At 37.0% G+C, this 144,179-nt stretch overlaps 2 protein-coding genes and 1 long non-coding RNA gene across 3 annotated transcripts; 1 reads left to right on the top strand and 2 right to left on the bottom strand.

Moving 5' to 3' along the window:
* Positions 1-52,796: 52,796 nt before the first annotated feature.
* Positions 52,797-134,396, bottom strand: LOC105389795 (Down syndrome cell adhesion molecule-like protein Dscam2). The gene is made up of 32 exons (XM_048631219.1): positions 134,189-134,396; positions 97,677-97,737; positions 96,434-96,462; positions 96,073-96,152; positions 92,377-92,468; positions 90,935-91,086; positions 90,462-90,552; positions 89,671-90,094; positions 89,456-89,591; positions 89,115-89,234; positions 88,732-88,908; positions 88,514-88,658; positions 88,120-88,268; positions 86,617-86,782; positions 84,954-85,090; positions 84,315-84,467; positions 83,686-83,776; positions 83,282-83,364; positions 81,214-81,348; positions 80,095-80,247; positions 79,414-79,543; positions 75,815-75,999; positions 74,761-74,940; positions 72,490-72,684; positions 71,302-71,502; positions 70,712-70,872; positions 69,086-69,281; positions 67,598-67,715; positions 65,168-65,328; positions 63,956-64,075; positions 55,232-55,309; positions 52,797-53,034 (listed from the first exon to the last, which is right to left on the bottom strand). The coding sequence occupies exons 1-32, from the start codon at positions 134,226-134,228 to the stop codon at positions 53,006-53,008; spliced, it is 4,368 nt and encodes a 1,455-aa protein (XP_048487176.1). The 5' UTR covers positions 134,229-134,396; the 3' UTR covers positions 52,797-53,005.
* Positions 59,498-59,778, top strand: LOC125490852. The gene is made up of 2 exons (XR_007267927.1): positions 59,498-59,563; positions 59,711-59,778. It is a non-coding gene; the product is annotated as an uncharacterized LOC125490852 (long non-coding RNA).
* Positions 105,764-106,260, bottom strand: LOC119694569. Its single transcript, XM_038121225.2, has 2 exons — positions 106,244-106,260; positions 105,764-106,153 (listed from the first exon to the last, which is right to left on the bottom strand). Exons 1-2 carry the CDS (start codon positions 106,253-106,255, stop codon positions 105,764-105,766), a joined length of 402 nt encoding a protein of 133 aa, XP_037977153.2. The 5' UTR covers positions 106,256-106,260.
* Positions 134,397-144,179: the final 9,783 nt, after the last annotated feature.

The raw sequence follows: 144,179 nt of genomic DNA, 5'->3' as shown, positions 1-144,179 counted from the left end.
ATAATTATCCATTGAATATTTTTCAAACAGCATATTAGATAAATATTCTTTATTTGTACACAAAAACATGGACAAAATTACAAAAAAACTTAATCTAGCACATATGTACAAATGGCTTAATGCGATTTCTTCTGTTTGACAGGGGTATATATCTCTTTTGTTGACTGTACACACAAATGAGGTCGGAGAACAAACAGACTATACTCAACAGTCAGCTGTAGTTGAAAGCTAACATTGTTCTAGACTCCTCATTCCTTTAGCACAAATGCTGTTGATCCTATCTTTGTATTAAGTACCTATACCCCCAACGTTACTAATGTTTCTGTATTTGAGAAATAATACACTGGCAAGCAGTAAAAGGGTTTCAGTGACATACTTGTAGCACCAGTTAACTCCAAAATTGAAAAAAACTAGCTTATAATGACATCAGAAACAGTGTAGAAGCTTATGTTGACGACCGAATGGCGTAGTGGTTAGTGACCCTGACTACTGAGCCGAAGGTCCCGGGTTCGATTTCCGGCTGGGGCAGATATTTGTTTAAAGACAGATATTAATTGTACTCGGGTCTTGGGTGTTGATATTTATATTTAGTATCTATCTATCTATGTATTTGTGTAGATATATCAGCTGTCCGACACCCATAACACAGGTTCTGCCTAGCTTGGGGTCGGATGGCCGTGTGTGAGATGTTCCCACATATTATATATTATTATATTATTATTATTATATTATGTTGTTTCTGCTAGGAACGGCCGTTTTTAGCGTTTCTTACATTAGTTCTACATTAAATAAATTGTATTATTTAGCAGGAAGAGTTTTGGAAAAACGCTTCCCAACGGAAGTTATGTTTTTTTTTTTCAATTGGCTGCGCTAGTTGGTCTTACGCCGATAGATGTAGACATTTAAACACTTTTACTGTGGGACGAACGTGTGAGCTAGATATAATTATGTTTTGTTTTGGGACGTTTAAAAAATAATGAATTAAAAAAAAAACATTGGACGTCATGCAAATCCCCCAAACCTCCATCGCAAACTTGTTTTGACAAAGATTTTCGGATTCAAATTGTATTGAATTTGATACTTATTACTTAGTGAATGTTTCCTCGTTTTGACTTCGCTTTACCCCCTCTGAACTATAAATGTGATTCGAAAAATCACCCAATGGTAGTAACCCCTCGGCTGTCTTATCTGTGGAACACAAGGGAGGCAAGTTCAGAGAAATAATCGACTTGAATGAATAACACGGCTCTCTCGAATTCATTTATTTAATTAATAAATCTGAGATAGAACACAAAGTAGTGAAGAAGAGTTTAGCGTATTTATAAATTTTAAAAATTGTAAATCGTATATGTAAGGTAAAATAGTATAACGGAGAGAATGGATTGATATAAGCTGAATAAGAATTTAAGTAGGAATAAGTTAGGTCAATATAGTATAAAATTATATCAAATCATATTACCTACCTAATACACTGATATTTTCCGTTTAGGAGTAATTTGCCGCTATATTGTCGCTCAAACTGTTTCATTGCTCGTGAGTGTACAATTATAATTTTCATAAATACATACTTCACTTCTACTGAAAACAGTTCCAAAACATCCTGAAACTTCGAAGCAACTCGCAAACTAATCAGTCTCGGCTGGTTAAGGACTGATTATTTTATGAGCGAAAGAGCTTTTAAATTAGACTTAAAGAACTCTTTTTCGGGTATATTTTTTCACTCATAATGGACCTTTTAAAGGGTTGAGATGAATTTTCAGATTTGACGGAATAAACTAGGTAATTCAATTAAAACTTTATCTTTAGGGTTTTTATGTAGTATGTATACAGAAATATTAAGGTAGTAGGTACCTATATGATGCAAGAAAATATCTACTTTGTATAAACATAAAACAAATATCCGGTTGGATTTACAAAACAAATACAATAATAAGTCAAATGTGTCACATTTGTGTTTGACATACATCTTTCAGATTCGCACTATATGTTCACTTGATGTTTCTTGGATTCTTTTCTTATTACTAAAACCGAAGGTTGTAGGGTAGCTGTAATACTTTTACATAATAATATTCAACGTTACCTATAATACTTCGGAGGTCATCTATAGATGCGCCCTGTTGGTTCTAATCTAAATCGGCACAAGACAGTTGCGCTAAACAGCAGGACTCTGTTTGAATATTCATGAGTTCCATTCAAAGGTTTATCGTGAAACAAGATGTTGCCATTTAAGCTTTGTCTACTAATACCCTGCGGCTTTATCTAGGCTTCTATGTTTAGCCTAGATTTAGATTTGAAGCGGCGTGTTCTGATGCTAAGATGGTGACCTTTTTGTTTAAGTCATAGTGTTTCGAAACTGTATCTAGGTCATTGCCATGATTAACCAGGTTGTTTTTACAGTGATGGGTCTTAACTTTATTTTTATAAAATTGTAAAAGGGATCCGATGTCCAGCAGTGGATTTTGACTGGATTTTTGTTTATTCTCCCGACGGAAAAGATGTAGTTTAACGAGTCTGTGAATATATGTGTGTGTATGTGTGTATTTATTTATTTATTTATCTTTTATAGCATAGCCCCAAACGGCTGAATCAATTTTCGTTTTGACTTTTTTAGGCATGGATAATGTTACCCCGTTCGGGTTAGTCCCGCTATATGTATGTAGGTATGTAGGTATGGTCCCGGTATGGCACCCTCTTAAAATACCTATCAAAAAGTCCCGCTATGGTACCCTTCAGTTTTTGGTACTGTTGTAAAGTAGATCTAAAAGATGGGTACCATAGCGGGACTTTTTGATAGGTATTTTAAGAGGGTGCCATACCGGGACCATACCATAGCGGGACTAACCCGTGTATTCTTAGCCATGTTTAATGAAAATCGGTTCAGCCGTTCGAAGGTAATGATACTTTTGTGTTGTTTTAACTTTGGTTAGAAAGGTTATTATTTGTTGCCACAGAATAAAAAGTTGCAACTTTTTAAATACAATTAAACACATTTTATACCTAAATATTATATAAATAACTTTAATTGCCGTAGGTATTAATATGTTTTCTAAGGTATAGAAACAGAAACAGTATTTCACAGTGTGAAATTGTTATTCCTGTACCGCATGTTATATTTTAACGCCACTGCTCTTGGTGAAAGATTTAAGGAGAGGTTACTTTATTTTATTTTTATTAATAAATTAATGAAATACTATATAGGACTAAAATAATTAACTAAATGTTAGTTCTTGAAACTGCTGATGTTTCAGTTTAAATAAATAAAATTATTTATTTTGTCAACAGTGATTACAAAAATTACACTATTAGTTACGTATATCTATAACAAACTGTTATAAATATACAAAAAAACCGAATGTTAATTATAAATGTCATATTATTTATTTAATGCATTTTAGGCCTTCTTGTGACCTTCATACTCACAGTATGGTTTCGTACCCTAAAAATAGTCTAAAAACCCGTCCAAGTGCGAGTAGGAATCGCTTATAAAGGGCTCCGTTCATTATATTTATAAATAGTAGATACTTACAGAAATATTTTTGCCCATAATATTTTTTCATGTCTCTATTTTGAAAAATCAAAGAACAAACTATACCTACATATTTGTTCGCCCTGTATTTCGACTCCCAAATTTCTTAAAGATATTTTTTAGGTTACTAAACTTTTATGTGCAGTGCTCGCCTTAACTATAAAAATGTGCAGACACGTCCAAACGTCTGGTTTCGCCTTAAGTCTGACCTCACATGAGATTTTGTCAAGTTTACACGGACGATGTCTTATATACTCGTATATAGTGTCTTGCATACATTATCTGTCAAAAGTTTCATAATAGTTTTCGCTAGAGGCGTCACTTTGTATGCGAGAAAACGTAAACTTAAGTAGGTACTTATATAGTTTTCTTCAACTAAACCTTTTTCCCCTTTGCTTGCAAAACCCGTTGGTACTACAGGCTCAACAGTACTAGACGCAATGTAATGTAACGATAACGCTGTCGTGTGTCGTTACATGAATCCAGGGACTCAAGTCTGCTAAGGAATGGCGGCCCAATGCTGTGTCGTCTGAATAGTTCCCCGACTTTAGGTATCCGTTTTCTCTTGGTTAGTGAGTCTCAGTAGTGCAATATGAAACACTTAACACTTATTACTGTTCTTAACGTTAGTTCTTTAAAAAATATGCAATAAATATTTACTTAAACGCAGATAATGAATACATACAGAGCGAAACCCATGCTGCCGACACACAACTGTGCCGCCATTCCTTAGCAGACTTGGGGCCCAGGCCTCGTGTGCATACTATAAATTGTACATCGCACTAATGGTCGTGGAGTGTACCCGACACTGCTCTGCCTTAATGGATGCACCTCAAAGCAAACTATTTTCGACTAAAAGCGCGCATACCGTGTGATGCATTAACAAAAACCGCCAGGTCTTTTGAGGGTTGGCGGCGAGGCTGCGAGAGCGTGGCGGAAAACTGACAAATTTATATATTTTTACCCTATGGTATTATGGAAATACTGCTGCACTTATTTTGATACTTTTTTATGACGTGTTCAGAGTGAATCCCAGAATTATCCCGTTTCGGCTTTCTGTACCACTTTAGCAACTGTGCACGAATTTGTAAAAGTCATAGGTAGATCAAAAGTTGTTCAGAATGAAGTCACTTGTTTCGGCATCACTTTAGCATGAACATGAAAATGCTATGTTTCACATTAATATTTTATACCTGCTTCAGTGACTTGCTTCATTAATTATGTTTTTTACGCGACACAATTCTAGCCAGCAGTGTGCCGGGGCAGGCAGTGACTCGGCACTAATAATTGTAGGGGCTGCCTGCACATGCATATTCATACAGCCCGAGATAGGTAAGCTTCAGGAGGGTTTCTCTATACTGACGAAAAACAAACGAACGAGAGCTGTCGTGCAACCGCAACTTTTAATACAACGAGATAGAGTCGTGGATCGCACTGCAGCCCTCCGGAAATTAGTTTTTCGTCATATATAGTGACCCCTCTGATATCAAAACTGTATTCTAAGTGGCATCTGGCGACTCTAGTTCAGTAAAATAAGGGTAAAATTTTGGAATGGAATTAGTTGGTGAAGTGCTATGAATATTGGTATAGGATGGAAAACAATAAGACAGTCAAAAACCTGAAGGGGGTCACATAGTGTCATTCTAAACAACTTTTGGTCGCAAATTCTCAAATAATACTGTGTACTGAGGAGCAGATCTTGCTCAGGATGACGAGCTGAGTCATCCAATTTTTGTTTACTATTATCGCTTTTACAATACCCTGTGTGAGTGTATCCAACTGGACCGACAGCTTTAGGGGCCCTCTCCACGCCGCGATTCTGTCGCCCGTGGAGGCGGACCCTTAGAGATGTAGTTGGTAGTTGTTGAAAGAAGAAGGCCTCGGTTGAGTGTTGTGGTGCTCCTTGGAAGAGGCCTATGTATGTCCAGAAGGCCTAGCACGGGGCGCAAGACGTGCAAGTCAAGAAGTTTTCCGTCACATTTGCTCTTAAAGCCGAGCCATGTGAGCGAGAACGACGCAAAACTTTTGTCACATCTTGGCGTATGCGTCTTGCACCCCGTGCTAGGCTAGCAGCATTGAAATACGAAGTTTAAGCTGGCACGCAATCGATACGTTTAATGCAACGAGATAGAGTTGTGGGTCGCATAGCAACGCCCAGAAACTTCGTACTTAGTAACACAAGAATACTCTTGTGTAAGCTAAGGTTAATTACTTCCACCATCGTCGTCATGACACCACACAAAAGAGTCCTTAAACTTGATCGAATTAAGGAAAATTAAGTCCTTGTTTCAAGAGGAGGCAATTTTCCACTCGACAAATTCAGTTAAGTTTCAAAGTAGGCCAGTTAACTACTGATGGACGAGAAGATGTTTACGGCGGCAAATGAAACGTAAAATCAATATCTTACAAAGGAAAATAGGCAAATGTTACGACTTTCACAAAAAAAATATAAGCAAAGTTATGTGACTTACAAACTGTAACGCAATCGGCACGTAAATACAACGAGATAGAGGCGTGGTTCGTGCAGCGCTCCGAAGCTTCGGAAAAACTCAATTATCTCTATAATTATTGTAATACTTAACAATTGAAAACTGAACTGCGTGACAATTCTCGTTCTTTTTTTCGTGTACATGAGATGTGGGTTCCTAAGCTTATACCTCACCAAACATGAATAACCTATAACATCGTCAAGAAAAAAAAGCAAGGAAATTGAAACTAAGAAAAACCTATATCTGCAACATTTAAGGCGAGGCACTGTTCGATAAATTGGATTCTTTGAGAACGTTACTTGCGTCCTTTGAACTCCCGTCGTATGTCAAATCAAAGCAAATCAAATTGCACCCAGTTTGTTTATCCTGTTAGCAAGTTTCCTTCTCTTGAATCGTGATTGGCTCGTGTAGGTAGAGGTTCCGGATGGCCGAAGCCGCTTCGGCTATAGTCAAGGTTCTGGATGGCCAAAGCCGCTTTGTCTAAAGTTAAGGTAAATATTACGTAGAATAAATTATTTATGTTAATAGATTACTATCCATAGGCCTCTTGTTTCCATTGTGTTCGCATATTTAACGTTGCAAAAAAAACTGTCTTGTAAAGTACTCTGTTGGTTACATACAAGACTCTGTTGTTCACGTTAACTTTTATAGGGATCAGCTTTCATAGAATAAAATCTGTATATCAACCCCTTTAGCAACCACCTTTTAGCTTACAAAATCCTGTCTATTTCTATTTTTAATCATTGTTGATTCTGTTATTGATCAACAATTATAAGGTTTCTCATAAGATACATGTAGGTACTTATTTATAATTCTCTTAAAATAAAATAAAAACTTTGTAGCTTCATTTAAGCATGAAATCTTTCTAACGTAAATCAATATTTAAGCAATATAACAAGCCAGAAGACCCCATCAAAGTACCTGTTTATTTCATGGTTAGTAGTAGAATTATAATAACATTCTTAGTGCCCTTTTCTCCATAGTTTGTTATCTAACCGACCAAAGATTGGTCATCAATTATACGTCATTTCCATATAAAATTCTTGACAGATGTGTCAAAAGTCGACCACTAATACTTGGTTATGTTCTAACCGACTATGGAGAAATTGGCACAACTTAGCCGAATCTTCGGCCATTTATGTTTTCATAAGATCTAGTTAGAGTCACATCGTGCTCAGTTTTGTATGCTGACGTGAGCGGTGAAGGTAACTAGCCATTTTGTCTTTCAAAAAGAAAATTGTGGTCTAGTTGAATTTACATAGTAAATGCGACTACTAAAGATACAAACAATGGGAAAGAGAATCTTAAGACAGCAACCATAAATAGTATGGGTAAAAAATATTGTAGAACAGCTATTCGAAATCTTCGCCTACAGACGTATGTATACCTTCATACATGACTTACTTGACTTAGTATCCTATGTCCCCTGGATGGGGCAGAGGGCGTCCACAGTGACTCTCCATCGCAACCTGTCTTGAGCTTCGCCTTTGATTTCACTCCAAGACTTCCCGATCTTTTTCGCTTCGTCCACTACCGTGCGTCGCCAGGTCTGCTTGGGACGGCCACGCTTTCTCTTTCCTTGCGGATTCCAATCTATCGCCTGTTTGGGTATGTGGTCAGAATTTCTTCGGAGGGTGTGGCCAATCCAGTTCCACTTGCGTCGCTTGATCTGCTGGTCGATCAGGGTATCGTGGCACCGTTCTCTCAGTTGGTCGTTGGAGATTTTATTGGGCCAGTATATTCGGAGTATGTGTCGAAAGCATCGGTTCACTAAGATACCTTCATACATACAACTCTGATAACGCGTATTTCGTAAAGATAAATACCTAGTATTCCTACGTTAACATCACTTACAAAATTTCACCCTATAGTTTGCAGGGATATAAGAACATCATCTAGGTACCTACATATACTTAATCAAACTCTTCCGCAACTCAATTTTCTTCGATGATAAGTCATTTAAAAAGTGTTGAGGCACGCACAAATTCTGGTAAACTTAGTGAATGGGGTTCGTTTCTCAGCAGCCACTTGATAGTAACTACAGTCAACAAAAAATACCTTGTAGACCATTTCGAAACGTAAAAAGACTAAGATTGATTCTGAGTTAAGATAGATACAAACAAACTCTACTAATTAAGTAAATACCTATTTCTATTCATACCTATTTTCACTGACCTTAAAAATAATGTTTTTGCGCTGAGGGGGACATGCATAATCTCTTTTGCTCCCTGTACCTTTAGTGACGTCTTGACGTGCGCGTCTTGCGCCCCGTGCTAGCCTTCCAGGTCAGTCAACTCTCTTCAAAGCTGCATGGGGATGAAATAAAATATGAGCTACAATGAATATCATAAGAATACCTATAATATAATTTTGCGTAGGTATTCCAATAGTTTTTCTAAGGAAACCCCGTAGCTAAGTAATGAATCCCATCTCAGATTGACGTTGGGGCGTTTATCTTGACAGTGAAAAAGCAGACGGCCTTTGTCTTCCAAGGAAATAGAGGCTATTTTGCCATTGTTATAAAAGGAATTGGATTCTAGCATTAGTAAATTGCTGTCTTTACTGATTTTTTCGTAATTTTAAATCTGGATACATACATTTTTACCCGACTGCCGAAGGAAGAGGGTAATGTTTTTCATCATGATATACAATCAGAACATGCAAATGTCTAAATCCCCCGTATTGAAAGTAAACACGATATAATTCACTTTATTTGCACCAAATACAAATATACAGTCCAAAAAGACAACAACCGACCTTTGGATGGAAGATAATGAGTCTTAAATCGATTTTGAGGTAGGCAGCTTACATCAATGATAATATGTTTAAAGTGTGATCCCATAAATACCCTTAATAACTTAAAACTCCTCTCTATTTTCATCTAAGAATGTCAATAACTAGGTCGCCGTATAAAAAAAACGTCTAGAAGGCTTCGTTTTTCCCCTCATACCTTATTCATGCAGCCAGCCTGACAAACATCCGGTTCCGTTGAAGTTTTCGCGAAAACACGCCGTAATTGGAAACTTATTGGTGCCAGTCTTTTGATTGGAAAAACAAAATTTATTCTACCCCTTTGTTGGACTATGGCTTATGTTTTTACTGAAGTAAATTAGATAAAGTCTGTTTTTTATTACACATACTAAATTGACACATTAAAAACGGATCATCAACAGTCGATTGTCCCGCCAATAGAACGAATCGTCACTTAATAGCAGGACAATCGACTGTTGGTGAACCGTTCAGAATCTGTCAATTTAGTATCTGAGATAAAAAACCAAACTTTAGAGTCCGACAAGGAAGTGCCAACACCAAGTGATGGTCTGGATTCGAATCGAATCCCATATCCAGTGAAACGGGTGCGTTCGACTGTGCACCACAAAGTTATTAATTACCTACATTTGTTACATACACTGAAACACCGCATTTATTTCCAACTCCCATATTAACTGCATGAATTCTCTCCATGAATTTTCCGGTTGCCAACGCAAGTTAAAAGTCAATAGAATCCGAATCCATTCGCATATTAAAATCAAATAGGGCCGGTTTACTTTTGATATGGTAGTCGAGACCGCGGTTACATATAGGAGCTTTCGATCCACTCCCGTGCAGCTTTCAGCAAACGCAGTGGGTTGAAATTGAAAGCTATTTGAAGGAAATGTGATATTTATTTTGCGAAATATTTAAAATTGGTACGTTTTTGAATATTATATACGAGCGATGGTAACTCAGACGGGTAAAAGAGTGGTGGTTGCGGGTTTGAATCCCGGCGCTGATGTCAGCCAACCAATGTACCAATGAGTTCTTTGAATTTAAGTACAATGTATCATACATCGCTCTTACAGTGAAGGAAAAAATCGTGAGAAAACCTGCAAATCTAGATGTGTTCCTTAAGTGTATTGTACTCATTTAAAGACGGCGATACGGCTGTAAACTATACTAAATGTATATGAGGTTATTTCAACTCTCGAGTGTAGAGTGTAAACCATGAAAAGTGATAAACTTTGCTAAATAAGAACTTTTACAGACCAAGTAGAGTATTTATATCGTGTAGAACTACTGCACCTTGTATAAGTAAGATACAGTTCATATAACTGACCACCAAATGATGTAGTGTTTTGTCATTATATGTTTTAGTGACCCCGATATGAAGAAGATATTGAGATATAGAGTTATCCCGGGTTTGATTCTCAACCCAGATATTTGATTAAAAGTCATATATTTTTACTCGGGTTTAATGATGTATGTATCTACAGTCCAACTATAAAGTCCTGAAATTGCGATAGAGTGCGATTTTTCAAATACTTTTTATCATTATCAGTTACTTACATTTACATACATTAAAAAAATAAAATACCGTTTTTCAATGGCTTTTTATCGGATTTGTCCTTTAATAAATATATCGATTAAATACAGTCTGTAAAATAAGTTAGAATCCACTTCTGTTTTCAGGACTTTACAGTTTTACTGTATCTTTGCAGACATATCAGCTGTCCAAAACTGATAGAAGTTTCAATCAGACAAGTCTGTCAAACTCAAATATTCATAGATTCGATTCAAGTTTAATATTTGATGTGATTTTCAGTACGAGTTGTGGAACTCAACTGTGCATATGAATAATGTAAGGGGATAGCTACTATTAATCCATGTTGGATTAGGATATTTGAGTTCATAACTGTGAGATATCTGATCCTGACGGCGAAGTGGGACTCACCGTTCGAGCAGTGAAAACTAAGGGCCATAATACAACAAAAACTAAGACAGTATTTAACAAACATTATTATTCTTTAAGTCATTCCTCCACCCAAAGGTTGCCTGGAAGAGATCGCTTTTAGCGATAAGGCCGCCTATTGCTTTAACTCCACTGTATAAATTGTTAGGTATTTGTGTTATTTTTAGTCAATAAAGTAGTATTCTATTCTATTCTATTCTTCTAAACACCTACAAAATCTGCCAATTTCGTTTTAAACACTTGTTAAACAGTGGTTTTGTGGTACAGAAAAAGGTCTAAAACGTCCAGCTTTCGGCATCGTATGCAACGGACGCATTCAGTATTCTTTGTATAGAAATTCACACAAGTGCATCCACTTCATCGGCATTGCCGACGCCGTTTCTCCATATATTTATGTCAATCGTTATATTTTATACGTTGTAAAATTTATAGGTAAGTTAATAGAAGAATGTTAACATTAACAAACGTCAAGCAAACTCTACTCTACGTTCGAAAAAAAATAATTAAATTTTATCTTAAGTAATTAATTATATTATACTAGACAGTTTTCTTTTTATTGACCTTTAAAGAAAATGCTAACTCAAAGCAAGCATTTGAATAAAAACAAACTGTTATATTTATATTTTCTCCGCCCATTTACTTCAGATCTCTGTGTTTTCCTTCTCAATTATTCCCTAAGTCATGTATAGCGCTAATGGTGTTCACGACGTTAAAAGGGTCGATTTTGATTGATGTTCTACCAATAACTTGGTACAGCTACCAAGATAAAGTACGGGATCTTTCATACAATATTCGCTCTTGCAGACTTCAACTGAAGGCTGGTTATGTAGGTATGATGAAAAATTCTAAAGAAACTGTTAATGGATTGGCTATCTCTTTGAAAGAATTGCTGTTATTATGAACGGAACACTTTAATGAAAATTATATACCTTTACTCTATTTAGGGCTCATTCTTCAATGGCCAGATAAATGTTATCTAATGAATAAAAGTTTTGATGTCACTGTCTAATACAAACATTCAGATGCTACAGCATAAGAACTCTTCCTCAGATAACATTAATGTGACTATTGAAAAATCAGCCCTTGGCCTATCTAATTCGTTTATAACTTAATACCTATTTAAATAATATACCTACACATAGATATTTTTTTCTCGAATTATTCTCAAAAGTCGTTGAACAAAAACGTTGCTTACCTCTAGTTGCTATACCTATTATTAATGAAAATATATTTCAGAAATATAAAAAAATCTCACATTAAATTTTAGTGTCAATAAACATAGAGATAGAAAAATCAACAAAGAACTTGAAGGTTTATTCTTTGTAGTTTACTTACAAAGTATGAAATGAGAATTTTATTCATCATATTATTAAACAAACTAAGTACTTAGTTAAAGATCATTAATGTTTGAATTCATTAGGCAAACTTTATGATTTTTAGTAGGTAGGTCCTAGAAAGAGAACAAAAAGGTAGCTTTATTGATTACAGCAATCTCTACCAGACAACGTTTGGATGGACCTTTCTCACTCACTTGGCTTTCAAGTCAGGTGATAAATTCACTGCGAATTGCTGGGATATGACACGCCCATCTATATTTTATTTATTTTATTTTATTTTAAATGGAAAACTTACAGCTATTTTGCCAAAGACACGCATAAATAATACCTAGACAACAGAGAGCCAATTACAAGTTATATAGGTGACTTTAAAATCGAGTTTCTCTTCTTATTTCAATTACAGTCCATAAGCTTACAATAACAAGAGCCAGCTCCATCAGATTAAATTCCATGCATCTAACAAGGCTAACAAACTTACCAGAACAGCCCTGTGACAGACAGAGACAGACGTATGTATTGATTAGGGATAGAACGAGAGACAAGCTAGTATGTAGATACAGATGCAATTAGTATTGCTAGCTTGTGAGATTAGAAAGCACTTGAGCATATTGGTAATAGCGAGAGGTCGTGCGATATTGATTCCTTCAGAGGTATATAGCAGCGACGGGATAGTAACTTTGAGCATAGAATACTATAGCATACTCCTGAATTCATAGATGGAGTGTCAGTGCAATAGAGCTCAGTGGTAGAAGTACTAAGGTTACCTGTAAGAGATCGCTCTCAGCGATAAGGCCGCCTATTGTACATTAGTTCTATTCTATAATAATGTTTTTTGTATGTCTGATTTATGTGGTGTTCAATAAAGCAATATTCTATTATATTCTAGAAGTGGGATGTTATTTGTGGAGATATTTCTTTGCAGTATAATTTATTTGCAGGAGTAGACTATGATATTCTATGCTTGCTCAAAGTTACTATCTATACAATTATCTGTAACTCTTTATTTTGTATTAGCTATACGTCCAGCAGTGGGCTGCTATAGGCTGAAAAAGAAAGTAGCAGTTAGCAAGCCTCATGTAAAATGAAAGAATTAAATGAAATGTTTATTCTATGAATTAAGTATTTACCTTAGAGCTTGAAGATTAATTATTTACAACAACAACAAACACTCACGCCTAGTACTAATGAACTCCCTTGCGAAGTAGGCAGAGGTGCATTGTTGCACCCACTTTTCGCCAGTGTTTATGTTAGTCCCAATGTAATAAGGGGCGGGCCTATTGCCATATCACGGGCACATCCAAGACCTGAGAACAAATCTCTGTGTTTAAACAAATATCTGCCCCAGCCGGGAATCGAACCCGGGACCATCAGCTCAGTAGTCAGGGTCACTAACCACTACGCCATTCGGTCGTCCTCTCTTCATAAGATTAATTATGTCAGTCAATTATTAATTAAATAAGTTTAAAAAAATACACCACGCTACCTATATAGTCACACAGACATTTCACATCAAAGTTTCATACTTTTTGCGGGAAAACGTAGGTAACTATACCATCTAGAATCTAGATAGTACAGGTAGATCACTGATAACATTTCACCCTGCATATCGTCTATATTTCACACATCTAGGAGCATTTAATTCGCGCGTCACAGTTTCAAGCGATCCCCTGATTTCACAGTTCACGGTAGCTTAAATGCTGACCTAGGAGTATTGGAGGCGCGTTTACACTGTGCGAATCCTACTCCTACTTTAATAATAGATAGATAGATAGATAGAATACGCTTTATTTGCACACCAACAAAGAATCATAGGAATAACAAATTGCAACTTAATTAGGATACAAAAGGTCTTATCACTAAAAGTGATCTCTGCCAGACAACCTTTGGATGGAGGGAATAATAATATTAGAAAGTTTATGTGTATATTTGTTACTTCTTCACGTCTGAAAGACTGAACCGATTTTAATGAAAATTGGCATGGAGTTAGCTGACACCCTGGATTACCACATAGCAGGCAATATTTTTTTATCACGGAATTCCCACGGGTTTTTTTTTAAGGCAAAGAAAAGCTCTTTCCCGCTAGCTAGTGTTTCAATATCACCTCACTAGGCCAGCGTGGTGGACTAGGCCTGAAACCCTTCCTTTATTGGAAGGAGACCCGTGTCCCAGCAATCGTGATGAACGTTTCAATATTATAGGTAAGTACTTCTTTCCCTTGGTCGCCTGGTAGGAATTATAGAATTATTCCATGATGGAGAATATCTGAAGCCGCGATCACAGTAATAAAATTCACCAAAATCACATCTATATTTACTGTGTGTACAAATAAAAACGCTGATGCTTTACACTTCGTCTTGTAGCCTATTCATAAAGGCTACTTTTGAAAATAAAATAAGTTTTGTAGCACTGCTGCACTAAATATTATGACAGTCAACCGTGTATCTATGTTTCATTAAACGTATGTAGGTACCAATTTCACAAAAAAAACTCCGAAAATGTTCCGGACGTTCGTTCCGCCGGGTCCAGCCACATTCGCCCCATTCCGCATTCGACTCGGCCACATTAGCCCCGAATTTCTAAAAACCGTTCAAACATTCGTTACTCAGCCAATCGTCACGTGTAAACGCGCGTACAAATAGTAGCAAACAGCAAATATTCCGGACATCATATTAAACCTGAGTCCGGCCCGGCCCTGACAGCGTCACTGCCGTAATGGATTGCGGGACTGACGCATTAATCCCGACCACAGAAACTACACGATTTATTGCCTAAATGTGGGTGGGTAGGCGCCTCGGTTGCTAAATGTACACCACGTTTAGCTTAAGGCGATGACTAGAGAAATAAGACATATATTATCGATTTCAAAAATAACCTAACATAAACCCTTAAAAACCCCTGATATCCAACACTAAAAGTTTGAACTGTTGAACCGATTTTCATGAAATATGGCTCAGAACACTCTAGATTAAACCCTACTGCCTATAGTCAAGTGCCCGCCCATGTCTACTGGCGTATCCACCATATAGTTTGAGCTTGATGTAGAAAAAATAATATGTATGAATAATCATAAGTCCATCCATAAGGACTAGCCCTAAAAGATAAAAGATGAATAGCTAAATCGTTCATTAACTTTTTTACGATTAACAGGGTAAGATTATATTTTTGTATATTAAATGGCATTTCAATAATCACCCCCTTAACTCTAACAACCTACTTACCGACCGTAGCACCGAATCATTTGGGTTCGTTTTCGAAGATGTATGCGGGTTGGACGCAGGGTTGTTTATGAGGTACAGGTGCCGAGTTAAATAACTTAAGTAAGAGCTTAGATAAACAATGTAACGAGCAAGATGGTGTGTCACATTCACATACGAAAACATACCAAAAACTATACAATACAATACAATATAACTTTATTGAACAAAACACACAACATACATTTTTATAACAAAAAGAGTAAGCACAATAGGCGGCCTTAACGCTAAAAGCGATCTCTTCCAGGCAACCTTTGGGTGAATGAGAGACTTATTGAGTAGAAGAGGAAGGAAGAAGAACTATCCGCATTTTGTTTATTGTCAAACGTTAAATTTCAACCTAATGGCAACTATTCTACCAATAAATACTCTAATCCCCAACTTAATCTAATTGAACCTAATTTATTCAAAATAAGAGCTCAGTGCTAGAATTGGGGTGTTATTTGTCGAGACGTCGAGAGATTTTTTTGCACTGACACTGCATCTGTTTCTCACATTGTTAATCAAAGGGTAATTCATAAGAGAATCCAAGTAACCGACATAACTATTTAAATCTGCAAGCTGAAGTGGCAGTAGACCGGTCAGATATGCCAAAGAACCGGTGTCTAAGTGGGACTCCCAGCTGTACCAACGAACCTAGACTTGGATGAGGAAGGCCGAAGACAGGGTTGCTCCGTGCCAGAGGCCTATCTCCAGCAGTGGACGACTACGGGTTGATGATGATGATAATATTATACAAGGGGTTGCAAAAAGCGTATACTAAGCCGAACGAGGGTGACTCAGGGGGTCATTCGGAACAACTTTTGTTCTACGAGTTTTGAATATTAATGAAAATAAAAATATATTTTCCATAGAAACTTTGTTGGTTACGATACTTTTTACTATGGAGAACGAATACTTTTTTTCGCGAATTTTCAAAACTCGTAGAACAAAAGTTGCTCAGAATAACTCTCTGAGTCACCCTATTTCGGCTTAGTATAAGTACCCTTTTTGCAACATCCTGTATAGTTTCTATCACCGTTTTATAGTTCCAACTTTAAAAGTAGAATGTTTTTGTTCAGCTCAGTACACACACTAAAACAAATAGTAATCCAAATTAACTATAATATAGTTAATTTGGATTACTATTTGTTTTTATAATTTGTCAAACAAGGTGGGATATCGTGAGGCTTCAATATCACAAACAATAACAGCTGGTCCAATTCCGATTGTAAACGGACCTGCATAATCTAAAACGTCGTATTTACACACATACACGTAAACATCGATGTATACGATCGTCCGTACTGGGTACAGTCAGGTCCATTACTGCCTAGGACTAGAATGTTTCATATTGCATAAGCATCAATCAACTGTACCAAATATACCTAAGTCACCTGGATTTTCTTCTTCTGCAGACCCTGGGCAGGGAGCGACAGGCAATTATTAGACTATTATTATTATTATTACTACTATTCAGACTGTTATTCAACAAGATGACAACTCTAGTTCTGGGTCTCTAGAACGAGTTTTGCAATTTATGTAAACGAAAAAAGTTTTGGTTTTCTTCTGTCACCTGCATACATTATCCGTCAGAAGCTCCATGATAGTTTCCATTAGAAGCGCCACTTTGTATGCCAGAAAACTGAAAATTTTATAGTTTTCGACGAACTATCAAACCTGTACTAGACGGGCTGGGGCCCTATCGTGAAGTCAAAACGACTTGACTGCTTCAAGTTTCATCGTCACGTCATGTTGTCGTTATTTCAATGTTAGGTATATCTACAGGTTGTTTCAAGTGGTATACTAAGCCAGAAGATGGTCACTCGGAGGTTCATTCTAAACATCTTTTATAGACTAAAATACCCTCCTTACCTTTAATAATAAACCTTTGCGCCATCAACTTCATCGTTACACTCCATTTATATCTGTTCTAATCTTATATGTGGGGACATCTCACGCATGGCCATCCAACCCCAAGCTAGGCTGGTTGATTGATTAAACAAGAATTAGGTACATGTCTATCTTTCTTTCTTTCTTTCATCCCATAATCCCCCCAATAATGGCGCCGCCAGTACGCGTTGTGTAACTCCGGGTCTGCAGCGGGCAAACATTTGGGGCGCCGCCGCTGCAATCAGTCCCCGTAGTAGTCAGAACTAGAAAATTGGACGCCAGATATTCACTTTACTTTCTGATTAATCAACGCGACGGATTTAGCGGTTGATTAGAGATTTTTGATGTAATTGCTAGAGCCGACCGTAAAAGTTAAATGTTAATATCTCCATCGCTCCCGCTGTAGAGGCTGCGCAATGTGAGTGAGTTTTTGTCACTTTTACGTTTTGTCATGCGTGTCTTGGGCTCCGTGCTAGCCCTTCAGGCTGAATGATGCAGAATGTTGTTTTAAACTCGTTTATTATATAACTCATACTTTGCGTTCGTTAATGATCATTACGAGAATAATGAGGTTCCAACCACGTTAAATGTATTATTATTTATTACTTCCTAGACCATACTTACTTCCACTTAATACTTACTTTTTATTAATCTGAAACTATTTCTCTGGGTACAGCATGAAATTTCATCACAAAACGCTATGTGTAAATAACAATTGAACATGTTCCAGTAACATATCCTAACTATAATATTATAAATGTAAAAGTAACTATAATATTATAAATGTAAAGAACACATTATTGGCCACAAAACCCCATCTAAAACACCTCTCAGCCCACGTTGCCTTGACAATATTGAGAGGTAGTCTGTCTATGCCAAGGCTTACGTATTCCCTGATGAAATACAGGCAGTTGATTGAAAATACGGGCGTATTACTTTAGATTCCTATTTATTAGATAGATCGCACAACGCACAAAGACACACACGGAGCAAGAGAGACAGTTATACATTTTTTCAGTGCTGACAGTTCCATAGCCAAATACTAAAGAGTGTTAGGTTTATATAACATTATTCTAATTCCAACACTGGCCCTTAAACCAAACACGATAGGTAACAACAAATTTACAGTTTATCATTAACACAATCATTATAATAACATCAACTGTTTTACAAACTTATAATGAGTTTCTTTACACAAGGGTTTAGTGAAAACATCAGCTATCATATCTGAAGTGCATAAATATTGAACATCAATAATACCATTTAATACATGTTCCCTTATGAAATGATGTCGAATATCTATGTGCTTAGTTCTGGCATGTAACATTGCGTTTTTGCACAATTTCTGCGCGGATTGGTTGTCATTATACATTTTAACTTTTAATGTCTTACCTAATATCCCATGCAAAAATTGTCGGAGAAACAAGGCCTCTTTACATGCGTCAGAGATCGCCATATACTCAGCCTCCGTGCTGGACAATGCAACTGTACGCTGTTTCCTGCTTTCCCATGAAACTATTGACTCGCCCAGTTTAAACACGTAGCCTGTGTAAGATCGCCTGTCAGACTCATTTCGACCCCAATCAGCATCAGCATAAGCAGTTATCGATATGCCACCCTTAACAAAATTTAAACATAAATCTTTGTTACCTTTAAGATAGCGAATAACTCTTTTAGCCGCCTTCCAATGTGATTCATCATAGCAGTCATTGAACTGACTCAGATAGCTTACCGCATGTGCAATGTCCGGTCTAGTTCCAACTGCAATATACATCAGCGATCCAATCAAGCCTCTATAATCAAACTTTGAAATATCACCAGAATTCAAAGCTTTTGTAAGCTTCACACCTGTCTCCATAGGTGTGGCAGAAGGTTTACAATCCTCCATTTTAAACTTGTGTAACACACTCTCAATATACTTACTTTGATCAAGAGTGATCCTGTCATCATGTTTACAAAGTCTCATACCTAATATGTGGCTCGCTGGCCCTAAATCGGTTATTTCAAACTCCATATTAAAGGAGAACGGCAGTGGGCGTACCGCCTTTTTTTTGGAGCGTTTCAGAACCATGTTTTCACCATTTATTAATACAGTGTAGATAAGGTATTTTCAGTAATTACAATATTTTTAGAAGTCGGGGGAAAAGAGAAAAATATAAACGAATAATATTTAAATCTAAGGATAATGGAACGTAAAAACAAACATATAGAGAACGGAACGTAACAACTGTGATGCCAGCCCTCGGAATATTACCAGCAAATCCGAGCAACAAAATAATCGAATAGAAATATCGATACAATCTTAAATACAAAAGATATTTTATTTATCAATAAATTACATGTTCTGGTACTATTTGTGCCAAAACTAGTACATTTGGTTTATAAAATATCATTTTATTTAAGTCTTGAAGACTTTTATCCATAGTAAACCATTTTCTTTTTCTCTTTATCCGATTCACTATAATCGATATTTTTTGAATATTTAAATCTAATAACACTGAATCTTGCTTGTCAATCTTGTCATAGTAGTTGTTATTTCATTTTCCATTACCTAACCTAATTATTTAATATTTTGAATACCGCTGAAACTGCTGAAGATATAGAATAAATGTGACAAAGGGGAGAACCAGACCCGGTTCCTGTTCCACCTCCCCGGCAGGCTCCCGTCCCACTTCTTCATCAGGAACCTGCAGAAGCAACAGAACAAGAACACGCAAAATCCTGACAATATTTGCTATGAACCATAGGATCATAAATACCTAAGTCAAATATGAGAAGAGCAACTGCGTTCTGCAGTTCGAATCCCGGCGCTGACATGTACCAATGTGTTCTTTGAATTTAATTAAAATGTATACCATCACACTTACAGTGAAGGAAACCTGCATACTTACCTATCTAGATTTAGCACATCTAGAGAGCTAGGTGCAGGTACTTACACCCCAACAGAGAATAAAATAGAGTAGGTAATAGGAACATAAGATTCCTAAAGTTGATTCCAGGCAAATTATGTTATGTAAATAAAACAATGATCTTTTAAACAGTATATTTTATTTCATTACATTACTCGCCAAATGCATACCCATATAGTAGAACCTTTACATATAGCATTTCGAAATGGCATAGCAGATCCCTGTTGCGGAATGGCAATTTAAAACTTCAGAAGTTGGATAAGTATAACATTATTCCATGATGAAAGTAGTAGCCTGATCTAGTCGATAATATTAATAAATTATATTTATTATGTACGTTGCACGTCCCGTATTTATTTAAACGTAAACATATAACTTGATATACCTAACATATTATTATCAAATTATTATTCACGTTGTTCGTCTTGTGTTGTTCAAGTGTTGACATGGTGTTGACGTTTACAGAGTTGTTGACATGACACTTTTTTTATCATTTCAATTTTTCTGCTCTGGTTTGTCAATTTTTATCATTATACTGAGATCCAACCTAGACATTTTTGACGTAAATCACAGAGTACATGGCATAAACATTACTTCACTTGACGTTCCATTCTCCCTGTATTAATGTTTACGTTCCATTACGACTACTTTTTAAACATTATTTTTCTTCATTTTTCTCATTTCGCCCAGCTTCTAAAAATCTAGTAATTTATTTATTTGTGTACCTATACAGTGACTCTCTAAACATGGTACTTTCATTACGGAACCCGTCATTTTCATAGGGGTACCAAACGTCCTTAGAACTCTGCCATTGTCCTTTTTGTTTAATGAGATCCTTTTCCTGGGAATTTCTCTTTGTAAACAATAAAATATCATCCACATAAAGAGCTAGTATTGTTAATCCATGTTTACCTGACTTATGATAAACACATGGTTCTGATGATGACTTCGAGAATCCTAATTTCTTACACAATACATTATTAATTTTGTCGTACCAAGCTTTTGCCGCTTGCTTTAAGCCATATATAGCCTTATTGAGTTTATAGACTTTACCTTCCTGACCCTTCATCACAAAACCTTCTGGCTGCTCCATGTACACCGTCTCCTAGAGATCGCCGTTGAGGAATGCGGTCTTCACATCCAAATGATCTATATCAAGGTCATATTCGGCGGCTAGAGCTAGGAGCGCACGAATACTTGAATAGCGCACGACAGGAGCAAAAGTTTCCTTATAGTCTATGCCACTTTTCTGTGTAAATCCTTTTGCTACAAGTCTCGCTTTATATTTTAATAGCTCACCATTTAGACCACGCTTCCTCTTAAACACCCATTTGCATTTAATCGGTTTCTGTGTATCAACCTTATCTGTGAGGGTCCAGCATTCATTGACAAGGAACGAATTATACTCATCTTACATAGCAGCTCTCCATTGCTCAGCCTCGCTTCCACTCATTGCCTCTCGAACGGTGGTCGGCTCGTCAGTGGCAGAACTCTGCATGTCGCAGTTGAAGGCGGCAAACTCAGCACTCTCTTCATAGTCCGTGTCTTCTTCCAGTGAAGAACTGCCTGGAACGTACGTCGAATCCAACGGATCATCCATTTCACCAGATGTTTCAGCATCCTCAGAGTCATCTTTTGAATTATTATCAATCGCTGACTCGGAATTTATGTGATCAGATTGATTTAATCTCTCAACAGATGGCTCTGTAGGTTGTTCATTACACTCAGACAAACTACTATTAGAGTCATTCATGTTAGGTGGCGGGCTTTGCATGAATACCATATTCATGTCTACTTTATCATCATGTGACAATTCCTTAGTTTTGAATTTATCCTCTAGGAATACCACATCCCTCGCTATTGTGAATTTACGAGGATCAGTTGGGTCTATCAGTCTGTACCCCTTTGTTTCTGTACAGTACCCAACAAATCTCCATAGCTTGCTCTTTGAATCTAGTTTCTTTCGATTCTTTACTAAAGCATACGCTATACAACCAAAAACTCTAAGATTGTTGAGGTCTACCTTCTTATTTGTCCACGCTTCCTCAGGAGTAGCACCCATAACAGCTCTGGTTGGGCTTCGATTCTTCAGGTAAACAGCGGTGTTCACTGCTTCAGCCCAATACTCCATGCCCAAGCCAGCTTGCTGCATCATGCAGCGGGCTGCCTCCATCACAGTTCGGTTTGCTCGTTCAACCACTCCATTCTGAGCAGGCGAATGCGGCACGGTCGTCTGGTGCCGTATTCCAGCCTCTTTGAGAAACTTCTGAAACTGAGAATTGACAAATTCACCACCTCCGTCACTTCTTAGGATTTTTATTTTTCGCTCGGTTTGGTTCTCTACCAACGCCTTGAAATGTCGAAAACTTTCATATGTTTCATTTTTAGTTTTTAAAAAATAAACATAAGTTTTCCTTGTAAAATCATCTATAAACAGCAGGAAGTATCTTGCTCCACTGAACGACGGCTTCTGCATAGGCCCACACAGATCCGTGTGCACTAAGCCAAGTACCTCATCAGCCCTACTAGATGACTTTGATGGGAAAGGAAGTCTAGATTGCTTTCCCTCAATGCAAGCCACACATGACTTATAATCAGCACTATCATACTTAATTCCAGTAGCCATACCTCTATTCAGGAGACCCATGCTCCTAGAGTTTAGGTGACCCAGCCGCTGATGCCACACCTCTTGAGATACCTTGGAACTCGATGAAGCCAAGGACGCAGACTGCTGCACTTCCTCCTTCACATTGCCATTCCCTTGAGATGCCTTGCGGCTAGTCGAAGTCGAGGAAACACACTTCTTAGATTCCTCCTTCATCGCACCATCCTGTGAACATACTAAAGTATTACCTAACCCCAAGCTAGATAACGGTGGCTCTCTAGCTACTTTCGATGCTACCTTACACTGCTCTCTGACACTTATAATGTCGAGCCGGTAAACAGCATTGATCTGAGTAGCGCTACCTAGAAACTCACCGTCAGCATTAGTTATTTTACAGTGCTCTTTAGTAAATACAACTTTATGGCCTTTTCTTGTCATTGCACTCACCGACAATAAATTTGTGGTTAGTTGTGGTACAAAATAGACATCACTTATTGTCCTTAAGCAACCACCCTTAAGTTGCACCTTGACCTGACCCATTCCCGCCGTATTGATACAGTCTCCGTTTGCGATCTTCACAGTACCTTGTTTATCCGATACAAAGTTGTACATAACTGACCGATCATTGCACATGTGATTCGTCGCGCCTGAATCAATATACCACTGTTTTTCACTCACAACACTAACACTTAGCGCCGTTAACAGAGCTGAATGGTCTGTGCTTCCTTCCTTGTCCTCACCTTGCCCCGACTTGCCTCCAGACGTCACCAGTGGACAGTTCCGCATCAGGTGACCAGCCTCCTGGCACGTGAAGCACCTCTTCACCAGTGCCGAAGCTGATGTAATATCCTGATTGTCCTCCCGTCTGTGGTCTTCCTGCAGCAACTTTGCCTCCACAGTCTCGCTGGCCAGTTTTATATTGCCATGCAACTGCTCTCTAAAGGCTATATTTGAACTCGACATTGTTCAGTTTTTAACAATTTCGTTTTCACAATAACAACTGCGCCGGCCGGCCTCGGCTCCCGGACAAATTTTCAATCTGTGATACTTCGTGTGATATTTCAAAAATCTTACTACCAAATGGTCCTGGGCCCATAACCTGATGAAATACAGGCAGTTGATTGAAAATACGGGCGTATTACTTTAGATTCCTATTTATTAGATAGATCGCACAACGCACAAAGACACACACGGAGCAAGAGAGACAGTTATACATTTTTTCAGTGCTGACAGTTCCATAGCCAAATACTAAAGAGTGTTAGGTTTATATAACATTATTCTAATTCCAACATTCCCTACGTACCGCACCGGTGTGGAGGCATGGGGAGGCTGCCTCTCAATATGACAAGGCTTTAAAGGAGCTCCTGGAGTGCATCATCAACATTGAGATGACGCCTCCTCAGTGGGATCAAGCGGCGCTCCCAATCAGGCACGGCGGGTTAGGCGTACGGCGGTTGCAGGACACCGAGCTCCCCGCTTTCTTGGCCTCTTCGTACGGGGTGATTGATCTCGTCATTCGCATTTTGAATGTTAATGGTGACGAGTTTAAGATCCCTTATGCGGAGGAGGCTTTGGATTTGTGGAGGGCTCGATGTCCTGCCAGCGATGTGCCTCAGCAGCCGGAGTGTCAGCGCTCATGGGATGAGCCGATTTGTAAGATTACTCTTAACGAGCTCATCGGCCAGAGTGTGGGATCAGAGCTCGCGCGACTGCGGGCAGCTGCTGAGCACGAATCTGGTTTGTGGCTTCATGCGTTGCCTTCACCCCAACTAGGCACACTGTTGGACAACGATTCCCTGCGCGTGGCAGTTGCGCTTCGTTTGGGCTGCAATATATGCGAACCGCATCGCTGCGTGTGTGGCGCGTGGGTGGATGCACAGGGGCATCACGGGTTGTACTGCGTCAGAAGTGCAGGCAGATTTTCGCGTCACCACTCCATAAATGACATAATTCGGAGGGCTCTTGCTTCTGCGAATATTCCAAGCGTGCTTGAGCCACCCGGCCTGTCTCGTACCGATGGCAAGCGTCCTGATGGGCTAACGCTGGTGCCGTGGGAAAGAGGGCGATGTCTGTTGTGGGACGCAACATGTGTCTGCACTTTTGCGCAGTCGCACGTAGCTTTCACTGCAGCAACAGCCGGTGCCGCAGCGGAGGCAGCAGCAAGGCAGAAATGCGCTAAATACCGCACACTCATGACCTCATACATATTCGTTCCTCTAGCGTTGGAGACGACTGGGGTCTGGGGAACACAGGGCAGGGCATTCATAAAAGAGTTAGGGCGTCGTCTTAGGGATCGAGGCCATGACAAGCGCTCTGGGGCGTACTTGATGCAGAGGATCTCCCTCGCAGTGCAGCGTGGCAATGCTGCCAGCGTCATGGGAACCTTTGGGTCGGGTGCGTCCTGGGGCGGGCTATTTTAATTATTTAACTTGACGAAGGATGTTTGCTGACTTCTTTATTTTGTAAATGGACGAAGCATGTCGCGGATGAAATTATGTAATTTTATATTTTAATGACGAAACCTGTGGTGGATTTTTTTTTATATGGAATTGTTAATTTTAATTTGGAAAGTAACTGTGTCTGTCTGTTACTCTTTCACGCCAAAACTACTGAACGGATTTAAATGAAATTTGGTATACATATGGTCTAGAGCCTGAGAAAGAACATAGGCTACTTTTTATCCCAGTATTCCCACGGGAAAACTTTTTAAGGCGAAGCGAAGCTCGCGGGAACAGCTAGTATATAATAAAACTTCAATAACACATTGCACGTGTTGTACTTATTGAATTCTGTACTGATCAGTTACAAAACAGTAGATATATAATTTAAAAAAAAAACATTTCCGACAAAAACACTTTTAAATTTGAGCGATACGATGTCAGTTGTATCGGCGTGAGCACTGATAAAACTGCACCGCATCAGGAATAGAACCGCAGAGAGCCGACGTGCGGCCGCCGGTCTGATTGCGAGCGGCTGGATATTTGCGAATGCACTGACGAGGCTCAGGGGGTTACTCCCTAAAGGCTTCGTCAAACAGACAGCGTTACTAGCGTGCGGCAGAGCGCTAACTTGACGACGAGCTATGACGCTAAGGTGTGTTGTACTACTATGGTAAACAAAATACCGTCAAACAGAGCGCCAGAGCGTTAGTGTAAGGCCCGGGTCTCCTATTTACGCCGTAGGTCGCGTCCAGCGTCACGCCGTAGGCCGCGTCACGATGCTCACTATAGAAATGTACTGATGCGGTCTCCCTCACACGCCGACGTTGGCGCGTAGACATAGTAAGCATCGTGACGCGGCCTACGGCGTGACGCTGGACGCGACCTACGGCGTAAATAGGAGACCCGGGCCTAACTTGACGCCGCGCTATGACGCTAAGATTTGTGTTGTACTACTATGGTAAAATACCGTCAAACAGAGCGCCAGAGCGCTAGTGTTACGTTGCGTACTCCTAGTGCTGACGCTCTTTTTGACGCGCGCTAGTAACGCGCTCGGTTTGACAAAGTCTTAAGGCCTAAGGGTGCTTACATAGAGAATCGAGTTCCCTGTATCTACCTGTACCGGTAACCTGATTATGCGAAAGCGGTCATGACATTTAAAAATCCAGGAAATGCTCCGTGAGTGAGCGCTTAGTACAGGTAGATACAGGGAACCGATTCTCTATGTAAGCACCCTTAGGCCTTAAGGCTTTGTCAAACAGAGCGCGTTACCAGCGCGCGTCAAATAGAGCGATGAAATGCATGATAAAAAGTACGTTAAAGGATGATAGACTAGAACATATCAGAGAGCGGCTCGTTGTTCTGTTCCGCTCAGAAGTTTCGGAATAACAAAACTGCAGCGCTAACCAAGACTATAATAATCGGGGCGATCGCGTGATAATTTTCGTTTGTTCGTTCGTTGATTAAGAGAGTGACCCCCTCCCCAGCTTTGGCTTTGGAAGGCGACATTTAACAGAACATACATGAAAACGGTTTCCTGATATAAATAGGTAGGCGCCGCTTTTCTTTTAAACGTTTTTTTCTGTTGGAATGCCAGGAACAAAAGTAGCCTACGTCCAGGGTCTCAGATTTTTTCATACTAACTTTTATCAAAATACGTTTTTTGCCGCGATAGAGTAACACATTTATCCATAAATGCTATGATGCATTGAACGATAACGTTTATAAATATTTTTTTATTTCAAAGATCCCTCCTATTTACTGCAGATTCGGAAAAAAAAACTTTAGGTTTAGTCTGTATGAGAATAATGGATAAAAATCTGAATATTCTATTGTCTGCCCTCCTCATCATAGCAACTAACGCTCAATAAACGTTAAAACTTCCGTTGTCAAGAATAAGAAATTAAAACCGAACAATACTCTATGCTCGAGCGATTCTTTACTAGGTATCTTTTGTTCTTAAGGTTCATCGTCCAGAAACGAGAGGCCCGTTCAAAAATAGGCCCCAGATTACAGTAAGCAGTCTGGCAGTGAAGAAACTAACAGCGTTACGTTGCGAAGAAACTCTCAAGGAGCACCACAACACTTTGTTCTTGGTCTTTCTCACCCGACCACCCAACCACTATCGGTTAATACTATTAGTCTAAAATCCCAGTCCCACGATACACTTGCCTGTTAGTCGCCGCCCCAAGAAACATACCCTCGGAAATGAACTTTTTTTTCGATCTCCCATAAAAAATCTAACAGTTGGCTAACTATCTAACTTTCTTTGGAAATCGAAAAAAAAAGTTTATTTCCCAGGGTATGTTTCTTGGGGAAAGTTGTTCAGTTTGACCAGTAGATCACGTGGTTTCAGTTTTCGGGACCATGTCATTTACATCCTGTATATTATGTGATCGGCCTACCACCAGTTCAGATTGGAGATTTCAAGACCTATGTCGGTTACCTGGGCTCTCTAATACCCTGATTGCACCAACCGAGTAGAATGGCGAGACAGTATCCTCGGCCGAGAATTCGTTCAATTGCTAGTAGGTAATAGCGCTCGGACGACTGTCTTTCCACTTTGGGTATTATAAATTACCTCATTTCTGATGTGACCTTTAGAGATAGATTAACCTCTGTACCTTCACCACTGATTGTGGCTGTGTCCAGATGAAAAGAAAGCAAGCAAACAATTAATATTGCGCGTAACAATGCAGGCATTGTCCGACCCAGCGCTATCTACAAGAAAAAGCTACGTTTTATGACTAATTAAAGGTTATTACCATTTTAATAAGTATTCCTTTTCTTTGTCTGGCTTAGTCTTGTTGTTTTTAAAATATAGTTGAATAACTTGTAAGTAAGTACGTAGGTTCCTAAATATATTTTTCTTACTTTTTTAAGTTTATTCTGGAGAAAATAAACACGACCAATCCTAGAGTGACAAAAATATTTTTTTTAACACTAGATGGCTCTTTTTCAGTCATTGTGATCAATCATAAGATATAAATAGGTAAATATACCTACTACTGAATATTAATCCAAAATATCAATATAAGACTTTACTGCATAAACACTTGCCATTCCAAAAGCTATATATTTCAGTTTCAGTTGTATCTGTTAATTAACAGAAAGGATACCCGATACCATTTCAACCTAATAATGAGGCCAGAAACACACACAAAAAGCATGCTACTTAGTGGCACAACAATTTTTTTATATCCCTCGAACTAAACTTCGTTTTAGTTGTGTAAGTTTGATCAACTAACATGGAAATTCTGTTTCGGAGACTAAAGTTAGACTAGGGTTTGTCAGCATGATGAAAGAACTAGCCATTCCAGAGTGCGCTGAAGACGCATAAAGGGCGATTCACACACTATTTAGTGCGAGTGTATAGTTCATTGCTTTGCAAAAGCTTTGAAGCTCTGTATTGAATTTAATACAAATTACGTCGTAAAAATGTTACTTAGTTTTGATTGCACGATTCAATGACGCTATTTTGACCAGGTAGGTAATCCGATGACAAACTAGACGATGTCAATTGGATTTAAACACGAATAAATTACTTACATACACTATATTTCGTATCAAATAAATAATACCGTGTATTATGCGGAAAGCTAAAGATCGCATCCAGTGACGTGCTATGGGAGAGGCCTACGTCCAGCAGTGGACTGCTATAGGCTGATGATGATTATACGATAAGCATGCTTACTAGCACCGTGTAAGCGCGTGCTCTAAATCTTATAACTCGGTTCGAAATCCAACGTCGGCCCTCGCTAATGAATATTCGAAAACAGATACTAACAGTTTTCCATAAAACAGCTACGGACGAGCTTCCAATTTCCCGTTTCAGGTTCGAACCCGTCGGGACGTGGGTTTGGTATGAAAGCTTGACATTCATTCCTTGCAGGGAAATAAATTCAATAAAGGCAGGAAAGATAGGCTATGAAATATCAGAAGAATATGACATGTAATACAAGTATGCTACACTCCACTATGTTTCTTTGTTGATCGGAAACTTTCGCTTTATAATAGGTAGGTATTATATTTTATACATTTTTTACTGTCCTTGCCTCACATGAATACCTATCAAATATTTGTAAATAATCCCCTTAAAATCTCAATTTATAATTAAACATAATTATATTTTGATCCCTCGTCAATAATCCAACTTTCATCCCCATTGGTTTACGGTTACCTTAAATCCTAACTTTTTAATATTATAAATGCGAAAGTAACTGTGTCTGTCTGTCTGTTACTCTTTCACGCCAAAACTACTGAACGGATTTAAATGAAATTTGGTATACATATGGTCCAGACCCTAAGAAAGAACATAGGATACTTTTTATCCCGGAATTCCCGCGGGAAAACTTTTTAAGGCGCAGCGAAGCTCGCGGGAACTGCTAGTAATATATAAAGGCAGGTAAAGCCACAAGTCTAACGGGTACAAACCTCGCCACGGAAGTCAGTGCCTCTGCACTGGCGTTTCGGGATGTTTTATTAATTCCGAACGGGAACACTCCCGTTTATGTTGTTGCGAATATTACTAACTCTAATACATACCCTATGGGAATGATACCCTTGAGTATTTTTACCCTCAAATTCATAGACCGTATTTTAAATTTACAACAAGGTTAAAATTGGCATCGAAACACTTGAGTTTTGACTATTTAAGTCAGCCAAAATTTTTTAATTCGTATGTCACAACGTCAATTTTAAACCAAAGTGTCAAAGAGCTCTATGAATTTAAGGGTTAGTGTTTAAAAACTGTAACTTATGCGTCCGGAACCTGGGCAGTATACATTCACTACGGTAAGAAACCAAATCCCAGCTGCCGCTTCACGATCTCTTATCGACGTCGATAAACTCTTTTAATGCGCGTTGCATTAAACACCGTATTTATGGCGAATCGCGATATAGTGAGGTTTATCTATGTCGATAATGAACCCGTGTAGGGGCAGCAGGTCTTATATTTATCAGCAACACGCTAAGAATAATATAAGCACTAATGCTTCACTGAAATTGGTTCACTCATTTCGAATTTACAATGTATGTCTGATTTATACTGATAGCACTTTTAAACTTATAACACTCCTTTGTTTTTCTCGAAACGATAAATAGATAATTATGAAATGTTTTCGCTAGCTTCGATCTCGTTAAAAGTTTTCACTCAGTCAGAGGGATGCCTTTATTAAATCCATTGGAGTGAATATTTTACGTTCTAGCGAGACCATACTCTGACTTTGCGACTTCATCCATATAAATCAGCCAACAATCGTCTACCAAGACATCACGTCCCCAATGCTGGGGCACGGGTCTTCTTCCAGGGAAGGGTTTTAGGCCTAGTGCGGTTCGGTGGACCTCAACACAATCAAGCTTGTGCTGAGAGAGTTGTCGGGTAAGTGGGCAACCCGACAGTCAGATGTTTTCAAGCTGCCCGAAGGCCTCTGACTAGGCTTAACGACTGCTGCCGAAGTAGCAACCGGGACCCACGGCTTAACTTGCCGTCACAGAAGCGTCCAGAAAACAACCACTTGAAATCGGTCACCTATTGGATGGTGTCTTATGTTGGTTAAACAATCACTGAAGACAACTCGACTACGGACGCTTTATCGTCCACTTGCAGGTCATTTATCACACATAACTGTTTTTTTTATATGTTGCTGTCCTAAGACACCCCGGTGGTACGTACGTTAAAAGCGTACGCCACGCCGTCCTGTCCTCAGTAATCGCTCTGGCCTCTGTCCAGCTCTGGCCTTGCGCTCGAAGCTCGCCGTTCAATGTAAGCCGCCATGTTTGCATAAGACGGTTTTTTTTAAATAATAAATAAATATTTTTTATTAAAGTAAAAAGCAGTACGCTTTGAAATGATATCCTGCAATGTAAACAAGATACTATATTTACGAAATTCACGGAAACTCATTATTTATTAACATCATAAAAATAAACCAAAACGAATGTTCCAGGAAATACACCTATTAAAATTTATGTTACGGTAAAAATCATCTGGGGTCACTTCCGTCAACTCGAGCGAATCAGCCGTAACATCCTTTTCTCGAAACAGTTCAAACCATTTCCCACCCCCATACTTCCTTGTGGATAGACCTGAAGCCTTAATTTTCAGTGCACAATCAGGGATTGTATGTATTGCAAAAACCCGTTGTATTGTAATATATTATACCCTTTCATACTTTACATCACTTTGTAGGTATATTTTTTAATCACACACACACACAACACGCACTCACGCCTTGTACTAATGTACTCCCTTGCGGGGTAGGCAGAGGTGCATTGCTGCACCCACTTTTCGCCAGAGTGTTATGTTAGTCCCAATGTAATAGGGTGGCGGGCCTATTGCCATTTAACGGGCACATCCAAGACCCGAGAACAAATATCTGTATTTAAACAAATATCTGCCCCATCCGGGAATCGAACCCGGGACCATCGGCTCAGTAGTCAGGGTCACTAACCACTACGCCATTCGGTCGTCTCATATTTTTTAATCCTAGGTAAGAAACTGTGCTTATAGTTTAACTATTACCAATTAAGGGTATATCTAACGTAATGGAACAGACCTGGCATGAAAGTCTATAAGAGACTATTCTATCTATTGCTATTTATTGAACAAAACGTGTAGTCGAATTGCTTTTAGAGATGACTAGATACGGAAATTAGAGTATCGATAAAGTTTCGATCTGTTAAAATAAGTACTTAAAGTTAGTAATTACTTAAAAATAGAAATAAGGTATGTTTTAAATGTAAATCCCAGACAATTTCTGTTTAACCTAGGTAACTACATAAATCACTTATTGACCTGGTAAAATTATTCAATCTTAACAATGAATCCGTGAACCGCAGTGGTGGACAAGGCCTAAACCCTTCCTTCATTAGACCCGGGTCTCAGCAGTGGGGACTTGATGGGTTGTGATGTGATGAATATTGTCTTCCATTTAATAAAATCATCCCTTTATGAAGGATTCTTCCAATATAAATAACATTAATATACACTCACGGGCAATGAAAGGGTTCCACTGAGCAAAATACCAATTTACTCCTAAACGGAAAAGGCTAGCTTAATGACGACTTCTGCAACATTGAAGTACATTTAATAGAGCATCAGGATATTATTATCTAAAAAAGGTAATATTTTGTCAGTATTTCAATATAAATGTTTGAATAAAATGGGGTCATTTGGTGTTGGCTTTTTGTGAGTGGAACTTTTTCATTTCGTGAGTGTATAATGAATTTATCGATAAATAAAATACAAGAACAGCCCTTAACTGCCTTACTTCCTTCCGAATTTTCAATCCAATACTGACTAACAAGCGGAATGTATCGACCCCTCTCTCTCCAACTTATCAATAGACCCGTCGACCAACTAGTCTAGCCTTTCTATGCAAAGTTCAAATCATAGGTGGACTACGAGTAAACACAAGAACAAAGGTTGAATCTTAAATAACCTACCTAGTTATAGATGTAAAAAATCTTCGTATTCCAAATAAGTTTAGTTGTTTGAATGTCTGAATAATAGTGGGATTAAAAAGTCTAGACTTTACCTTATTTTGTTTTTTACTGTTGTGCTATAATAATGTGTTGTGTGTAATAAAGTAATACCTGGCCAGATAGATAATTAGCTTTTAATTCACAACTAGCTTAACTATTCTTATTTATAATATTTGGTAGATTTAAGCCTTGTTTATCTGTTTTACAGAATCAAAATTGAAAAAGTATATTGTAATTTATTCAATTATGCAGTTGTAACACAATACATATACCTACATATTTTTCTTTATTGTCGTTTCAGCTACTGCAGCAGTCATTTGCATATTTTGACTCCTAAGGGCGGATTCGACCAACGTCGAGTAACTTTTTACTCACGAGTAAAGTACCAGTTACTCGCGAGTAAGCAGATTTTGCATTCTACCAAACCTGAAACCAAGATAACTAGCTTATCCCAAGAATAAAATGTTATACCGCCAAAATTGACCGTGTAACGAGCTTATCCGAGAGTAATTTTGTAATGGCGGCAGCACATCAGCTGATTAGAAAACCGTCATAATGACATATAAACACATCTGTCAAAACATAAACAAAAGTACGTTAAAAGGCAAAGTCTCAGAATAACAACAGCGAATAAAATATTAAAACATAAACAATTTCATACTTTTATAATCCATTCAAACTAAGTTGGCATGTCATTTCTATTGCATGCTTTGAAACGCAGCAATTTTTATTTTAGTTGCATTACAGTTTCGTTCCTCGTTCATTCAATTTAATCATGGTATAACTTGGTAGAATGCAAATGTACTTATCCTAGATATTTACTCGCGTATAAATTTTATTCCGGTATAGTTATTCTCGTGTAACGTGATGTTTGGACGAATTCACCCTAAGTAGGTTGTTTACATGCATTGAACCTTGCAATTTCTTTGTACAAATAAAGACTTGCAAACATACTGTTAATGCTAGCTCCCATTTGTCTAAATACTGCTAAAATCAGAAATTGCAAAAAGTATAACTTTACTTAAAAATATAATATTCAAGAATAGGGTTAGATCACTGGCCAGGCTATGGCCAGTCTGGATGCACCCAAAGGCATATTGTTAGTTTGTATTGGGGACTTAATTATGTTTTTAGAAAGAAAGAAAGAAAGAAAATGTTTATTCAGTGCACTGCAAATGCATTTTAATCTCAGATACTTACTAAATTTACAGATTCTGAACGGTTCATCAACAGTTGATTGTCCCGCCAATACATAGAACGAGACGTCATTTGGTCGCGGGAAAATCGACTGTTGATTACCGTTCAGAATTGTCAATATAGTTTAAAAAAAACAGACTTTAGAGTACTTCGTCTGCACAGCCTTTCATATAAATACTGTGTTCGTTAGCACTATTAGTGCTCTTGTGGTAGAGCTGCTGAAATCAGAAGTAATTACGTATTTCCATATTCATGTAGGAGCTACAGCCAGACTGGAGTGCTCCCCAAAAGCACATAGCAAGTATGTTTAAAGTTGAGAGAACATGTAAGTTTTTACTTGTGATATTTACATAAATATATATTATAGTATAAATATTATTATTAAAGGGGAGGTCTTTGCCCAGCAGTGGGAAAACACATAGACTAATAAAAAATAAAAATAAAATATTATTATACATTCGCTGGTATTGAAAAAGTTCCAGTGACAATTGCACCAAGTTACTCCTAAACGGAAAGGATAGCTTAATAACGCCGTCTGGAATATTGAAGTATATTTAAGAGCCCATCAGAAAATTACTATTTCTGTTATCGCGGAAGGGTTCGTCAATTCACAGCTTTTTGCTGTACATATTTTGTACTTACGTGATATTTCGCGAGCCGTATCGCCGTTTAGTTTTCAGGCAAATAATTACACGCATAATTGTGATAACATTGAATCTGCAATCCTTCAGTAGTTAGGTAAGTATGCCTGCAAATGCACTTCCATGTTATATAATTTGCTCTCGGATTAAAATTCTATCTCGTTTAAATATTACACCATCCGCTCTCCACTTAAAACCTCATCTAGACCAGACAGGATGTAATCCGACTTTACAGCCAAAATCCAGCTGAAACCGGTTTAGTAATAATCGCGTTTCTACGTTTAACATTTACTTGTATAGGTATGAAATTTTATCTATTTTTATTTAGAGCATGTCGTTGTCGATAACTTATAATAACATTAAAAATATTTATTTTCTGCTATATTGAAGTAGGTAAATTTTACATATATCTAGATCTAGCACATCTATATGCGTAAACCCACCAACCTGAAGTGGACCGGAGTGGTGGGAAATGGTCCAAGCTTAGGAAGGCAGTTTAGACCTTGGGGATATACACAAAGGTTCCGCAGAGAATATATAGAATATTAAGTACCTTTATTTCCTTATAATAATAATTATACCTTAATTAAATTATGTTAAGCTAGTAAAAAAGTGAGTCTGCAAATAGCTTGTAAAATCCTGGATAAATTAAATAATTTATCTATTCATTGAGCTCAACGAGTAAGAGCACAGTGCTATTAGCATTTACAGTGGTATTTAATATATTCCTAATCGAGTTTATCTCGAAGAAAGATAGTGAATGTAAAATATCCGTATTTTTATCCCTTGACAAAAAAGAGGAGTGTTATAAGTTTAACGTGTCTGTGTATCTGTGTTTAAATTACTCCTAAACGGAAAACAGTAGCTTAAATACGCTTTCTGCAATATTTAAGTTCTTTTTTTAAGTGGAACCTTTGGTGGCCCCCGAGTGTTTGAATTAAGCATATAAATTATTATATTATTGGATACAATAATCTACCTAACTGTACTTGTACTACGTAAATTAATGTATAAACTTAAGATATACTTAAATTAATTTCAATTACAGATTCAAGTGTCAAGACAAACCTATCTGGTTTAATGGCACTTTTATATAGCTAATCAATAAATGTATTTTATTATAAATAAATAAATAAATAAATAAATAATAAAATAACACCAAGGCTATATTTACTCCCACGGGAAAATTCGTAAAGCGAATCGAAGCCCCGGGCAAAAGCTTCCTAATCCTAATCCTAACTAATATTATAAATGCGAAAATAACTGTGTCTGTCTGTCTGTCTGTTACTCTCTCACGCCAAAACTACTGAACGGATTTGAATGAAATTGGTATTACATTGGTATTGAATGGATTGGTATAGATACGGTCTAGACCCTGAGAAAAATCATAGGCTACTTTTTATCCCGGAATTTCCACGGGATCACTTTTTGAGGCGAAGCGAAGCCCACAGGCAAAAGCTACCTAATATTTTATAAATCAAACCGGAATCAAAGTAAACAAAGAGTAATTCATTGGGGAATAATACAGCTAGTTTAACTGAAATTTATGGTCTGGCCGCTAATTTATTTATCGTGTTTCCAACTTATTTAGGTGGGCCTATGTTTTATTCGCAAAATGACGGGGGTCCGTTTAAATTTGACTTTTATTGCGTTTGTGTCAGTGATTAGGGTCTATCGGACGTTAATTACGTATTCGGAGACGTAATTTGTTTAGCATTAAGGTTAGCGTCCACCTATCGGTATCGTACGTATCGGACCAAACGGATTTTCGTAAATGTATGGAGAAACGGCGTCGGCAATGCCGATGTAGTGGAGGCACTCGTGAAATGTTTAATTTTATATAGCGACTAACAGGTATTTACACCCCAATAATAGAGCATAGAATATTTGTTGAGATTTCGACAGTATTTCTCGGTTCTCGGTAATAGATCCGTCGTATGTTTACAATGACTTGATACTACGGTGTGGGCAAAAATCTACTAATCATCATCATCATCCAATAATCATCCACTGCTGGACATAGGCCTCTCCCAAGGATCGCCACAACACTCGGTCCTCGGCCGTCCTTATACAGCCACTACCGGCTACCCGCCTAAGGTCGTCGGTCCAGTGGGCATGAGGCCGTTTGCCTCTTCGTGGTCTCTACTCGAGAAATCATCTACCCACTACAAAAATCTACTATTGTTAGCTATACAGAATTATGCTAAAATGGTATTCTAAGCCAAAACCTACATGTGCAGCATGGTATATCTAAGCCCGAAACTGAAATCAGAATTTCAAAATATGCGAAAAAAAATATTTATTTCCCATAGAAACTTTATTGGTCACGTGACTTTTTACTATGGAGAATGTTTTTTTTCACGAATTTTTAAATTCTGATTTCAGTTTCGGGCTTAGCATACCCTTTTTGCAACACCCTGTATAAGATTTTGTAGGGAACCGACCGAATGAATACAGCCGCTATAAATTCCGATACCAAGTAGAAAAATAAGGTTACTCGCTAAAGATTTATATCACGTCTGATCGAAATCGCCTTTAAGTACCATTAGGCTAATCCGCTTACGCTTTTCACATAACGGAGCCTGCTTTTAAGACGATATTGCATTATAGATTGGCAAGTTGCTTGGCGACCCTCCTTGCGGGGTGAAAGACGCGGAGGGGACGAGGTACCCAAGACGACAGCGGGTAGCGGGAGGGTAGCGGGGAAGGGCAACGCGTGCACTGCATGTCATTGTTACGGCAGTCTCGGCCGCACAGCCGAGGCGGCCACATGTCTTATATAGTCTGTCATAATTTGAGTGCGACCCACATGAGATCATTGATCCTGAGACCATTAGTCTTAGGATGAGTGTTGAGGCCTTTTTAATATTATCATTAAAGCGAGCTACGCGCGTGCGTCCCGCGAGGGAGGCGGCGCCTGCATCTACGTGAGGCCCGACCTGCTCACCATCGAGCGCGGGGAGTTCGCCGCGCTGTCCGTGGAGATGCACGTCGAGGTATGCGCTGTCGAGTGCGTCGGTCTAGACTTGATTGTTGTCTGTATTTATAGACCCCCTCAAGGAGAAAATAGAGGTGACATTGACATTTTTCTTTCTACTATGAACGCTTTATTTGATTTAAACGCATCGAATACCTACAAATTAATTATAGTTGGTGATATGAACATTGACCTTCTAGTGAAAACATTAATGTCTAAAAGATTAAATTCTACATTGAAACAACACGGTTTTAAAACGTTAGTGGATTTCCCAACTAGAGTGACCTCATCCAGTAGAACTTGTCTTGACCATGCCTACACTAATATACCTAATGTTGATATCTTACAAATAGCGCCTGTGGAAATGTGTTTGTCGGATCACACTGGTGTTATTATTGTAGCACAAATAAAAAGTCAACATGCTAATTCTAATGATGTAACCCATAAACGACTGTTTTCACAACTCCAAATTGATAATTTTTATGAGGCCCTATGTTTGTATAATTGGGATATGGTTCTCCAAAAGTGGCTAAGTCCTTGTGATCAACTTACCGCAATTTTCAACGTAATTAAGAACTTCTATGAGGTATTCTTTCCAATTAGGAAATATCCTGTAAAAAAAAACCTTTTCTCCTGGGCTAATCCAAAAGTTCAAGAGTTGCGTTGTGAAGTGCGTAAGCTGAAATACTCCGTAGCCAATCATAATAATAAACTTGACAATTGCCTATCAACCAGTAGCTTATTGCAGCTCGAGATAGAATATTCTCTGGAATTACGTAACTCACGTCGCGAATACATTAACAAACAGATCAGTAACCCTAAATCTGACATGCGTCGTACTGTGTGGAGAGTGATCGAGGCTGAAACCGGTCGAAGCGAGGCGCGGCGCGGAGGGGCCCTCGACCTGCTGGTGAGCAAGTCTGCCGGCAGCAGCCAGGAGCAGCGCGCGGGCGCCACCGCCGCCGCCCTCAATCGCTTCTATGTGGAGGCCAACAACGACCCTCGCTCGCGACCCGACCTTGTTGTCGCTATGCAGTTCCTCGATAAATCGTCGCAGTCGTAGAACAGTGACGGATCTGATTTTTTTCGATTTTCGGATTATTGCAGATTCTTCTTTAAAATTGCATTATCTACCAATACAACAAAAGTTTTTTTTTAAATCTTTTATAATAAGTGAAATACAGAGTCGAACACAGACGGTTTTGATTTTGTCGCGTAGTACATGGGCGCTTGTGATATTCCGTCGATGTTCCGCGGTGAACCTCACCCCCCGCGACCCGCTCCCGCGCTACGGTTTGTTTGTTCTGTCAGTGTTCTATGTAGAAGCACATGGAACACGTAATGAGTACATAAAATGTTTTTTTCGCTATATTTATTATTTAAAAAGTTCTGTTTTCTAAGTATTTTTTTTTTCATACCTCTCCCATGGAAAAAAGACGGTCTCTCAAAACCGTCGTTATTCTTGGGACTTAGTTTTAATAAAATGAAAGCCCTGATTTTCGCTAAAATAATTGAGAAGTTAGTTATAATTACGTACGGTGTTTAAAAAAAGTAATATTGTTTGTTTGTTATATTTAGTGACGGTATTTAAAATGCGACGATGTTCTATGTCCTAACTGGTCCTAACTAATGGTGTTTTGTATAAACCGACATTGTTCTATGGATAAGTGGTAGACGTGTGTAGATAACCGTCGTTATTCTTTGGGATTATTTTAAGATACGTCGCTGTTCTTTAATAATGTTGCGTATTTTCAATGGAAAATAAATAAATTTATGATTTTTGAGTACATTTTTGCTAATTTATTATGTTTCTAAAACTATGTCCTGAAAAACAATGTTAAATTATGTAACTAATTTTTTTGTGGAGCCATGTTCATCACCTCTACCGTCAAAGGCAGGTGATGAATTATGGGAGCACGGTATCATGTGAGATGTTTGGATTTATGTTTTTTCAGCGAGTTTCATGAGTTACCAAACCAGTCAATCTCAGAATTCACATCAAACATTAAATTTATGTAATAACAGCCAGCTATCGTTAAATCAACTGCAAAGGGAAAGTCATCTGTTTGACAATTACCAGCATCAACCGGATGCTGGTAATTGTCAAACAGCTGAGGATAATGATCATCGCGAAGCAGTTTGAGAGGATCCTTATATGGCTACGGATAAGATGACAGCAATTTCGTTCATTGTTCATTGACTGCTTACAATCAGTAAATTCTCTGTTTCTAGGGGTGAATGTCATTGCCGGGGAGTCAACATGATCGGGCAGCAGTGAATTTACTTATTGCGGGCAGTAAATAATTAAGGAAATTGGTATCATCTTATGCGTAGCTATGCAAAGATCATCTAAAACTGCTTGGCGATGATAATTTTACTTAGCTGTTTCACCATTATCGGCATTCGATTGATACTGGGGCTTTCCCTCTTAAAATAGGTGAGCCCACTTAATTCATGTATTAGTTTCAGGAAAATTTCCTCGTAAATTCTGTAATTCTAATACTTCATTCTCCATAAAAAGGGTGAGAAATCAGACCTCGGAAACTATAGACCCGTTAGCTTGACATCACACATGTATAAATAATCCATAAAATTTATTCACAATCGCATCCGTTTTCTGCTGGACTAACATCAACTACCAGAACAAGCCGGTTTCCGACCTAGTTATTCAACTACGAACCATCTACACACACTCAACCAGATTATTGAAAAGTTCAATGAGTTTAACACACCACTTTACCTTGCATTTATTGACTATACCAAAGGTTTCGACAGTATCCACCACCAAGCAATATTTTCCGCCCTTAAACCACGAAATTCATCCAACCTAAATCGAACTCGTTGCTACTATCTACATAAACAGCTCAGCCAACGTGAGAGTGGGTCAACCTGGTCCGACGTTTCCGTTGAAAAGTGCGACATGCAAGGCGACCCCCTGTACCGATTACAAGTTGCCTCGAAGAGGTCTTCAAGAAGTTGACACAGTCCTGGGAAGACAAGGACATCAATGTAGGAAGCAAAAAATTGTCAAACCTCCATTTTGCTGACAATATTGTCCTATTCCCCCACTCAGCGCCTGAGCTTCAACAAATGTTGCGAGAGCTTTCCACGCAAGCCTTGAAGTTGGACTAAAGATGAACCGGTCGAAGACAAAAGTCATGACCAATAGCACGAAACGTAGGGTTGAGGTAGATGGGCAGGAAATACAATATGTCATTGTCAATGAGTAATTTACTTGGGCGAGATAGCGTCCTTCGACGTGGATGACGCCAAAATTAAGTGGGACTGGGCGGCGCACATCTGTTGTATGCAGCTGGATAGGTGGGGAAAAAATGCCACCGAATGCATAGCCGATAACGGCCGTCGGCACAAGGGCAGACCTAAAAGAAGATGGCGGGATGACCTAGACATGTTTAATGTTTAGTATGAACTAGAATGAGGAGGCCATGGACAGGGATAGCTGGAAAACCCAGGGAGAGACTCTTGCCCAGCAGTGGGTCACAATTGAGTTAGGAAACTCCGTCACATATTCTCCTCGGCCATACCTCAGAGCCTGAAGACAAAAGTCTTCTTCAACCAGTGCATCTTGCCAGTGATGACGTATGGGGCAGAAACGTGGACACGGTAGTACTGGACCACCGACTTACAGTCGCTCAGCGTGCTATGGAGAGAGCAATGCTGGGTTTCTCTGATGGATCATATCAGAAATGAGGGTATCCGTCTGAGGACTTAGGTTACAGACATGGCTGTCAAAATGTGCAAGTTGAAGTGGTAGTGGGCTGGCCATATCTGCCGAAGAACCGATAACCGTTGGAGTGGACGAATTCTCGGGCCACAAACAAGGACAACCTTAGGCAGGTACCCGGTAGTGGCTGGATGAGGAAGGACGAGGACAGAGTGTTGTGGCGCTCCTTGGGAGAGGCCTATATTCAGTGTTGGATGATTATTGGCTGATGATGGGACACAATAGGGTCTTAAAAAACATTTTATAAAATAATTTTAATCTTTAGGACCTAAACCAAAAATAATATAGCGCAATCAGCACCCTCCTAAATAGGTTATTTAAAGATCCGCCTTTTAATTTTCCCATATATTCCCCAAAACAACGACGAAAAGTATAATACGCCATTAGATACGCAATGATAGTCCGTAAAAAAACGACGTATCATATAATGCGACATAGTAGGATCCATAGAAAAATGACATATCTGATTTTTCAGGAAACCTAGACTTATTACAGACTCATTATATAGCCTATATTGCAAATGTCCATTCGTATAATAATGTGACCAAATTTCAAATGAATTGCTTCAGCCGTTTTCATTTTATCGAACAAAACGTTGTTTAAAAACTTTAACTGGCTCTCCTGTAAAGTTGCTGTTTTGCAGATCCGTCATTGTTCTACGACTGCGACGAAATATTTAGATGGCAGGCCAAAACCAACGTTTCAGTTTGTGCCAATAACATTATCAGAGTTAATAACTGTGATCAAAAATATTAAACGTAAGAACTCGACGGATATAAATGACATGCCAACGCACGTATATGATTATGTACCACCAATACTAATCTCGTTGTTATGTATGTTGTTTAACAAGTGCGTTGAGTCTGGTGTTTATCCACAGTCTCTCAAACAGATTAAAGTCCAGCCGGTGTACAAGGGCAAAGGGGAGATGGATGTAGAAAAGAGCTATAGACCTATAGCTCAAATTCCAATATTTTCTAAGGCATTCGAACGCATAATTAGCAATAGACTCGATGAACACTTTACCAAAAATAAACTGTTAAACACTCGGCAATACGCATACCAAGCTAACAAGTCTACAGTAGACGCCGCTCGCGACGTCGTGGCGCGGGTGATGGGCCGGCTCGAGGACGGGCGACAGGTTGCGGCCATGTTCTGCGACCTGTCGCGCGCTTTCGATCTTGTTAATCACTCTCTCATACTGAAAAAGTTGAGTAAGTACGGTGTCGAGGGTGATTTCCATAAAACTATATGTAGTTTCCTGTCACAGCGTCATCAATGCACATGCGTTCGTGGTGCTAAATCGGAACTCGAGCATGTTGGTAATTGTTCTGTCCCTCAAGGGTCAATAATGGGCAATAGTCTCTTTCTCATTCTAATGAATGATATATCCACTGCGTCTGATGAAGCTGAATACGTTCTGTTCGCAGATGACACATGTGTAATAGTAGCTGCCGATGACTTCGACCAGCTAAAATCTAAACTCAGGCGTGTCACTGGCTGTCTAGCTCATTGGTTTTCCGCCAACGGAATGCTACTGAATGTTGAAAAAACAAAGGTTATGCACTTCCAACTACGAAAAACTAGGGGACACGAGCTGAACGTAGTTTGTGACGGGGTGGTGGTGCCGCAGGTGGACCAGGTCCGCTACCTGGGCTTCACCATCGACGCCGGCCTCACGTGGGCGCCGCACATCGACATCACCTGCACTAGGCTCTCATCTGCGTGCTTTGCTCTGTCTAGGTTGGCCCCATCTCTAACAACTGATAATTTAAAAAAAGCCTACTACGGTTACTTTCACTCCATACTTATTTACGGACTAGACTTGTGGGGAGACGCAGCAGACTGCGAAAGCGCACTAAGGATGCAGAAACGTGCCATAAGAATAATTGCCGGTGTACCCTGGGACTTTTCAGCGAAGGAGCTTTTCAAGAAATACAACATCTTAACGCTTCCCTCGCTGTACATATTAGAAATCGCTAAGTACGCGTGGCGTAATCTGCCACAATTTAGCAAAAAAAAAGACACGCACAATATTAACACCCGGCGTCGCGATCAACTTTGTATACCTGCTAGGAGGTTCACCAAAGCTGACAAGTGTCTCCTTACTCTTGTTCCCAAGGTGTACAACTCTCTCCCTGACGAAATAAAAAGTGTGCCTAGTGAGTCCATATTCATTTCTAAGTTAAAAAAGCTACTGGTTGGTATGGCATGCTATACAACTAACGAATACTTTCAGACTGTGAAAGCCATTCCTTGATTTGATATATTTTCGTACAAATATTGTACCTATATTGATTTATTATATTTATTATTATTATGGCGATAAATTGTATTAATTGTAATTAACTTGACATCTATCAATAATACTGTATTAATTTAATTTATTTGACATTGATAGTATGAATTTATTAATTTGACATTGAAATATAATGTGAATGATGCTTTTTTTACTGTGACATTTTTTGTAATACGTACTCATATAAGTACCATATATTTTTCCTTTGACTTATAAATTATTGATTTATGAATAAATGAGTATTTCAGTATTTCAGTATTTCAGTATTTCAGTATTATATTATTATTAGGTATCTATAATTCGTCAACAAAATAACGTTAAAAACAACAAATCGTATAATGTCTCAATATAGGGGCTTCTTGTAGAACAGCGTACCGGATCAGTCATGCTACGCGGCTAAAGGTTGGTACTGCGCAGTCAGATACGAAAAAGTAAATAACAAAGACGAAGAGTCCATATGACAGTGCGTCAGTTGTCAGTTCTTGTAACTAGGAAAGCAACCAAAATTTATGTGATTTAATGAAAGTAATTAATGAGCAAAACACAGAGAAAAATTACAAAATTGATGAAATTTTGAAAGAAAATGGTCATATCGTGCTTCGCCTACCCCCATACCACCCGGAATTAAATCCTATTGAACTTATGTGGCGGTACGTGAAAGGCGAGCTCGCAAGAACGTCGATTGACTCTAACTTAGATAAAGAGATAAAAAACTTAGAGTTGCTTTTCTCTAATTATTCGCCTGAAAAGTGGAGAAATTGTGACGACCATGTCATAAAAAATTAAGACGAATATTATAAATCTGATAGAGTATTTGACGATGTATTGGACAGGTATGTTATTGTTTATTTATAATTTAATGTAAATTAAACATAAAATATTATAGGTGTACACTGAACTAATATGACTGCGTACTCTAGTACATTATACTTCAAAGTAGGTATAATGTTTTTTGGTTTTTGTCTTAGATTTATAATTGAAAACGATGATGAAGATCAGGATGACGACGACGATGAACAAGTTCAAACAGAGAGTGAACATGAAAGTGACATGGAAATTGATTTATAAAATAAAACACTTTTACATAAATAAATTCAAATTGGTAGATATTCTGAAGGTAAACATCCAAATTTTAATGCTGTCAAACTATAAATTTTAAGCTAAATATGACATTTACGGGAACACTCATAGAATAAAATTTTACTTACGTCAGAAATAGTTACAAGCTATCGCGAGATTAATCCGGGCACACTTTTCTACGTGTGTAGCATGTCGTGCTACCTCGCCCCCGCCACTTCTTTCACCCCGCAAGGAGGGTCGCCAAGTAACTTGCCACATTATAGCTGTGTACATTGCTGGGTAGTATCACAAATAAAGTCTGTTTGTTAATCTCAGATACTGAATTAACAGATTCTGAACGGTTCATAAACGGTCGATTGTCCTGCCAATAGAACGATACGTCACTTAATCGCGGGACAAATCGACTGTTGATGAACCGATCGGAATCTATCGATTTATTTTCTGAGATTTAAAGCAGACTTTAGTGTCTGCATCATCACGACCCATCACGTCCCCACTGCTGGAGCACGGGTCTCCTTCCACCACGCTGGCCTAGTACCTACGGGTTGGTGGACTAGTGTTAGTGTCTGCATGCATTCGTGTAAAGTACAGTATAACATTGTGTTTATTAATAAAACCGCTATAATTTAAGCAAACACAATATCAATAGTAACAAGTCAATACCTCTACCAACGCAGCAACCCGTACCTAAACTCGAAAACTGTCGCTAAGCTATCGCAGAGCCATATCATGGTACCGGCCAAGTATCTCAATAATGCAACTAAAGCCGCTCAGAGCAGAAAGTAATCAAAGCAAAGTCATTCCAGTATACTCGATAAAGGGGCCTATTTGATATCACTTAATGGCGGTTTATTTTGTGCTTAGTTAGCTCTTAGATAGCTTTAAGCCAGCTGTTATGAAGTATTTTTTTAGAGATAGAAATGGTAGAATCTCTATAAGTACTAGAATTGTGAAGTTTAAAGACATGCTAGAAACTTAGAGTTATTCTTTATTATTAAAGGGAACAGAATATTATTTAGGCCCTGTTCCACAATGTCTGGTTAGTGGCTACTTGTCAGATAAAACACATGCTGTCACCCTCTGTTATTATTTTTTTGACAGTGACAGCATGTATTTTATCTGACAAGTAGCCACTAACCAGACATTGTGGAACAGGGCCTTAGAGTTATGTTATGCATGTTTTTAATTTTTATATTTTTTTTGCTTGCAAAAATGACTTCATAGTTTTAGGAGAAGTCATTATTACTATAGCACTAGATAATTGATTGGCTACCGATATACTTATATCTGATACAAATTGCTAATTACGAATTATATTGAAACACAATACTGAAATCAGATAACACAGTCATGTGTACATACACACATACACCTTATATTACTGTTGGTGCTTCAATAAGACCATTATTGATACATTAATTAAGCCTTTAATTGCATCTGGATTCTGGATATTCAATAAAATTAAAACAGTTCCCCTTATTATAAAACGTAGAATTAAGGTTTATCTTCACCCACCGTCCCTAAAAGAAGCATAGCATATAGATGAAAGGGGATGCCTCAGGGAGTCATTCTAAGCAACTTTTGTTCAACGACTTTTGAAAATTCGTGCGTACCTACTTGTTTGTGTAACACCAGGTACCATAACCCTCAACATTCAACACTAAAAACCTTCGATAAAATTGGCTATGAACACTCTGGGTAACATTACCTATGACCCAAAAAATCAAATCGAAAATCAGTTCAGCCGTTCGGGAGCTACGCTACCACAGACAGATACATTTACATTCACGTAAAACTTATAACACCAGCACTTTTTCATCGAGGGTTATTTAAATTGTAATTGTACCTATATGCTAAGCTAATTTAAATTACATAGAGTTAGCCAGTATCTCTGTAAACCAGCATCCCAGACCACAACTAGCCCTGGCTATGGCATTACGACAAAACCACAATACATATTATTTTCCATTAAATTTGCTATTTGCTTAATGAAATTGCAATGAAGAGTAATTAAGTATGTAGGTAACTAAATACAAAAGTAATATACATACATAACTCACGTCTGTTATCCCCGAAGTAGTCAGAGGTGGCTCACAAGCGAGCAAGCCCTCTTTTCGCAGCACATTTGTACTCACGTGATAGGTTGCGAACCATATCGCCGTTTTTGGAATAAGTACAATGCACTTACCGTTACCATACACATCTAGATCTAGAATCTAGATGTGCAGGTTTCCTCATGATGTTTTCCATCACCGTATGAGCACGTGGTATTATTGTACTTAAACTCCTTAATTGAAAACACAAAACTTATATCTACTGCGTAAATACTCATCATACTTTGTATTTATCGGCATGGAAAATTATGCATCACGTAAACCATCTACTGATATTCGTTTTGTTTTCAGGGTCATAGGTCTGTAATGTTACCTCGAGTGTTCCGCTATCTTTGATGAAAATTAGTTCAGCATTTCAAAAGTTATGCAACTTGCTGTTATGCAACTGTACTTTAAACACTGTTTAACAAGTGTTTAAAACGAAATGTTACAGATTTTGTAGGCGTTTTGACAGCGCTAAACACTTGTTAAATACTGCCTAAGTTTTTGTGGTATTGCCCATAGTGTAGAATGTCGGGGGTTTTGGCGCTGGATTATTGAGGTTATGTATTAAAACCTTACCTTCTGCCCAAAACAGAAAGGCAGTAAAATTTATTTATTTATATTTTTATATTTATTTTATATTTATACTTTATTGCATATAAAAAAACAAATTTTACACAGAAGCATTTTAAAAAAATAGCTAATAATTTGCGCACAAAGGCGGACTTATTGCTAAAAAGCGATTTCTACCAGCCAACCTTTGATTGGTGGTTATCGGTTGTATAATGTATAAAATTCCAAACGAAGTTGCTCGAAGACATCAAAACGAGCAATATCGAGCAGCGATCGAATATTCATTGAATCGCACATTAATTCTTTACCTTAGCGCGTTCATGAAAACCTAATTTGATGTTCGCGTTCACCGTGTGTGTATCGAGATCTCGTACAGTGGAGGACGCATCGTATTACGCCAGTGAATAAAGAAGCATAAATGGCGATGACGGCCGAATAGTAAAAATACCTACATTTATTTGTCACACTGACAACAACAACTAAAAATACAGAAAATAATACAATACAAAACAAAACAATAACACAAAAGGTGCTGTACAGACCGTCAAAAAGGCACCTGCTCAGCATGTGGTGTGGGCCACAGCGCTGGTTTTCGGCCGCTTATAAGGCGACCTTAGTCCCTGACACGAAGAGAGACAGAACGATGTAACATGAGTCTGTCGCATAGGAAACGGAGTAGATTTTCTACTCTATATATCTTTAAACAATATCTGTCCAAGCCGGGGACCAAACCCGGGACCCTCGGTACAGCAGTCAGAGTCACTAACCACTACGCCATCCCGTCAACGTATTCAGGTATGCTCACAATCGTAAAAGTAAAGGTAAATTCAAAAAAAACGAGCTGAATCATTTTGCAGTACATTTGTAGCGCAACGGAATTTTGTAATTAAATTATTCAACTGAATAGAATACATTGCTATCAGACAAAATAAACATAAATGTGGCCAGTGATGATAGTGATTTTGGCCCAGTAAACATAATAATATTTCAGAAACAAATTGTAGTTATAGTGCTGGTGAAACATTTTTTTTAAGTAGCCTGGTTGGTGTCTTACTGCTGGGCAAAGGCCTCCTTATAAATTGACCACCGGTCCCGATCTTGTGCCTCCTTCGGCCATTGAGGTAAAAACCTGTCGAGGTCGTCCCGCCATCTCCGTCTGGGTCTTCCGCGGCGCCGACGTCCATCATTGGGCACCTGGTGACAATTCTGGCCCACCGGTCCGGGTGCATGCGACAGACGTGGCCTGCCCATGCCCAGGCCCACTTCAGCTTCGCAGTCTGTGCGCCCACATAAGTTATACGAGTCGAGGAGCGTAGCGTGGTGTTCCGGATTCGGTCAATCCTTCGTACACCAAGTATAGTACGCTCCATCGCTCTTTGGCAAACCTTGAGTTTGGGTTTCTGATGTTCGGTCAGAGACCAAGTCTGTGCGCCGTAGGATAGGACAGGCAGTATACGAGTACACATGTCGATGAGTTGGCGTTTGAGTGTTAGAGGGAGAGTGCCCTTCATAAGATCTTTCATGGACCAGAAGCTCTTCCAGGCGTTGTTAATGCTGGTGAAATATAAAATTGGTATATACAATATACATCACTCTCGCAGGTAGGTGGAACTTTTTGATTGCTTCCGAGTTTATTGTATCATCGTCATCATCATCACGACACATACGTCCCCACTGCAGCGGCACGGGTCTCTTTCCAATGAAGGAAGGGTTTAAGGCCTAGTCCACCACGCTGGCCTAGTGCGGGTTGGTGGACGCCAACACAAGCAAGCTTGTGCTGAGAGAGTTGTCGGGTAAGTGGGCAACCCGACTGTCAGATGTTTTCAAGCCGCCCGGAGGCCTCTGACTAGGCTTAACGAGGCTTAACGAGTTTATTGTATACAAGATTCTAATCCTAGCATCTATCTTTGAGGAGAAGATAACTCATCAGATACGAGTTGCATTGCTAAGTAATTGGGCCTATAATTAACTAACATATACTTACCTACATAGCTACATACCTATAATCATTATGTGGGAGATCTTACAAAGAGCCTGTAATATGGGTATAGGACCATTATTACATCTAACTGATGAAACAAATATTTCCCCAGCCGGGAATTGAACCCGGGACCTTCGGCAGTCAGGGTGATTAACCACTACACCATCCATTCATGTCTTCGTACATACATACAACATTGATACTGTATTCATTCTTATTTGACGAAAAAGGTAAACAATCTTTGTGTGTCTTTTTATATAAAAACAAAAAACACGCACTCACGCCTTGTACTAATGTACTCCCTTGCGGGGTAGGCAGAGGTGCATTGCTGCACCCACTTTTCGCCAGAGTGTTATGTTAGTCCCAATGTAATAGGGGGCGGGCCTATTGCCATTTTACGGGCACATCCAAGACCCGAGAACAAATATCTGTGTTTAAACAAATATCTGCCCCAGCCGGGAATCGAACCCGGGACCATCGGCTCAGTAGTCAGGGTCACTAACCACTACGCCATTCGGTCGTCTTTTTATATAAATTACTATTAAACAAATAAAGTACAGTCACAATGAATGGTTTAATTACGAAATCAATTATTTTTTCCTTGTAAGTATTTCATTTGTCATTATGTTTTATTTTATAACTTAGTTTTTAAATTAATTCAAATAAAAAGACACTCCAAGATTGCTCAAAATCTACGACAAGTAAGAAAAAATACATTATAGATACGTTGGCTCCGACTGTACACACCCATACATTATTCAGTTTCATTACTTTGAGCCACCTATAAATCGAATGGAGCTTATTTTGCCGCCTTTTTCATTCCACCATGGAAGAAACTGGACCGAACCATGGTGAAATCGACAGAAACATTGTCATGCTTTTCCAAAGGTCCCGAGTTCAGATCTCAACCCAAATGTTAGCTTTGTGTGGGATGAGTACTTCTCTTTCTTGCCTGAATGTTGTCTAAATGGTGGTAGATTTATGACTTTTGACAAGTAATTCTACGTCGAAAAATAAACGATTTGATTTCTATACAGAATAATATCACCTATATTTGTATTATATTCTGAGGGGAGGTGCAGCTTCTGTAAGTGGCTCTCATAAGTGGAACCGATGTACATATCCCCCTTATTTCAGCTCAGCCAGCCTAGCTCCCGTGTAAATTGGATAAGCAAGACTGGATGTTGCAAAAGCTGAGATAGGCCCAACAACATAATGATGACGTAATAAAATTTGTATGCTTGATGTATCTGTGTAGATATTGCAAGGACTGGATCATTTGGGATCAAATATCCATGTGTGTTGTGACAACGTTTTTCTTTTAACTTTCATGAATATCCTTCTGGATTTATTTTAATTTAATATTGTAGGTACCTACTTACCTCTAAATTATCATTAGATATATACAATTTATATTTTCCTCTAGCAAACCGTAAAGAAAAATACTTTAATAGATTACTTTTGTTTTCAAGTCGTTTCAAGATGTTTAAACAAAGAGCTCGTCGGAAGACACTGGAGTGAAGACGGAAGTGTAACAACAGACGGAAACTTTTCATAATTAAGATTTATGTGACGTTGAGTTATGACTGGTTTAACAACAATAAAAATACTTTGCAAGAAAACTAGTGCTTCACCTTACAGTCCATAAAGTAATGAAAATAAACAGTGCGTTTTTGCAAATACTTTTTTATGATTTACAGTTAGGTAGGTATCTACATTCATATTAAATAGGTAAGTACTTGCATATAATCTCTTTTTAACAGATTCGTGCTTAAATTATGGATCTCTTAAATACCGGCTGAACTACCTATTCAGTTAATATCCATTTCCGTTTTCGTGACTGTTTAGATTTATAGATGGACTGTGGGTAGGTACTTAGATCATAATTATGTTTTGATAGTGTTGTTATGTTCTAGATGTTTGATAAATGTAGGTACTTACTCTGTGTATTATCCAGTTTTGACACCTAGAAATAACCGTGGGTCTAACGAAATCCCAAAACTTAACTATTTTAATAAGTATATTATAATATTATGCACCGTCTAGGAAAAGTTTTTCGTACAGATAACCTTATACAGAATCTCTATCGATCGATAAAGACGTGACATATCCACGGTAAAGCAGCTTATGCATGAGTATTTCTTGTCAAAGTGATGGATTGCCTGAGAGTCTTTTCAATCATATTGAGAACATTTATCTTGCTGCTAGTAAGCTAGTAGGCATAAGAACCTCTAGAGAATAAAGAAAAATTCAGATGAATAAAAAAATAATAAAGTAGTGACTTTAAGATGAAGAGCTCACTAACCTCGAATATTTTCTACTCTAGTCTCAGTAGAGTAATTCGATAGGCGGTTCACTGGAGTTTGTTGCGTTTTATTAGTTTCTAACGTTACCGACAGGGGTGATCAAGATTAGGCTACAGTCGACCACATACACTCGTGACTCGAAGAGTCTTCTTCCTTGCACTTCAAATTGTTGGATCTAGGTTATTATGGCACCAAAAAATGAACCAATGATAAAACATAAAATACCTTTTTTAAAACAGGAAGCTATGAGTTCCTTCGTTAATCTCATTTTAAACAGGCAACGTTTATAAGTACTATTGTATATTATGTAGCTAGTTTGAAATTATTAAAATCAATTTTTTTGCCCGAATGGACATCTTGTGTCTTAAATACACTATTAATAAAGGAGCGAAACATGAATAAAGTAGACAAATAAATTCTTAAACATTTATTGATATTCCGACAATATTTTTACAAGAACCACTATTACATAGAGCATTACATACAAACAGAACACAGTAATATTTGGCATGCCAAGAAGTGTTTTCTTTTATATCAGTCTTTTAATAACAATAATAATTATAAATATCTTTAGAGATGTATGTATATAACCCAAAATTATTACATTTCAGTGTAACATTTTTTGCTTATTATTTTTTCCATTTAGTTGGTGTATAGTATACACCTCAAGTTTTATTGTTTATTATAGCTGGATTCACATTTGTATTATTTCTCTGTATCAAGAATTCGTATCGCATCCTGTATGATAGATAGGCGCACCCTAGACCTATAATCATATTGTGCAATATAGGTATTGTTCAATCAGATTGAATTGGGTTTTGTACCCAAATGACGTTTGCGCAATCTTCAATATTAAGCCTAGACGATCAATTATATTGCACAATCTTTAATATTGCGCAATATGATTGATCGTCTAGGGTGCGCCTAAACGCAAAAATGTGTCAAATTTTATTTACGTCAACCTATTGTTCATTAATTATCATAATATAATATGAATGGGCATATTATGCCCCCTCCCCCCTATCGCAAACTTGTTTTGACAACGATTTTCAGATTCATAATGTATTGAATTTGATACAAATTACTTGGTAATTGTTAGATAGGTATAGAGCTTCCACTATATTATTGTATTTTAGAGGTTTTCTTATGTCTGGTAAGTAAAGTTGGTTTTCCTTTGCAGTCATCAAATATGTATGTTTGGGATTTGGATATAATGGAAAGAGTATAGATTAGATACGTTTTTTTGTATTATTCGTGATACCCCTTCTGATACTGGAAATGATACAAATGTGGTACCAGTTTATGGATACACTTGATCGAAACATTTTTGATATGCATTTGCGTAATCAAAAGAAGGAATGTAGGTAAGTTTATCAAAATTATTATTGTAGGTAGGTAGGTATTGTACGTTTTAAAAAGGTACACAGTTTATAAATTTAATAAAAGTTTGATGTCTATTTCCGTTGTTATCTGTGATGTGGTGTCCGGCAGTGTCCTGTGGAAAATAAACCAAATTTTATAAAAAAACAAATATATTTTTTTTAAGTTATATGGTAGACCGACCGACAAATGCGTAGCTCTTAATATAAGAAGAAAAATACAATACCTATGGTAAAAAAAAACCCTTAAAATAAATATTATCGCAACCTTATTCCAAAACCGTAACTACCTATATACTATTTTGTGGGGACAACATAAATTATAGTCAAGTGACAATGTGGATTGGACGCTGAATCTGAATATAGTATTTTTTTTAATTGAGGGAATTGGAATAACGGTGCATTATGGTCATGCTAAGATTGATAAATTTTATTAATCAATTTCGGAAAACTCTACCCAGTTAAATTTACAGATTTATTATTATGTATTCCAGAGCCTATCGAATTAACTTCTAAGTAAAATACCAATAAATTGCGTCGCACATTTCCTGCAGACAATATTGACGAAAATACGATAGCACATGCCGCCAGCATCGGTAATACATTGTCAATTAGCGGCGAGCCGGCGCACAGTGGGTTGAATGTATGGGAGACGCGTTGGACATAGAGGTTTTAATAAAAACTAGGTAATATACTCACGGGCAATGAAAACATTCCACTCTCAAAATTCCGACACCAAAAGCTGAACCCATGAAATGAAGAACCCATTTCTTTCAAATATTTAATTTAAAATTTTAACAAAATAGTTTTTAGTTGGTAATATCCTGATGCTCTGATAAATGTACTTCAATGTTGCAGAAGGCGTCATTAAGGTAAGGGTCTCATCCGTTTAGGAGTAATTTGGTGTTTTTCTCAGTGGAACCTTTTCATTGCCCGTGAGTGTATTATGAAAAACTAAAAATTCATTCGTATTCTACTATTCGTATACTACGACGACCGAATGGCGTAGTGGTTAGTGACCCTGACTACTGAACCGAAGGTCCCGGGTTCGATTCCCGGCTGGGGCAGATATTTGTTTAAACACAGATATTTGTTCTCGGGTCTTGGGTGTTGATATTTATATTTAATATCTATCTATCTATGTATTTGTGTAGATATATCAGCTGTCCGACACCCATAACACAGGTTCTACCTAGCTTGGGGTCGGATGGCCGTGTGTGAAATGTCCCCACATATTATTATTATTATTATTATTTTATTTCAGCCTTGTTTCGTGATGATGAATCAGACAGGCCGGATTCGGTAAGGAGAGTACACTTGAGAACTTGGTACAGTCATTTTCATACAAAAGAAACACATTTTCTCAAATAATTCCCGATATTATTAAGAAGTCATGAAGGCATTAAATAGTACAGAATACGAATGCAATTTTAGTTTTACATAATATTGCTTTTTCTTTAAACCTGTATGTCCTACATCTCCCATACATTCGACCCACTGTGCGGCGCTCTGCTGCTGCCAAGTGCCCCAATAACAGTTCTAGTACAGCCATTAGTCGGCTATTGATCGAATAATTATTGGTGATTGCCTCTTTTATTACATCAATTTGTTTGTAAGTAGGTTTTGGTGAATATTATTATGAATTTTACGAGTTATGTAAATTCTTGCTACTGCTGTTTTATAAAGTTTATAATTAATATAGCAAGTCTTGTAAGTATCTTTAAAATGGATATGCCGTAGCCACAACAATTTTACAAGGTTTGTGTATTCTAAGCTTTGTATTCGAAGCTTTATAAAACTAAATAAGTATTAGTGGCTATGCAGATTTATTTTTCTTAAAAGTAATAAGAGCGCCACTTACCTTGCAAATATACATGGTGTTGCCAAAAGCGTATGTGTACTAAGCCGAAACATACGGTGCAGCCTGTTATATCTGAGCCCGAAAATGAAATCAGAATGACGAAATTCGCAAAAAATATATTATTCTTAATAGTAAAAAGTCACGTGGCCAACAAAGTTTTTTCATAATAAAAACTTTGTGTTTCATAAAAATGAGTATTTTTTTTTGCGAATTTAGACATTCTCTGTACTACCACAAAAACATTAAACACTGTTTAACAACTGTTCAAACCCAAATTTGACAGGTTTTGTAGACGTTCGACAGTGCTAAACAACTGTTAAATACTGTCTAAGTTTTTGTTACCGGGCTTTGATATAACACGCTGCCCATGTAGGATTCGGCATAGTATATCCTTTTTGCAATACCCTGTATGTGCTGTGACCTTAAAGGTAATATCATTGCTATATACTCACGTCTTTGTGGTGCTGACATGGCTCCTTTACACGTGCTGTCACTATCATCAGACTCTGAACGCGTTTGGAAACTAGTTTCTGTGAACAATATAAACACAAATTAATTTAATTTATCAGTATTCATAACTCTCTGACAGGGCTCCAACAAGATAAGATAAATAATTATCCATTATTAACACAACTTTCTTCAACCCAAAGAAATTAAAAATGCGTTAGGTATATAGGTATACACAATATCGAAAGCCAATGTGTTAACTATTGCCATATCAATCTGATTTTTACATTGATAATAAGAATGTTCTTTTTCAACAACTGGCCACCTTACTAAGATGTCATCACCGTCGGCAGATGTGCCAAACAGTAGGTTTCTATATTTATTATATCCATATCTATCCTTCCTATATGTCCTTGTGGTGAAGACACAGGTACAAGATACATTTGATTCTTTCATGTACTATCATAACTCAAGCTGATAGAGACACATAAATAAAAAAATCCCAACCAAAACCAGATATCGATAAAAACATCGACACAGAACGCGAAAGAGAAAATGAAAAATGTGAAGCCAAAGCGTTCACAATTGGTTTTTCACAAAGCAAGTCCCTTGACAATAACAGATTGGTATCTAAAATCTTCAATCTTAATCCGAGATGGTACAGTCAAACAGTTCAACTGGGAATTTGGGTGAAAAAATTAAAGCTATCGTATTTAGATAAATGGAAAGTTTAAAGGCGTATTTCAGCGTAAAGACATATTGCTGTTGCTCCATGTTCTCCTTATCATGTCGGTGGCAAATACAAAAGATAGACTTTCTAAGGTAGAGTTTATCACCGTGATGAAATTATTGACCAAAAGCCATGGAAGTAATAAGCACAATACGTACAACGTAAGTACTTATTACTTCTATGCCAAAAGCAGATATCTGGAATAGGCGATACTTCACTAGAGGAGGTTGTCACTTGTCAGTGATATCACTGAGGGGTACACTACAGAAATCCGAATTACTTTTTTACGAATATGAAAATAACGATTTTTAAAATTACGAATTTCATAGTTCCGAATAATTCACAATCCCGAATTTCAAGTTTCCGAATAACGAAAATCACGAATAGTAAATAAACGAAATTTCAAACAACATATTTATTAAAATGACGAAAGTCAATTTTCCGAATATTATTATTTCGATGTTTTAAAAGTACGACGTTTTATTATAACGAATTGTTAAAATTACGAATCCCGAAGTTTTAATATTCCGAAAATACAAATTCCCGAATGTATCTTAGTTAACAAGAAATAGTTATTAAGAACAGTGTGTTTATTAATAGCATAATCCATGTAGGTACAATTGAACAATATTTTTTAAGCTATATTATGTGAAACGCTCCGCTCCGCTTCGCTGCGCTCCGCTTTGTTTTTCGATATCTATGTGCACCTAACACGCTCCTCCTCGCTTTGCTCGTCGTCGCACCTATTTTTAGGTTTAGGTCCTAAGGTTTTTAAGGTTAAACACCATAAAATTCCGAGCAATTGTTTTGCTCTATATTTGAAACGCTCCGCTCCGCTTCGCTGCGCTCCGCTTTGTTTTTCGATATCTATGTGCACCTAACACGCTCCTCCTCGCTTTGCTCGTTGTCGCACCTATCTTTAGGTTTTGGGTCTAAGGTTTTTAAGACGTTTACGGTTTTTTTGTCAAAATCACGAATTATCACATTTTCGATCGGGATTTGAATTTTTCGTGATTTTAATAAATCGGTATTTTGTTTTTCGTATGCTTAAGTAATCGTATTTTTTAACGTTCGTGTATTTGACAATCGTAATAACAAATCTTCGTGATTATAATATTCGAAATTATAATATACGTGATTTTTAGAATTCGGCATTTAAAAAAATCGGTATTGCAATATTTCGTAAATTACATATTCGGTGTTTTCAAATTCGGAAAAAAGTTTTTCGGAATATTTGGGTGTTCCCATCACTGAGGTCTAGTCTGTAGGTATAAGAATAGAATATAATAGAGATTAATAATTCGGATAGTGATGATTCTTTAGTTTCAGGGAAAGTTTGTGCATTTTTAGAACTAAAACAACTCATTCATAACTTTTCTAACTAATGGTTAAGGTCGATAAATATTATTTTTAAACTAGGTACCATCCGCTTATCTTTGTGCTACAGAACTGGAAAAAAGCAACTGAATAGTAAACGAAACGAAAAGAAAGTCATTTATTTCAACATTAAACGGATCAAGATTAATGTTGATCCGAAATTGAGACGAAGTAGCTGTCACCAGTCCCGGAAGGTTACTCTACACTGACAAAAAACAAACGAACGAGAGCTGTCATGCAATCGGCACGTTTCACACAACGAGATAGAGTCGTGGATCGCGCAGCAGCGATCTGAAACTTAGTTTTTCGCCATATAGAGTGACCCTGCAGTCCTGATGCTGATGGTCTCAGAGCATTCGAAGAATAGGGAATTTAATCCCTAAAAGCTGTTGAAGGATAAAGTGCCTAACTTTTCAAATGATACGGTATATTTCAGGTTGATAGGGTTTAAAGTGATTGACAAAGGGGGAATGGATTTTGCTAATTGTAATTTGTATTTGTTAAGGAGAATAAGGCAGATATATTTTAATCTTTTAACCGATTGAATCTCTTGAAATCAGACACATTTGGTCGATAACGCGGCTATTGAATACGCAAAAGGTTAATCAAGATCGGAATGTAAGCATTTGTGCGATTGTAAAAGATTTAGAATGCCAATAAAAATAGGTAGCTCGGAAAACTATAAAAAGACGACACTAAAAATCACTACAATTCCTTTGTAGACGTAGAGAGTAACTTTGAAAACTGTGCTCAAAAATGCCCTACTTAGAGTTAAAATCGCAATAATACCTACTACACAGCAGGCTATGAGAAAACTTTTCTGAAACAACAGCAACTAAATGTGAAACATTCAAAACTGAGCCTTGCAGTACTAAAAACAAAGTTTCATTACCTATGTAACATGTGTCGGAACATACACTTGCATTTCCGAATCGACATAAATAGTCGAAAAGCGACAGCAGTGCATGAAGCTAGAGTCCGAATTTGCTCGCCCAACGCTAGTTTAGGATACATTCGGAGTTTCGGCGAAACACTCCGACAGTTGGTAATAAATTCGGGGAAATGTCCGCGCGACAGCGGCCAGTGTGGTCACACTACTGACTCAGGACTGTCCGGCGTTGCTTTGTGAATAATGGCCACCGTATTGCGAGAATTGAGGGCACAAAGTTGGTGCCAGATTGGAAAAACGGAAGCGTTCCGAAACAAAAAAGAGGGTGAACACAATTTAGCGTAGTGTTTAATTAAAAATATTTAAAGTCTTGAAAGAAACGCTGCCTTTTGATACCTACTTTGCAATGTTTGAAAGTTCGACTTAAGTTTCAGATAAAATAAACTTAATATTTTATTTATTGACATTAGTTTCTATAGCAAAGTTTAAGTCTGAGTAAAGTCGGACTTTACGAAGGATTTTAGATTTTATATTTTTATACATTTCCAAAAAATAACTGTCTTCCTGATATTATAATCCAAGCCTATCTTTTTGAAAATGATAGTCAGAATACATAAGCATCACTAGATGCTGCCTATCTAATATCTAGGTATAACATATTCAAAATTAATCATTTAACAAGCATGACCGTTGACTAAACGTCAACACGATAAATTCAATTACCAAGATCAGCAATTCAAACTGCTTAGATAAGTTCATAATTCAATCAGATAATCAATCAGAATTAATTGTTAGTGTAAAATATGCAAACGGTGTCTCGGCCTAATCTGGCAAATTGGATATCTAACAGACGTATGGATGGTTAGAATATTTAATGAAGGCTGATATTACATACTAGCAAACGTAGCGTGAGGCCTGTCCAGACCACTATAATAATAATATAATGATGGGGATATCTCACACACAACCATCCAACCTCAAGCTAGATAGAGCCTGTAATATTAAAATTATAGATTAATCAATCAGATAGACGTCAATCGCTGACTATAGTGCCACAATCTTATCTGTTCCGGTGGTCAAAATGTGTACTAACGAGACGTCATTGTCAAACGTCATTTCATACTCTGTGCGTTATTTGAGTTGTCAATTTCTGCGAAGAGGCTGACGCTACGTTATTTAATTTGTTTTGTGATTTTCTGGGTGTAATAATGCCAAAAGCGCTGAAAAGTGATGCAAGAAAAGTAATACTAGATATATTGGCTTTTATGCAAGAAGGATAACGTATTCAGGCGCCTTTAATTCCGTTTGAAAAATTGGAAGAACGAGTTGCAGCGGTTACAGGTTAGTGTTGCCAAATATGACGAATAATTTTACCCATATACTCACATGTAATTTTATTAATATTTTCCCGAGAGACCCGTACCCCAGCAGTGGGGACGGGATGGGTCGTGATGAAAGTATTTAATCTTTATTTTTCTTTGATTACAGGTGTGAGTGAAGCTGCGAACCTATACCTTAGGCAGTATACCAAGAATAATTTCTCGCACCTGCAGTGATTTTAGACGAAATAATGTCATCATCTTCTTTTTCCACCACGAGTATCAAGGGTTGGCTGGAAGAAATTGGTTTTTGGCAATTAGCCTTTGTACATTGTCTGAATTTCTTTTAATTTTATGCTCTTGTTTCTTGTTACTTTAGAAAATGAAAATAATAATGTGTTCATAAATAAATAAATAATAATTAATTACTTAATAGTTTTTTTTTAAGTCTATCTATCTCGTTATTCCCACGACCCACAGATATTACCTATATCATTGTAAAATCTTGATTTAATGTCTTAAGTATATCAGAACTAATTTTGTTTCTGTTCGCCGTGGACAAATTTTTTATACAACAAATGTCGTTTGATATGTTATATCCTCTTTCATTTACTATCGACCCTATATTTTGATTTATCTATACTTATGAATGTACCTAATTATAAAAATAGGTAATAGCAGAAATGCATTGTCGTTTAAACCAGAAATAGGCAAAATTTAATCGATGGCATCACTGGCTTCGATCACGGTGACGTCGCCACCGGAACAGATAAGATTGTGGCACTATACTTATGTAGTAAATATGATGCCATAAACTTATAAATAACCTATTCGGTGCGGGGGTTAAAAGAGGTATTTTATGCAACAAAAACCATAATTAACTACAAGCGGCACAGCCGGTAATGAATACATCGATCAATTCACTCATCCCAATCAACCAACAACAGCTACTCTCATTAAACCTAAACATATTCTAAATGTTGTGAGCATACGTCACGCTGAAATATGGGACTGTCCCGGACTGTTAATTTATGGCCGACACAGGTTTCCGCAGTTGGGACTGTTTCCGGGGCAGAGGGGTCACTCTATGAAGTTTCGGAGCGCTGCCGCTGCTGCGTTTTTGTTGTATTAAGAGGAGAGTATAGCACTTGCTCCTCCATAAAAAAAGAGAAAACGTTTTACTACATCATCGGTCAGCGACAGGCGGACCGCGGTCCGTTTGCGGACCGCGAAAGGTTGAACCTCGGACCGCCAAATATTGTAATGTAGGCATGTCAAGTATACATAAATACTTTGAATATTATTGTAATATTTTGAACCAATCTAACATAGTACCTACCTAATCTAATTAATCTGTTTTACAACATCGATATCGATCAAAAACATCGCGCGGCCGCGCCGCCCGCACCGTCGAGTCGTCGCGCGCGCTCTGTTCATAGGTACTTATAGCTTCTCCGATGACCATAATAATTATAATGAGGAGAACTCTGAAGAAGACATTGCAATGTTTACATATTTTTTTATATTAGCAACGAATTCGCCACAAGGTTCCAAGACTTTGCAGAGATGGGAAAGCTACCGCTGCAGCCGCCGTATGGACAGATGTGTCTGCCAAACACAAGTCCTTGCTGCGAAGTTATTTAATTTTAAAATTTTCTGAATTTCTTGAAAAACAAATATTTATTGAGATTAACAGACGCTCACTTAGAAGACACTCTTCGAATTAGCTGTTCTTCACGAGAATCAAACTATAAAAACATGGCTCAAGGCCGCCGATACTATTTTTCTCACTAATTTTAGTAATAAATAGCTGTACTTACTCAATTATTATCAGTTTTTTTTCTGGACCTTTAAAAAAATTTCGACCAATATCCGGACTCCACCTAAAACTACTTGCCGACCCCTGTACTACATCTTAATATTATCCAATCTCCATGATTTTTTAGTATGTTATTGACACAAGGTATAACTAGGTTTATAGCTTTTTATTTTTTCTAAATTTTCTATAGATTCAAACTTATAGGCACCTCAAATTACGTAATTTTCGTGTGTTAAATAAAGCCGTTTGTTGAACAATAACAATGTATTTTTTTTAAGCGAAAGCTATAGACCTAGAATATATTATGCTGAAGCGATTGACATCAAAATCAAAGAGATTGGTTGATATTTAGTTAGTGTAAAACGTTTCCTCCCGAAACCAGAATTTCAACAAGAAAAGTACGTATTGTCGGTCGCGTACTGCAGTGCATCTCCATCGCACCCGTGCCCGGGGCATTAGAGCACAAGCGATAGCAAATGTTTTCCTAAATACCTATTTCGCTAGAATCGCGAAGGTATACTCTCCTCTTAAATGTGCCGTTTGCGCGACAGCTCCCGTTCGTTCGTTTTTCGTCAGTATAGAGTAACCCTCCATAGACTTCACTGAATGGAAACGATGGCGTTCGCCAATGAATGGCGACATTTTGTGAAGACTGTTAACAATTTTCATTGTTGAGTTTTTAGGTCAACATTTAAAAAGAAAAATGTATTTTGGTATGTTTAAAAGAATCTGGGTATGGGTGTTACGTATTTTTTTTAATGAGTATGATAATCATGACGTATGTATGGTCCAGATTCACAATATCTACAGTTATACATATATGTGTGTGTGTCCGTGTGGACCTATCTATGGTAGCGTAGCTAACAAACAGCTGAACAGATTTTTGTCTTTTTTTGGGTGATATGTAAATTTTACCCAATATTATGCCCGAGTATCCTCACCCATATTTTATCAAATTTGGCAAAGCCGTTCTAATTTTATGCGACTTTTAGTGTTGGATTCCGAAGTTTTTTTTAAGTTGGTTTCAAAATAGTAGTTTACGTTATTGTATCTCCCTGTAATATTTATCGTCGGCTTCAGATGTAAATTTGCAAAAGCTTCTTAAAGCTAAATATACCTTCATAAAACCAAGAGAAAACTACTGTAAATACCTACGTAAAATATGTTTTGCGCACTCGTAAATATAACCTTTCCCCAAGAAAACCCCGTATTCCGCAGGAAACTAATACACATTTCAACTAAAAAACCTAAAATATATCTTTCCGTTCCATTCGGAATGTTTCCGAAACGTCTAGATGTTTAGACTCAGCACGCGGATGGCAAGGGTTCACGTGAATTATGGGACAGTTTCTCGCAACGAAATTTACTGCCGGCATTTGAAACTATATTCCCGACAGGTTAAGAAGATTCGGTACCTACCAGGGTATGAATAAATTACACTTTTTGCATGCATAGTCAATGATGAAGCTGCACAAAATTCTGTGGCGGTCGTTAGTGACTTTCGGCATATTCATGGAGAAATATTGCTTTCTTTTGCTGGGCATACTGCATAGCTAATGAAAGTGTAAAAATATGGGAGAGTAAAGAAATTAAATTGGGGACTACAGTTATGAAAATGGCGTGACATGACCAACAAAGCCGACCCTAAATAAGGATAAGGCAAGGAAGAAGAAGAAGACTACAGTTATGAAAAGAGGTTGAAATATTATGTTAGAGCTGTAAAGAGTTTGAAGTGAATGATGATGATGGGGATATGACAGAGGATAGGGTAAAATAGCGCGCCATGACGCACAAAGCCGATCCTAAATAAGGAAAAGGCTAGGAATAAGAAGATGTAGAAGAAGAAATTAATTCTAGTTTTTAGGTATATTTTGGACATGTTTAGCTATATATTATTGTCTATGTCTGCATTTACTATTTTATTATTGTATAAAAATGTTTTAAATAATTCTTCCACGGTTTTTACACCGGTCCACTCTTTGATGTTGCACAGCCATGTCAATTTTCTGCTTCCAGGCCTTCTCTTTCCTTCCACTTTGCCCATTATTATGGTATGTAGCAGCCAGGAATAGAGAGCGCTGCAAAGAGCTGACTGCCAACCTCCAATAATGGAGAGGCACTATAAGAAGAAGATAAAAATGTTTCGTCTATTTACCGTAGTTCTCCTTCAACCAAGGGTTGGCTGGAAGGAATTGCTTGTTGGCAATAAGCCCGTCTTTATGTACTAACTTTTTCTTACTTTGTATTTTTGTCTGTGTATGTTTTTGTAAGCAATAAAGTGTCTGTAAAGAAGAAGAGGAAGAAATGATGACAAACCTGTATCAAACCGCGGTCGGCTGGGCAGCCAGCTCGGCATGGGCAGGTCCTGGTTCTCTACGTGCTCGAATGTACGGAACCCGAGCGCGAACTCCGCGTACGGACACAAGGCGTTAGAGCGGAATACCAAGAACGATGTGGCTTGATTGTGTGAAAGATAATATGAAAGAGTGTGGGGTGAATGGGGATATGACAGAGGATAAGGTAAAATGGCGCGACCCTAAATAAGTAAAGGACTAGAAAGAAGAAGATCAAAAAGAAGTAGAAATGGCGACAAACCTGTATCAAACCGGGGTCGGCTGGGCAGCCGGCTCGGCATGGGCAGGTCCTGGTTCTCCACGTGCTCGAATGTACGGAACCCGAGCGCGAACTCCGCGTACGGACTTATCTCGAACATTTCTGTCAGAAAACATAAGAAACTTTAGCTCTTGTTTATGAATTACCTATTTAAATTTTTCTATTTCTTTTGCTCTTATGATTTGGTAAAAAAGTACCTACCTACTTTTTCGCTTATATAGAAGGTATAGAGTATAGACTATAGAGGATTACTTTTATTAATACAGTCACCGATTGCACTTTATTTTACCTTTATTTGTGTTGTTTTATGTGCAATAAAGAGTAGCAAGTATATCAATTATTAAGAACATCATAAATCATATTTGTTAATCAAGCCTCTTATGGATCGCGTTTTAGGTTGTTGTAGGTAAATACTGATTAAGCCTTGTGTAATATCGTATATTTACCTACAACTGCATAAAACATACCTGATTCACAAGTTTGCGTTCGTTCGTATGAACTCGTATAGACCCTGACTTATTTTATACAAAGCTAAAAAAAATACTGTCACTTTTTAAGAGGGTAATTAAAATTCACCCTTCTGATAACAAATATATTACTAAGTATCAAGAACATACTCCAAATTGAGATGGAACAGTGACAAAGTCACCTCATCACTAAACAAGATAGATTAAAGAGAAAAAGTGATATTCAAAAACTCTAACCCGAGAGAGTTCTATCCGATGTTTTTTCAGCCGATAACCCCGAAGCGTCAAAGTTAATTTTGTTCGCTCGAGAAGTTTTAAAAGATTGAGATTGATAATGCTTTTTATGTGGTTAGCTGCGGAAAAACGATAACGAGGATCAAGACTGATCTTTTATTGAGTATAAAGAGAACACTTTATTACCTATCCATAAATACAAAACTACCTAAACAGCAAAATATATGGTTATAAAGGCTCTAATAACTATCATTTTTATAATAATGTAGACCTTTGCAAGATTTTTCGGAAAACTCTGAGTGTGAGGCTTACTGACAAACACTATGAATCGATGCCATTCATCAATGAGGCACAAAATTTATGCTTCACTTTCGAAAAAGCCTTCCATTTTCTATGTATTACTCAATCCAATTGAAGTGACCATCAGTAGTGTTTGATGTAACTGAACATAAGACCAAAGATTACATACAGTTTCTAAAGAATTAATGCTCACCATTTTTACTAGCCTTCCTCACGTGGACCGGCGATGTGTAGATCCTCTGTGCAGGACCGTATCTGTCCTTCTGACTGTCGCCGGCTTGCGATGCGATGCTCTCATTGCGAGACTTCACGTCATCGGCTATGGAGTGACGATACTGCGACGAGTAGCTTTGTCTAGAGAGAGAGATGGAGAGGTCATTTTGGACATGGAGAAAAGCTCACATTAGTCACCGCAAATCACGCAAACGTATTAATAAAATTAAAATGTAATAATAACTTGGATATTTCAAATAATGATTTTAATTATTCATTCAAACACAGCTTGTCTGAACTAAAATAAATTCCTACACACAAGTTGAGCACGGATTGCCAGAATGCACTAAAGCTAAAGGCATTGCATTTTTTGAAGCCTAGAAACTGGCACGGACGTTTTTCAAACTTTATACGGATCGAGCTACCGAGTCGGGCAAATGCAAAAGTTTGAAGAGTTAAAACTTTTTCTTTATTCACATGAAGAGCTGTATCTTGTTGAGTATGTGGTTAGCGTAGATTTAGCACTTCCACAGTTTAAATAGGAAAAGTTTGATGAGACTTTTATGATAGGGAGCGACGTTGAAAAGAAGTGCCGGGGAAACAGCGTCCTAAACTTTATCAACGATTTTATTATTGAGTCGTAAAAGTTTGAGCAGAAATAAGTTTTGATAAAAGAGTTGGGAGCACGTCGTTAAATCGGTGTTTAAAGCGATGATTTTGTTTTATGTTTTATTGATGAATATTTATTTATTTATTTATTTATTACACAATGAAATTACAATTTTGTGGGATCATAAGATCGCAGTAAGTTGTCTGCACACTTCACTAGGCAGGCCCGTGCTGAAGTGTGAAGGTTCTGTTCCGTTCCTCATTATGCTTTCAATTTTATTAATGGAATGTTTTGAATATATTATTATTAAACAAAAACTAGGTAAATTATATTTTGCCTACTGTATCAAACAAACTAATTAATTTTAAAATATAATACGTATATAAATAGGATAATTTAACATAAATATATTAAACCTGGGTAGAATATCTAAAATAGAATATATATTATACATAAGATATGATATATATAGGAAAAGTAATGTATAGTATACCTCAATATAATTTCACATATAATAGGTTAATAATGTGTGTGACAATCAGTAGAAGTAACTAGAAAAAATCTCATTTATTGATGTGTTTTAATAGTATTTCTGAGTCCACAATACCAATACCATTTATCCACCCTTTACATGCCCTTTTATTACGCTCTAAGTGAGATTTTACATCGGCTGGTATTTTGTTATACAGTCGAGTCGCGGGCCAAGCCAATAGTAAAATCTCTGCCCAAAAACAGTATTTGTAGCATCTACCAGTAACTTACCTACGTGTGCGGATCGAGTAACAACTCGAGTATTCAGTTTATGTAGATGTTTATTGTTGTGGTAATAATTACACAGCCTGTACATATACTGTTGTAGAATATTAAGGACACCTGCTTCTTTATAGAGGTCCTCATTATGATAGCGTGAAGGTTTTTTGTTTATCACACGAATTATACTATTTTGGGCAGGTTGAGCCAAACTAAGCGTAGTGGCGCAAGCACCTCCATATGCTAAAATGCCGTAGTCAATGACGGAGTGTGCAAGAGCATAGTAGACACTCCACATTAAGCTACTATCAGCGATGTTACGATAATTATATTAGAGAAGTTTCCCTTCCCATTTTATAAGTTATAAGTTGTTATTTGTAATAGATAAAAAATACATAATATTAAGGATCTAAACAACAATTCAACTTGCACTTGGTCTTATCTAAAGAATTAAACGGGTTAAAAATGAAATAAAAACAATAATACACTCACGAGCAATGCAAAAGTTCCAGTGACAATAGCACCAAAATATTCCTAAACGGAAAAGGATAGTTTAATGACGCCGACCGCAATATTGAAGTAAGTACCGATCCGGAAAAAAACAGAGCTAACGTATAGAATCGAGTGCGAGTGCGACTATTCAAGTTGACAGCACTTCCGAACACTTTTTACCTATCGTATAGAATGACCACAGAGTACATTATATTATTCTGAGAATGACCTATGGAATGATAACTGTCAAACTTTCGCAAATCTATTCACCGGCATTTTATTGTTGACAGGTTGACAGCACTTTCGAATAGGTAGAACACTCGCACTCGATTCTATACGTTAGCTCTGTTTTTTCCGGATCGGGCTACAGGTACATTTACCAGCGTATCAGAATATTACCAACTAAAAACGTAAATAGTTTGATCAAATTCTAAAGTGTTAAAAAATAGGTAAAATTTTTGGTCTCTACATTTTGTACGCTGAACTTTTTTATTACTCGAGAGTGTAGCTCAAAAAATTCGCCGATACTTGCCGAATCTATTTGCTAGAACCCCTCACCTATGTCTCCTGAACAAGATGCAGATGAAAGCCACAAGACACGCGACGAGAAGAACGGAGCTGCTGATAATGACCAGCGTGTTGAGGTCCAGGAGCTCGGAGGGAGGCCCGATCTCTTCTGCATCACCAAGAAGATTTATAGGGTTACAGACAACAATATTTGAATACAAACTAGACGACACACAATCTTCTTCGAATATTGTTAATCTAAGTAGTAAGCCGTAGAGTAAAAGGAGGATGGAGCTGCTGATGATGACCAGCGTATTCAGTTCCAGGAGCTCGACGGGAGACCCGATCTCTTCTGCATCAGCAAAGAAATAAAGGGTTACGGACGAATACTTCGCCTCTAATGAAATGAAGAGAACAGGTCTGTCTTGGGATTTGTGGGTCAAAGTGAAGGAGGCAGCTCAAGATCATAATGTCGCTAACGGGAACACCCAAATATTCCGAAAAACTTTTTTCCGAATTTGATAACCCCGAATATGTAATTTACGAAATATTGCAATACCGATTTTTTTAAATACCGAATTATAATAATGACGAAAATTATAATTTCGAATATTATAATCACGAATATTGTTATTACGATTGTTAAATATACGAATGTTAAAAAATACGATTACTTTAATATACGAAAAATAAAATACCGATTTATTATAATCACGAAAAAGTCAAATCCCGATCGGAAATATGATAATTCGTGATTTTGACAAAAAAACATAAACGTCTTTAAAACTTTAGAACCAAAACCAAAAGATAGGTGCGACGACGAGCAAAGCGAGGAGGAGCGTGTTAGGTGCACATAGATATCGAAAAACAAAGCGGAGCGCAGCGAAGCGGAGCGGAGCGTTTCAAATTTAGAGCAAAACAATTGCTAGGATTTTTATGGTGTTTAAACTTAAAAACCTTAGGACCTAAACCTAAAGATAGGTGCGACGACGAGCAAAGCGAGGAGGAGCGTGTTAGGTGCACATAGATATCGAAAAACAAAGCGGAGCACAGCGAAGCGGAGCGGAGCGTTTCACATAATATAGCTTAAAAAATATTGTTTTTATACGCATTATGCTGCATAATTCATATAACCATTTCTTGTTAACTAAGAAACATTCGGGAATTTGTATTTTCGGAATATTAAAACTTCGGGATTCGTAATTTTAACAATTCGATATAATAAAAAAATGTACTTTTGAAACATCGAAATAATAATATTCGGAAAATTGACTTTCGTCATTTTAATAAATATGTTGTTTGAAATTTCGTTTATAAACTATTCGTGATTTTCGTTATTCGGAAACTTAAAATTCGGGATTGTGAATTATTCGGAACTATGAAATTCGAAATTTTAAAAATCGTTATTTTCATATTCGTAAAAAAGTAATTCGGAATTATGTAGTGTACCCGTCGCTAACACTGTAAAATTTTACAATGCTTCTGTTTTTATATGGCTGGGTAGATTAGGTAGTACTGGAGCTCTTATTTACCACCCACCTCCATCCAATGTCTTCGTCGCATAAGTGTAAACAGTAGAAGCAGTGCCTGCATCGTTCATCGCAGTCACTCTCAGCTGATACCAATTGGCGGGAGAGAGAGAGCCAACTGCATACGATGTTGGGACTGAACGCAGTTGAGGTGCTTGATAGTGTCCTTCTATGTATGTCCAACTGTGACCGATGTCGTTGTATGACTGTTGAAAAAAAACTCTAGTTTAAATAAAAATGCACAATATAATATTATGTAGCTTTATGCTGAGAGAGAGCCCTTTTAATGCCACAGCATAAAATGTACACAAAAGTGTTCATGATCCTCTTTATTTACTAACTACCTAACTACTTTACAAGTGCTTATTATTAGTTTATGTTGTGTGTTGTATAAATACATAATGTTTAATGCACCTATCTGTCTAAATAGGGATGTGAGAAGGTTTTCATTATAAAAACCCTTCTATCTGAACTTAAATAAAGCGAAACCCTTCTCCAATATCGTTACATTGAATGACACATTCCTGTTACCGACCCATCACTATCGCAACGTATGTCTCTCTCAGATAAAATACAATTTTTGTGGATCTACACAACATGCTCACGACTGTAATCCCCAAAGCGGTAGTCAGAAGTGAGTCACAAGCGAGCCACTTGCTTTCCGCTGTACATTTTTCTACTCACGTGATAGGTTGCGACCCTTATAGCCGTTTTTTTAATGAGTACACTTAGGGTACACATCTAAAATCTAGATGTGCAGGTTTCCTCACGATATTTTCCCTCACTGTAAGAGTACGTGGTATAATTTCACCCCAATTCCTTGTTTTTAAATAAAACCATTTGAAGATGGCAGGATTAGTACTCACAGCCTCACGAATGAGAGCCGAGACCTTATCCGTTACGCCACAACGATCCTTTTTGTAACATCCTGTATACAACAAAGTACATACGAAAGATACGGGTGCTAATCACTTTAGAAAACCGCACTAAGACTGCTTTAAGATTCAACGCGTTAAAGCTCCGAGTATTTTAATCAGAAAATCCCTTCTTTGTAGAGGATTAGGTTTTGGATTTACGAAATACTCTCGTGTTGAGTAATGGAGTAAGTGGTATTCACATATCCTTTTAATGTTGCCGCAAAATATTTAAATGGAAACTCTTAATCCTCCGTGTTTTTGATATAGGAACCTTTTATGTTGTATAAAAGTTTTGGATTTAGATTTCAACTAGGTACCTATTTTACACAAAAAAAATCTTTTCATAATCACAATACGTCCAATTGTCGATATTATACAGTAACAATCAATTAAGAAAATTGTATGTGGTAACAACCCACATTTATGTAACACGATTTTTACTCGGCTAAGTTTTATTAATTAACAGTGATAGATCAAGCGAAGTAATGCGTTGCGATTCTGTTCATGGCTCCTAAACACAAACCGATTCTTAAAAAAATACTAGCAGCCAACTAAACTCCTACCTCCTTATTCATTTCAAAGATGACTCTCTGACAGAGAACAATTTGTTCTTTGACAGAGAGGGACAAAACAGTTCAATAGCTAAAGCGTCCACTAACTTTTTTATGAATAAAAGGGTTACTTCTTAAACAACACTAGGTACTACTCGTATAACTCACAGCGCGATTCTCAGCTCTGACCCAGTCGCCGGAGCCCAGCGGCCGGTAGTCCACGTCCCACCTGGTGACGTCACACCCGCCGTCGTCCCACCCGCTGAGCTGGATGTAGATGTGGGTGGCGTTGCTCCACAGCCAGTCAGTGGTGAGCGGTGGGATTGGAGCTGGAAGAAGGCGCGTGAGTTGGGAAAAGTCCAGGCTGATGATATGGAGAAGAAAGATTTGGTTTGAAAGAAAGGAAGAAACATTTACATTTAATACACTGACAACAACAAAATACAGAAAATAATACAATACAAAACAAACAATATCACAACATAACAGGTTGCTGTCCAAAGCGTCAAAAAGGCACCAGCTCAACATGTGCAGTAGACATGTGCACAGAGTTGTTTTGATGAGTTCTTTGAAAATTATCATAGTATGAAAATTACTGATTATTACTGTTATTGGGCAATTCTTTCGTAAGTCTGGCTATATTAAATTTAACCTCGTCGCGATAAATTAGAAAAATTCATTGAGTAGTGCACATTACTCAAAAAAACATATTATAGGTAAGATGAATAAAAGCATTAAAATTTTGGCTTTAAACTCACCTCCACCCAAAGTCGTGACATCGATATGCGACGGACTTGAGGTCCCAACACTATCAGTCACCGTCACTCTGACGGAGTACTTGGTGCCGCACTTGAGTCCCGTCAGTGTGTGCTGCTGCAGTCCTGCTAGCCTGGTCTCCCGTGACATCGGCCAAGCTTCTTGCCATGGTCCGTCATCTTCGCGCCAGGTTAGGTTGTAGCCTACAAGGTTATTATTATTATAAGTAGGTGTGTATAAGTTAAGTGCGTTGTACTCATTCCAAAAACGGTGATACGGCTTGCGACCTATCACGTCAGTACAAATTTAATATACTGTTAAAAACGGGTGGTTTGCTTGTAAGTCACCTCTGACTACATCTTCCGAGTTTTGAGCTACTACAGCCGTGAGCATATTTACTTAAATGTGTTATACTCCCCTCAATATTTTCTTATCAATAATTATAAAGGTAAAAACAGGGTAAAAGTAAATCTATTCATAATTATTTATCAAGGCCAAGTTAACATTTATTTTCAATTTCCCAGACATTATTATAACTTCATTATCATAATTTTAATTAGCGTATCTAACTGGTCAAGATATTATACTTAGCCTGTAGCTGACCTTAATTGGACTAAATTAATTAGTTAGATGAGTTTCCATTCCAGTTCACAGTTGAAGACATTGCCTTTGAAGTTTGGTTATCGATCCGAGAAGTCGACAAGGGAAATGAATTCATTTGATTTGATATCGAGAGCTATTAAATTTGACATTTGCAAGATTCGTAATGAGGCCCCAATATTACTTTTTTTTATTGAATGAGTGAGTACTCTTGTGTTATCACAATACCGTCCCACTAACTGCCAGTTTAAATAACTCTATCAATGATGACTGGTAGTTACGTGCATTCTATTTTGACACATCAAAAGTTACAACCTATCAAAATCGTATGAAAGTGGCTACACGTCATCGTTAGGTAGATAAAATTATTTAAATTGACAGTAAGACAGCCTAAAAACAATAAGAGAGGCGGATAGAAAAGTAAAAAAAAAAGTTATTTAACTACAATGGTTGCTAATTTTAAAATATAAAATCAATTTAATTATAGTGTCAGGGAAACAACACAATATACGTACTGACGAGATAGGTCGCGAGCCGTATCACCTTCAATGCTTTTAGAGAAAAGTATTACAAACAAAATCATTACTTACTCAATCCGTAGTCGAGACTCTCGTTGAAATGTCTCATCTCATCCCATTGTATAACGATTGAGTCTTTGTAAGGAGTTGCCCTCAAGTTAGGAGGCTCGGGTAAGGGCAATACTTTGACTGAGTATACCACAGAATCGGAGCCGTAAAGATTCTTTGCAAGGCAAGTGTAGTTGCCACTCAGAGACTGGTCAATACCTGAAAAAAATACTGTTATAACAATGTTTTTTTAATCTCAGTTTCTAAATTGACAGATTTTCAGAATCTGTTAAAAGTCGATGTTCCCGCCAATAGAATGTACGTCACGTAATCGAAGAACAATCGTTTGTTTATGAACCGTTTTCTGTCAATTTAGAATCTGAGATTAGAAAACAGACCATAGTAGATGATTATGATGGTGATGTACGTCTCCTTGGTAACTAAATAACGTGTAGTTGCACAAAGGAACTTTAGGGTGCTTTTCCACCAGAGATGTGCTATGCAGCTATGCTGCGAAGATGTGATATCTACGCTACGAAAATATGTGACCGTTTCCACCAATACTACGCTAGGTAGCTGTGCGAGGAAGATGCGCTACGAAGATGCGCCGCCGCAAAGTAGCTGTGCGAGAAAGATGCGCATTTGCTTCCACGATGGCATGTCTACTTTCAGTGAAAAACGCGGGCATACTGTAGGTCTGCTCTGCACATACATAGCTACACCACTCGCGATGGTCCATAGCACATATCCATAGCACGCATCCATAGCACACATCCATAGCACGCATCATTCCATACAAAAAACATATCTTAGTTGAATCCGTTTCCACCAGTGCTAAGCTATGTGCACCAATTAATATGATTGGTGGATATCAAACGCATCCATAGCATCGTAGCATAGCACATCTCTGGTGGAAAAGCACCCTTTAAGCTAATGTCGGAATAAATATATTGTAGCCTCGCTTTGACAGTATACGGACCGATAGATTTAATGCCGACATTATACTCTGTCCATTATATTATTACTTTTTTGACATTCAAAATCCCATACACATTTGATGACTGCAAAGGAAAACCAACTTTACTTACCAGACATAAGGAAACGTCAAAAATGCAATAATATAGTGGAAGCTGTATAGCTTAAAGTTCCTTTCTGCAACTCTGTATAAAACATTAAACGATATTTATGTAAGTACATTATTTAAAATTAGTTAAGTACCGGTAACTAACGCTAGAACCACGTTCTCATATCAAAGTGAATACAGAACTTTTGCCGAGTTCGAAAATGCTTTGAAACAACAACATTGAATCTCGCTAAGTAAACTTTAGTGGTTTCAGATTCAAGGTAAGTGGGTTACTTGTACTTTGTCATAGTAATGAAACTTGGGAATGTGGTGGCCTCTAAATGGCTTCAGTTAAAAGTTGTATGAATGAGCTTTTTAGTAGGTAAGTACGTAATGTTTGATATTATTACAATTGTTTGTAGGCCTCTAAATTACCCAACTTTGGTTTATTGTTCTCGTAGGTTTATCAGATACGATTGTTATTGTAATAAAATAAAGGGGGGGGAGAGAGTTTGGCAAATAAATCATGATGAGAGGACCATCTCAACTTAATATTATTATTAGGTAAGTATTATTATTGGATATGAAGTCTGAATGTTTAAAATTTTGCATTATTATAACCTCCTGACCCCGAGAGGTATAAATGTATACATTGTTAATAAATTTTTAAAAAATAAAAAAAAAATACTACTGAACTGTTTTGTCATTTTGTCAAAGAACAAATTGTTTTAGGGATAGGTACTTTATAAAACTTTAAAGGAATAACAGGGATACTCCATGAAACTTTTAATATAGGTATTTTTAAACTATACATATATTATTATTTTTTTCTCCTGACACCTGGCGTGCTATGAGTAGGACATAGCACGCCAGGTGTCAGGAGGATAAATTATTTAACTATTCCGGGTGAATTCTGCCTATTGATGAAACTTTATAATAATTATGTAAAGGGGGTAACTCTTGGGGCCATTGTAAACAAATTTTGTTCTACTACGTTTAAAATAGATATTCGTGAAAAAAAAATGCATCTCCATAGTAAAAAGTCATTTGACCATCAAATTTTATTACGAAGCATTCATTTTTTTCGAGCATTTTCAAGTCGTAGAACAAATTTGTTCAGATTGACATCCTAAGTCACCCTCTTTCGGCTTCGTTTACCACTTTTGCAAAAATAATACTTAATGTATAAAAGAACATAAAAATCCATAACCTACCTGTAACAAAATACTCACTCTTAATCAACAGACTATCATCCCTGTTCCTCGTGAACCGTGGATGGTGGGTGATGATGTTCTGGTTGTGGTACCACACGGTCCTCGGAGCCGGGGAGCCGACGCTCTTGCAGTCCAGCAGGAGAGAGTTGCGGACAGCCACTGAGACTTCACCACCTAGGGAGGCTACGCCTGCCACTACTGGATGCGAAGAAACAGGTGAAGATTCATTAACTTCAATGAAATAGAAATTTCAAATATTAAAAAAAATATATTTTGAGATAAGACACTATGTAGTCGGCATCCATTATCGACAGTCATCAGGATTTTTAGGTAATAACGCATTATACTTACATTAATTTCATGGCAATAAAGTAGAAAATAAAAATAAAAACATTTAGACTTTAGACACATAATTAATAAAGGTATGTATGAGGTATGTGGCAAAGAAGAAGATTTATACCACTTACTACTGGAATGTGTCCGTTACGCACCCAAAAGAAATATGATTATTCAAACTTTGCAGCTGAACGTTACTGATGTTGGTGTGTTTCATAATATTCTGGCTGAACCCACTTCGGGAGCAGCTAGAATGTTATATTCTTTATTAATGTAAATTGAATTATTAATTATTTGTAAATGTTAGTATAATAGTCACGATGGGACTGTCATCGTCACTACATAGTGTACAAAAGTCCCTATAAATAATAAAGATTAAAAAAAAAAAAAAAAAAAAATTAATAAATTATCAAAGATCATAGCAGCCTTTATGAGGCCAATGGATTTTCATACAAATTTTATTGTCTCTAACTATAAGTACAGATAAAAGGTAATCATTCACCTATCGGTACCATACGTATCAGACCAAACGGATTGTCATAAATGTATGGCAAAACGGCATCAGCAATACCGATAAAGTGGATGCACTTGTGTGAATTTCTATACAAAGAATACAAAATGCGATGCGTCCGTCGCTGAAAAGTGGACGCTTACCTTTACTGTACAAGTCTACACTATGTAACTAACAAAAGGAATTTTCCTTCAAGACAACAACTAATTTTATCTTCAAACTCACCTCTCTGTTGAGGAGTATTAGTGACCCTCCTGCTCGCAGGTCCCTCACCGACCACGGTGGAAGCTGTCACCCACACATCGTACTGTCTGCCTTCACTCAAGCCCTTGAGGTCCAGACTGTACGTCTTCTCATACACTTCCGAGCCGGTCTCACCGTCTACCCGGTGGGTTTGGGCGCCATCGTTGCTGTTTACGGTGAAAAAAATTTGGTACTATTTTAAAATGTTAAAAAAATATCAAATAATACGGATCAAAAAGTAGTTTAGGTTTAGGCTGTTTTTAGCAGCATGCGGAGTTCATCACGCATGCGAGATGGCACGCCATTTTCCCGCGTCTCGCGTGAATTTTCCACGCGTTACAAATCTAATCTGCATGCTGTTAAAAAAAGCCCTAGAACGCTGTTTTTGAGGCATTCGATAACATAAATAATTTGGTTTCATAAAAATTAAAGGAACGTTTTAAAAAAAATCTCTGATATGTATATTTCTGCTCAGCTCCTAACGTCCTTTGAATCAACAAAAATATGTCCATACTATAAATCAATTAGTTTCTTACGCATTATATATTGCCATAAAATAAATATGACCTTTTTCACAGTTTCAAACTCACCTCAGAAACCAACGAAAAGTGTTATAAATATTTCAAAAGATAAAAATATTGAATTTACTACGACATAAGAACTGTCATAAGGTGACTTGGGTTTCGCCAGATCGGCGAACAGAAAACCAAATTGACCACTTTATGATTTGTAGAAAGTGGAGGCACTCTTTGTTAGACGTCAGAAATAAAAGAGGTGCAGACGTGCATAGTGATCATCACTTAGTCGTCGCAAAGATCAAACTGAAAATAGCAAATGCTCAACAGAGGTCAGCACCAGCTAGCAAACGCTTTGATGTCGACAAACTACAGGATCCCGAAGTAAAAGAGAGATTCAGTGTCAATCTTCATAACAGATATTTTTCTCTTGGAATAGATGAAGCTCCAATCGAAGAGCATTGGTGTAAGCTTGAAGATGTGCTTCAAAAGTGCTGCAAGGAAGTGTTGGGACACAAGGAGTATTCACGAAAGGAATGGATAGCAAACGAAACGTGGGATAAAATCCAAAAACGCAAATCCATTAAAGGAATGCTGAACTCCGAGCAGGATCACACTGCTAAAGAATCGCTAGCCTATGAATACTTCTTGTGCGAAAGTGACATTAAACGTAGCCTAAAAAAAGATAAACGTCGCTGGGCTGAGTCTATCGCTCGTAGAGCAGAAAGAGCCGCCATGACTGGAAACACCAGAGAAGTGTACAGAGCAGGGAAAGAGTTGTGCAACAAACCCCGGCCAGAACGACCCATAAAAAGCCAAGACGGTAAACTCTTAGTAACACTAGAAGACCAGCTTCTAAGATGGCAGCAACACTTCAGTGAAGTTTTTGAAGCTCCACTGTCAAGTCATGAAGATGAGGATACAGATGTTAGTTATCAAAACCATCTCGACATAAATATCCAGCCTCCAACACGGACAGAAATAGCTACAGCAATAAAATCACTGAAGAGCCGAAAAGCACCTGGCAACGATGCTATCCCTATCGATGCTCTGAAAGCTAACGTAGAAGTTTCTGCAGACGTGTTGCTACCGCTACTGTCATCGATATGGGAGCAAGAACAAGTACCAGACAGCTGGAAAGAAGGTATTATAGTAAAACTACCAAAGAAAGGTGATCTGTCGAACTGTTCGAATTGGCGGGGCATAAATTTGTTACCGGTCTGCTCGAAGATCTTGTGCAAAATCTTGCTGAATAGGATGGCGAGTGCAGTGGACGCACACTTGAGAGAAGAGCAGGGTGGTTTCAGACCTGGTAGATCGTGCACAGACCAACTAAATCTAATCCGAATGATCCTCGAACAATGCAACGAAATGCAATGTGAAGTCTTTACATTGTTTATCGACTTCGAGAAGGCATTCGACCGAGTGAAGTGGTCCAGCATATGGCGCACACTCAAAAAGAGAGGAATACCGGAGAAGATCATCGGACTCATCAAGTGTATGTATGAAGGGTCCTCCTGTAGAGTGATGCACAAAGGCCGTCTCACTGATCCCATCCCAGTGACTGCAGGTGTGAAACAAGGATGTCTACTGTCTCCACTTCTGTTCCTTATGGTCCTGGACGACGTTATGTGTAGAGTGACCTGCAAATGCCGAAGGGGTTTACCATGGTCTCACGACAAAGACTTAGAAGACATCGACTTTGCCGATGACCTGTGCTTAGTCTCTACAAAACGTTCTGACCTTCAGTCCAAGACAAACGACCTAGCCACGGAAGCTGCGAAAGAGGGCCTTCGCATCAATATAGGCAAAACCAAGGAGATGCGTCTTAACTCCCTTGATAACCAGCCGCTCCAAATTAATGGCGAAGATGTCGAACGGGTTGAGAAATTCACCTATCTCGGGGGCGTAGTGAACCCAATAGGAGGAACAGAGATGGACATCGAAACCCGTCTAAACAAAGCTAGAGGTGCTTTTGCCCAGTTAAAGCCGGTGTGGAGCTCTAACGTCATGACCCGGCGTACAAAAGTGAGGATTTTCGAGTCTAACGTAAAGTCAGTCTTGCTATACGGTTGCGAAACATGGTTCGTTCGGAAAGACTTATCCAGCAAGCTACAGGTATTTATTAACAAATGCCTAAGGCGAATTTTGCGGATTTACTGGCCACGAACCATTTCGAACGCGGAACTGTGGAGGTTGACGAAGCAGAAACCCATCGAACAGGAAATCCTCACAAGAAAATGGAGGTGGCTGGGTCATACCCTCAGAAGACCCGAAGAATTCCCGTCGAAGCAAGTGCTCAGCTGGCAGCCAACCGGAAAACGTAAACGGGGCCGCCCAAAAACAACCTGGCGGCGTTCTGTGGAGAATGAGGCAAAAGTTGTGGGAATGAAGTGGGAGGATCTCGCAGCCGCTGCCCAAGATCGAGCAAGATGGAGAAATCTACTCAAGGCCCTTTGTCCCTGCTGAGGGACGTCAGGATGGATGTATGTATGTATGTATGTACTACGACACATAAATGGCAGTGTACTCGCGAAATAACTTTACGAATACATTTTCCGAACTAGAAACTTAATAACGAATACGAACTTGAACGCTGTCAGGTGCAAGGAAAAGTCTTTGTTATACTTCAACAAAAGTTCGTAGAACAAAGGAAAATTGGTATCTATAGAAATCAGGATGTCTAGTTAGAAGTTTAATAAAAGTTCTTTAATTATTTTATGACGCGTCTGGTAAACATCGATTAGGTATAATAAATTGATTTTGATTTTGACGACCGAATGGTGTAGTGGTTAGTGACCCTGACTGCTAAGCCGAAGGTCCCGGGTTCGATTTCCGGCTGTTGATATTTATAATTAATATGTATCGATGTATGTATTAAATTGTGTAGATATATCAGCTGTCTGATACCCATATTACAGGCACTGCCTAGTTTGGGGTCGAATACCTGTGTGTGAGATGTCCCCACATATTTATTAATTTTTATTTATTTATTATTTTATGGGTGCGGTAATTTGTTTCATCGTAGGAAATCAATAATTACATTACAAAAGCTATGGTACTGACCTTGCAGCTGGCTTCACATACACAGAATAGTGGATAATCCTGCCATTTGGTTGTCTTGGTTTCTTCCAACTGACTAGAAGTGAATTTGATGACTGCGCCAAAACTTTTATCTCGGCTGGAGCATCCGGCACTGTTGGAACATTTTACATTTTATTGCGGCTTTTATTGTTTTAGCTAGCGGAAAAAAAACTAAAAGTAACTAAAAACACACAACATTTTACATTTTACATTTTTTCAAACAAACCTAACATTTGAAATCGCAAGGCATAGAGAAACGATTCATGTACTTAAATAGGACTTGCAAACATTTGTAACTCGATTACGTCTATTGAAACCCAGCGAGACATATCAGCGCATTGCATCCCATTGTCCACCGTCGGACACTAGTACATCATCCACACAGTTCCACTATTATCGTCCTGTGCATCAGTGCCACATTTGTCACACAAACAATAGCACCGACGCTTTGTAACCCAAGACATACTGTATTCAATAAGCTCCAAATTAAATTACCATCTCAAAGCTCTCAGCTCAGAACTCAACAAATAAGCAAAGCAAAGATTAAATCCCAACTTTATACTCGTCTCGAACGTAATTATGCAGATCCCTAATTACTTTCTCATGCTTCACCTTTTGTTGATTTATTCAGAATTTCAAATGTCTACAGTAACTGGCGCTTACCGTCTTCCAAAGTCGAGCAGATTATAGGGAAAGAGGATGGGCCAATTCCGTAGTTTGAGAAACCGGCGACTTTGATGGTGTAGTTAGTGAATTTGTGGAGGCCTTGAAGTCGCAGTTCCGTGACTAGGGACGAAGCATTCTGCCAGTGTCGACCTGAGGGAACGGAATAGGTAACAATAATCGCATTTGAGACGGACCAAGTTGCTGGAGTTGAAACTTGCTACGAAACTTTGATTGCTGTTCAAGTTCTTGTGTATTTTGGTGTACCATTATGTTACGTGAAGACATATTGTGTATGACGAACTACGTACAAGTAAGTCTGTGCATATTATTCTGTAAATCTAGTTGCATAATATTTTTTTAAAGTCTTCTTAGGCGCTTATATGTATTACAAAATCTATTATGAAAGTTTTATTTCTTGATAAATCCTTTTTCGGCTTTTAACCTTACACGGGTTTTGCACGAAAAATGTTTCAGCACAAAATTGTTTTCTTAGACAAAGAAAAGCCACAGTACGTCAACAAACCACGCATTGCTTTACATAATACATGCCTTGGTTAGAATTCACAGATAAATAATGAAATCGGTCCCTTCGGAGATCCTAAAATAGGGAAAAGTTTTTCTCTACAGAGCATCTGTTGGTCCTTTTTATCTTTTAAGTTTTCAATTGTGGTTTTAAATACAGTCCCTTGATAAACATTTTGGTTATATAAAAAGGAAAATAGCTTTTTCTTTTAATATTCCTGAGTCCTGAGTAAGTTAGACATTACTAATTCGAAAAAAGCTATCACCTGAAGGCCTGGAACGAGGCGCAAGACGCCCACGTCAAGACGTGATAATTTTTTTCTTCGCTTCGTTCTTGGTCTTCTGAGGTGCATATATTATATATTCTAGAGCTGCCTACTACTATTATTTTTAGACATTCATAGTAAAATTATAAGTTGGAAATCTGTAGCGGCATTTACCAGGCCATTAAGGACCGAATATCCAATCAGAGAGCCGCCTATGTTTACCTGAAGCAGCGTACATCACAGAATAGCCAATCAGAGAGCCGGCCTATGTTTACCTGGAGCAGCATAAAGCACAGAACATCCAATCAGAGCGCCGTCCTATGCTTACCTGGAGCAGCATACAGCACGGAGTAGCCAATCAGAGCGCCGGCTTGCTTGTGCGGAGGTATCGGTTGCCAACTCACGCGCAGCGCTGTCGACGTCACGGCACCGCACTCCACTGATGATGGACCTTCTTCTGGAGCTGGTTAGGGCAGAGGAAACAGTGGGGTTCACACTACCGAACATAGCAATTAACAATTCTTAAGCAGCGTCGCTCGCTAAATCTCAGGTTACTTGTATGGATCTGACAGATGCTTGACGCGAGTGACGCTGCTTATGGATTGTTATTTCCTTATGTTGTCGGTGGTGGTACGTTCGCGTCCGGTACCAGATTTAATATCAATAATGTGTCCTTGAAGTTTTTGTATTCAGAGCAAGGATTTTATACGAAGCATGAGATCATTATAATATATAGTCTGGGTCATAGATATGTAGGTACATTATAGAACAGACAATCTAAAGGAATGTTCATTTAAAATCTTCAAACTTAATACAAGTAAAGTAAAGATATTAAGTTTATTTTGTTTATTTTGTCGTGTCAGATAAAATTGCTTTACTTTATGAGACTCTTAACATTTTTGACATTAAGTCGGTACCATTAACAGGTTCAACTTTGAGCCATTGCGTACAACTTAAGAAAAAAACAAAAGACATAAAAATTCAGAAACCTATTACGCAAATTTCCCTACGCACAGACAATGTGAAGAATATAATTACAACAACAATAAAAGAAGTTATAACGAAAATGTTTACGGCGCGATATAAGCTGAGCGCTCAAAACTTTTATCATTTTGAAGTTTCGAATGTCTTTGAGTTTCCAAATTTGAATTTCCGTACGAGTAATGTGTTCCAAAGTTAATTTTGCAACGAACCTTAAACATGTGTTCTAATGTCACATTGTGTTATTAGTATCATCATCATCTATCTGATCTTTCTATCTATTTAGCTTTCTAACTTTCTTAAGATTTTTCATATTTTATCCAGGGTTGTTCAAAAGGTTTAAATAAGTGGAATGGTTCACCATACAGGCGGTCATACTAAACTATTATAAATATTCCACCAAAGTTCATACTAAATGTTATGACAAGAATATAAAACAAATATGCGCTGATTTTTATGTACGGTGGCCTGCGCCTAAAAGTATACAGGTGGAGTTTTTAAAATAGCGATCTCAAGCTCACATGCTGCTCAAGCACATCCACATAAACACCACTGCTACACACATCACACACAACACGTCCCCGGATTTATAACAGATGTAGCGGGTCCCTTCATCATCAGGGATCGCTATTTTTAAAACTCCGCCTGTATACTTTTAGGCGCAGGCCACCGTACATTAATTTTACGTAATCAGATTAATTTTTCTGTTGCGTTTTAAAAATTCTCTCATTACTAACGCTCATAAAAAGCTTTCAGAAAGCAAAATGTGCCTGCCTAATATAAATTCAGTGACATATTATTATTTGATTTGAATTAAATTATGTAAGTAGGTACACAACAAATAATTAATTGAAATAGCGTTTCCTCCTTGGATATTTTTTTATAATATTTAAATTTAAACTCTGGAATCCACGGGAGCGTAACGTACATTTCAACAAAATAATAAAATCAGAATTTAATATAGATGAAATGAAATTACTCACCGAAAAAAATGCGTGGGGGACTTACATTTTTTATTTATTACTTTGGTAATAGAGAGGTTACGTATCGTATATATATCGTATCGTGTATATACTTTATTAGTGAATCATACGCGTTTATGCATTATTTTGATATAAGCATATAGAAAGGATTTTGAAGGAATACAAACTTATGTACAGCTAAAATATACACTCACGAGCCATGAAACAGTTCCTGTGACGAAAGAACCTACCTACTTAGTCCTAAACGGAAAAGGCTTAATGATAATATCGTCTGCAATATGGAAGTACGTTTAACCGCTTATCAGAACATTACTTACTAAAAGCGTTTTTTTATCAAATTGTAAATTTAATGTAAAAAAATGGTGTACCTACTTTAGTTGACATAATTTATTGCATTGATCGTGAGTTCCGTAGTTTATTCATACACATTACCTCCTTCTCTGGTGTCCTGAAAGACTGGTATAGAGTAGGGTCCACTGCCCGCGCCGTTGAAAGCTGCCACCGAAACGGCATACCTGATGGAATAACAATAAAATATGAATTACACTAGAAATCATGTATGCGAAGAAGAAGACAGATTTTAAGGTAAGAGTCCACGTATCGGTATCATACACATCGGACCAAACGGATTTTCTTAAAAGTATGGAAAAACTACCTCAGCAATCCCGATGAAGTGGACGCACTTGTGGGTATTTCTATACAAAGAATACAGAATGCTTTGCGTCCGTTGCATACGATGCCGAATAGCTGGACGCGTACATTTAGGCAGCAATACCTTGAACGTAATGTTTGAAAGTGTTTAAAGTACATATTAAAATGTGTGTTGTTGCTTATACCTGACTCCTTTTAGTAGTCCAGAAACAGTGGTCTCCTGTTTAGAATATAGAGATCCGGTCTTGATGACTTTGTCACTCGTTTCTTGGGCGTCTAGAAACAAATAAACAACCTTAATGCTTAATAAATTATTAATCAATAAGAAGTCAGGAAACCTAAACAAACCTTGTATGTAGCTTATAAACTGTTTATGTGTTATGTATTAGTGCACTGTACTCCCTAAAAAGAACGATTTAGAATATTAGACCTTGTGACCTAGGCTGGACCAATCCAAAATCATTATTTATGTATATAATATTATGTTATGTAACTATGTTAAACACAGATATTTGTACTCGGGTCTTGGGTGTTGATATTTATATTTAATATCTATCTATCTATGTATTTGTGTAGATATATCAGCTGTCCGATACCCATAACACAGGTTCTGCCTAGCTTGGGGTCGGATGGCCGTGTGTGAGATGTCCCCACATATTTATTATTTATTATTATTTATGTAGCAACCGATTTTGCGAGTACACACGATATTAACCTTTCTTCTTCTTTGGGTCTTATAGTTATCATCTCCTATCTGATCATTGGGATCCTAATCACCAGACTATCTTTTCTGTTTAGACCAAATATTTAATACCTTTAAGACCAGTCAACTGGGGTACAGCTCTCAAACGGTATCCCAGTATAAGTCCATTATGGGCGTCCACCGGCGGAGGCAGCCAGCGTACCCTGAGCTCTCCGGGAGAGTCTGTCTGCTCTATCTGTATGCCCAGGGGAGGCGATGAGGGTGCTGGAATAAATGGTCAGGGTAAGCTTTGGAGGAATAAGGTGGATGAAGTGGACCAATAGGGTGAAGTAACTCAGCGTCGATGTTTAATCCTAGGAGCAAACCGCTGCCTGGTTCAGTTACCTCCCATTTAATACACTCACGGGCAATGAAAAGTTGCAGTGAGAAAAGTGCCAAATTAGGTACTCCTAAACGGAAAAAACTAACTTAATCACGCCTTCTGCTTTATTTAAGTTCATTTAACGGTGGCTCAGAATATTACGAAAAAAAGCACTTTAACATTTCGATAAAATTTCCTATTAAATGTTTAAAATATTAAGGACATTCGTGTCAGAATTTTGAATGTGGAACTGTTTCCTTGCTCGTAGGTGTATTAATTATCATCATGAATCAATAATCGTTCATTGCTGGTTATATGGCTGGTAAACATCGATTTAAAACTCTGTTCTTTATTCTTTTTCACGCAACCAATATCCTTTCGTTATTTACCTTCTTCAGTAGTAATGAACCGGACCGGCAATGAATACGGGCTCAGGTCAGCCTGGTTGCCGGCCGCCACCCGCGCGCTGTACGCAGTGGAGGGGAGAAGGTCTTCTATGTCGGCTGCGTGACGGATTTCACCCGTGCTGGTGACAATACGGATGTTTTATCAAAGGTATTCTAGCTATAATGAGCGGTGGTAGCTCAGTCGGGTAATGGCCCGCTACTCACGCCAGAGATGCGGGTTCGAATCCCGGCGTTGACATGTAGCAATGAGTTCTTTGAATCTAAGTACTATTACTACGAGTATACCATTGCTCTTACAGTGAAAGAAAACATCGTGAGGAAACCTGCATTGCAAATATAGATTTAGCACTAACCCCAAAACCCAGCTTAAGAAGGCAGTTTGGAGTTTTGGACCTAGGAGATATACATAAAGGTTCCATTCAAGAGAGCAGGTGCAGAAACTTACCCTCACCACAGAATAATAACTAGTACCAGGTACAGAAGCCCATCTTCGCAATGGCCTGCAAAGAAATATGACTCCATCCCATAAGCAATAAGATCTAATTTAGATCGCGTTCCGGCCGCACACGTTTTTATTTACTTACCTACCAATTAATTTTTGAGGGAATATGCGCCTTATTTCACTGGACTACGGTGCATAATAAGTTATACGTGGTTATACGCATTGAAAAAGAAGCCACCTTAGGGTTGCCTCAGCAGTCAGCACCACAGACTGCAACGTTTACTAAGCAACGGACTGACTTTGTAAAAAGAATGTCATGTTTTAAAACAAAATTAATTTGAATTTAGAATACAAAGCTATTCCAAACTTTTTTTCTATTGGAAATAACCAGTAAAAACAATAACAATTTCATAGTTAAGATATTTTGAAGTACATAAAATGTGTATGAATACCTAAAACATTTAATTTTGTGAAAACATGTTTTTTTTTCGTTATAATTTATATTATGGATATAATTTATATTATGATACAGAACGTGTTAGTTTCGTTAAGCACTAATCCCACTCAGCGCACATTTTATAATCGATTCATTAATGCATTTTGAAGGTAGTTGTGTCTGTAAATTTAATACTTTAACGAAAACAAAATTGGAATAGACTTTGTTCAACGTGGAGAAAAAAAAGGGTTTGTAGTTCGGATTAATTTCATTTCAAATAAGGAACGTAGAAGAAATCAATAAAATACTTAGGACGTCTTGCACAACAAAGTTAAATAAAATTAAATCTATGACCTCTTGCTCTGACATTATACTGTCAGAGCAAGAGACAAACTATTTAATTTATTTAACTTTGTTGTGCAAGACGCCCTTAGATTAGTTTTACCTGTCAGCATCTTTTGGTAATCTAAAAAAAATTAAATTTGGATCACGATCCGTATTTAAGCAATTAAATACGGCACAGTATTTTTTTGCTGCTTTTTTTCTTTTTATGTCCATTTTTCTATTCATAATTTTTAATAAATACCTAAATACGACATTTATAAACTAGTACAAAATAGGAACAAATAGCGCGCGCGTGTATCGTCTTCCGCTTGCGGCAGCCGACTAGATTTGCCCCATCGATGGGGCAGGCGCCTGCGCCGCCCATGCGCGGAGTGACACAGGCCTGCCCTCACTGCCAATAGATTAAAGAAAAGTCTAATTACCTGGTCACATTGATAGTCCTAGCAGTGCTCCAGCTCAACCTCTGGCTCGGGGTCACCTGCACGCTGTAGAACTGCGCCAGCGACCTCGTCGTGTCTCTCCAAGAGATCTTCACTGAACGACTCTTCATGGAGTCTATTGAGATGTCTGTGGGCGGGGCTGGCGGCTCTGGGAAAAAGTTTAGAGTAAAGGTTCGATTCTCACACTGTTTAGTGCAAGTGTAGTAAACGTAAAATGTACATCATTTTTTTATATTTTTTTATGTAGCCTACTGGAATAAAAAAGGGGTACAAGTACTACATTGTAAGCTATAAATTATAGATTTAAAAGAAATGCCAATATGTTATTGTACCGTAGCCAAGAACAATAAACACAATAAACAGTGTGTGAATCAGGGTTTAGCCAAAAAAAAAACTATTTAGTTAGTATATTTACTGTAGCCGTGTATTTCGGATATTTTGCTAGGTACAAAACTATAATTTAGAAGTAAATTTAATTTATGAAATTTTGCTGTATTTTTTATATACCTAATTTACCTGTGCTGGAAATGTTATTATCCATTGTGTTTCATCAACACAAAACGGTAATTTCTTATTCTAAGAAATTATCTATTCTTCTAATTAAAACCGTGTTACAATCTAAACAACAGAATGGTATTGTGCTACCATCGCTTTCATTCTTAGAATTTCAAATATCTAAGCTACATTATACACGCAAAATATCCTGATCTTGTTACAGCCCACTTATTTTCGTCCAAAATTTGCGCTCAAATTTGAAGCAAATTCTTAACTTACATCTTTATTATTAATATTTAAGTAATAAACAAGTTAGGAGGAAAATCTTCATAAAATCATTATTTTGTTAAATTTATTTCCATACAAAAGTTTTCTTACCGCAGAATCAAAATGGTACAGATTTGGCTACTGCCGTCATCGTATGTGCCAAAAAAGTTATCACTTATCAACAGGTGTTCAGTGCAGGACATAGAACTAACTGCCCTTTCCAGACATTCATTTTACTATCATTAAATTTAGTGGTCATTAATTTTAGAAAAAAATAACACTCTTGTCTATACGAATAAAGACAAATGTAAGTAAGTAAAGTAACGAGCGATGAATAAGTTCCACTTTTAAAATACTGATACAGAATATTAACGTATAAATTTCACTGTATTATTTTTGGATTTTTTTATTTACATTATGTGCTCTTTAAGCATACCTGAGATACAAAGTACATAGTGTACCTTAGTTCAGGTTTGATTATATTAATTTAAGTTCTATAAATAACATATTTAGAATAGTTATAATTTGTATGATTTTTGTGAAATTTTAATAAATTTATCTTTATCTTATCTTATTTATTTAGTTTGTAATATAGATGCGTGTTAATTGTGCTTCAATATTCCAGACAGCAGACAATATGCTAGTCTTTTCCGTTTAGGAGGAATTAGATGCTACTGTCACTGGAACTTTTTCATTGCTCATGTTTCTATTTATCATTCTTACCCAATATGGTCAGATGTACGCTGTAAACGTCTGCACCAAACGGATTTCCAGCTTTACATTGATACAAGGCGCCATCACTTGTTTCTGTCTGTATCAGTTCAAGTACACTTGTCATACCGTCTTCAGACTTCACTTCGGATATTTTGACTCTGTATTTAATTAAAACAATATTATTAGTATATATCGTGTAGGTTACATACAGAAAGCTTTTTTTTGCATAACAAATATTGATTTAGGTAGTAAACTGAAAATCCATTTCCTCGTAGTCTTATTCCTATTGTAGTACTTGCTCGATTTAGAGAGTAACCCGCCTGTATCGGCCAATATATAGCTGATGATGAACAGACGACAGACACATAAATTATGTTCTCGTCACACTAATATTTAAGTTTACCTTTGAGTCAAGGGGTTAATGGGTTTCCCATGTCGAGTCCACATAATCCTTATAGGATCGTCTCCTTTAGCTTGGCACTCTATAGTCACTTGCTGTCCCAATTTTGCAGTCATGTTTCTTGAAGAAACATCAAAACTTACTGGTTCTGTAAACAACAAAAATTATCAAATACCATTTCATAATTTTATAAAACTATAGGAATATAAAAAGGTGCTTACTATTAACAGAAATCCAAACGGTTTTGCTTAAAGGCTCTCCCACTCCGTTTTCAACATGGCAAGTGTAAAGTCCAGCATCGGATAACGCGACCGAATCAAATATCAGGGAACCATTTGATAAACTGAGGACGCCACCGCCAGCGACTTCTAAAACTGGTCGCCAAGCTTCTGATACCACTGTAATTAAAATGTATTTAAGTGAAATAGTACACAATTCCTTAGTTATACCGTTAACCGGATGAATACCGAGACATCAGAGATGATAAAAATATAAATATTTTGCCCGCTTTCGGGAGATGACAGGTTTAATAATAATAATATTAATAGTCAACCTAATTTAATAGTTAAACCTAATTTGGTAGCGTTATTTCTTGTAAGCTTACCATCTTTCTTTAGCCAATGAGTTTGTGGCTCTGGATACCCATTGGCACTACAAGATATATGCCCATTTCTGGTCAATAACAAAGACGTATTCTGAGGTTCTTCACTCCACTTTGGAGCAACTGAAAAAAGCGTTTATAAATACATTAATTAATGACTGTGATGTTTTTATCAGCTATGCCAACAGTGGGGTTACCACCATGGAACATAAGCAATTAGCGTCGCTCGTTTTTCAAATCTGACGTAACTTGTATGGATGTTTGACAGACGAGCGACGCTGCCTATGAATTGTTAATTGCTAATGTGTGGTTGTACAGATATTACTAAGTTTTAAATTACTTACCTTTTATGTACAAATTTACAGTACGATTAACTTTGGCAACATGGTTGGCTGCGACACATGTGTAAGTTCCACAATGTTCTAATGATACGTTTTTGATTATCAATACACTAAATACTTCTAAACTCCTCTCTGTGATCTGTAAAATAGATATACTTTTATTTGTATCCTAACATTACTTATTTAAAATTTTATCAGTCATCGAAAACTAACGTTACCTTAAGGTGTGACGGTATCTTCTTACCATCTTTCAACCATGAATAGTAAACTGGTGAATCACCACTTTTTAAATTGCAATGAATTTGAACTATTTGTCCTTCTTGTAGATCATTTCCTAATAATATTTCTTCTAGCTGTGGAGGTTCCACTACTTGAATTTCAAATGATCTTTTAGCCATTTCTCCAGAAGGACTTTTTACAACACACGCATAAGATGCCCCACCATCGTTCTTAGAAACTTTTGGTATAACTAAAACACCATTATTACTAACAGAAGACACATCTCGTCTTCTTCTTAATTTAGGTTTCCGACCGTATATTTCTATACTTAAGGCAGTGTTGTCAATGGAACGTTTATATCTATTTGATGGAGTTGCTTGTTCGGTGTTGACTGGTTTCCCTTTGTACTCCCAGGATATTTCTCTGAAATGGACAAACATAATATTGACAATGTATCTCTTTATAGGTAACACAGTCATAATGTAAATTTAACTTAAATGTAAATAACACGACTGAATGGCGTAGTGGTTAGTGACCCTGACTACTGAGCTGATGGTCTCGGGTTCGATTCCCGGCTGGGGCAGATATTTGTTTAAACACAGATATTTGTTCTCGGGTATTGGATGTGCCCGTAAAATAGCAATAGGCCCGCCCCTATTACATTGGGACTAACATAACACTCTGGTGAAAAGTGGGTGCAGTAATGCACCTCTGCCTACCCCGCAAGGGAGTACATTAGTACAAGGCTATTAGTAAATAATATATGAGAGAAATAAAATTTAAATATTACCTTACAGGATAACCGTAATATGGACATCTAAGCGTAACACTTTGACCACTTTGTACTTTGAATGGTGGTAATGTCCTGATGTAGGGTGGACCTGTGGAATAAGCATTTTTTTTTTGTAATAGGTAACAATAATATAAAAATTATTATTACATAAATATGTTCAATCAATCATTATTATTACATTAGTAATACATATGTACAAAATAATCTAAGTTTAAAAGGTTTTCAATAAACTATGTGTTTTACGTTATTATTTATGATTCTTTATTATTGATGACTGAGACAATTCATAATTTCGTTATGTTTATCCATTACGATTGTAAGGTTTGTGATATATATTAGGCGATTGTGTTATAAACATGATAATGACTGTAAAGATTTTAAGAATTCTTAATTAGGTACGTATATTATCTCCTTTAAATTTCATGCGTTTTTAATATCAGCCTTCCCACAACCAATATAAATTAACTCACCATAAACATTCAATCGGTCTTGATGTGACATCACTGTATCCCCATGGTGGGACACACATGAGAACAACCCTCCATCGTCCACCCTCACGTTGGTTATATTGAGTTGCGTCATCACACCACCGTCCACGGTCATTGCTTGACCTATGGCGTATCTGGAAAAAATACTTTATGTTTCAATTGTATGCAATATTAAGAGCTTTGCTGTAGGTTGTAGATAGTTAATTATGAAATGTATTAAGTCACATGAACTGTAACAGAACAAAAAAAAAAGTACTAAACAATTAGTAGGAATGGTGTAACCAAACCAAACAAGCTAATAATTTTATTGCAGAGTATTATTTCTCTAGCTGCTTCAAATCTGACAGGAATAGAAGACAGGTATAATTTTTGCACCGTGAGTACACCCCAGTCCGCATTGTTCTATGCTTGCACCACCCAAAATTTGTTAACATTTTCTGTTTGATTCAAAGGTAGCGAGAAAATAAGACTATACCTACCTAAATATTATAAAAAATATTATTTTAAAAGATAGTGTGTAATTTAAACAGACAAAACATACCGTTTGTTCAATAAACAATACACTTAAATTCTAACATGAAATAAACATTTCAACGCACACCACACCTGCTACCTGAAGTTTATTTGGCAAGCGCAGCATAAACACAAGCAAATGTTTCAACAATATTCCTGTTGTTTTAGTCTGCATTGTCCTTAGATTAATAATATACCTAACAAGATGGAATGTCAGTGCAAAATAAACGCCTCGACAAAATAACACGCCATTTCTACCACTAAGTTCTGATTTTGAATTAATTCGGTTAGAAGATTTGTTACCTCATTCATTAGTACAAGGCTCGCGGTCAGTTCTTCGCTTTGTTTTTGTACTTATGTGACACACCATCTTGTTCGTATATTTTTAATCTAATTCATAAGACATCCTTCTCCCAAATCGACATCTTTGGCTCTTCCAAAGCCGCCTTCAAAAAACATACCACTAACCAAATCATTGCATCGACTCTCGCGCCAGTATAATCCAGACAAAGACTATTTATTTTTATATTTATGTATATAGTTAGAATTTCTGACTTTGATGTGTATCTATTTATATATTTTATTTAACATTATATTTAAATATACCCTTTTTTTAAAACCACTTAATGTTATGTTTATTTATTTATATTAGCTATGCGTAATATTAGCAAGTGAGCTTTCCTGCCACTATCCACTAATTTAGTTTTTCTTCTAAACATGATTTTTATATTAAGCTTTTAGTTAAGATTAGTTTTATATCCGACCTCGGCTAAAACTTAAATAATTATAAGTGAATCCTATCATTGGCCATACTTTTTGTAATCAATTCTACTACTATAAGCTACTAAATGTAATCGCTGTTGGATTTTAATAAAGATAAAAATAAAAATAAAAATAAAATAAAGACATACCTGGTATCAGTGTTTGATGAGATAACGATCCCGTCGCGCTCCCAAATGAATCTGGCTGGGTGTGGACCGTTCACAGTGCAATGAAGTGAGACCTGGGGAATAAAATCCAGTTAGTCCGGGGTTTGATCCCGGTTTGTGCAGGTATTAAAAGACATTTATATACCTACATGGTGTCTCGAAAGAGGGGTGATAGGGGTGGTCACAAGGGTTACCAGACAAATGATTAAAAAATCCCCTCTGAATACAAAAATAATACACTCACGGGCAACGAAAAAGTTCCATTGGGAAAATCACCATATAACTTTTAAACGGAAAAAACTAACTTAAAGAAGAAGAGCGTCATTCTGCAATATTTAATTATATTTTACGGTGCATCAGAATATTACCAACTAAAAACGTAAATATTTTCATCAAATTTCCTATTAAATTATAAAAAAAACTGGGGCCATTCGGTGTCTGCATTTTGTAAGTGGAACTGTTTATTTGTACGTGAGTGTATTTATATTTATTTTCTACCTAGTGTAGAGGACACCGTCAATACTACTTACTCGTATAGTAACATTAATTCCTCACCCAAAATGTTTACTGGCGCCACCATTTTCTTTTTCAGTATACATTTAACACCCTTTTACATTATGCGGTAAAGGGCCTCCCCCTATTAAATCCACGATCCATTGTTGCCCATACACCAACCACCGAACGTGCTATTCAATCCCGAATCCAACTCCAATCCAACTTTCTGTAGTGTTCTCGCTTCTTCTAACAATACAGAAAGTGTGGTTCAGAACACTTGAAACTTACAATACACTTCTATTGTAGAGCGGAAGTTTCGCCATATATGAGCTGTTGAGTGTTTCCCGATAGGAGGCAGTGAGTGGTATATTGGTGTGGTATTTTATTGTGACGGTCGAATGGCGTAGTGGTTAGTGGCCCTGACTGCTATGCCGAAGGTTCCGGGTTCGATTCCCGACTGGGGCAGATATTTGTTTAAAGACAGATGTTTTGTTTGATATTTATATTTAATATGTATCTATCTATGTATTTGTGTAGATATATCAGCTGTCCGATAATCCGATAACAAAGGCTCTGCCTAGCTTGGGGTCGGATGGCCGTGTGTGAGATGTCCCCACATATTATTATTATTTTAGGGTGCAATATTTTGTTACGTATTTCCTGATATTGGTTTTGAACCCCCGACGGAAAAGAGGTACTTATTATAAATTTAACGTGTCTGTATAGGTATCTAGGTAGCTAGGTAGGTAGGTTTCCAATTAAGGAGTTTAAGTACAATAATACTACGTGCTCTTACGTTAATGGAAAACATCATGAGGAAACCTGCACATCTAGATTCTAGATGTGTAAACTAAGTGCGTTGTACTTATTCCGAAACGGCGATATGGTTCGCAATCTATCACGTGAGTACAAATGTGTTGCGAAAAGTGGGTGGCTCACTTGTGAGCCACCTCTGACTACCCCTTCGGGGATTTCAATCGTGAGTGCATATGTATATGTAGGTATCTTCGTGACTGTGGTAGATTAGCTCCCGAACGGTTGAATGTTACCTCGAGTGTTCTGAACATGACTAATGTTCAAAAGTTATGTGATTTTTAGTGTTGAATGTCGGACGTTGATAAGGTTATTATGCCTGGAACAGAAAATGAGACTCTTTTCCTATCCTATTCTACTTAAATTGAAAATTTCGTTAGTTGGCAGCATTTTAAGCTATTGATTGCATTGAAAGTTTCACAATTATTTTATGAAAACCCATGAAAGTCTGTGCTGTTAATTTGTTGATTTCAGGTTTTAATAATGAACGGGTATCGATATGAAATTGATATTTTACATACTAATTGCTGGAAAAGTAATTTTCTGCCCACTACACGATATTATGGAGTATTCAGTTTCGTTATTATTTTCATACACATGCAGAAATTGCGTTTTCAACGAATGGGAATTATTAATCGGTTCAATTCGGTATACGGCAGGGTGGGACTTTATCATTTATACACCAAAAAAATCTACTTAGGTACCTATATGGGGACAATTTAATTATATTGGGACGTTTTTAAAAATTTTTACAGCTTTCGTCCAGTTAGTTCAGGGTATTTGGTTACTTGGAGCTGTCAAAGGCTAAGCAGTAAGCAATGAAAAAAAATCTTTGTGCTGTTTTACATTATATTAAGTAGGTAAGAAATTATTATTCTTATATTTAAGTCTCTTTTATCGAAAAGCACGAATTAACATGAGTTGACACGACAGTTATGTATTTTTGTGCCGTTTGGGGTTGAGCCTAGGGTCTCAACGGTGGGGATCCAATGGGCGACGATTAGTGAAAGAGCTTTCGTCGCGACTGGTCGAGGGGACCGGAGAGCTGGTAGTGCTGGTATCTATCTCATCAGCCAGTGCATCAGCGTGGCTATACAGAGAGGTGGATTCGGCTGTATGGTGAAGTGGTTAGTGACCCTGACTGCTATGCCGAAGGTCCCGGGTTCGATTCCCGGCTGGGACAGATATTTGTTTAAAGACAGATATTTGTGCTCGGGTCTTGGGTGTTGATATTTAGGTATAATTAGTATGTATCCATCTATGTATTTGTGTAGTTATATCAGCTGACCGACTCCCATAACACAGGTTCTACCTAGCTTGGGGTTGGAGGGCCGCGTGTAAGATCAGATGTCCACACATATTTATTTATTTATTATTATTTAGGTAAACAGGAGACGGCTACGAACTCGAAGAAATATTCTATCTTAATAGACAGTTGCAACACTGAGGTTGTCCACGGGGTGGCCGAAATATGGCAACAGGCTCTATAGCAATGTGACTTTAACACGGGATAAAAGTGGGTGCAACAATGCATCGCTGCTAACCCCGCAATACTACATATTTACATTAGTACTTATATAACCTTACCTAACCAACGTTAAAACACCCAACATTCAACACTAACAGTTGCATAACTTTGAAACGGTAAAGCCGATTTTGATAAATGATCACTTGGGTAACATTACCTATGACCCAAAAAAAACAAATCGGAAACCAGAGTCGCGAGCACAAGTTTCGATCCTCCATAAACGTTGCGTATCGTCAATTGTCACTGTCAAAATGTAAGGCAAAGTTAGTTCCAAAAGTGACATTTGTTTTTTCCATATTTATGTAAGGTGGAATTTCACCAAACGCTAAACGTATTTAGTATCCTGTCATACGTATGTCAGTTAGTACAAAATGTATTTAAAATTAGATTTAAAAACGTTTAGCGTTTGGTAAAAGTGACCCTTCGTGTAGATTCGAAAATAGTATGGAATCCTGTGCTCGCTGCACAGTTCAGCCGTTTGAGAGCTACGATACCATAGACAGATACACAAACACGTTAAACTTAAGGCGCCGACACACTAGCGGACGCGGCTTACGGACGCGCGACTTAAAGATATCTAGGTAAGGAAGATACGGATCGGACGTAACGTAAGTCGAGGACGTAACCTTGAACCGACCTTCAGCTTTCAGACGTCCAAGAGCGATCTGGCACGAACTGTCCCAAAAGACCGTGCACACTTTTTCAGTCGCGGCTGACAGCCGCGACCGTAAGCCGCGTCTACTAGTGTCTCTGCGCCTTTACAATGTCAAAGTGGAATTTTGTGGCTGTGTGTGTGTGAGCTATTACTAAGATAAATAAATAAAAAATAAATAGGTACTTACATCGACTCCTGGAGTTACTGTCGTTTCACTGAAATGATGACTGATCGCCAATATTTGTAAGTTCCTTTTTAGTCTTCTCTCTGTGAAAGTAAGCGTTTTATATTCGGCCTATATATACATCTTATTACATTTTATTAGATTTTATAACTTAAATAATATGCTCTTCGGAAAGTTCAACCACTGATTAAATACACTATATCAATTATTTATGGGTGATTGCAAAAATGCATTTCCGGTAGTGATTTTCCTGAAAATATGGTCGTAGTTTGACCGTCTTTAGCAGATCGTTTTGTTATAAATTTTCAAATAATGTTATAGGTATATCCTTTAATTATTTATAACAATAAAATACAATACATACCACTTAAAGATAACGTAGGGTTGTAAGATCTGCAAAAAAGAAAATCCCATCAATATTTAATACGCTGACCTTTGAAATGGAAACTCTTTCGATAAGTCACTAAAAACCTATTCGATTTGCCTACCAATCTGCAAGGAGACCCGAATTCAGGTATACTCGTACAGTCACGGGTAAAGAAACAAACAGTTCCACTTACAAAAAGCAGACACGAAACAGCCTAATTTTTTTTAAACATTTAATCGGATACTTGAAAAAAATGTTAACGTTTTCAGTTGCTATTAAATGTACTTAAATACTGCCGAAGGCGTCATTTAGTTAGCTTTTCCGTATAGGAGTAATTTGTTGATTTTCTGAATGGAACTCTTTCATTGCCCAGGAGTGTACTTTTCGTAATTTTCAGACTGTCATTAAAATTCTTATCTTCACTGAGTCCGCTCGGGCATTACAATACCCATTGAACTGACTCAAAGGGTTCCGAGTCCCGAAGACTTTTCCTTTACCCTTGAACACATCAAAGTGTTTTGTGTTCATTCATGAGCTAAACTCGGGCCGATGAATATATGCTATCCTGTAAGTATTTCTAGGTCTCGAAGATGTTGTTTTATTATTTTTGTATTTTGCCATAAAAAAACCTAGAGTGGATAACACGACCGACTTTTTGTATGACAGATAATCAGGCCGATTCTTCATTCTTTATACGTATTTCTGGCGGACTTTATTGCATTGCACTGTAATTTCAATCAGTCGTTCTTTGTTCTTCGGTCACAGATTGTCGGTTGTGTACAAGCAACCCTAAGTACACTATTTAATTCTGAAATAATTTATTCATGTTTGTGTGTATCTGAAAAGTTTCAGCGCATCCCAATTATAACTGGTCCTTCCTTTTCATATTATCATAATGCAACAGACAGATACAATGATACATGAATCGAATACGGGTTAATTTTAGAAGTTAATACATTTTCATCGATGAGAAAGCAGCCATTTAAAAATTTACTGGAAATGTGACTTCCTTGAAAATATACTTTTCTAGGTAGGGAAAGTGCCAACACTACACTGGAGCTTCGGAAGTGGAACAACTTACTAGTTTTATTATGGCGATAAAACGGGTCGCGTATTTTATTTATGACTTGCTGTTGCATGCGGTCTTCGCTTGGCCCTTAAATGCACTGTCCTGTACCTCAGTTTTCTTTTTGTGTTTACCCTCAACATCTTTATTAAGAACTAAATAAAAAAAACTTACCCTTTCAAATCAACAAAGTCGTTGGTTAAAAATCGGCCCTCCAATGAACACGTTGTGGCAACTGAAATAAAAAATAATATATGTTAACAACATATTTAATATTCAATTCAGTTGGTCAGTATATTGCGCCTGCTGCCGCTACACGGGTTCGTTATCGACGTATATAAGTTCGTTTAATAAACGTTCCACTAATGGCAGCACCATATTTTATGTATGGCGAATCGCATTAGTTATAATGAGTTAGCTAGTCGTTTTTTGTTCCACAGCTATCGCGTCATAGAACCTCAAAGAACAGATTATGGTATTTGTACTTTTCACTTTCAGAGCCGCGAGCACAGGATTCGAAACCTCCGTTTACGTTGCGTATCGTCAAATGTCACTATCAAAATGTAAGGCAAATTTGTTAGTTCCAAAAGTGGCATTTGTTTTTTCCATATGTTTGTGTAGATTCGAAAATAGTATCGAATTCTGTGCTCGCGGCTCAGATTACGCTATTATTGCGTCACGCCTTATACGACATGATGAACGTCATCATCAATGAAATGAAAATTAAATGTGAAATGTTGCTTATTCGACATAATATTTAAATTTATTAGTCGATAGTCATAATATTACCTACTTTACTACTATTTCACAAAGGCTCCGGCACTAAGGAGACGAAATAGCGAAAGAAACTTATTGAGCATCAGGAATGTCACTAATAAAATTCCACCATCTACACTGCCGGGCAATGAAAAAGTTCCACTCACAAAATGCCGACAAAAACGATCCTATTTTTTTCAAAGATTTAATTTAAAATTGGAGTAAAATATTGCCGATTATAGTTAGTAATATCCTGATGCTCTTTTAAATGTACTTCAATGTTGCAGAAGACGGCATTAGAAGACGGCTAGCCTTTTCCGTTTCGAAGTAGGTAATTTGGTGCTTTTCTCTGTGGAAACTTTTCATTGCCCGTGAGTGTATTTTCCAACAATTACCTATGAGTAGTGAATTATTGGGAAGTCTATCCCACTCTGCGTTCGCTCCGCCGCCGCGCGCTTCGCGCGTCGTCGTCGCTCACTTGAGTGTGATAGCCTTCCCAATAATTCATTCCAGATTTTTGTAGATAACATAAAAAGTTGAGTTTTTAATTTTTTGTCGCACTTCTTCAATGACGATGTAAGTGGTAACACATTGTCATTTAATAAACATGAAATTCATTAAACAACCAAATTCACTAGAGCTCAGTAAAATTAATGTTGATTCAAACAAAGTAACTCACCGACATGGGATACTTTTACCCAATACTATCCGTTGCATTATTTGCGGACCATCTAACTGTGGAAAAACAAACTTAGTGATAGGCTTACTTTTACATCCAGATGGATTATACTTTAGTAACGTATACCTGTACTCAAAAACAATTTTCCAACCAAAATACATATTTCTAGAAAAGGTATTGAATCTAGTATCCGGTCTTTCCTATTTTAAATATCACGACAATGAGGAAGTTTTAAGTCCTATTAACGCCGCTCAAAATTCCATCATAATTTTTGATGATGTAGCATGCGAAAATCAAAATAATATTCGAGATTATTTTGCTATGGGAAGACATAAAAATATAGACTGTTTTTATTTAAACCAAACCTACACCAAAGTCCCAAAACAATTAATTCGTGACAATGCCAATCTTTTAATTTTATTTAAGCAAGATGACGTAAACCTCCGACATGTATATGATGAACATGTTAACACTGATATGACCTGGTCACAGTTTCGTGAAATGTGTTCCAGAGTTTGGAAAAATGAATTTAGCTACTTAGTCATAAATAAAGACTGTCAGAAAAACAAAGGTTGCTATAGAATGAAATTTGATACATTTATAAACGTCGATGGTTGAAATGAATATATAAAGCTTCTCAACAATATACTCAGCACTTTTTCATTTGCTTTTCGACTAGAAAGTTGTACTGTTTGCGAAAATGAACGATGAAAAAAATATAAAACAGCAAATAATCAAATCTGCTGAGGCTGTTAAAAAGAAAGTTCAACAAATGAAAAACAACAAATTAGATTCTGAAATAGCACTGCAATCTATTTTCAAACCAGTAACTGACCCATTAAAGCAGCTAGCCAGAAAAAACTCTAGTGCTAGAGAATATGATGGTGGTTATCAAGATAGTGAGGAAGAAGACAATACCATACCAGATATTACTCTTTCAAGGAAAAGAAAATTATCGGTACCCACTAAAGTATCAGGCGATACACTGCAAAATTCATTAAGTGATATAAATTTTGAACAATCTGTAAGTGATTCAGAGTTTGAACAAAACTCAAAGAATAACACGAGTGATTTATTTTTTGAAACTTGCGATGGTGTTTCGACTCCGACTCCTAAGGAAATATCATCATGGTCTTTGTCATCAGAAGTGTTTAAAGATATTCCATACGGAATCAGGATAGAAAATGGAAAACCAATGATCGGAACAGAGCGCGTTACTATAACCGATAATGAATTTATAGTAGCTGGACATTCATTTAATAGAACAAGAGGGCTATCTGAATTACTCTATCAAAGAAAACCTGATTTAGGAGTAGTCACTGAAGATGACAAACAAATTTACAAGTCCATGTTATTGCTCACGAATGCACATAAAAGAAAATATGATTTAAATCAACCAATTAACAGCAATAGGGGTTTTAAGTATTTAGAAATTATAAAACCATTGTTAAGTTCACCTTCAGACAAATCTAACAGCAGCACCGCGAAAGGGAAGGGATTGCCATTATTTAAAGAAGTTGGTAAAAGTGTAGATTACATTTTTTGGAATGATCCAAATGACTTAGTGAAAACATTAAAATTGTTAATAGCTTCCAGAGATGCTGGTAACACTGGATTAGATGATGAAATATTATCAGTTATGAAAGAATTAAGAACATGTGTAGACATTAAGTAAATAAATACTTGTGCAAATTAATTTAAGTTTTATTATAACTATAACCTCCACCTCAGTTACATGATGAACATCGATAAGTTTGGTCACCACGTTCATAAAAGAATGCGTGTTCTAGACTCGTTAGAATTTACACCATTAACTAAAATACTTAGTCAAAACGAAGTAGGTGATTACGATTTAAAACAAAGAAGATTAAAAGGATTGAAATTGCCAATTGAGGGTGATGAAGCTGTTAGTAAAGAGTACCTCGACCAAAGCTACAACCTTTATTGCAAAAAAGAAGACTTTCTTGCAGAACTCACAAGTATAAAAGCTGAATTAAGTCTTCTTCAGGAACAGTTGCATCGCAAGTGCTCTAAAGTAGACGTGAGTAATATGATCAAAGATCATATTGTAGATTTGAGAGATCATCTCACCATCCAACATGAGTAAAAAAGGTGTGGTTAATGAAATTCATAAAGCTGCCAGACGAAATTTCCCACGTCGGTCAGTTATCCTAAAAGGAATAGATGATTTATGGCAAGCAGATTTGATTGATGTAAAAAAATACTACAAATACAACAATGGTTTTAAATTCATATTGGTTGTTATTGACGCCTTTTCTAAGTATACATGGGTAGTAGCATTGAAGAGTAAAACAAAGCGTGAGGTGGTTTTAGCTTTTGATAGAGTTTTAAAGGAAGGACGAACTCCTGCAAATTTGCAAACTGATATGGGTTTGGAGTTTTACAATGACATATTTCGACAGCTTATGCAAAAGAGAGGAATTAATCATTATTCCACATACTCTTCAAAAAAAGCATCAATAGTGGAAAGAGTTATAAGAACTTTAAAAGGCAAGATGTTTAAACATTTCAGTTTTGTTGGAAAATATAAATGGATAGGAAGTCCAATAAATGATATAGTATATAATTATAATCATACTATTCATACCACTACAAAGTATAAACCATCTGAGATAAATAAGTTGAATGAATCAATCATAGCTAAGAATATAAAAAATCGTCATAAGGCTATATCATTAAAAAAAAATAAGTATCATGTAGGTGACGTTGTCCGTATAAGCAAGTATAAAGGAGAGTTTCAAAAAGGCTATACACCGAACTGGTCCACCGAATTGTTTACGGTTATGAAAGTAATAAAATCTCAACCTACTACATATTACGTACGAGATCAACATGGAATTCCGATAAAAGGTTGTTTTTATGAATACGAACTTCAAAAAACTAAGTATCCTAATATTTATTTAGTTGAAAAGGTAATTAAAACGTCTGGAAATAAGGTTTGTGTTAAATGGCTTGGTCTAAGCTCAAAAGAAAACAGTTGGATCGATAAAAGCAATGTTATTAAAGATTGAAGTACATATATTATACTGTTTTGTTCCATTTATTTTCATTAGTCACCCAGTAATGAAAGGGAAAGGACTCCTTAACTCATTGATAAATAATTTGCCAGTAGAGTTACACTTACCAGGCTATCAATACTGTGGTCCAGGTACACGCTTACAAGAACGTTTAAGAAGAGGCGATAAAGGCATTAATCGTTTGGACAACGCATGCATGCAACACGATATAGCTTACGCAAACTATTCTAATTTACAAGATCGACATAAAGCAGATTTGGAGTTAAAAAATATGGCAAAACAAAGATTGAAATCAAAAGACGTTAGTACAGGAGAAAAAGTCGCATCTTGGTTGGTAAATAAAATTATGAAAGCTAAACTTAGAACTGGCGCTGGGGTTCAATCATTTAAATCATCTGTTAACAAATTAAAATCAGTGCTTAGGAAAATAAAACCAAAAAATAACAAACATGCCATAGAGTTAGCATATTTGGCTGCAAAAAAAATATTTCACAAAAATAACCGTGTGAAATTACCTAGAATTATTCCCATTCCTAAAACAGGAGGGATACTTCCTTTAATTCCAATTTTTGCGGGACTATCGGCATTGGGATCATTAGCCGGTGGTGTAGGGGGCATAGCTAAAGCTGTAAATGATTATAAGTCAGCGCAAAAAAATCTGGCGGAATCTGAACGTCACAATAAGACGATGGAATCAATCGCATTGGGGAAAGGTTTATACATAAAACCCTACAAAAAGGGTAAAGGACTATGTGTAAAATCGTCAAAAAACTAGTTTCGCGGCTACCCAGACGTGCTCTAAGTAATATTGATATATTAAGTCACACTCGCGATATACCTTATTTCCGTGGAGTTTATATGAGAGATACTCTGCCAAGTAAGCCTAAGAAAATTGAGTGTGCTATTGTAAATTTAGATCTTTCAGTCAATGATGGAACTCACTGGGTAGCCTATGTCAAAGTTAATAATTATACGAACTATTTTGATAGTTATGGTTTAAAACCGCCTAAAGAAATATTAACTTATTTAACAAAAAAAAATAATGTATTCTACAATTATCAAAATTGTCAAGGAAGTAATCTTTATAATTGTGGTCACTTATGCATTAAATTTCTGAAAAAAATCTGGAAACCGTTTATAACAAGCGATTGATTATATTATTTCTCATTATCACAATGTCGTTCACACTATCAATTACTGGTTGTAAATCCGCTTTGTCTACAAATTATTCGCCGGCTTTGCAACTTGGTGGTGAATATGAATGCGGACTAGTATTTTTTTCAACATTCAATTCGATACCTAACGTCGGTAAAAACAACAATAAATTTTATTATGGTGATAATGAAATGGTAGAAATCCCTGAAGGATCTTACGAACTGCTAGATATTTACGATTTCTTAAAATCACATTTAACTGATTGCACATTTAAGTTAATGTGCAACAATAATACTTTAAGTACAAATATATTTTGTTCGAAAGACATTCATTTTGAAAAAGCTGGTTCAATTGCGAGGACATTGGGTTTTAGAAATGAAATACTTAAAGCCAATATATTACATGACTCCGTCTTTCCAGTAAGCATTCTTTCTACAACCATCGTTCGCATCGAATGTGACATTGTGAGCGGATCGTATATTAACGGAAAACCCAGTCACATTATATACGAATTTGCTCCTAGTGTACCGCCAGGATACCGAATAATAGAAATTCCAAAAAATTTAATATATTTTCCGGTAAATCAAGACACTGTTAGTGAAATTAACATAAGAATTTTAGACGCAAAAAACAACTTGATTAATTTACGACAAGAAGAATTACAACTCTATTTGCATTTGAGAAAAAAATGATCGATTTCATCAATAAAAGGTTTGAACCGCTATATAACATACGCAGTACATTACGCGCAGACCATCAGCCACCACCTATAAAAAGGAGAAAGCTTACAAAGGAAAACAAACAATTTCTGAAATCCATCAAACTCTTAAAATGAATATTTTAAATATAACAGATCCGATCACCCATGACAACAGTATTGAAAGCTATGAAGTTCATTCGTATAAACCATACATAAACAGTTTTAACCTTAATGATGAGATTCGCATTCCTATTAATCAACAAGACCTGTACGTTTTGCCGACAGCGAGTACACTATACATAGAAGGGTCTATCACAGTGTCTCGTCCTGTTGGTGATAAAAGAGAGAAAGTAAGCAGTGTTGAACTTATTAACAATGCTATACTGTTTCTTTTTCAAGATATTCGATATGAACTCAACGGTGTTGAGATAGACAGAATAAAAAACGCAGGAATAACAACTACTATAAAATCTTTGTTGTCAATGAATGAAAATGAATCTAAAATGTCACGGTTGTGGGGGTGGGAAATTGAGGGCTCTAAAATTACTTCAGGATCTTTTTCCGTGTCTATACCATTAAATAAAATTTTTGGCTTCGCTGAGGATTACAAAAAAATTATTATGAATTGTAAGCATGAGTTGGTACTTCTGCGTAGTAACACGAACCTTAACGCAATAAAATTAAGTACTAATGAAGTATTAGACGATATAACCATAAATAAATTAGTGTGGAGAATGCCACATATAAAAGTATCAGATCGCGAGAGGATTCACTTATTGAGATATTTAGAGAAAGACAAAGCTATTAATATAGCATTTAGAAATTGGGATCTTTATGAATATCCTCTATTACCAAGAAGTACCAAACATACGTGGTCAATAAAAACTACATCTCAAATGGAAAAACCGCGGTTCGTTATTATAGGCTTACAAACAAATCGAAAAAGCAATGCTAAGTCGGATATGTCCCAATTCGATCATTGTCATTTACGCGATGTTAAAGTGTTCTTAAATTCTACCTATTTTCCATATGAAAATCTTGATTTAAAATTTGGAGAAGACCGATATCTATTAATATACGAGCAGTACGTGAAATTTCAACAGTCATATTTTGGACATCAGTTAGGGCCGTTGTTAAGTTTAAAACAGTTTAAAGAAAAGGCACCCTTGTTCGTGGTTGACTGTTGTCGTCAAAACGAAACATTAAAAACCGGACCGGTGGATGTACGTGTTGAGATAGAGAGTGATGTAGAAATACCCGATCAAACAACAGCTTATTGTCTTATTTTAAATGATTGTATAATCGAGTATAAACCACTGTCTAATATTGTAAAAAAACTAATATGAGTACTGATTTATTATTATTGGATTTGCAAGGATTTCGTGACTATAAAAATAGATTTATTATCAAAGAATTAGCATATGCTACAAAAGAATATACTCAGGTCTATTTAGTAAAGCCTCCTTATCCATTTTCAAAATTAACTAATGATGAAAAGAAACAAGTAAAATGGTTGGAGAGAAATAGGGGAATTTACTGGCGACAAGGGTACATAGATTATAATGAATTTAGCAGGTTAATAAAACCAGTTTTAGACAAAGCAAATGTATTTGTTAAAGGTTCTGAGAAATGTAAGTGGTTAAGAGAGTTGTCACCTGATTGTAAAGTTCTAGATATCGGAGAAAGGGGGTGCCCTAACTTAAAATCATTATTTGATAGTTATCAAGGTAATGACAAAATTTGTTGTTTTAACCATCAAAAATATTGTGCTTTAAAAACAGTTATTTGTTTAAGGAAATGGTATTATAATGATTATTAATATTATGTTTAAAGAAAATAAAATCCAGATTTTTATTAAAGTTTTTTATTCATTTTAATATACCTACATCTATACAAAAATATAGTTTACATACTAAACTAAACCTAAAATTACTTAAGAGCTACACATAGTCTTTGTTATTTTTTTCACGAGGTTTTCCGTCATGTCTATTATTTCATCTACCGGATGCGTCACAACGTACTGTGCTTTTAGCACCACACACTCACTGTCACTAGTGCTGCTGTTCAGATCCACAACCTCAATTCTCACGAGCCGATGTCCTGGTCGCGGTGATTTGCTCATCACGTAAGAGGTTGTGGAGTCATCCTCCGCCCGCCGTTTTCTGGACTGTCTGGTCGCAACACTTTTCTTTTTAGTGATGGTTCTCTCTGGGCTTGGTGGCCGCACCTCTTCAACATCGCTGTCGAACCAGACTTGTCCGCACTGCAGCTGGTCGAATGAATGCGGCGTACCTAACCCGTATGGACTAGATTCATTCAGGATCTGGAAAGAAAGAAAAATATTAAATAATTTGTCCACCATAACTCTCGAGCACTCTACATTCAAATATGCGAGAAGAAATAAATAACTTACCGATTGTGACATTTTGTAGAGTTATGTTTGAGAATGGTCCGAGTCTTAACAGTGAGGTGCTCGTGCGCACGCTGGTGGTAGAATGAAAGAAACATAATCAATATGCAACATTGATAATTTGAAAACATCATATTTTATAACATGCTATCTTTTTCACACTTACACAAACGTTTGCGTTGCACTTTACGCAGTAGCCACGTGTTGTGAAAACATAATGAATATGCAACATCGACAATTTGAAAACACCATGTTTTATAACATACTATCTTTTTCACACTTGCAAAAATGTTTGCGTTGCAGTTTTCCAGTAGAATACCTTCGATTTTATTACAAAGAGTGCCGGCAGTATAGACAAGTATAGACTTGTTTTTGCTGACGCAGACACGTGGCGTGTGAGCTACATTAGTGAGCTACACGTGTTTGGTTGTTTTCCATCAAACTATTTGATAGTGAATAATATACCTACCTATGTATAGCATTTTTATGAATTTAGAATAGGTCTAAAAAAAAAAAAAAACAAATAAATATTCTGCTTTGATTTTATTATTAAAAAACATTTTAATTGATTACATTCTTATATCTACTTACACTCATATAATCTTAATTACATTTAGGGTACTTAACTATACTATATTAAAACTATGTATTTATATTTAATATCAAAGTAATCAACAGATCACAAAATATGTGTACTACCCCAGGCTATTGTACTAATTTTATCGCTACGTATCAATCTTTTGTCATCGTTGTGAGATAGAGCTACTTTATTAATGCTTTTCGTAATTAATTCATGGCGGATCGATCTAAACAAAATATTTTTCTTGCGGATGACATTATTTTTATGAAGGACGGATTTATAGTCTGAATCAGTCAGATCTCGAACTATACATGCTTTGACACCTTTAGCCTTTTTTATAACCATATCTTGAGTTTTTACACAGTACAGTTTGGATCTTAGACCCACGAACTCTGTTATTATCCTCCCACCCATTTCATCCTTAAACAGACCTGGTACTTTTTTGTTAATGCAAGGTAGGTCGTATTCGTTCTGAATGCTGTAATTACTCGTGTCAAAATATTTTAGGAAATGAGTTTTCAAATCGTCGTAAAAATCATCTGATTTTATGGAATAAATAAAACTATCAGTGTCCGTGTAGCACATTTTAACACTATCTTGATAATATGGTTTTACAATATCGTAATGAAAGTGGTACATGTGCGCTTTAGATAGCTCAAGAACTGAGAATCCAATATATATCGGTTTATCCATAACGATTCGTTTAGGTTTCATCTGAACAGCTACTAAGTTCTCACTAAAAACAGAGATACTGTGGAAATTTGGGCTTGCAATTAGTTTATCAACACTCAATGACTTTTTGGTTTTGTTGGTCGTATCACTCCATTGCTTCACCAAGTGAACTTTAACCCTGGATTCGATGTTTTCTAATGTTTTTCCGAACACTGAATTATTTAAAAGTTTAAAGAAATCCTGTTCAAACACTGATTTAGCTTCTTGACGAAGTTTTGTGTTAAGGTCGATATATGTTTTAAGATAAGATCTTTGTTTAAACGTAATCACGCGATGAATTTTTTGCAAAATTAAGCCATGCTGTAAGCATGTTTTTAAATGCCTATAGTGAATAACGTAATTGTATTTATCATACAGATTTGGAATTAACTTTTTATTTCTTCCTCCGGGTGGGGTGCATTTTTCAGGACAAAATGGTAAATCATCGTGTTCACTATGTAAGTTCCGCGGATACACCAAATCTACTTCAAGTATATAACCATGATCCGCCTCGTCCTCTACTGATAAAATATCAAGTTGGTCAATTTCATATTGCTTGAGGAATCTAAAATTAGACTCAGGGAGATGTTGACACATACTATAACCATATAAATTATTGCAATCTAAATAGACTATGTATGAATCTTCTTTTGAGGGATCATAATCAGTCATAGATTTGTTGTTTGCTTTCGCATGACGATGGGAGCACATAACTACTCCTCCTCTAATTCCACTTTGAATCATACGGATCATGGATAAATCATTTAAAAGTTCTAGTTTAACGCCTGTCTTTAACAACATAGCATCAAATGACAAACTTGGGGCAGTGATATAAAATGCTGGGTCTAGCTGGTAATGGCGTTTGCATGTCTTACGAAAACTTTCAAAAATGTCCGTTAAAATTAATACATCACTTTTGAGATACAAATCAGTATATTCACCTAAGTTATGAATTTCGAACTGACTCCAAACTGACTGGGCATGTTGATAATCTTCAGTTGAAATGTGTTCATTCGTCATAGTATTGAAAAACTTGGACTGGGAAGGTAGACTGTCTTCTAAATAAGTCTCCCAATTACTCATGTAATTATAAGGGTAGACTCCCTTACGCGTCAAAAGACTAAAGTGATTATCTTCTGGAAAATGCTTGCGTAGGCAATGAAAGTCTTCTTTTTTTAATGTTTTAGCTAATTTCTCTAAGCTGGTTCCCAAAAACTTGAATGAATCGGTAAATCGCAACTGAATGTGATCTCCATCACCGATGGGTAAAAATTTTGTGAAGGAAATATAATTTTCCTTTGTTTTTGGAATTAATTTTATCATTCCAGGAAGTTCACCAAGTTCCTTGATGAAAAGATGACAATCATATCCTGATAAGTTATGAAAAAATATTGGTATGAAATTAGGTGATTTATATTGCAAATTACAATGAGCATGAGCCGCGCCGCGGTAGCGTGAGGAGATGTGACAGTGATCTCTAACTTTATCATTCCATAGAAAATGGTTACAAATATGACAGCGCTTTGCTTTTTGGAAATTCAGATCGTCTGACTCCGTGAAAATCATTGGTTTGTTGGTATTTAACGAATCATGAATTTTTTTACAATCAGTTTGTAGCGATTGAATAAACTTTGAAACACAGTCCCTACCTCTGTAAGAAACGTAGCGATTTTGGGTTTCATCAACTGAACAAATTATATTATATCCAAAAGCAATCGGTATATGATGGTGCAGGTCAGTTGTATTAGCAATATTAGGGTTGGGTTCGCAACCATGCACTGGTTGTAACATTGTCTCAAAGTCTGCATAGATTACATAGGGTACATCTTGTTTCTTGTCATAATTTTTAAATTGGAGAAAAGAACCTTTTTCGGGTAAAAAATAGGCTGTCTCTCCACAAACATGATTGGTTAAGTCTTCTTGTAATTTGAAAAATGACAAACATGTATCACAAAAGAATAAATTTCCATGATGCTTAGTGATTTGACTTCTCACAAGGCGGGGTAGATTTTTAATCAAACAGTAATGTGATTTATCCTCGTTTTCAACGAGCAATAAATTAATATGCCTAGCTTTTTTGTTCATTGATTCTGATCTGTATAATGGTCCTTCAATAAACTTACCATCGCTCAAACCATATACGTTGACAGTAATATTTGGATTATTTTTTTCAAATATGGTGATATCTGCGAAACTTACAGGAAAATTCATGTTTTCAGTGTTGAATAAATCCTGAAAATTAGGGTAGGAAGACACCCGTTCGGGGTGGATCTTTGTTGGGTGTAAGGCTGCTGTAACACACCAGAGGAAGCAGTATTCATCATTGTTTTGAATATTTAAACACGCTTTCTTGTTCTTTATAAATCGAGGTAAAGCTGTGTACTTGGACCCGCTGAGTGGTTGATATTTATTGATGTTAATCTCAAAATGTGAGTTATTCAAAAAGGTCCAGCCCGAGTCCCTTTCCTGAAACTCTTCCATTTTTTTCATCAGTTCGGATTCTATTTCAGAGAAAATTTTATTAAAATCATAATTAAAATGGAGAGAAATATTTTTGGTTGAAAAGGATTTTATCTCCTGATTATCATTGCTCATCATCAAGAATGTTGAAAAAAGTTCAAAGTTTACTTTGATACTAGTATGTTTTTGTAGTGATTGATCTAAAAGTGATTTTATTTTATTCCTTATATTGATGAAAAATAAAGACGTTGAGTAAAGCTCTTTGCCTTCTGGCACAACAATTCTATAAGTAGCTATTCTATCTCGGAATGCGGACAAAATTTTTTGCACTCCATCCTCCACGGCAATAACAATGTTATTTTTCTTATGGGAATTACTCCGCAAATGACCAATCCACTTCCTCTTGTCAATAGTTACTGTACATACAGTGCAAAATGGCATTTTGCGATCTGTTGATTAACTAACTAGAAATTAGGTACTTATATGGGTATATATTATTGCAATTTATAGGTACTATAAACCACCAAGCCACCAAGCACGACAAAAGCCTTCTCTCACCGAGTCTGATTTAAAGTGGTCTTGAGGTATCTAATTATGCACACAGGTCTCCTCACGATATTTTCCTTCACGCTAAATATGTGTCTATAAAATTTGTAAAAAAAACTTCAAAGCTGTAAACGTGTTCGGGAGTGGAGACCGCGACTAGACAAACGTAGTGTAGGACGAAGGATGACTACTTGCAAAAGGTGTCTGGTAATAGATTGGATGCGAAAAGTCCTACGTCCAGCAGTGGAATTCTATAGACTGAAGAAGACTTCAAGCTTAGGGATAGATTGACTGACAAAAATATTGAAGTTACCTAGTACCTAACTAACTCAGAATTTACAAAGTAACATACACAGACTAATTAAAAAATTAGCTGTAGCTTTATTTACCTGTACCTATACCTATACCAATACTAACTCAGAATTTACAAAGTAACATACACAGACTAATTAAAAAATTAGCTGTAGCTTTATTTACCTGTACCTATACCTATACCAATACCAAAATAATATCCAATACCACGTTTACCTGTAATTATACCAATACCAAAATAATACCACATATAAGTACCCAATAGGAAAAATAAAAATATGGAAATATATAGTAAAATTGCCTCAGTCGGCCTGTTTAATTTTAACCAAGTCGGGGTTATAAAATGACGGTACACAGTCCTCGAAGAGTGTACCGGCCTCTTTCACGAAGCGATGCAACAGCTTCCACTGCGGTGAGCCCTCTTCAAGGTAGCAGTTTAGTCGGAGCAAGGCCTTTGTCCAGCGGGTGTCCTTGGGAGCTTCCTCAGCGTCGTGGCGCGCGTAGACCTTCAGCTCCGCATAGAATTCGCCGGATGTGCTGCCAACCCGCCGCTGGTTACCGTTGGCCACGCGATTCACAACGAATGATGGTAGAGTCTTCGACTGCAACACGCATTCGTTGTATTCGTCCTCGTTGCAGAGTCCGAACACATCCACAGTTTTCTTTTTTTTCTGGGACCTGAAAAAAATAATATATAAGTATATATATTTACTTTGCTCGCTAAATACACAAATTAAACATCACAGTCATTTTTGAAGTAGGTATTTTTGATTGTTTAGTTTAATTAAATTTTATGATGTCTTACTTATGTAAACAATATATAAATAAATATCTAATGAATCTCAACAGTGCTCAATTTCATTACACACAAAAATAACTGCAGGAGGGTTATGAGCATAATCTCCACACCTAGCAGGCGGGTTGGATATATCAATACCATACAATACAAATATTTACTATCAAAGACATGAGCACCAAATATTCTTATCAAACAAATATCTACCCCGGTCGAGATTTGAGCTTTATTTTATATATTTAATTTATGAATTTTAAGTCTTCGTAATTGTTATCATTTAGTCAAAGCCCTAGCCAGTCCAAGTTCTTAATAAAAATATATAAGTATATAGTAGTAATGTGTTAGCAAAAGCTGTGATAGCACAGCACTGAGTTCTTATTTAAAATAGTGTTTAACCGATTTCAAAAAGGAGGAGGCTCTCAATTCGTCTGTAGGTATGTTATTTAACTATAGAAAAAGTGATTGTTGTCATAAAAATATGTGAATTAACTCCTATTATTATCGTATCATTAAATTTTTTTACTGTTAAAATGATTTAAAACATAACTGTATGAAATTAGCTAAACTTAGAATCAATGCAAATCAATATTACTGATTGATTGAGGTAAAATTTGCGTGTTGATATACTTATTAATTATTATTTTAATTCTCATAAAAAAAATTATAACCTACTCTAGTAAATAAATGATAATATAGTGATCTTACTTGTTGGTACTGCTTGAGGTACTCGCTGCACTTGCGCTCGACTTCCTCTTGCTCGCTGCTGGCTTCTTCTTCGCTGCGGCGGTGGCGGCGTCTTGCGCAACAAATGATTCGCACTCAGAATCAGACCTGAAAAGTGAATAATAAAAGTATTAAAGTAGGTTCCCACGACTTGATGATGAAGTAATTAAATTATGACAGAACATTAAATTACAAGATAAATACAACAGAATCCATTATAATTTAATTTGAATGGGGATGTAGTTAAACATTCAAAAAAATAAAAACGTTCCAAAAAATACTTACTAACATTTTACAAAGATAGAGCTTGTTTGCTTGAGTTGATGCAGGCGGCACTATAGGCTGGCTAGGCGCGGAGGCAGCGGCCGGTGGCGGCGGCGGCGGCGGCAGTGGTACGGCACGGGTGTCTGCGGGGGGGGGGGGGCGCGGCGCGGTGCGGGGCGGGGTATGGTAGCGACACACGGTGCAACAGGATGGATGCTTGATTGAAGAGCGCAGGCAGAAATGAACGCTATGATTGCGTAAATTACTGTTTTATAACAATGCAAACTGATGCGTGTGCAAAAAAGAAAATCACACTATATTGAACTTTATTGCTTTAGGTTCTGCTAGCGTTTATTCTTACCTAGTGGTGGGGGAATAATAAAATTATACACTTGTCACCTCATTTCATAATTTGGTAATTTAGTCAAACCAGTTTAGAATTTACTCTATTTGGAATGCTTAATGGACCACTCATGGCTGCTGTAGGTATCATACGTTCGCATCTAAATTTTAAGCACGTACAAAGTATGGTTTTGATGAAAAAAGTAACCCTCCGGTCCTAACCACGAAAGATGATTGAATCTCATAAATTGACAAACAGTTAAATCTTCTTAGTTGCCTACCCCTCTAGAGTAATGAAACGCGTGAGCTTATGTAACATTGCTGTATAGTTATAAAAAATATATTAAATAGTACATAAATAATACTCATTCCAGAATAGATTGATACTTAAATGAAGTAAGAACCTATTTTATATTAATTTACCAATCAACCCCTCTCGATACAACCGTTAGTTTAGATCAACACGTTCCCTAACCCGCTAATTAAACACCCATCTGGTTTTATTATTATAGTTGTTTTGTTACAATGGTGCAGCGGTTAGTTCACTGACTAAAGCGCCAAAGGTCCCAGGTTCGATTCGCTGTATCGGGTCTTGGATGTTTCCGAAAAATGGTAATAGGCTCACCGTATGCACCCCGGCCTCCTACCCCGCATGGGCCGTATGGGAGTACATTGGTAGGTACAAGACATAAGTGTTTAATTATATTATTTTGATCTGATTGTTTTATTACAAACTTATAGATCGAGTTGAGGTAAACCGGTGCATCCACCTAGCCCTCTACAGGGTGTTGCAAAAAGGGTATATTAAGCCGAAACCTACATGTGCAGCATGGTATATCTAAGCCTGAAACTGATTTCAGAATTTGGAAATGCGCGAAAAAAAAAAATAATTTTCCATAAAACTATGTTGGTCACGTGACTTTTTACTATGGAGAATGAATATTTTTTTTCGCGAATTTCCAAATTCTGATTTCAGTTTTGGGCTTAGATATACCATGCTGCACATGTAGGTTTCGGCTTAGTATACCAATTTTGCAACACCCTGTAGAATAAAGGCTTATGGTTCGACAATGTAATGTTTTGTAATAAAATTAATAATAATGAAATAAGCTTTTTACATGTAACTATGCAGGTAAATATTTTTATTACTATTTAATTCATTTGACTACACTATCAATCATTAAACTATACCATAAAGTTACTACACATTATAGTAATAATAAAATTCTCATTTGCATTTAAGGGAACTTAATGAAATTAAACCAATTTTTGTTTTTTGGTTCCATACTTTAAAAGACGCGGGCAACAGCTAGTCATAAAAAATACCTACCTTACGTTCATGATTTTCAGGTCACACGGGTAAACTTGATATCAATGCATAAATTTTACACGTGGGCCCCTCCCCCGCCGCCCCGCCGCCGTCGTCGGCGCCGCCGCCATGAAATATCATACTTTTGTAATAAGAGTTTATGCCGCCGCGCCGCCACTGCATCACAATTAACATTAAAACTGCTGACAATAATTGTGTGTTGATGGGAACTAAATTATAATATTGAATGCTTCGTTGGTCTAGTGGTTACGGTGGTAGACTAGCAAAATAGATGTCTTGGGTTCCCCACTACTTTCCAGACTTAGTTAATAAAAAAAGGAAACACATTTTATTAAATTATTTTATGTACAGTATATGATAGATAATATTCTATATTCGATTTAATATTCAAGTTACTAGTTGTGTAAGTATAGGTCTATGAGGGAACATAATTTATGCTAATGAACCTAGTCTGTGTATTCCTGACTATGTCAGAAGGAGGGTCATGTTTTAAAGTACTTATTTTTGAGTATTATTATGTAGGTATATAGCCTAAATGGTTTTAACTGAAAAGGTGACGTAGGTACTTAATAGATTCGTCAGTCATCTTTACTTAATCATAAGATTGTAATCTCTGCTCTGAGTAGGTATATAATTTTTGTGTTTTACGCATTCAAGATTTCTTGAGTACCCACTTACACATATACATGCACATAAACACACACACACACGCCTTCTACTACTGTACCCCCTTATGAGTAGGCAGAGATGTTTAGAAACCCAATGTAAGAGCGGGCAAGCCTATTGTCATTTTTCGACACATCCAAAACCTGAGAATAAATACTTATCTATGATTTAAACAAATATTTACCCCGGCCGGAGACCAAACCCAGGACCCTCGACAAAACAGTTAGAATTACTAACCACTGTGCCATCCGACTTAATTTAATTATTTGTATTCTTAAGACGTTGTATTTTTTATGAATGTAGGGTCGTCAAGAACACTTATTCATAGGCATACAACACAAACATCATACTTAATTCACACTTAACATCCAACACCGAGATCAAACACTTATTGGTTATAAACAAATATCTGCCCCGGCTGGGATTCTAACCCGGAATCTTCAACATCACACAGCCAACACTGACCAACTAGAGTCATGTATGTAATGTGTGTGTGTGACTGTGTGTGTGTGTGTGTTGTGTACCTACTGAAATTCCATTGCGATTGTGTATTAAATATGTAGTGTGCATGTAATGCAGGTATCTAAAAATTACTAAACCTCATAATCAAAACGTTGGGAAGTGTATCCCACTCTGTATTAAGACCAAAGCCGTGCGTGCCGTGTTCTTTAAATTAAAAACACATTGGGAAGTCTCTCCCATTCCGTCCCAGTCTGATCCATTGTCGCCGTGTGATAATGAATTGTTGGGAAGGCTATCACACTCAAGTGAGCGACGACGACGCGCGAAGCGCGCGGCGGCGGAGCGAACGCAGAGTGGGATAGACTTCCCAATAATTCACTACTCCTATGTTTAAAATCTATCAAAATCTCACGAACTCCATCTATAATATTAATTAGTAAAGATCTACGTGCCACAAGCAGCTATAAAGGTAAATAAACGATCGACAGTGTAGAAGCGAAAGCCAACTCCGTACGGGATATCATTAAAAGTTGTTGATTACACTAACTTGGGAACTTTCATCACATATCACACGGTGATGGTGCTTCTAACTTCAATTGTCTTCGAAGTTTTGTTTGACTTCAGTCTTAGATTAACAATATACGAACCAGATGGTGTGGCACATACAAAAACAAAGTAGAATACTGTCCGCATTTTGTTTTTTTAAACCGTTTTAAGTTCAACCTAACGACAAGCATTGTACCAATGAATAAAGTTACGAATCTTCTAACTGAACCATAGAATAACAAGTACTATTCTCGTTATTCTTGGACTGAACTAATTCAAAATAAGTGAGCTCAGTGCTAGAAGTGGGGAGTTACTTGTCGAGACGTTTCTTTTGCACTGACTGACACTCCATCTTAATTGTTCGTGTATCGTTAATCTAAGACTTCAGTTAATTTCATGTCGCTCTACATGCTTGTCTACATTGTTTAGTAGAGATGTTAGTTAGGCAGGATTTGCTACCTTTTTGGGTATCTACATAGTAGCTAGTTACACGATTATTTACTAATTTTATACTTCATAAAATAATGATTTCCTTCACCGTATAAGCCCGCGGTAAATTATTACTTAACAATAAAATATATGGAATTATTTGAATGAGAGTCTTGATAAAGTGGAACAGCTACACGTTTGACAAGCAGGTGACGCTGTTTAAGAATTATCAATTGCTAATTTTTCGGTGGTGGTAACCCCACACACCGCCACCACGGCCCTTCTAGTCACAGAAATCATTCACAACATCGAAAAAAAATCCACAACACAGAAACACCATTATATTTAGCTTCCTCTGAGCTACACTACGTTGCCCATCCATCAGTGTTGCCATCTCATCCATTTTCATACGTCGGCGACCTTTTTTCCTTGACTGATTTTCTGTGCTGGCAACCCTTATCCGTCTGAATCGTGACAGTTATAAGCTTGGACAGGACGCACATCGCGTCACTATTATAGGCGAGACAAGTGAGAATGATTTCACTGGATATTGAAGAGGTTGTTTGATTATTTATTTACAGGTTTATGTGACGAAATTATGATTTATGTTTTTCCACTTACCAAAATGACCCTTATAATTTAAAACATTTGCACTTGAATATTGCAGATGTCGGCGTCAATAAGGTAGTCTTTTTCCGTTTAGGAGTAATTTGGTGCCCTTGTTACTGATTTTCTTTCATTCCTCGTGAGAATAGATGGATCAGGCTAGGTATTTATTTTTATTCGTACACCAAAAATAGCGATTTTGTACTACATAGGGATTTTTGTTACATGCTGTTATGTTGACCAATACAGCTCGACAGATCAATCGATTTTAGAAAATATAAACTATGTAGACTATACTAGTAGCACTTAAGGTATATTTAGATAGTATTTGTATTATAATACCTCATTATAGACCTGTACAGTATTTAGATATTATACACGCTAAAATTCCTCACTGTAAAAGGCTTAAGTGGACTAGCGCTCGTTTTTCTAAAGTATTCAGCCAACCATTGATATTCCTGTCTTGGTATAACGTGAGGTTGTCAGGAGGGTCACTCTATACTGACGAAAATAAACGAACGATAGCAGCCGTGCAATTGGCATATTTAATTCAACGAGATAGAGTCGTGGCTCGCGCAGTAGCGCTTTGAAACTTAGTTTTTCCTTATATAGAGTGAGTCCCCAGAGATTGGAGTTGTCATTAAAAGTTAGGCGATTGAAATACTTCAACGATCATTGGCGTCATATAACGTAAGGATATGCTATAAAGCTATAAATTGAGATCATGGTGTGTATGGTCTCATACAGGGCGATGCAAAAGTAATAGTTAACCGAAAAGCGGTTAATCAAGAGTTCATTCTTAATAAATACTATTCATCGTACATAAACTTTCCGTCGGAAATTTCACTGATTTAATACCATATATTATTCTACTTCAAAAATTCAAAATACTTTGTTAACTTTGCCAAGTGTTTTGGGCTCTTCTCGTAAGTTTTACATAACCTGTAGAAATCTCTACTTAGAAAAACAAACTTATAATTATAACCAATAATATAAGTATTAAAAAATACTGTCTATTTGTTATATTTACGCAAATGAAATATGGGTCAGAATAAATTGAACAATAATTAGAGCCGGTATGAAACGAGCCGGCGGGACGGACGCACAAAATGATAATTATCTGTGCGTAAACAGAAGCTCCGGGCTACGGGAAATACTGGTTTATTAATCCGAACTAATCAGTGTTATTATTTTTAGATAATAAAGCTAAATTTGATGAAATTACCTAGCGACCCATTTATTTGGTTCGCCATTTAGGTACATTATGGCTTTGATTTCAGGTCATATCGATTAGCTAGCATTTTCTGAGGAACTTTGAACTATATAAGTAGCTTTTAATAAATGAAAGACCTTATTTTTTATATTAATAGCGAAGTTTGTACGCTATGAAAACGTATATTCATAAGAATATACGTTTTCAAATCCTTAATGTATTATTTTTATTAAACATGGATGTTTATAAGAGCACAGTGAGAATCTACGTACACATTTTATATACGTCTTTAGAAATATTATGTAAGTATAAAAATTGTCGTCAAATTTATAACGCATAGTGCGTTTACTATGAGTCCCTGATACACGGGTCCATTATCACTTAGATTAGTAATAGTAATATATTTATTGCAAACTATGTTAGTTTTACATTGGTCTTAACATTATGTACACATGGTCCTTAACATAGTGCCCTGTAGGGCATAGCAAGTTTAATTCTTATATCTAAGTAATAACATTCTAAGTACAAATAAATAGATAGATAACAATACAAAGAAACAGATTTAAAGTAACAGATTAACGTCACAATATCGTGATTCGTCATAAATAAGGCGCAGTGATTTGTGGAACGCAGTTTAACGGTCTCGTGCAGCGGGAACAGGGTATGTAATGATCATTATATAATCATCACTGATTATATAATGATCAGTTAGAACGATTGACCACTGAAATATGTGATTAATTATTGCTTTGCCCCGATTTCAACTGAAAATCACTGTTGCGAGCATTATTTATTACGATTAACTCTATAATAATGATATAAAGTATTTGTTTTGCAGTAGGTAGGTATCTACAAAGTTTTATAATTATAAACTAGCTATTGAATAGCATTTAATCTTTTAAAGGATTTTAATGAAAAATTCGGTTTAAAAAGTATCGAATGGGCGTCACCAAAGTTTAATTATACACTCTCTAGCAATGAACAAGTTGCAGTGTCATATAAGATGTCAATGGCATGTTGATCTTTTTTATTGATCGCGAGTCGGAGCGGTAGATGTGTAGAAATTAATACCTAGGAATATTTCCCTGCTTGTGGGCCACGCACTGATAAAATTCTACCCTGTATAGTAGATGAGTTTCCACTCAGTATGTTGTCTCTACTAAGAGTAGCGTCCTCAAAACGTCTTTGTACCAACTTTGAATGAGCTTCAACTTTTGAGATGTAACCTAGATAAGACGCTTTTCAGAATACATCCCCGAGTTAGGGTTGCCTGTCAGCATGTGAAATATAAAATTTTTATTGTACCAGGTTACGTAAAGGTGGGCAAACAAAAAAGTACATTTAAAACAAAAAATGTAGAGACCAACAAAATGATAACGATAATTAGTCTACAAAAATAAGCTATAATAAATTTTTGTATGACCCTATACCTAACTGGTTTACTTCCTAAATACTCACCTCTTTTAATTCATGCAAATACTGTAAGTATCGTAATATTATCACTCTGGTTGTGAGAAAGCATGACATCGTCTAGCTTTTTAATAGTTTTCACTGGACTTATATTTATATTATTTATTTTTGACAGTAAAAAAGATGATAATTATAAAGACTGCGCTTTGGAATAAATCATCTGTTTTTAACTGCGTAAAAATATACAAGTGGCAACCCTAAACCTTAAGCTTATAGAGCGAGCTGTTCAAAGAAACTTTGTATTAACTTTTCGGAAGCATTTTCAGCAAAGTATAGTGTTTGTGTTTTGTTTGATGAATATAACGTCATGTATTATGCAGTTTTACAATTTCGCTCATATGTTTTACTACTATAGATAGATAGATACAGGGTGTTTCAAAAGTAATAAGTAAAGACTGGACGTAGTTACGCAGAAAGGCCTCAATCCACAACTTCGTCAAAATTGAGTTATATACTAGAACATGCTATTTAATGTAGGGTCTACCTGTCAAGAAAACAAACACAGTAAAAAACCAACTACAACATTCTTTTTTGATGTGGGGGACCAACCCACATTGTATGAAACACACATTTTTTAGTTTCACATAAAGGACTCAAACTGTTTGAGTCCTTTTACAGAAACGCATTTCCTATGAAACCATGAAAATTTTAGTTTTTCATAAAAGACTCAAGCGCTCTGAGTCGTTTTAGAGAAATACGTATTCATTAAGAGGAGAGTATAGCTTCGCGATTCTAGCGAAATAGGTATTTAGGAAAAGTATTGCTGTCGCTCGTGCACTCGCCCGCGCCGTGCACCGCACACACACATGCAAGTAGCGTCACGCACACATCGATGCACGCTGCCGCGCCGCCGCCACCGCCGCCACCGCGCCGCCGCGCCGGTTGGCGAGAAATTGCGACCAAACACGGAGTGTCTTCGTCTTACCTTCATATTATTATTATTATTTGTATGATTGTTAGTTGTGACTTGTGAGCGAAACTTGAAATTATTGAAGATAAATAGAAAGAAGTATAAGTAATTAGTGATAATTTCATGTGGTGTGAGTAAGTATTTTATTATGTAGGTAATTACCTACCTAGTAACGAGTTAGTAGGTAAGTACATAAAATGGATTTTTGATGATTGGAAAATAGACCTTTTGCCGGTACTTGGACTATCATTTTGTATGTAAGGTTATTTAGATCTATAAATATGCAGTGAATCTAAAAAACATTATGATAGTTTTGTAAAAATTTAAGTTTATAAGTACCTACTAACAAAGTTTCGGGGCTGTTTATAAATGTTGAGTTGTCTTAGTATTTATTTCTTTTAGCATGAGAAGCAAAAGCAAGGAGTCTAAACTTTCAAGCGAGACACTCGAGCTTATGAGGCAGAGATGCGAATTTCCGTCGGCAGGTGACACTTCGTCAGAACTACGGGTACTCAACAAGCGTATAAAGAAGCTGATACGAAGAGATCTCCGTCGCTCCAACACACGCGCCATAGAAGCAGCAATTGAGCAAAATCGGGGGTCAAAAGTCTTCGTTCAGCAACTTGGGAGAGGCCACTTGACGAAATTGAGGTCTGCAGATGGTAATATCGTTGCCTCTAAGCCGGAGGTTCTTGCAGAAATCGAATTTTTTTACGGACAACTTTATGCTTCACACGCGCAGAAGTCTGTGGCTCAGCTCACCGATTCCAGAGCGCCACTAATACGCCACTACACTGACACTACTCGCCTATGTCCCTGACGTTGACATAGGCGAGATTAGGATAGCCCTTGAGCAGCTTAAAAACAACAAGGCTCCGGGTGAAGACAGAATTACTACAGAGCTTCTGAAAGCTGGGGGTATTGCAATCCTCGAACAGCTCCAGAGGCTCCTCAATTCGGTTCTTCACAATGGCATTACACCGGAGGCATGGTCTGAGAGCGTCGTGGTATTGTTCTTTAAGAAGGGTGACAAAACCATTCTGAAGAACTATAGACCGATCTCGCTTTTAAGCCATGTATACAAGCTGTTCTCAAGGGTTATCACGAACCGTCTTGCCCAAAAGTTATCCGAGTTTCAGCCCCCAGAGCAGGCCGGGTTTCGAAAAGGCTTTAGTACAATGTGGTCTATTGTACTACACAGTAAGGCAGATTATACAGAAGACCGAAGAGTATAATCAGCCTCTGTGTCTAGCCTTTGTGGACTATGAAAAAGCCTTCAACTCCATCGAGACCTGGGCAGTTTTAGAATCCTTGCAGAGATGCCAAATCGATTGGCGCTATATCGAGGTGTTGAGATGTCTGTACAATGCCGCTACTATGACTGTCCAAGTACAGGACCACAAGACAAGACCTATCCAACTGCAACGTGGAGTGAGACAGGGGGATGTGATATCTCCGAAACTGTTCACCAATGCATTGGAAGATGTCTTTAAGACGTTGGACTGGAAAGGACATGGCATATGTATAAATGGCGAGCACATGTCACACCTCCGCTTCGCGGACGACATCGTTATTATGGCAGAATCTCTGCAGGAACTCAGCTGGATGCTAAGTGGCCTAAATGCTGCTTCCCGACGTGTAGGCCTCGGTATGAACTTGGACAAGACGAAAGTCATGTACAATGCTCGCATCAAACCGGAGCCGGTCGCCGTTGGTGAGGCAACAATCGAAGTTGTGTAAGAATATGTCTACCTCGGGCAGACTATTCGACTAGGCAGAAGCAACTTCAACAAGGAGGCTGCAAGGCGCATCCAACTGGGTTGGGCTGCATTCGGGAAACTTCGTCACATATTCTCCTCGGCCATTCCTCAGAGCCTGAAGACAAAAGTCTTCAACCAGTGCGTCCTGCCAGTGATGACGTATGGTGCAGAGACGTGGACACTGACGGTAGGACTGGTCCACCGATTTAAAGTCGCTCAGCGAGCTATGGAGAGAGCTATGCTTGGGGTTTCTCTGATGGATCGTATCAGAAATGAGGTTATCCGTCCGAGGACTAAGGTTACCGACATACTCGTAGCTGTCAAAATATGCAAGCTGAAGTGACAGTGGGCTGGTCATATCTGCCGAAGAACCGATAACCGTTGGGGTAGACGAGTTCTCGAGTGGAGACCACGATCAGGCAAACGCAGCGTGGGACGCCCTCCTGCCCACTGGACTGACGACCTTAGGCGGGTGGCGGGTAGTGGTTGGATGAAGTAGGCCGAGGACCGAGTGTTGTGGCGCTCCTTGGGAGAGGCCTATGTCCAGGAGTGGATGATTATTGGCTGATGATGTCTTAGTATACTTACCTAAGTAATTATATCTTAGAATACATTTTATTATTCGCTTTTGTGGCCTCAAGTCAATTATAGTAAGTAAGTAAGTATTATATTTTTATGTCAGTAACTATGTTAGTTTAGATGTAAGTAAATAAAATTTCCTAAGTAACCTAATCCATGTTGAGTGAGGATTAAATATAATATAGTCACTAGTAATTTTTTTGCTTGAAAACCTACCTACTAGTACTTTAAACTTTTCCTATTCACATCTTTTTATATACAGGGTGTCCCAAATTAAAGTGCACATCCAAATTATAGTGACTTAATTTTAAAAACAACTTTTATTTTTCGACTTTTGTAAATTCGTGAAAAAGAATCTACTGTCTATATAGTAAAACTAGAGGTTGCGTTGTGGCGCGGGCTGCAAGCAGCCGCGCGGTGCTTTGATGCTTTTGGTTCGGTTTCAGCAGGGTATTGACTTGAACATATCGTAACAAATCTTTCTTGCGTTTTGTTACGCCTTAAAAACTGTGTTCACTATGATTTTTTTAAATTAAAGGAGTACTGACGATTTTGATTGACGTGGGAAACAGTTTTCAGTATGATTTTCAGTTTCAGTAGGGTATTGACTTGAATATACCGTAGCAAATCATTCTTGCGTTTGTTATGCCTTAAAAGCTGTTTTCAGTATGAATTTCGTTATAAAAAGGGTACTGATGATTTTGTTTCAGGGGGGGATACAGTTTTTAATATGAATTTCGGTTTCAGCAGGGTATTGACTTGACCATACCGTAGCAAATACTTCTTGCGTTATGTTATGCCTTAAAAACTGTGTTCACTATGAATTTCTTTATAACAGGGGTACTGATGATTTTGTTTTAGGTGGGATACGATTTTCAGTATTAATTTTGGTAAGATACGGTTTTTCACTTGACCATTATTATGGGGTTCAATTTTCCCTTGAAATCTAATTTCATTAATTATGAATATAGGTATAACGTAGATAGGGAAGCATTAACGAAGCTGAAAAATGATTTCAGTATGAAATTTGGTAACAGATGGGTATTGACTTTGCCATAATACAATGGATATTTCTTTACACAAAAAAAAACTCCACAGGAATGTTAACATTTGCCTTGAAAACTATTTTCATTGTGAATTACGGATTATCTCACACAAATACTGTAGAGAAATTATTGATCTATATGGTCATTTTATGGTCTCGTATACTTTTCTTACTTACTTTCGTTAAGTTATCGAGTCGACATAGTTTTTTGTACAAATATGGTTCTTTAACACCTCATAAAAATAAATATCTGAGTCACCTCCATTTGCGCGTTTTTCTAGCTTCTCGATTATAAATTTACTCTGTCCTGAAGAGAAACTTTTTCATAGCAACCAAATTTACAGGCTTTTTTTGATTCATTAATTTATTTTGTGGGTTTGCTGTTTAAGATACAGTAAGTAGGATAATGTGCGTTTTTTAACATTATAGAACTAATCTTTGCTTAGATATAATCCATAATTGGTTGCATACTTATGGAACTATAAACGCGCCCAAACTTACACTTTGTCTTTCTTTTTTATTCATTCAAGTTATTTCTTAGCCACAATCGGCTCTCAGGTTATATAGTTGTGTTGACGAGGGTTTGAATAGTGTTGCCTCGCTTCGCTCGGCTCTCCAGGGTTTGAAGTATGGTGGTTCGCATTGTTTTGCCTCGCTGCGCTCGGCTCTTCAATGTTTGTGGTAGGGTTGTTTGGATTGTTTTGCCTCGCTGCGCTCGGCCCTCCAGTTAAACAGGCATTTGGTGATTAAAGTAGTTTAGCCTCGCTTCGCTCGGCTCCTCTCCAGGTCTCGGAATGGTAGTCTCGGTTGTTTTGCCTCGCTTCGCTCGGCTCTGCAGTTGCATAGGCACTTGCTGTTTATTGTGCTTTAGCCTCGCTTCGCTCGGCTCTTCGGGTTTTCGGATGTTGGTTTCAGTAGTTTTGCCTCGCTCCGCTCGGCTCTCTAGGTTTTGGATTGATGGTTTAGGTTGTTAAGCCTCGCTTCGCTCGGCTTTCCACTTCTTAAACGGGACTTTTCCCATAGTTTTTCTTTATTGAGAAAGGATTCTTGGCTCGGATTTTTTTTAATGGCAGGATTACTTGTCGGATGCCTCGCTGCGCTCGGCTGGTTTTATTTAGGTATAGCTTGTAGAAGGAATATGGCCTCGCTGCGCTCGGCACTTAAACTCTGGTAAACTTGATTAACATTTTGTATGTTTTAAGGGAAATTATTTTTCCCCCTAAAAGTGGGGAGTTTTTATTCCCAGACCACTTCAAAGGGTTGAAATTGCTAATGTTAATAATTTGTTCTAGGTTTTTAGGGAAATTTCGATTTTTTTCCCTAGAAGTGGGGAAATTTTATTTAAAATAATAATTGTTTGTATTTATCAACACCAATGCGCCATATACCATAAATCTGTCAGACCACTTCAAAGGGTTGAAATTGCTAATGTTGGTAATTTTTTCTAGGTTTTTAGGGAAATTTCGATTTTTTTCCCTAGAAGTGGGGAGTTTTTATTTAAAATAATAATTGTTTGTATTTATCGACACCAATGCGCCATATACCATAAATCTGTCAGACCACTTCAAAGGGTTGAAACTGCTAATGTTGGTAATTTTTTCTAGGTTTTTAGGGAAATTTCGATTTTTTTCCCTAGAAGTGGGGAGTTTTTATTTTAAATTAATATATTATGAATTTAACTACACAAACACGCTATACATTCGAAACCCCTCAGACCATCTCAAAGTGATAAAATTGCATATTTATGTAAATTTTCCTTGTTGTTTTTAGGGAAATTTTGTTTTTTTTCCTATAAGTGGGGAGTTTTTATTATTAATTAAAAATCTGTGCATTTAACTACACAAACGCGCCATACATTTGAATCCCCTCAGACCATCACAAAACGATAAAATTGCATATTTATGTAAAATTTCCCATGTTTTTAGGGAAATTTTATTTTTTTCCCTAAAACTGGGGAGTTTTTATTTCATAAGCAAACTAAATGCATCTTCCTACACAAACGCGCTCTACAAGTCAAAACTGTCAGACCACTAAATACAGGTGAAATAGCCTTAAAACATGTAAAATTTCTCTTTTACAAAATGGCTGCCACTTCATCCGCCATTTTGATTTTTGCAGTTTTCGGAATTTTCCCATGAATTTCACCATATATCCAACCATGTACAAAGAAAAACATCACCCCACCTCCCCCCCTTCTGGGAGATCAATTCACCTGAACTTGAATCGACGTCAAACTTTTTCAAAAATATAATCTCCCGTATTTCTCAGGGTTGACAGCCGAAAGTGATAAAAATAGTCAAATGTCATTAGTATGAGCCTTTCTGACTAAACTGCATCATTTTTTTTAATCCAAAACGGTTATTTCTATTTTTCATGTTTTTGGGGAAAATCTCAAAATTTACCCTAAAAATGGGGAAATTTTATTTAACTGGTATAGTCTACCCTACAAACCACACAAATGCGCCATACAAGACAAATCTCCCCAACCACTCAAAACATGTGAAAAAATCAATCAAAAATCATGAAAAAAAGTCACTTTTACAAAATGGCCGCCAAAGCAGTCCGCCATTTTGTTTTTTCAACTTTTCGGAATTTTCCCATAAACTGCACCATACAACTGACCGTGTTCAAAAAAATCATCACCCCACCTGCCTCCCTTCTGGGAGATCAATTCACCTCAAGTTGGGTCGACGTAAAAAAGTCCGAAAAAATATAATCTCGCCTATCGCCCAGGGTTGCCAGTCGAAAGTAATAAAAATGGTCAAATGTCATTAGTACGGGTCTTTCCGACAAAACTGCATCAAATTTTAAAATCAAAAGTGGCCATTTCTACTTTTCATGTTTTTGGGGAAAATCTCGAAATTTACCCTAAAAATGGGGAAAATTCTTTCACGTGGCAACTCTACTCGTCAAACTACACAACCGCTCCATACAAGTCAAACCTGTCAAATGCCTCGAACACAATAAAAAAATGCTTTGAAAATCCCCGAAAAAACACGTTTTTATAAAAAAATCTCCCCTCCCCCCGCAATAAAAAAAAAAACATTTTTTGGAATTTTCCCATAAATTTCATCATGTGCCCTACCGTTTAAAAAAATTACCATCCCCCCACCTCCCCCCCTTCCGGGAGATCAATTCACCTCAAGTCGGGTCTGACACGCCCTAAACTTTACCTCACTGCAACTCGGCCGCCATTTTGTTTTTTTATTTTTTTATAATTTTTTTATAATCTGTCAGACATTCTAAATACACCCTCGAAATATGAAAAAATGTATGGTCACCAAAAAAGAGGAGCAAAAAAATTTTTTTTTTTTTACAACTTTTTTTAAAATTTCGGATTTTTTCTCTACTCACCCGAGCACCCTGTACATTTCCCTAAAACATTTTTATATCAAAAAATGACTCCTTCTGGGAGAACAATCATGTCAGTCAGTCAGTGAGTGGTAATCCAGCTTTATATATTATAAAATCTCATAGCCAACAAAGTTTCTATGAATTAGCAAAAATAAAATTCGCAAACAATCAAAAGTCTTAAAACAAAAGATGTTTAGAATGACGAGTTGTGTCACTATGATTCGGATGTGCAATTTAACATGGGACATCCTGTATATATCTATAGATATCGATAACGCAGGCGGGATCCCATCTCTACTATCGACTTCACTATGGACATCCCTATCGTACGTGTGCTTTGCTTCCCCCCCCGACCCTCAATCGTGCGATAGAGAGCACTGCAGCTCGGGACTGACAATAGGTACTTTTCTTGATGAAATTCTGGTTTTGGGAGAAAACGTTTTACACTAACTAAATATCAACCAATCTCTTTGATTTTAGTGTCAATCGATTCAGCTTAATATATTCTAGGTTTATAGGTTTCGCTTTTTTTAAAAAAATACGTTGTTATTGATCCACAAACGGCTTAATTCAACAATGTCGCAATCACAAAAAAAACATTATTTGAGGTGCCTATAAGTTTGAATCTATAGAAAATTTTGAAAAAAGGAAAACCTATAAACCTAGTTATTCCTTGTGTCAATAACATATTAAAAAACCATGGAGATTGGATAATATTTAGGGGTAGTAAAACGTTTTCTCTTTTTGTATGGACGAGCAAGTGCTATACTCTACTCTTAAAAAAAGACAATTTGTATTTAGCAGAAAGGACTCAACCCGTCTGAGTCGTTTTAGAGAAATACTTATTCATTGAAAAAGACAATTTGTATTTAGCAGAAAGGACTCAAACCGTCTTGAGTCGTTTTAGCGAAATACTTATTGATTGAAAGAAGTCAATTTGTATTTAGCAGAAAGGACTCAAACTGTCTGAGTTGTTTCATAGAATATAAGTTTTTAATAAAACAGTTCAAATTTTATTTGGCAGAAAGGATTCAAACTGTTTTTGTTCCGTCTCTTGGCCACTATTCTGTCACCGCATTTTTCCACCTTCCGTCCCCCCACGAGCCAAGTATCCTGTCACTCCCATTTCAGTTCGGCGACCCGCATACCGACGTTGAACACTTTCCTCTTTTGACGGATCACCACGTTGGGAATACGTCTAAGCGAAATACTTAACATGGCTCGCTCTATACCTCTTTGTGGAACTCTGATTCGGTGCACAGTTTCGTTGGTCATCGTCCATGTATCGGCACCGTATGTTAGTGTGGGCAAGTCACATTAGCAATTAACAATCCATAAGCAGCGTCGCTCGACTCTCAAACATCTATCAGATTCATACAAGTTACGCCCGATTTGATAAGCGAGCGACGATGTCTAAGGATTGTTAATGGCTAATTTTCGGTGGTGGTAACTCCAAAGGAATGTCACAAGGTGACTTGGTTCTCACACGACTGTCGGACCGCGAACCAAATCGACCACATTTTGATTATTCGAAAATGAAGACATTCACTTCTAGATGTTAGAAATACTTAAGAAGGGTTGCTAAAGTCAAGAGTGATCACCACTTAGTCGTTGGAAAAATCTGCTTGACGATAGCGGGAGCTCAGAAGCAGGCCACAAGATCTGCCAAAGATGTCGCTGTAAATAAGCTGCAGGACCCAGAAGTCAGAAGATAACTTAGTATCCAGACGCACAACAAATACCATCAACCTACTAAGTGTGGGCGACGCGCCTCAATCAAAGATAACTGCACTGGCATTAAAGACATGTTTTATGAAAATTGCGAAGAAATAATAAGACACAAGGAACACTAAAAGAAAGAATGGATGTCTAAAGGAACATGGCATATGATCAACTCTCCAAGGAAGACTTAACATCGAACTAGACTACCATTCTAAAGAAGCACGAGTTGCGTACGAGTATTTTCTTTGTGAACAAAATATCAAACGTAATTTAAAAAAGGACCAACGCTGTTTGTCTTATTCTATATCTTGGAGAAAACAAACAGCGGCTGCCATGAAGGATCTATAGAAAGAATCAAATAAACTTTGCAACAAACCCCAGGATATCTCCTTGTTACTATGGAAGACCGACTTGTAAGATGGTATGACCACATTGCCGAAGTTTTTAAAGATCTAAACCAGTCTGCATCTGAGGATTTGGATGCAGATTCAATAAACCAGGAGCATCTTGTATATCCAGATCTTGATGTATGTCAAGAAGCGTAATCGTAATCATTATGATTATAATAAAATCGATAGCAGTCGTTAAGCCTACTCAGAGACCTTCGGGCGGTCTGTTGCCCAATTACCCGTCAACTCTGTCAGCACAAGCTTGCTTGTGTTGGGGTCCACTAACCCACACTGGGACAGAGTAGTGCACTAGGTCTAATCCCTTTCTTCATTGGAAGGAGACCCATGCCCCGGCAGTGGAGATGTGACGGGTTGTGATGATGGTTAATGATTATGAGATTTATAATTATTCTGCATCTTGACATAAATTTTAATATCCAACCGCAAAGTAAAGTCGAAGTGATACGGACCATACGATCGCTGAAATCCCACTTTTCAGCGATCGTATGGTAAGCACAGGGAACAACGGATATCCTACGGAGGCATAAAAAGGAGGATAGTTGCAATATACCGAGGATGATGAAGTGAAGTTAGAGTAAAAGAGAATTTTATTTATGTCCAACTTTATCCTTTGAGGTTTGCTTATGTTCATTTTGCTTTATCCTGAAAAGTATGGGATAAATACGGGTCGTAGACACTTACTAAAAAAGTGGGCTTCCATTTCGTAAAAAAATATATCAAAATCGGTTAAGTTGATCCAGAGTTTTGCTCTTGGGAACACATTTCCGGTTAGAATTTTATTCATGCCCAACTTTTTTTTATGAGGTTTGCTTTCCGTCAAAATGCCTTATCCTGAAAATTATGGGATACAAACGGGTCGTAGATACTCACTAAAAACGTAGGCTTCTATTTTGTAAAAAAAATATCGAAATCGGTTAAGTTGATCCAGTGTTTTGCGCTTGGGAATACAGTTCCGGTTAGATTTTTATATAGATGTAAAATGTTGTTTCCGATTACATTTCAATATAAATTATTTAATAATAGGTTTACTTTTGATATATAATTTTTATTTTGTTTAAAAAAGTAATGTCTTGTGTCTACAATATAAATATTTTACTTTAAAAACCATATTGTTATTTAAAAAAATATTTTATAAAAATACATATTTGGTTGGATCCTTTCTGCGAAACGTTGAATTTCCCTGCTTGCATAGAAAAAGCAATTTAGGAGAAAGGATCCAAGTGCATATTTTCATTAATAACTCAATAAATATTCGTTATAGCTACACCATGATTTGCAATAGTAAAATAACAATAAATATGTATAATTTAAGATAATTTCCACATATAAGAGGCTTTTCATTGCTGAAGAATACCGATTAGAACTTTAAACGTCTATATCTCAGAACTAGGTTTGTGTGGGTTGAGTCCTTTCTGCGTAACTACGTCCGTAATAAGTCAAAAGTTCTCAGTATCAAGAACGTCACTTTAAACGGTACTTAATTACATACAGCGGTAGCGCTTTGATTGCGAAAATAATAATTAAAGTTTACGAACTAAATTAAATGCTTTGGTAAGTTTACTAAGTTTAAATGATAAACCTTACATAAATCAGTCATCTATCACAAAAAAAACACGCACTCACGCCTTGTACTAATGTAATAATGTCATCTATCACGTATCCACTCATCTCAAAATACACTAACGGGCAAAGAAACAGTTTCACTTACAAAATACTGGCACCAAATTACCCTTTTTTTACATTTAAAAGGAAATTTTACTAAAATCTTTACGTTTTTAGTTGGTAATATTCTAATGCTCCGTTAAATGTACTTCAATCTTGCAGCCGGCGTCATTAAGCTAGCCTTTTCCGTTAAGGAGAAATTTGGTGCTTTTCTCAGTGGAACCTTTTCATTGGCTGTAAGTGTATAACGTCATTTTTAACCGCTGTCTATGCATTATGGCTGCCGCAGATAAAATCCCAAGTGGTATCTTCGATATTGAGATAAGTGAAACACTGCCATCTCAAAACAGAGGAAAATTCTAGTGACATAAACATATTCTAATGGAATTAATTATATGACTTTTTAACTTTTAGTGCCAATTTCTCCATAGTCGGTTAGAGCATAACCAAGTATTAGTGGTTGACTTTTGACACATCTGTCAAGAATGTTATATGGAGATGACGTATAATTAATAAACCAATCCCGGTCGGTTAGATAACCGACTATGGAGAAATTAGCACTTAAACAAGATTTCACGAAAAATAAAATTGTGTACCGACGAAATCATGTTCAAATAACAATATCGAAAATTAATCAAAGCTTAATAAAAGTATGTGTTTAAACGATTTCCAAATCATCTCGTAAGTATAGTGCCACAAACTTATCTGTTCCGGTGACAGCTCACATAAATGTTTAATATTTCTTCATTGCATAACTTTTTATGTTTGCCAGTAGTGGTAATTCGCTCTTGCGGTTTTATGGAACCCATCTAATCTTTATCAATATGTAATTCATGAGTAAGTAATCAGATATAAATCAATTTAGTTCGCTCTCACCGGAACAGATAAGTTTGTGACACTGTTAGTCCAGTCAATAAATGACTCAAAATTAGGTGTAGAGTGCGTGAGCAGGTAACTAAGCGATTCCTTCAAAAACTTGTTCAGGGGACTTAGGTTGTTAACATACCAAAAGTCCTGACTCCTAGGTGATGAGCGGGGGGGAGGAGGGGGGGATAAAGGTACGAATTTTTGGTTTTTAGCTTATATCTCGAAAACGGTGCATCGGAGAGAAATATTTTCAACTAATGAAATAAAGTTCTTAAAATTATCTAAAACTTTTATATCATATGTTTTTTTCTAATTCCTAACCGTTTTCGAGCTATTACCCTCGGAAAAAGTTGAAATTTACAAGAAAAATGTATTCATGTCAAAACATTCATAAACATTGCATCATATTGTCTAAACCTATAGATAAATGAAAAAAATGAATAGAAAAGAAGTTGTAGATTTTTAAATTCCCTTTTAGAATATATATACATATGCTGGTTAATGTCCAACCCACCTAAAGGTACAGCTATTTTACTCACACTTAACCTTACTAATTCGGTGAGCTATGTCAGTGACTTTACCAAAATGCAAGTTTAAAATAGCTCTAACTTTAGGCGGGTTGGACATTGACCAGCATATGTAATATATTCTAAATGGGAATAAAAAAATCTACAACTTCTTTCCTCTTCATTAGTTTCGTTTATGAATTGGTTAAGACAATATGATGCAATGTTTATGAATTTTTTGACATGAATACTTTTTCTTGTAAATTTCAATTTTTTCCGAGGGTAATAGTTCGAAAACGGTTAGTAATTAGAAAAAAACATATGATATAAAAGTTTTAGATAATTTTAAGACCTCCATTTTAGTAGTTTATAATATTTGTCTCCGATGCACCGTTTTTGAGATATAAGCAAAAAACCAAAAATTCGTATCTCTATCCCCCCCTCCTCCCCCCGCTCATCACCTAGGAGTCAGGACTTTTGGTATGTTAACAACCTAAGCCACCTGAACAAGTTTCTGAAGGAATCGCTGAGTTACCTGCTCACGCACTCTACACCTCATTCCTTGACTGGACTATGTATGTTTCTTATCTAAATGAATATGTCAGTTCGCTACTGAATTGAATAATGACATTTCAGATACGAAATCAGAAGAAGGGAAATTAATAATTTCATTGAATATTGATGAAATCTTATTTAATAAAATCTGTAGTCGTTTCTAGTAGTTAGTTGTTTCTGTTTTTATTGTTCAGTGTGTCAAATAAATGTTTCTTTCTTTTCTTTCTAGTCAAATGGCTACGTAATCAACAATAATTATGCAATTTATATAATTCGTTTAATGTTTTATATATCGAGTAAAGTCCGACATCGCTTATGGGTAATTTCTTTTTCTTTAACCGAATGAAGATGATTATTTTAACCATCATAAATACAAAGATAACGATTTTTTGTTGGCACTATTGTTCCCGTTGCAAAGTTACCTTTGTCGAATTCTAATCTGCCTCCATTATGTGATAAGAAATATCGGATTTCATCACAGGCATAAATAAAAAAAAGAATACTTATATGTGGGGGTAACTCACACTCGGCCTATACTATGGGTATCGGACAGCTGATATAATATTTATCAACACACATACATAACAAACAAACACTCACACCTTGTACTAATATACTCCCTTGCGGGGTAGGCAGAGGTGCATTGCTGCACCTACTTTTCACCAGTGTTATGTTAGTCCCAATGTAATAGGGGGGCGGGCTTATTGCCATTTTACGGGAACATCCAAGACCCGAGAACAAATATCTGTGTTTAAACAAATATCTGCCCCAGCCGGGAATCGAACCCGGGACCTTCGGCTCAGTATTCAGGGTCACTAACCACTACACCATTCGGTCGTCACACACATACATGTGTGATTAGTCGGGTCTTGGGTGTTAATTAAATAATTAACACCCAAGACCCGACTACAAATATCTGCCCCTATAATCGAACCCGGGACCTTCGGTATATAAGTTAGGGTCACTAACCGCTACACCATTTGGTCGTCGAGTTATGTTAAATTTTACCCTTATCAAAGTACATACGAATTCAGTGCATAATTCACTTTTAACCCATAATTTTATTTTTATTAAACCAGTGTACGTACATAATCTAATTAATGTATGTTTACAAAAACTTACCGACACAAACTGAAAATATCAGAAACAACTTTGCATCCATTTTGAACAGAACAGCACTCAACAATCCAATAACAATTTAGAACTCATTCAATTTCATTCACTGTACAATAAACAAACACTTATCGAAAAAAGATTGTTATGCATAACGATATAAAGTTCGTAATATTATTTCCCGCCGAGCGCTTTGGAAAGCGTGCGGTGCCTACGGCGATTGGGCGGACACTGACGGAAAACGTAGGGCGGAATTATTTCACGGAAAAGCTTGGGCGGATTTCACACTGCCCCGCACTACGATGCGTTTTGTATGAATTGTATAAACGCGCGTAGATGCCTTTTCTGTGTGTTAGACTGTGCGTGTTTTCTATATAAACGAAAATTTTAACTTATTTTATCAACGATTGGAAACGCACTCACGAAAAATGCAGCATGGGGAAGGCAGTATGAGAACGGCCTTACTCGTTGAGCTTAAAAAGCTAAGGCTTTATTTCTATGTCCACTTTATGAAAAGAAAGTTTTTAATTATTTCAGGCCTAAACACATGGACAGATTTGATAAGTGTTTATTAGGCTTTGGATACTTATGTTTCTATCTAAGGCTTTGAATTATTCACATGATTTTTTATATTTACTAATTAGAATCTGATAGCATTACTAGGTACTTGAAGCTTTTATGGTAGTCACCATACCTATATCTAGGTTGGGATATCACGACATATAAGGTATCTAGGATAGCATTCTCAATCCGTTCCATTAAGTTGTCGTGCGTGGCAAAAGGATTAGCCAATCCGATTATCATCAGTCGCTGACTGTCTAGGGTACACCTGACGAAGGTATATGCATAAAGCTTCGGTGACACTAGGCTAGTTTACTAGCTGCTGTTTCTGCCACCGAGTGAGTTACAGGTTTATATTATCAATGAAATAGTTAAAAGCAGATACCTACTACTAAAAATCTCACGTAAGGTATACAGTGATACACGGGTTCGTTATCGACATTCGATTCGCCATTAATACGGTGCTTTGATTGGTGTAATACACATTAATGAGTTTATCGACGTTGATAACAGACCCGTGCCGCGGTTGCTACCTCAGTCTCCCTTCGTGAAGCCAGTTTCACTGAATAAACACGTTAAAAGCTTCATGTTTTGGAAGCACTTCATATTGCAAACGCTTCATTTAAAATTCAGAAAGCACAGTGGAAGTTTAGTCAGATAGGGTAAAACTGCCAGTTATTGGCCATCGTTAGTTACTGGCCACTATAAACTTAAAAGTCATAAAATAAGGAATGAGGCATCACCTGCCATCTGTGTTTTTTAATAGAACTTTGTTATCTAACTGACTTTGATTTTAGTACAATTTTTTGCCACTATGAAAAAAACCGCCATACTTTGCCGCCTTTTTCTGACAGTTGGCGGTCGGACTTCCGCGTGTACGCTTCAGGCTAACGTATTTCTTAACGAAACACATTTCTTCAAAATTTACATTATTGGTGATTGAACGCAATTTAAGTGATTTCTTTAGCATATTTATATGGTGTTAATGGTAAGTTTTATTAATATATTATAGTTTCATGCAATTACCTTTGGGAAGGTGAGTTTATGGAGGTGGCCAATAATTGAATCAATATATTGCAAATTTTGTGTTACTGGCCGCCTATGCCAATAACTAAATAAAAATGCAAGTACTCTATTTAGATGAAAATCGACTGTTTTCACAATATTTATAAGTTGTAGTATCGTGTGGCAAAATATCACGCACTTTTATCAATTAAATTCAGTTACTGGCATAGGTGGCCAGTATTTAGTGGTGAAGTGGCCAATATCCGACCGATGTATTTTGTTACAGTGCGCAAACCATCAGCAACGGGATGCCACCTAAACGAAGACAGATGACTTAAATGAAGCCTTCAAATTCATAAAAGACAAGACATTAGAAAATAGTTTTCAGAAATTCAACAATATTTTATTGAAGGATATCGATCGACGAACCGTCTTGCCCAAAAGCTCGACGAGTTTCAGCCCCCAGAGCAAGCTGGGTTTCGAAAAGACTTTAGTACAATAGATCTACACACACTACACAGTAAGGCAGATTATACAGAAGACCGAAGAGTATAATCAGCCTCTGTGTCTAGCCTTTGAGGATTATGAGAAAGCCTTCGTCTCCATCGAGACGGGCAGTTTTGGACTCCTTAGAGAGATGCTAAATCGACTGTCGCTATATCGGGGTGTTGAGATGTCTATACAATGCTGCTACTATGACTGTCCAAGTACAGGATCACAAGAAAAGACCTATCCAAAGGCAACGAGGAGTGAGACAGGGAGATGTGATATCTCAGAAACTGAAGACCGATGCATTAGAAGATGTCTTTAAGACGTTGGACTGGAACGGACACATGTCAATGTCACACCTCTGCTGCGCAGACGACATCGTCAATATGGCAGAATGTCTGCCGGAACTCAGCTGGATGCTAAGTGGCCTGAATGCTGCTTCTCAACGTGTGGGCATCCCTCAAAGCCTGAAGACAAAAGTCTAGTCAACCACTGCATCCTGCACAGTGATGACGTATGGTGCAGACTGGTGCACCGATTAAAAGTGCACATGCTATGGAGAGAGCTATATGCTTGGGGTTGCTCTGATAGATCGTATCAGAAATAGGGTCTATCTGTCAAAAAACTAAGGTTACCGAGATATAGCTGTCAAAATGTGCTTAGATAAAATGGCAGTCATATCTCCCGATTCTGCCGAAGAACCGATAAGCGTTGGGTTAGACGAGCTCTCATATAGAGACCACGAACAGGCAAAAGCAACGTGGGACGCTCTCCTGCCCGTTGGACGGACGATCTTAGGCGGATAGCTGGTAGTGGCTGGATGAGGAAGGCCGAGGACGAAGACCGAGTGTTATGTTTGGGAGAGGCCTATGTCCAGCAGTGGATGAGTATTGGTTGATGATGATTCTACGACGATGAATAAAATACGCACGTACAGCGTCGGTAGATCTTGCTTTGCTTGATTGGTTGTATGTAAAGTACGCAGGAACGGTGTTTATTAAGTAATTATATAATTATGTATACAAAAAACTTGTTGTATATAAATGTTATATTTCTAGTATTTTATTCTTAGAAAGTTGATTGTTTTTTTTTTGTTTTTGAAGTTTAGCCGTGGTTAATATTATTCTGCAACTGATTTTAATAAAGTTTTTATTAACAGAGACAACATTTATTACTATTTTTTAGAGGTTTAAACCTTTTATATAAAATTATTTCCTGTGGCCAATAACCAGCCTATGGATGGCCGGTAAGTGATTTTTTTGGCCAATAACTGCAATTTTACACAGGTTTGCAATAACATATATATTTTTATCGGTTATAGTTTTCTAAATAAATTATTGATTTACTGCGAGGCAAAAGTAGCTTTTCTAGATTACATTCATACACCATCTGTCAATTTTGGTTTAATCTGTATGAAATAATTCAGCTTTGAAGTGGCCAATCCGCTTAGTTGGCCAATAACTGGCAGTTTTACCCTAGTAGGCGGTATATTTTTAACGCGCGGTGGAAAAATAGAAGGGTATAAATTTTATGTAGTTATGTGTGTGTCTCTGCAGACGTGATCACCGGTCGTAGAGCTTTTAAACAGATTGACAGGATTTGTTTTGTTTTTGAGGTGAATTGATCGAAAATTATCTTCATGATATTTTCATTAAAAAACTCAATTTGTTTATTTAGAATGACGAGTTATGTGACGTTTACAAGCATGACTATGAATAACTGGGCACCCTGTATATTTAAAATATCTGAATTTGTAACTAAAATGTTAATGCCATATTTTATACGGGTTGTTGATAGAAAGAAAATTGTGCAAATGGAAATTCTGTGGATGCTGTTTAATGGCGTACTGAATATTTAAAATGTGAAAGCTTGCTGAATTCAAAATGACATATTTTTTAACTTTTAATATTTTAAGGGTGGGTTGCATCAACATCCTGGTTATCGTAATAGTTAAGGTTAAACTTAGCAATGACAGAGTCGTTACAGTTAATATTTTTCTGTAACGTGTTGCACCATCAAATCGTCGGTCATTGTTAATGTTATTAGGGTTGCTATTCGATTGAGACATAATTATCCCCAAAGTTATTGTGGGAAACGTTTTTATGTAAGGCAATACCAAATCTAGCTGTCGGACTGAAGCCGTCACAGAGTACATTGTAACCGTCATTCTCTGTCAAAGCACTCAAAGTCAACATGTCATAGGAACTAAGTCTGTTGTTCCTCCAAATATTGACCAAAAGATTATCATCAATAAAACCCGCGACAAAGTAGACTCTAATAAGCCTTTATTAAGAGCGGTGGTAGCTCAGTCGGGTAAGCGCCCGCTTCTCACGCCAGAGATGCGGGTCCGATCCCGGCGCTGACATGTACCAATGAGTTCTTTTAACATAAGTACAATGTATACCATCGCTCTTACGGTGAGGAAAACATCGTGAGAAAACCTGCATATCTAGATTTAGCACATCTAGATATGTGAACCCACCAACCCGCAGTGTACCAGCGTGGTGGAGAAATGGTCCAAGCTTTGGAAGGCAGTTTAGACCTTGGGGATATGCACAAAGGTTCCATTCGAGAGAGCCAGGTGCAGGTACTTACACCCCCAGAGAATAGAATAGAATAGAAGCCTTTATTATTAATTATCTTATTAATTAATTCTTAGCAAGTTGAAATAAAAACTAACGATGTAATCTATTAAAATAATTATTTATTGACATCCTTCGATTATGCTCATCATTCCTGTTAACTGCATAGACAGGTTCCTCTTTATCAGATGATGAATCATCATAAAAAACCTAGCTGGTGGTACAGCACAGGGTCTCTATTTTGTTTACATAATATATTATGCAGCTATGCCGTAGCCACAATAATGGGCTGCACTCTTCTTAGTTCTGTCCTTATTTTAATTGATATATTTCTGTATTTGAGTGATTGCAAAATTTCTGAAAACAAGGTTATTCAATTAAAGAGTTACGTAGGTTACTTTGATATTAGATTGCTGCGCTGGACCGGCAACCGGCAGGTAGCCGGTAGTGGCTGGATAAGGAAGGCCGAGGGCACAGTGTTGTTTCGCTCCTTGGAAGAGCCCATGGCTAGAAGTGGACGCTTATTTGGTGGTGAAGATGATCATTACACCTACAACATAATAATAGGTGCACTTCGTCGTTGGAGGCAGTAAGAAAGGTTCTAGTTTTAAAGCCAACACACGAGCCACATTTTTGAGACCTGGAACCTGCGAATCCATCAGTTCTCTGAAAGTACACCTTTCTCTTCATATTTCGTAAGTTCCGTACTTACTCCACCTCAATCTCAATTTCTGAGGAACTTGTTTCAAGCACTATTTCACGTAGAAGCGACATGATAAGAATTATTGAATATTAATATTTGTACGTAATACTGTTACTTTGAGGTTATACAACGGGTTTGACAGCTACCTGACTTTAACTTTAACAGTAACCGGCCAACATGGGGTGGTTATGGTTATCGTTAAAGTTATGACGTCATTTTAACCATAGTTGAATGGTGCAACCAATTTTTCGCTTAACCGATGCTTTGACAGACGATGTGACGTTTGTAATAGTTAAAGTTAAATGGTGCAACGCACCCTATATTGCAGCTACTCTAATTTTTAATTGAAGTAGATACTTATGTTTATGAAAATGCATAATATTACTTTTATATACAAAAAGGCTCAGTTTAACTAGAGGTAAGAATATTTTATTTTTACAACCTGAAATCGAACCCAGTGCTTTAATCAGTACATAAACCGCTTCACTGTTGGGTCAACAGTCAATAGCATGAACCCTACCCTACTTCAACACCAGTAGAAATTTTATAACATTTTCCCCCTAAAGTACTTTAAGTGGTGATGGGAATGTTGAGTGAAAGACATCAGCTTATACGTACATACTACTCTGTGTAAAAAGTATCGGGATTAGATCATTGAGTATGAATGGTCTGGAGACGAAATAGGCAGACGTTCCCCTCTGCCGGGGTAGTGGGCCAGAAAGGCCCACCGATTTATAAAAACTAATTGCAGTCTCAATTTTCACTAGACTCAATCTAGTTGGCAAAGCGTTCGTTTCGTGTAAAATGATTTGTTTACATACTAAATGACAGCTTCATTGCATAGAATATTCGGATTTCCGGATTTGATCACAGATTTGATCGCCTTCGGTCATGGTTTATTGTTATTAGCCGTTGCCTAGCAACCAATGTCAGAAAAAAAGCCATAGTGATGTAGGAGGATATACATACTTTATTTTATTTTTCAAAAAAAATGCTAACTATGATATACGAGATATTACAAAAGTGGTGAACGTAAGCCGACAGGGTTGACTAGGGGGCCATTCTGAACATTTTTTGGTCATCGCTTTCAGGAAATTCAAGATGTAATAATCCAACCAAGTTTCTATGGATCAGAAAAACCATTTTAGTCGTAAAGCAAAAATTTTTTTTAGTTTGACAAGTATAAATCATATGGTTAACTTTTTAGAAGCATTTCATCTACACTCTATATTTTAAGAAAAAACTTTAAAAGATAATCATTCATAATTTATTAATTTAAAATTATTATTTCCAACACATGATCTCGAAATCATCGATAACTCTTATCGATAATTGTTACATCCATGGCAAAAAAGAATGACGACGCTGCATTCATAATTAAATGTCTCTTCGCATAACCCTTATTGCTAGGAATTAAAACTCATAATGACATGTCCCATGAGACAGAATCAAGGTAAACGGTATAATTTCCCCCCGCAAAATTGGCAGACTTTTATGTATCAAGAAAGATCGCTATGACGCTTCCCGAGGGTACCCGAGTCCGCGTTGTTCTATGGGATTAGATCAATAAAACAAAAAATGTTGTTGTTCATCCAAATTTATTTTATCACCTTCAAAGTATGCTCCTTCAGAAACGATACACATACGCCAATGAATTATCCAATCATTGCAACATTTTTTTAAACACTGTATAGTTTGTATAATCTAATGTGTACGACTGTACGTGATAAACCGTACACACCGAAACATCTACCGTTGTTAACCACTTAGCTTATCTTCCATATTAACCATTTTGATGTCTTAAACGTCCATGCCACAAGCTGCCTCAAGACTACACTAGTTTCCTTAATAGCTTAACCGACTAAGATATAAATCCTTGTTCACAATCTCAAGAGCACTATTATACTCATGTTGGAACACGGAATGGGGAGATATGACTGTTGGTGTAGAGTGCTTTAGGTGAAGAATGCTATCAGCGAATAATTGTTTACCCCCTGAAAAAAAAGGCGTGTTATAAGTTTAAGTATCTGTCTGTGGTAGCGTAGCTACCAAGTGACAGAACCGATATTCGATTTGTTTTTTTTTTGGGTCGTAGGTAATGTTACCCCGAGTGTTCTTAGCCATATTTTATCAAAATCAGCTTAGCCGTTCAATAGCAATGCGACTAAATTTTGAGTGTTTTCGGCGACCGTGCTACATGTAAAGCATTCTTTCAAATCTACTTTTGCCACCAAGTTTCTACTTTTGGCGAACCGTGCTATCGGAGAAACGTTCTATTGGCGAACTACCGTACTATCACCGACACATTAACAATTAACAATCCGTAACCAGAGCGTCGTCAAACGTGGTTGTTCAAATTGTCGGACAAGTTACGTCAGATTTGAGAGGCGAGCGACGCAGCTTATGGATTGTTAATAGCCAATGTGCGTTGGTAGTAACCCCACTATGCTGTCGAAAACTAAATTTTAAGTTTTATTTTTGTACCTACTTATTTCACTATTGCTCTTATTTCCTGTGTTCTCAGGTTGCACAAATCATATTAACGACACCCACTGGTCGTGTTTTATTATTCACTCGGTTTAACTGTAGAGGGAATAGGATTTCTGCTTTTCAGGATAATATGTGGATTTGTGAATATTAAGTTTCAGGATTTCAACTGATAATCTAATGAACTAATAATTTTAACAGCAAAAAATCATGCTCATCAATATTTAAATGTACAATATATTAAAATGAACTGTTAAAACAATTAAAACTATTCGTTATGACTAACCATTCGATCAAATCAACTCGAAAATAGTAAAATATATTAGCACTTACATACCATTTGTCAAACTTACAATACCACCGACTACATACAGTAACTTGAAAGGTAAAAAGATTGATCCACTAAGTAAAAGTTTTACTAAAGTATTAGCCCAGCTATTGAAGTTAGTAACTAAGTGGCAACTGAGCTCTATACTCGTACCAAAAGATACAAAGCGAAATCGTATAGTAACAAAAGTCACTTAAATACACAACTGAGCACTCAGAGACAATTTCGTTTTATTCACATTTGGGACTACATACGTTTGTTTTGGATAGAGCACTTATAAGGTATCCCTTTAGGGTTTTTGGTACATAAAAGTGTATTGTTGGGTCTCTTAAGATATTATATTGCACGGGTGTCCTGGGATTGTAACTTGATTTGTGATGTTGGGGCGTTTTAGAAGTTGGGATTTAGTTTTTAGTAGAATTTCAGGCGATTATGAAATAAAATTAATATAACTTATTACTTTTATCGAAATTACAAATGTTACAGATTTCTTATTTTTAACTAGGTATCGATCGTTAGGAGAGGCCTATGTCCAACAGTGGACTACGGAAGGCTGAGAGAGAGAGAGAGAGAACTAGGTATCTAGGTTTATATTTCGACTGTTATGGCCAATTTTCCACTGTCATAACAAAATATATGATGCATATCCATAAATTAAGCTCTATTACATGAGTGCAAGTAATTATTTTATTACATCCTAAAATCATCTATGATTCGTCAATACATTTTAATATGAAAGTTAAAGCATATGGACACCTATCTCTTCTGCTGCCTGTACTATTGTTTACTTCAGCATAGCTCTTTATGTGATAACTGATAAAACATCTTCACTTTCTCATCCCTCCCCTCCTATATCTGTCATCACCCTTAGATGGGGTGATATAGGGATCACTTTAGCTTACGGGAATCAAATGTAATCGTAACGATCGACACTACTACAACGTATACATATTTCAATGAACTTCATAAATGAAAATGAATGAATTAATACACAAAAAATTCAGATAAGCTTATTTTGGTTTGTCTGCGTAGGGATTCCCATTTTTCAATATTACTGTTATTTACACGAATATAATATATAATAATTATATAAGATATAGTTAAGTGTACTTATCTACAGGATATATAAATACTATGCTAAGATGATTAAAGTAACAACGATGATTAAAGTAGCTAGGTATATTTTATGTGTTTATATAATTAATAAATTACCGATAGGTAAGTGGTGATAGGTGTCGATAGACAAGGTGTTAGCTATTTAAGGTTTATTAGCGTTGCAGCGGCTGGTACACGGGTTCGTTATCGACGTCGATACACTCGTTTAATGCGCGTTCCACCAATCACTGCACCGCATTTATAGTAAATCACGATATATGTATAGTGACGTTTATCCACGTCGATAACGAACCCATGTTGCGACAGCAGCAGCTCTGGTTTGTTTATTTTCAAGCTAGCGTGACCCCTGGGTGGAGAATTTAATCGCAAACAGCACAGCTGCGCTTCAGTTAATGTCAGTAATCTCTTCGGAGGAAATGACGGGAGCCTGGCCCCAGGTGCGATGCCGGCTAATAGCTTTTAGACAGCGCTGTAGTGCTGCCGAGATGTCGAGAAAAAAGGTATAATGTATATGTTACTGTAAAAGCCCGAACAACGGTAAATCCTAAGATTTACGCGTAAAACCTAAGATTTACCAACTCTTAATGGTAAAAGCCCGAAAGATTTTGCGATTCGCACTTTTACCACTATTCACTTGGTAAATCTTAGGATTTACATTAAGGCACGGTAAATGTTGAAAAAGCCAGGTTATAACTTATAACCTCCGTAGTCGAACAAAGCGTCCGTAGT

This window comes from Plutella xylostella, chromosome 28, assembly GCF_932276165.1.
Source record: "Plutella xylostella chromosome 28, ilPluXylo3.1, whole genome shotgun sequence".
Classification (NCBI taxonomy): domain Eukaryota; kingdom Metazoa; phylum Arthropoda; class Insecta; order Lepidoptera; family Plutellidae; genus Plutella; species Plutella xylostella.
Note: the sequence above shows the minus strand (reverse complement) of the source record. Positions and strands in the feature narration are given on the sequence as shown.

What these genes read in the sequence shown, in the direction of transcription:
- LOC105389795 (XM_048631219.1), bottom strand. Translation starts at nt 134,228, where the DNA reads ATGGATGCAAAGTTGTTTCTGATATTTTCAGTTTGTGTCG. An exon ending in CTGCTCGACTTTGGAAGACG is followed by an intron (nt 79,544 to 80,094) that starts GTAAGCGCCAGT and finishes ATGTTCCAACAG; the next exon opens with TGCCGGATGCTCCAGCCGAG. An exon ending in ATCTTGTTCAGGAGACATAG is followed by an intron (nt 65,329 to 67,597) that starts GTGAGGGGTTCT and finishes CTCTCTCTCTAG; the next exon opens with ACAAAGCTACTCGTCGCAGT.